The sequence below is a fragment of the Pristiophorus japonicus genome, chromosome 10, assembly GCF_044704955.1.
Source record: "Pristiophorus japonicus isolate sPriJap1 chromosome 10, sPriJap1.hap1, whole genome shotgun sequence".
NCBI classification, from domain to species: domain Eukaryota; kingdom Metazoa; phylum Chordata; class Chondrichthyes; family Pristiophoridae; genus Pristiophorus; species Pristiophorus japonicus.
In genome coordinates, this window is record NC_091986.1 from 130,106,144 (window position 1) to 130,250,322 (window position 144,179).

A 144,179-nucleotide genomic window follows, 5' to 3' on the forward strand; every position below is an offset into this window, starting at 1 on the left:
CCTGATAAATTCGGACAGAGGACCAACTTGGTGAAAGACGTACAGTATCAATGGCTAGTCTCAATTACGTTACACGCTTAGATTTCCTAACAGTAAAATCTTCAGTTTTCAACACTCTAAATTTGAGCATCAATCACCTTCCGCTCCAGCACCTTTGAAAGCATGCGCTTGGGCGGCAAATTGTCGGTCTAAAACTAAAATAAGACCGATAGAATAAGCTTAAGGAAATATATAACAATTATGTTTTTGTTGACTTTTTAATAATCCTAAAATACATCAATATGAGCAGATTTGCTTTGTGGCAATGCACTGTTTTTATTACGGGGTAATATAGCTCATCTCACTCTCTTTTCGCAAAGTATTCTGTATTGTGTCCACTGTTGATTTATTTGAACTTGAATTGATTAAGGTGTAGAGATGCTGATATTTACAGTATAAACAGTAACCTCCTCGACAGATCGAAACTGGTCACCCACAACGAAATATTTAAGTCATTATCAACATGTTATTGTTATTCAAAATAAAAATTGTCGACCTTTAAATGACTTTCTGTAATTTATAATAAATGTCGTCAACTCCAAAAGTAATTTTCGGTTTCAAGTACATGTAGAACCTGAATATCTTCAGAAAGCCAAAATTATTTAGGTAATATGATGCAAATAACTTATTTATTTCCGAATATATTGTGCTGGTTACTCTAGTTTCACGTCTCACCACTTGACAAGTTCAGGGTGACAACCCTTGGCAGCGGCTGACTGCTCCATGCTGCTATCCTCGGGAGGGGTCCAATGTCCTCTGTCCTCGGAGCTAGTGCTTGGATTGGAACAGTTAGGTGGAACGCGCTGGACTTTAAAAACAATTAATAACAAAGCAGCGGAATGGAACTAGAACCCATTTCAGGAATAAACTACCGCAACTGTTACAATTGGAGCTTCTTTCCATTAATTCTGCTTAATACAAAAAAAGCTTCCAGATCCTTATGAACCAAAACTTGACGTTAAATTTGACAAATGTGATTTTCATATGCCACAGGTCAAACGATGAACCCTTCAGGCATTGGGGTATGCACCAGAAATAGTAGGACTCGCCCACTACCTTCTTTTGGTCTCCAAATCAGAGGAAAACAACACACTAACAGACCACATTGTACAGGCTAAAACCGAATTGTCTTCATTGTGAGAAATAAAACTAAACAGAAACCAAAATGAATCAGCAGATAGCCATAACACACATAGTATTTAACATCACACCACCTGTTCCAAAGTTTCAGCTGCATAGGAAATAGCGAATCTGAGGAACTTGGAGCATCAGCCGAACCATATGATTTTCGTCTTCTACAGGATACCTCCTCAACATATGGATACTGGACCTCTTAGAGTGAACATAAAATATCCCATGCTACTTTTTTGAAGAAAAAGCAGGAGTTCTCCCAGTGCTCTGGCTATCATTCACTCCTCAACCAACACCAATAAAATAGATCAACTGGCCATTCATCTCACTGTTTGTGTACAAAAGAACAGTCACTGTGCTTGAAAACTAATTTGTTGGCTGTGAAGAGCTTTGGGACATCTTAAGCAGATGAAAGGCAATTCCTTTCTTGATAAGTGTGACCTATAACCTGCCAATTCAACTCCCTCCTCCCATGTGAACATAAGAACATAAGAAATAGGAGCAGGAGTAGGATATTTGGCATCTCAAGCCTGCTCTACCATTTAATAAGATCATGGCTGATCTGATCATGGACTCATCTCCACTTCCCTGCCTGCTCTCCATAACCGTTCACTCCCTTATCATTCAAAAATCTGTCTATCTCCACCTTAAATATATTCAATGACCCAAACCCCACAGCTCTCTGGGGCAGAGAATTCCACAGATTTACGACCCTCTGAGAGAAGAAATTCCTCCTCATCTCAGTTCTAAATGGGCGACCCCTTATTCTTAAACTATGTCCCCTTGTTCTAGATTCCATCATGAATGGAAACATCCTCTCTGCATCTACCTTGTCGAGCCCCCTCAGTATCTTATATATTTCAATAAGATCACCTCTCATTCTTCTAATCTCCAATGAGTATAGGCCCAACCTGATCAACCTATCTTCATCTCAGGAATCAACTGAGTGAACCTTCTCTGAATTGCCTCCAATGCAAGTATATCCTTCTTTAAATAAGGAAACCAAAACTGTATGCAGTACTCGGTGTGGTCTCACCAATACTCTGTACAGTTGTAGCAGGACATCTCTGCTTTTATACTCTATCCCCCTTGCAATAAAGGCCAACATTCCATTTGCCTTCTTGATTACTTGCTGTACCTCCATACTAACTTTTTGTGTTTCATGCACAAGGACCTCCAGCTTTCCACCCTTTCTGCCTTTGGTTTCCGAGATTGTTCCAACCAAATTGAATGGAAACTTCAGGAATATCTCATCTTTCTCCTTGACACTCTATAATCATTTGATCTAAAGATTGATGTTTGCAGATCCAGATCTTGGCCAGAATTTTCTCATTGTGAAGCGTTTGGGTTTGGGGGTGGGTTGCCAGTTAAAAGCATGGAAATTGACAATGTGTCGGGAACCTGCCGACTTCTCCATTTAAATCGGGTGTGCTTCCAGACGCGTCAGGGACCCGCTTGAGAGAGAGGCGGGCGACCTTATTGAGATACTTAAATGCTCATTGAGAGACCCTTAACTGCCTTTTTAACCTCAGGTTTTAGTTTTAACTTGTTGCACATGGGATTCACGCACCTCGGGAACCTCACTTGTGAAAGGGAGGTAGAAGCTCAGTGCCCATTGCGTGAGTCCATTACGTGACAGCTGACAAAAATACAAATACTCACACATTACACCTACTGCATAATGGAAAGAGTCTTGCTGACACCATTTTGTGCAGAAATTTAGCTGTCAGGAGTTTGCAGGTAATTTCTGCAACCGCATAAGCTACACTCACCACATTGCTAGTCACTATCAGTACATTGAAGGATTCTGCCTCTGATCTCCACTTTACTTGCCATCTGTTAGATCAGCATGGGTGCCGCTTATGTTGTCTCACCTTGGACCTCAGAATTGGACCAAGATGAGTCCCAGCACCAACAACACCAACCACACCAGCAGCAGCTACCACAACAGCAGCCTTCTCCTCAACAACCTGAAGCTCCACAAGAGAGGGGCACCACAGGGGTGCACCATGCCAAAGGCAATACCCCCAGTACAGGCTATACAGGCACAGGATGAGTTTTCTGGACATGACTAAACAACAGTGCTTCAGGAAGCTCAGGCTATCTCGCCAGGTCATCACAGACATTTGTAGTCTACTGAAACAAGACCTGCTGCCCAGAGGAAATGGTGAACATGCTTTACCCATGGCTGTCAAAGTCACCACTGCCCTCACCTTCTTCACCACAGGCTCCTTCTAGGGATCTGCAGCAGACATTTGATGGATCTTGCAGTTGGCCGCCCACAGATGCATCACCCAGGTGATCGATACCATGTTTCACAAGTCAGACAATAATTGAAACTTTGCCACTGATGAAGCTATTGTTGCTGAGCAGGCACTCTGCTTTGCTGTTCTGGGTGGCTTCCCCTGGTGCAGAGCATCATCGAATGCTCATATGTGGCCATCAAGGCACCCCCACATCACCCAAGAGTGTTTGTGAACTGCTAGGGCTTACATAGGATTACATAGGATATCATAGAATCATAGACATTTACAGCACGGGAGGAGGCCATTTTGGTCCATCATCTCCGCACCAGTTAACAAAGGGATATCCAGTCTCATCCCATTTTCCAGCTCTTGGTCCATAGCCTTGTAGTGTAAGGGGGTGGTTTCTATGAGGGGGTCAGGTTCCCTTCTGACCAACTTGAATGGTTCGAATCTCTCTCACTCCCTTGGGTTCTTGACTCTGGATTTATTTGGGGGATGTGACAAAGTGCAAAGGACTTGGTTTGATGCAAAAGAACTTTGATTTTATTACAGTCAAGAAATTACAAACTTATAATTACTTTAATAAGAAAGTACAATGTCAAAACTTATTCAAACTTATGAAAGAACAATACCTTACACACTCAGAGGGGGTTACAATAGCTTATAATGACTCTAATAGAGAACAACACATTACATTCAAAGGAGGTTACAGTAGGATTACATCTCCCACCTCCCAAATTCTAGCTAGGTTGGACTCCAGGGCAGGCAGGGCCTATGCTTACCAATCCTTTTGATAGTTAGCGGTAGATTGCAGTTTTGGGATTCACTGGATGTGGTAGAGTCTGCTTGCCATACCCCGAACATCAGAGAAGACTTCTTGCTGTGCAATCTTCAGTTGGGTTGAGTCCGCTGATGCAGTAAGGTGTGTTTTGACTCTGTGGGGTAAGTACCCGGTTTTCTTCATTAGAAATAGGTTTCTACAGTCTTTTAGGGAATGTTTTACCTGTTGGTAGGTCAGGATTAGATTGTAGAGTGGAAACTTTTCGATTCTTCGTTTTTTTTTCCCATTGGAGTTTTGTTCCAAGTTTGGTCGATCACGGTGGTTTTTCGTTGATACCACGTTGGTTGTGGTCGGTTGCTGCCATGATCGTGATGTTCTTCCTTCCTTCAGGACTTCAGGATTTCGAGGCTGGAGAAGTTAGTTTACAGCTGTCGCATTGGTTTCTCTCCTTGTCTTGATAACACAAGCGTAGTATGGTACTAGGCGTAGTGTGGCATCTGAGGTAGTAGCAACCTTGTAGGTACTTAGTAACCTAACCTCTGTTGAAAACAGGGCCAGTTATACAGTTTGAGTGGTTCTAATCTTGGCACCAAATCAGTTCAGAATTCTTTGTTTAAATTTGGCGGGCTTGACTCTTTGTAATATTTTGGCGGGCTTGTTAAAAGTTAATATGTTTTGGGTGGGTTAATGTTCGAAAACTGTTTCCCGATGGAAATATTAGCTTGATAATCGCAATGTCCTTTTGTGCTTAGTTTTTCGCATACAGGCTGGATTGGGCCTCTTTGTGATGTATATGCTGGAATGGTTTTCCAGATTCAGGTTGACGGCTGGCTATCTCTGGGTTATTTGTTGCAATGTTAATGCCTCTTGTGGAGAAGGATTCTCAAATACCCATTTCTCCAGACAAGTTAACTTAGTCCCAACACCCAGACAATCCTAATAATCAAGTGAGTTTCTTGTGTTCCCTAGGCCTGCCCACAAGCTTGATTTTGTCTTGTAAAATCCAAAGTTCGATTAAAGTTCGTAGTTTCTTCCAAAAGCACTTTAGGATTTCAAAATTTCCGCTAGATAGTCCCAAATTAACTTTCCTTTTGAATGAGCCCAAACATTAGTGGGGGGGGGAGGGGTTCTCGTGAATTTTGCATCCTTTCAGTAGGTTACGGCACTTCAAGTGCACATCCAAGTACTTTTTAAAAGTGGTGAGTTCCATACCCCCACCACCCTCTGGGTGAAAATATTTCTCCTCAAATCCCATCTAATCCTCCCCCCAATTACTTTAAATCTATGCCCCCTTGTTATTGACCCCTCTGCTAAAGGAAATAGGTCCTTCCTATCCACTCTATCTAGGCCCCTCATAATTTTATATACCTCAATAAGGTCTCCCCTCAGCCTCCTCTGTTCCAATGAAAACAAACGAAACCTATACAATCCTTCCTCGTAGCTAAAATTCTCCATTCCAGGTAACATCCTGGTAAATGTTCTCTGTACGCTCTGTTGTGCAATCACATCTTTCCTGTAATGTGGTGACCAGAACTGCATTCAGTACTTTTGCTGTGGCCTAACCAGTGATTTATACCATTCAAGCATAACCCCCCTGCTCTTGTATTCCATGCCTTGGCTAATAAAGGCAAGTATTCCACATGCCTTCTTAACCACCTTATCTACCTGGCCTGCTACCTTCAAAGATCTGTGGATATGCACTCCAAGGTCCCTTTGTTCTTCTACACTTCTGAGTGTCCTACTATTTAACGTCTATTCCCTTGCCTTGTTATCCTTCCCCAAATGCATTACCATCAGCAGGCCGGGGCCATTAGAGGGAGCACCGTGCGGCGGCATGCCACGTCAGGGAGCAGCGTGTGCTGCTGCAGGAGGGCAACGGCTGCGAAGATGGCGGCTGGATTTGACGTCACCAAATCCAGGTCACTGACTGCAGTGCGGGCAGGTATAGCAGGACCGGCGAGGTCGGGGCGAAAGAGCGGCAAGCGTTCGTAGGGGGATGTAATCGGGACCCAGGAGAGACGAGAGTTTGGGGCCCAGAAGAAGCATGGGCCAGGGGCAGCGTGGGCCAGTCCACACTGCGCTATGTGTGTGCAGAGCTGGTCTCCAGTCATCCTGGTTAATCCTTGCCACTGGATCAAAACCTAGCTCTGTCAAGCCCGTGTGGTGGCTGGTGTGCAACGGTCACCAAACATTAAACAATCCACGCACAGGCATCTTCCACCCTTCAAGATGTAGTTCAGGATCTGGAATATTAGGTCCTTCATTGAAACACCTGTGAACTCATCCCTTTTTGGCGTGGAAGCAAGTCATCCTCGTTTTGAGGGACTGAGTATGATGATGATGATGGGCATTACCTCACACTTCTCCGGATTGAATTCATTTTGCCATTGTTCTGCCCACCTGACCAATACATTCAAATCCAAATCATTGATATATACCACAAAAAGCAAGGGACCTTGTACTGAGTCCTACGGAACCCCACTGGAAACAGCTTTCCAGTCATATAACACCTATCAACCATTACCCTTTGCTTCCTGCCTCTGAGCCAATTTTGGATCCAACTTGCCACTTTGCCTTGGATCCAATGAGCTTTTACTCACGTGATCAATCTGCCATATGGGACCTTATCAAAAATCTTGCTAAAATTCATATACACTACATCAAATGCACCACCCTCATCGACACTCCTTGTTACCTCCTTAAAAAATTAAATCAAGTTAGTCAGACATGACATTCCCTGAACAAATCCATGCTGACTGTCCTTGATTAATCCGTGTCTTGCTAAATGAAGATTTATCCTATCCCTCGGAATTTTGTCCAATAATTTTCCCACCACCGAGGTTAGGCTGACTGGCTTGTAATTACTTGGTCTATTCCTTTCTCCCTTTTTAAACAAAGGTATAATGGTAGCAGTCCTCCAGTCCTCCGGCACTACACCTGTAGCCAGAGTGGATTGGAAAAATATGGTGAAAGCCTCTGCTATTTTCTCTTTTGCTTCTCTTAGTAGCCTGGGATACAATTCATCCAGGCCTGGGGATTTATCCACTTTCAAAGCTGTTAAACCTCTGAATACTTCCTCTCTCACTATGTTTATTTAATCTAATATTTCACACTCCTCCTCCCTGATTGCAATGTCTGCATCGCCCCTCTCTTTTTGTAAAAACAGACGCAAAGTATTCATTAAGAACCATACCTATTTCTTCCACCTCCACACACAGATTACCTTTAAGATCTCTAATAGGCACTACTCTTTCTTTAGTTATCCTCTTATTCCTAATGTATTTATAAAATATCTTTGGTTTTCCTTGATTTTACTTGCCAAATTTTTTTCATGTTCTCTCTTTGCTTTCCTAATTTATTTTTTAATTTCACCCCTGCACTTTCTATTCTCCTCTAGAGTTTCTGCAGTATTGAACCCTCGACATCTGTCATAAGCTTCCCTTTTCTTCTTTATCGTACCCTGTATCCCCCCTGACATCCAGGAGGCTCTAGATTTGTTTGTCTAACCCTTTTTCTTTAAGGGAAAATACTTGCTCTGAACCCTCAGGATCTCCTCCTTGAATGCCCCCCACTGCTCTGACATTGATTTACCTTCCAGTCCACCTTGGCTAAATCACATCTCCGTTTAGTAAAAATTGGCTTTTATATTCCTGGTCTATCTTTGTCCTTTTCCATAATTACCCTAAATCTAACTGAATTTTGATCATTAGCACCAAAATGCTCTCCCACTGATACCCCTTCCATTTGCCCAGCTTCATTCCCTAAAACTAAGTCCAGAACCACCCCCTCCCTTGTTGGGCTTGCTCATCATCATCATAGGCAGTCCCTCGGAATCGAGGAAGACTTGCTTCCACTCTTAAAATGAGTCCTTAGGTGGCTGTATTGTCCAATACAAGAACCACAGTCCCTGTCACGGGTGGGACAGATAGTCGTTGAGGGTATGGAGGGTGGGACAGGTTTGCCGTATGCTCTTTCTGCTGTCTGCACTTGATTTCTGCATGCTCTCAGCGATGAGACTTGAGGTGCTCAGCACCCTGCGGATGCACTTCCTCCACTTAGGGTGGTCTTTGGCCAGGGACTCTCAGATGTCGGTGGGGATGTTGCACCTTATCAGGGAGGCTTTGAGGGTGTCCTTGTAAGGTTTCCTCTACCCACCTTTGGCTGGTTTGGCATGAAGGAGTTCCGAGTAGAGCGCTTGCTTTGGGAGTCTCGTGTCTGGCATGCGGACAATGTGGCCTGCCCAGCGGAGCTGATCAAGTGTGGTCAGTGCTTCAATGCTAGGGATGTTGGCCTGGTCGAGGATGCTAATGTTATTGCGTCTGTCCTCCCAGGGGATTTGTAGGATCTTGCGGAGACATCGTTGGTGGTATTTCTCCAGCAACTTGAGGTGTCTACTGTACATGGTCCATGTCTCTGAGCCATACAGGAGGGCGGGTATTACTACAGCTCTGTAGACAATGAGGGTGGTAGATTTGAGGGTCTGGTCTTCGAACACTCTTTTCCTCAGGCGGCTTACTATATACTGGCTAAAAAAGTTATCCTGAATGCATTTTAGGAATTCTGCACCCTCTATACCTTTCACACTAATTCTTACCCAGTTAATATTAGGGTAGTTGAAATCCTCTACCATTTGCCCTATAGTTTTTGCACTTCTCAGAAATTTGCCAACATATTTGCTCTTTTATCTCCCTCTGATTGTTGTGGGTCTATAATATACTCCCAGCAGTGTGGTTGCACCTTTTTTGTTCTTCAATTCAACCCATATGTCCTCATTTGATGATACTTCTAACATATAATCCCTCCTCACAGCTGTAATTGTTTCTTTAATTAATACTGCGGCCCCCTCCTTTTTTTATCCCCCTCTCTATCCCATCTGAAAACCCTGTAACCAGGAATGTTGAGCTGCCATACCTACCCTTCTTTCAGCCATGTCTCAGTAATGGCTATAATACCATACTCCCAAGTGTCTATCTGTGCTCTCAGCTCATCTGCCTTATTCCCTAGACTCCTTGCATTGCAGTATATACCATTTAGCACTGCCAAACTCCCTTGTTGTCTATTTTCTAGTCTTTGTTTCGTCTGCCTTCCAAATTCACTTTCTAATTTAATATATAAAATAGAAATTGCTGGAAATGTCAGCGGGTCAGGCAGCATCTGTGGAGAGAGGTCATTGACCTGAAACGTTCAATCTGTTTCTTTCTTCACAGATGCTGCCTGACCCACTGAGATTTCCAGCATTTTCTGTTTTTATTTCAGATTCCAGCATCCACAGTATCTTGCTTTTGTATCACTTTCTAATTTTATGCTTTCCAATTCAAGAGATTACTATCTTTGAGGTCCTGCTTTTAATCTCTCTCCTAGCTCCCTAAAATCTGCCTGCAGGACCTCATCCCTCTTTCTACCTATGACATTGGTACCGATATGGACCACAACCTCTGGCTGTTCACCCTCTCCCCCCTCAGAATGTCCTACAGCTGCTCAGTGACATCCTTGACCCTGGAACCAGGGAGGCAACATACTATCCTGGAGTCACGTCTGCAGCCACAGAAACACCTGTCTGCTCCTAAATATTGAATCCTCTAACACCATTGCTCTTCTTCCTCCCCACTGTGCACTGATATATGGCACAGAAACAGGCCATTCGGCCCAACCAGTCCATGCTGAATTTTATGCTTCACTCGAGCCTCCTCCCGTTTTTCCTCATCTAAATGTCTCCACATAACCCTCTATTCCCCTTTCCCTCATACGCTTGTCTAGCCTCCCCGATTTAAAAAAAGGAGGCAGACAAAAAGCAGGAAACTATAGACCAGTTAGCCTAACATCTGTGATTGGGAAAATGTTGGGAGTCCATTATTAAAGAAACCGTAGCAGGACATTTGGAAAAGTGAAATTCGGTCAGGCAGAGTCAGCATGGATTTATGAGGGTGAAGTCATGTTTGACAAATTTGCTGGAGTTCTTTGAGGATGTGCCGAACAATGTATCCGCAATCCCTGCCGCTACTTCTCTTAAGACCCTAGGATGCAAGCCATCACATCCAGGGGATGTATCTGCCTTTAGTCCCATTATCTTACTGAGTACCACCTCCTTAGTGATTGTGATTGTGTTAAGTTCCTCCCCCCCCCCCCCCCCCCCCCCATAGCCCCTTGACTGTCTACTGTCAGAATATTGTTAGTATTCTCTACCGTAAAGACTAATACAAAATATTTGTTCAGAGTTTCTGCCATCTCCATGTTTCCCATTACTAATTCCGCGGTCTCATCCTCTAAGGGACCAACATTTACTTTAGCCACTCTTTTCCTTTTTATATACTTATAGAAACTCTTGCTATCTGTTTTTATATTTTATGCTAGTTTACTTTCATAGTCTAGCTTCCCTTTCTTAATCATTTTTTTAGTCATTCTTTGCTGGCTTTTAAAAGCTTCCCAGTCTTCTGTCCTCCCACTAGTTTTGACTTTGTATGCCCTTGTTTTTAAATTGGATACCGTCCTTTTTTTCTTTAGTTAGCCGCGGATGGCTCTCTTTTCTCCTACACCCTTTCCTCCTCACTGGAATATATTTTTCTTGAGAGTTATGAAATATCTCCTTCAATGTACATCACTGTTCAACCGCCCTACACTTTAATCTGTTTTCCCAGTCCACTTTAGCCAACTCTGCCCTCATACCTTCATAGTCTCCTTTATTTAAGCTTAGTACGCTGGTTAGAGATCCAACTTTCTCACCCTCCATCTGAATTTGAAATCCAATCATGCTATGATCATTCATTCCAAGGGGATCCTTTACCAGGAGATTGTTTATTAATCCTGTCTCATTACACAGGACCAGATCTAAGATAGCCTGACCCCTGGTTGGTTCCGTTACATGCTGCTCAAGGAACCTGTCCCTTACACACTCTATGAACTCCTCCTCAAGGCTACCCTGACCAATTTGATTTATCCAATCAATATGGAGGTTAAAATCACCCATGATTATTGCTGTTTCATTTTTATAAGCCCCCACTATTTCCTGGTTTATGCTTCGACCAACAGAGTTGCTACTGTTAGGGGGCACCCACTAACCCACCAGTGACTTTTTCCCCTTATTGTTCCTTATCTCCACCCAAACTGTGTCAATACCCTTATCATTTGAGCCAATATCATTTCTTACTATTGCAGTGATTCCATCCTTTATCAATAGAGCTACCCCACCTCCTTTTCCTTTCTGTCTGTCCTTCCGGATTGTCAAGTACCCCTGAATATTTAATTCCCAGTCCTGGTCATCTTACAACCACGTCTCTATAATGGCTCAGCTGCACGGGGGGGGGAGGAAGGAGAATGGAAGAGCTATAGTGGCAGGGGATTCAATAGGCAGAGGAGCAACCACATCTCTGTAATGACTCAGCTGCACAGATCATACCCATTTGTCTCAATTTGTGCTGTGCTGTTAACTCATCTATTTTGTTACAAATGCTACGTGCATTCAGACAAAATGCCTTTAGGTTTGTTTTTTTTACCCTTTTTTTCTGCTTGTTTCCTCTCCTTCAAACTCACTTTCTTTATTTTTGCTTTCTAATTCCAGCTTTACTCCCCTCCCTACTGAATCTATTTTCAGGTTCCCATCCCCCTGCCAAGCTACTTTAAACACTCCCAAACAGCACTAGAAACCCCGCCCCCCCACCCCGCGAGGATATTGGTCCCGGCTCTGTTGAGGTGCAACCCATCTGGCTTGTACAGGTCCCACCTCTAACAGAAGCGGTCCCAATGCCTCAGGAAACTAAAGCCCTCCTGCCTGTACCATCTCTCCAGCCACGTATTCATCTGCTCTATCCTCCTATTTCTGTACGCACTAGCTCGTGGCACTGGGAGTAATCCGGAGATTACTAACTTTGAGTTTCTGCTTTTTAATCTCTCTTCTAGCTCCCTAAACTCTGCCTGCAGGACCTCATCCCTCTTCCTACCTATGTCATTGGTACCGATGTGGACCACAACCTCTGGCTGTTCACCCTCTCCCCCCAGAATGCCGTGCAGCTGCTCAGTGACATCCTTGACCCAGGCACCAGGGAGGCAACATACCATACTAGAGTCACGTCTGTGGCCGCAGAAATGCCTTTCTGCTCCCCGCCTATTGAATCCCCTACCACTATAGCTCTTCCATTCTTCTTCCCTCCCCCCCCTCCCCGTGCAGCTGAGCCACCCGTGGTGCCATGGACTTGGCTCTGGCTGCACTCCCTAGAGCCACCATCACCCCCACCGGTACTCAGAAGAGAATACCGGTTGGAGAGCGAGGTGGACTCAGGGGACTGCTGCACTACCTGCCTAGTCCTCCTCTTCTGTCTGGCGGTCACCCACTCCCTCTCTGCCTGCATACTCTTAAGCTGTGGGGTGACCGCCTCTAGAAACATGCTATCCACGTTGCTCTCTGTCTCGCGGATGCACCGCAGTGACCCCAGCTGCCGCTCAAGCTCCAAAACACAGAGCTGGAGTTGGTGCAGCTAGAGACACCTCCTGCACACATGGTTGTCCCAGGTGTGCGAAGCACCCGGGACTTCCCACATGTCACAGGATGTGCAATCCACGGGACTGAGCTGCCCTGCCATCCCGCTAGTTACACTCGCAACTATCGACTAGAACTAATTTCTAAACCTTAGCACAACACACCCAGCCGTTACTCAGCAAACAGCCAATTTAATTAACTGGCTCTCCTTAGATAATAAAGATCACATATTTACTGGCAGATCCTACTTACAATGCCAAAGGTTTCCTACTGAAAAGAAAAAGAAAAATACTCAACAATCCACCAGCCAATCACTTACCTGCTTGGCTGTGACGTCACACTTCGATTGTTTTTTTTTAACTTTTTGTCCCTGCAGCAGCTGGCTCCCCTCGATCTGCTGCTGCCGCCCTTTTTATGGGCCTCGACCTCCCGCTCCCGTTCCTCAAAGAACTCCAGCAAATTTGTCAAACATGATTTCCCTTTCATAAAACCATGCTGACTCTGCTTGACTGAATTATGCTTTTCCAAATGTCCTGCTACTGCTTCCTTAATAATGGATTTTCGAGCATTAGGAGACCACAGAAAACGTGGGTTACAGAGCCCAATTTTTACCCCATTAAGTTCAAGCCCAATCTTTTGGGAGGTTCTGAGAGCTTAAAATAAAAACTTTGATGAAGGCATTAAAAGATATAAGACAGTTCAATTGATAAATGTTATTGCAGAATACATATTTAAATCCTTATTTTGGAAATTAGAATGGTCAATTACTGAGAGAAAACATGGTAGCAGGAAAATGTGCAGAAATCAACTTGAATGATACAGCACGGTGGATAGAACCAGCAATTACACAGTGGCAATGGCCTGTTGACAGGACATTAATATTTAAATGTGGAGATAGGAATTTATATTGTAAAATATTGACACAAAGTGAGACAAAAACAAGACAACGGGAAGTAAGGTACTATTGACATGAAGTGAATGCAGACTAAGATGTTTCACATATTATAGATAGATCTTGGGCACCCCGTAAGCTATTTACAGTTTTAGCAAAGGGTTTACTACGCATATAATGTTAACCTATATTTTTTCTTTTCAGATGCTGTTTGATCGGTGTTTCCAGCATTATATTTTCATTTTTTTCCTTCTGTAATGACGCATTTGTTTGCTGCCTCCAAGAGTGTAATCTGACTTCAACATTTGGAAAATATTTTAAAAATACAACAGCATTGTGCAGCGCCGGCCATCAAAATAAAAATATACCTTTACTAAATCCATTCACACAAATTCAATTACTAAATTGCCATGAAGGAAGTGTTCAATTTGCTGAATTTCTACCATGTAAGACTCATCACAAATGCTTTCTGTAAGTGGATTACTCAGCATCAGTGCAAATCTGTATGGTAGCATAGTGGTCATGGCTAGAATGTAAATATACCATTCTGACTTTTATAACTGGAGGAAAGTTGAGGTACATTCTCTAAACTTTTCAGTGAAATACAATAGCAGCTGTACAGCAAAATCATGCACTGAATTATTAAAATAGATCATGGAAATATAGCATTTGTAGCAGTAGAGCATTGAACTTCCAATCAGAGGGCTCGCAATCAAATTTTGACATCGACTAATGCTGGTCGCATTTTAATGCTGTTAGCTCAATTGTGAAATGCATTACATATTGCAGTATTTAAAGTCTCATTCAAAATGTTCAAATCCAGCACTACTGAAAGTTTTAATTCCTATAAAAGAGTCTCCTTTTAGTTACAGATACTGTTCCTTGTAATAGAAAATTTGTTAATGTTAACTCTCCAGAGCTGTATTCTATAAATTAATTCACTATACTTGTAAATATTCCATGCTAAGGGCATTTTTCAGGAACCTTTTTTATTTTGTATTTCTTATCACTGTGATTGAAATTTTGTAGTTGGAACACAGCAGTTTTTTCATACAAAAATGTGAACACCTATATTGAGGTGCAAAAATGTGGGTAATTGGATTAGCATTTCCACCTATTCACCATGAATGGGTGGAAATTATGGCCCGATAAGTCATGCTAAATGAGAAAATAATGACAAATATTTGTGTATAATTTGTGGAAATTATACATTTCTACACATATTTTATGCACTATAAAAGGCTTATGAAATACAATTTTAATGTGAAATCAATTTCCTAAAACTGAATACAATTAGTGCAGTACGATACAGCACTAGGGTTTAATAATGAAACCTTCTGCAGGTTGGTCTCAAGCATAATAATTGGCAGCAGACAACACAAATAAATCAAATCACTCATCAAATCACTGTACTCTTCTCAACTGATAAATAAGGAATTATCTTACGTAACATAACACTGGACTGATAATTTCCCTTTTGAGCAGTTAGATTTATTACTTTGTGAGAAAGAAAAAAGCACCATTAATTTCTTACATTTTAAACAAAAACTACATTTAAGAAATGCATTATGGATATCATACATATACAAATTTACTGTCTGTTTCTACTAAATTTATTGCAATCAATATTTGCACATTACAACAAAATAGAATACAATATATAAAATCCTTAAAGCCATGAATGAAATAACACTTTAGATGAAAACTGACAATTTAAACATATTGCTAAGAGTAAAAACACATTTTATTTATATTTAAAAATAAATGTTAAATACTAACGGCCCATACTTAACACTTACAGGTTTAATATATTAATTTAACAAGTTAAAATATTTCAATACTTAATGTACCATGTGTTAATATGCATCATCACCTATGTGGTATGCACACAATATATGCAAACCATATATTTTTATATTCAACATGCATGCGCAATATATAAAGCAACATTTATCGGTATTCATCAACCCATGTCATTTTCACAAATATTTGTTGTAAATATTAAAGTACTTTACACTTACAAAAAGATAAATAGGGTAATCTCAAAAAACAGTGAGCCTTAAAAGACTGGAAATCAAAATCGCCAGAAATATTTTCGAAATGTTACCACACTATACCTCATCTGAACTTTGCTTCTTTGGAGAAATACCAGCAGCGGTCAGCCACCTCTCAATGTTTTTTTTGTGTGGGGAATAGGAAGGAGCCTATGTAAAATCAGAAGGTCATCCCAGGTTGCCTTAGCCATTTCATAGCAGTATAGTCAGAGGCCTTGTTCAGCCAACTTCATAGCTTCAGGAGATATGTGGCTCAGGGAGATGAGATATATAAAAGATGATCTGTCATAACATTCTATTCTTTTTTCAATCAAATTTTTGTCTGCAATGATGACATATTAAACAGAACTTTTCATTTACTTTCAAAAGTTCTTGGAAGTAAAACTTTATATTTAGATATATCACTGAAGGGCAGGCACAAGCTGATAAGCATGGTTGTAGAAAATTATACATATCACGTCTTTTCAATGTAGTATCTGGTTACACAACTACATAAATAATAAAGTATTTGGTGTGGATGTGTGCATGAGTAAGAAAGTTTTGCATATCTTTAACATTTATTGTTCATGTTTAAAAAAAATAAGTTACGGAAATAAACCTTTAAGATAAAGTTCTTCTCGCATTTATGATTTAGAAAAGAAAATTAATTGAGGAATATATCTTCTATGTAAGAGGTGACTTACATGTAGTTACTTTCCTTCCCGTGAAGATTCACTTTAGGCAATCACTTGCACATTGATGCCAGATGTTACAGGACTGTCATAAAGTGATTCCATTCACTGATTTGCAAGTTGCTGATTCAGTGCAGCTTGGACGTCTCAGCTTGGTATCCATGTTATCCAAGTATCAACTTCCATACAAGTGAATGGAACCATTGGGACATCTCCTGTGTCCCAGTGTATTGGACGATTCTGAAACGGATCTGGATGCAAGAAATTCAAAATAGCAATTTTCGAAGGATAGGAAATTAACCAATTAATCTAAAGTTACTGCCCACAAGAGTAGGACATTAGTTGCTTACTTTTGTAATTATATATAGGGCATATGTCCCTCACCCCACTAGTTTTATTTCTACTCTGCTCTCTCGCGAAGCCTATGACTTATGCTGAAGCATGATTCCATGTAGTCTTCCAGTACCATGTTCAAGTGGCCATTCTTTGTACACAAACTTAAGACAGTAAGTGCTAGGAAGCCTATTCCATTATGGGGCTCCACAATCCTGTAGTCATTCAGCACCAACACTCACATGCTCCCCAACATAGAATGGGAATATATGGCAACTCAAAACAGTGTCTGAAAAAGGAAATGTTTTTGGGCCTTGGTACTTAATCAGTTTTGACCCCCCAAGATACAGAGTGTTCAAAAGATTTCTAAAGTTGCCAACATATAAAAATATCTTTAATCTGAAATCTACAATTGGAAACAAAATATTAAGGAAAATCTCTCAGCATGCTATGAGAATTACATAAATTAAATAAAAACCATGGGATACTTTTTCAACGAATTCATATTTTTGAAATGCAAACTAAGTGTTGGATTTGCTTTTTGATACTATACATTTAACATTGAAAAGGAAAACTTGCTATTAGTGCTTAAATAAAAAGTTATGAGCTATCAAGTGCCTTAGTGGGTAAATGCACAATGTGCTGTGATATTAAATTATAGAAGACCAGAAGATCCTCAGTCCATGCTGGTTTAACTGATCTCAGCTATGAAAACATTTAGGGGCTGACTTTGGTCGATGTCCTGCCTGCAGCTACCGACGTTCCGCCGGAAATGGCTGTTTTCTGGGCGATTCCTCTGGAACCGTCCATCTCCCATCGAGGATCTGCCCGGCGGAAGATTGGTGGGGAAGGGTTCCGCCCACGTCGCAGTGTTCTGCCCGCCCACACCGGAAGTCAGATAATCCGACATTTTGCGCACTTTTGCTGCACTGCCGCTGACCTGCTGCTTGCCAGAAGGACCGCTCTGGAAAAGCAGGTCTGAGCTGGGCGACAGTGGACCAGCAATCGCACATCGGGCGGGAGGCAGCAGTATTAGCGGCTTGAATCGGGAAGGCAGGAAGGAGGGAGGGCAGGAGCAGTGTCAATCGGGACGAAGGCAGCACTATTTCGGCATCAATCAGGAGGTCAGGAGGCAGCAGTGTGAGCGGGCAGCAATCGCACATCGGCTGGGAGGGAGAGGTGGAGGCACTGGGGCAGCTCTGGCACATCGGCTGGGAGAGGTGGAAGCATTGGCGCAGCTCTGGCACATCGGCTGGGAGAGAGGGCGATGTGGAGGCATTGGCGCAGCTTTGGCACATCGGCTGGGAGAGAGGGAGAGGTGGAGGAATTGGGGCAGCAATGGCACATCGGCTGGGAGGGAGGGAGAGGTGGAGGCATTGGCGCAGCTCTGGTACATCGGCTGGGAGGGAGGGAGAGGTGGAGGCATTGGGGCAGCAATGGCACATCGGCTGGGAGGGAGGGAGAGGTGGAAGCATTGGCGCAGCTCTGGCACATCGGCTGGGAGGGAGGGAGAGGTGGAGGAATTGGGGCAGCAATGGCATATCGGCTGGGAGAGAGGGAGATGTGGAGGAATTGGGGCAGCAATGGCACATCGGCTCTCTAACCTCCAACTCTCTCCTCTCCCCTCGCAGGTGAAATTGAGTGGTGTCCTTTTATGGCGCTGGGCACTTACTCAATTAGCATGCAAGGGCCACAAAAGGATTACAACAGGCCACACAGAACTAAATTTTTAAAAACTCCTAAATCCCATGCATGCGCAGTGGAGGCCCTCCGAAAAAACTCTAGTGGAGAGGCCTCCATCTGACGTATTCTGATGACGTGTGCCGCCGAGTCCCGCTTCCGCCCGCCGACTGATGCCTGCTGCCCCTCCCTCCCAGGACCCGGCGACAGCGGGCGCCAAAAACGGACCTTCCGCTCTGTGGCAGCTGAGAAATGAGTGGCCACCAAAGTCAGCCCCATAGTGTGGTACAATTGGTCTCAGCACCCCTGGGCTAAGAAGGATAAATATCAGCTAGGGTTTGTGTTCTTGATCAGTACACTGATGTCAGAATATTGAGTAAGCTCAGGATTTGGCTCAACTGTAATGCCTATCAGCACTCTCTGTCTGGGCTTGCATGTGAAGAATGGTCACTTGAGCTAAGTACTGGACTGGTGCCTGTGGAAGCAAGAGTCAGCACATTTAAGAAAGAGGGGAGAAACATTGGTAAAATTAGTAGAATTCAGTGTTTTTCTATTGTGTTGATTTTATGAATATCTGTTTAAATAATTACTGCTAACATTATCAGGGAAACTGTCTGAAAAAACCTATTGAGCCAGATATTGTGAATAAATGGAATTAATGCACAGAGTTGATTATCAAAGAACTGCCATTTTAATTCAGCTCCTTCATAATCAGGCTCAGTGATTCTTCAAGTCAACTTACAAGAACTTCAAAAGATAAATGTGACAGTAAATCATAATTTGTTGTCATGTTTTGATTTTGAAAATGATCACTCAAGGGGAGAGACTTCTTTTTAACAAAAATAGAATTTGCAATACATCACTTGCAGCATCCATTGTTTTGTCATCCTTGATGAAAAATGCTTCGAGCCATCTTCCTGTATGTGACAAGCACTAGAGAAATGCAAGGTGTTGTGCTTCAGAATTGAATTCGTTCTTTTCATAAGCTCTGCTTAAAATAACCTCTGTTTGATCATTCCCATGATGGTAGAGATCCAAAATGCATAGGAGGTGTTTTCCATCTAGCTCTGATGCTGTTCTCATGATTCCATGCAAGAGAGAAATCAATCATTACATACACATTACAAGGGAAACAGATTAAAAACATTTACAAGATAATTTACATATTGTTCAGCATTTGAAATTATTACTAATTTTAGACATTAATAATTCCAAAGAATTCAAAGAAATGTTTAATTGGTGCTCCTAATCAACACAAGTTACATGTTTCTAACTTCTTTGATTACTGAATACTAACTGTAACTGAAGATTTAATTTTAAATATGGAATTAATTTCTGAGATCAGCATCAAGCACATGTGGTATCGAAATGTGTTAAATGCTTTGCTAACAATTGCTCTTTGCAGAAAGGGATCTACCATTATTCAGTAATCTCCTCAACAATATATAGTTGGGGTGATGATTCTACAAACATCTATGAAAGTCAACTCCAGAGATTACGTAACCAAGAGCTGTGAAACAAACTTATCTCAGAACTGTCATTTTTTTTACATTAATTTTAAGATGAGATGTAAACATTCACATTACCATTTAAGATTGGGGTTTCAGAAGTGCAACCACCAGACAAGATGGAAAAAGTGGTATCATTTGCAAAAGTACTGACGATCTTGTCCGTTCCCAATGGTAGAAATACAACATCCATAGCAATTTCCCGATTTAGATCTGTCAAAGGTGACACAATGGTGTTGAATAGAACCAGGCACAAATAGTTCTTAATGATCAAAACCATAAATACATACCAACAATAGTTAATGTATAGTAACCATGACTCCAAGCAGTTGTGAACTCCCTGGCAGTATTGGAGGAGTCAAGTTGATACGAAGTATATTGTGATGGATGAAGATTATATTGGCTCATTATTGCTTCCTTCTTTGCGTACTCAAACTTTTGTGGCCAACTTTCAGGAAGCAGCTGGCCAAATGACAAGAATTCTTTCACTTGATCTTTAATCTCTGACCACTTTGAACTTTCCCACAAGTGGTTTAAAAGTTTGGGTTTTCCAACTTCATCCATTTCAGAGACATCTAAAAGAGAAAGTTAAAATAAGGAAATTTTAGTAACAGTAGTTAACCTTTAATCCTGGTAAGCATTGTAGGTCTTATTTCTCAACAATATTACTGCATGATTTGCTTTGCTTATGTGGTACAACAAAGTATCTGCAATATTGACACAAACGTATTCCACTTTTTAAAAACAATAAACATTTTATAGATGCACATTATATCAGTAGGTTGTACTGATCAGTAATTCAAAAAACACAAGTACAATTTGAAAGAACTTGAAAGCAATATTGAAGCTCATTTAAAATATGTTAATTAGCACCAAAATCAATAAATAATTTCCTTCTAGAATTAAAATACTGCAAGCTACAGCACTTAATGTAACATTGCAGAATTAATTTCTGTCCTCAAATTAAGAACTAGATTAACAACCATGGACTAATGCCATTTTGTATAACTGCTTCAATCCATGGAAATTCAGCCTCAACTTCTCATAACTGTCCCTGCTACTTTGTTGGGGAGTTGGATAAGTACTTGAAAGAAAACATTTTTCAGGGCTACGGGGAAAGGGTGGGGGAGTGGGACTAGCTGAGGTGGTCTTGCAGAGAGCTGGCATGGGCTCAACGGGCCGAATGGCCTTCTTTCATGCTGTAACCATTCTCAGATTCTATGCTGAACATATGGCTTTACAGGGGTATTCAACATTCAGGAAGGATAGACAGAAAGGAAATGGAGGTGGCGTAGCATTGCTGGTTAAAGAGGAAATTAACGCAATAGTAAGGAAGGACATTAGCTTGGATTGTATGGATGGAATCTGTATGGGTGGAGCTGCAGAATACCAAAGGGCAGAAAACGCTAGTGGGAGTTGTGTACAGACCGCCAAACAGTAGTAGTGAGGTTGGGGACAGCATCAAACAAGAAATAACAGTACAGCAGTTATCATGGGCGACTTTAATCTACATATAGATTGGGCTAACCAAACTGGTAGCAATACAGTGGAGGAGGATTTCCTGGAGTGTATTAGGGATGGTTTTCTGGACCAATATGTGAGAAATCAACTAGAGGGCTGGCCATCCTAGACTGGGTGATGTGAAATGAGAAAGGACTAATTAGCAATCTTGTTGTGCGAGGCCCCTTGGGGTAGAGTGACCATAATATGGTAGAATTCTTCATTAAGATGAAGAGTAACACTGTTAATTCAGAGACTAGGGTCTTGAACTTAAGGAAAGGTAACTTCGACGGTATGAGGCGTGAATTGGCTAGAATAGACTGGCAAATAATACTTAAAGGGATGACGGTGGATAGGCAATGGCAAATATTTAAAGATCACATGGATGAACTTCAAAAATTGTACATCCCTGTCTGGAGTAAAAATAAAATGGGGACGGTGGCTCAACCGTGGCTAATTAAGGATAAATTAAATCCAAGGAATATAAATTGGCCAGTAAAAGCAGCAAACCCGAGGACTGGGAGAAATTTAAAATTCAGCAGGAGGACAAAGGGTTTAATTGGGAGGGGGAAAATCGAGTACGAGAGGAAGCTGGCCAGGAACATAAAAACTGACTGCAAAAGCTTCTATAGATATGTGAAGAGAAAAAGATTAGTGAAGACAAACGTAGGTCCCTTGCAGTCAGATTCAGGTGAATTTATAATGGGGAACAAAGAAATGGCAGACCAGTTGAACAAATACTTTGTGCCTTCGTGAAGACAGAACCAAATAACCTTCCGGAAGTACTAGGGGATCGAGGGTCTAGTGAGAAGGAGGAACTGAAGGATATCCTTATTAGACAGGAAATTGTGTTAGGCAAATTGATGGGATTGAAGGCCGATAAATCTCTGGGGCCTGATAGTCTGCAACCCAGAGTAATTAAGGAAGTGGCCCTAGAAATAGTGGATGCATTGGTGATCATTTTCCAACAGTCTATCGACTCTGGATCAGTTCCTATGGACTGGAAGGTAGCTAATGTAACACCACTTTTTAAAAAAGGAGAGAGAAAACGAGTAATCATAGACCGGTTAGCCTGACATCAGTAGTGGGGAAAATGTTGGAATCAATTATTAAAGATGAAAGAGCAGTACATTTGGAAAGCAGTGACGGGATCGGTCCAAGTCAGCATGGATTTATGAAAGGGAAATCCTGCTTGACAAATCTTCGAGAATTTTTTGAGAATGTAACTAGTAGAGTGGACAAGGGAGAACCAGCGGATGTGGTGTATTTGGACTTTGAAAAGGCTTTTGACAAGGTCGCACACAAGAGATTGGTGTGCAAAATTAAAGCACATGGTATTGGGGGTAATCTACTGACGTAGATAGAGAACTGGTTGGCAGACAGGAAGCAGAGAGTCGGAATAAACGGGTCCTTCTCAGAATGGCAAGTAGTGACAAGTGGAGTGCTGGAACCCCAGCTATTTACAATATACATTAATGATTTGGATGAAGGAATTGAGTGTAGTATCTCCAAGTTTGCAGATGACACTAAACTGGGTGGCGGTGTGAGCTGTGAGGAGGATGCTAAGATGTTGCAGGGTGACTTGGACAGGTTAGGTGAGTGGACAAATGCATGGCAGATGCAGTACAATGTGGATAAATGTGAGGTTATCCACTTTGGGGGCAAAAACACAAAGGCTGAATATTATCTGAATGGCTGATTAGGAAAAGGGGAGGTGCAACGAGACCTGGGTGTCATGGTACATCAGTCATTGAAAGTTGGCATGCAGGTACAGCAGGTGGTGAAGGCGGCAAATGGTATGTTGGCCTTCATAGCTAGGGGTTTTGAGTATCGGAGCAGGGAGGTCTTACTGCAGTTGTGCAGGGCCTTGGTGAGGCCTCACCTGGAATATTGTGTTCAGTTTTGGTCTCCTAATCTGAGGAAGGACGTTCTTGCTATTGAAGGAGTTCAGCTCAGATTCAACAGACTGATTCCCGGGATGGCTGGACTGATATACGAGGAGAGACTGGATCGACTGGGCCTTTATTCACTGGAGTTTAGAAAGATGAGAGGGGATCTCATAGAAACATAAAATTCTGACAGGACTGGACAGGTTAGATGCAGGATGAATATTCCCGATGTTGGAGAAGTCCAGAACTAGGGGACAGAGTCTAAGGATAAGGAGTAAGTCATTTCGGACTGAAATGAGGAGAAACTTCTTCACTCAGAGTTGTTAACCTGTGGAATTCCCTATCGCAGAGTTGTTGATGCCAGTTTATTGGATATATTCAAGAGGGAGTTAGATATGGCCCTTACGGCTAAAGGGATCAAGGGGTGTGGAGAGAAAGCAGGAAAAGGGTACTGAGGTGAATGATCAGCCATGATCTTATTGAATGGTGGTGCAGGTTCTGTGAATGTTTAAAAATGTATAGAGACATTGAAGTTGAGAACGTGGGAATTGTATAGGGACAGTATAAGCTAACAAACAATTCATGGAGGAATAGCCATGACATCTCAGACTCGAGACTGCGAAATGTTACAACACTAACACATATTGAAACAAAACCCACAGCTTGCAGAAAAACCTCAAGGTCTTATTAAATCATGTTATTAACCTGAAACATTGACAGAAGGTCTTTGTTTAAAATCAGACCATGCTTGGGTCGGCTTATGAGTGGACAAAGGGAAGGAGGGATCAAAAGAGATGGGCTGAGCTGGGATGTCACTCTGGCCCTATCTTGTTATCTTTTGCCGAAAATGTATAACCATCATCCCTTTACAATGTAACGTCACTTTGTCCGTAGGAAGTGAGTGCGTTCGAACAGGCTTGCATTCCTTCTGTCTGATAAAGTCCCCGATCGGGATTTGCTTTTTAAATAAAAGCTTGCTTTATTTAAAGCACAAACGGTATTCGTTTCAGTAATTTTGCTGAACCAGATTGAGGTAAAAGAATCCAGGAATCAACATTTGGTGTCAGAAGTGGGATCTCAACGGACGACTGCCGAAAACTTGCGAATTAAGAGCCAGACTAGCCTTGGACGAGACGAGGGGAAAGTGGCCACTGGAGTGAGTATGATTTCAATACTGCTCCAGTTTCCCCCGGTTTCAAAAGTCTGAGGAAAGTTTAGCCACTCGCTGGTTCTCAGGTAGTGTCTGAACGAGATAAAGGACAATCTGGTGAATACCTTTCAAACTTAGAATAGGGATAGAGATAGGGAAATTGCGCGATGACGCAAACCAAGCGGCGACTTGGAAAGATAGGTTATAGTTAGAGCTAGATAGGGATAGATGATCAATCATGGATCCAAAAAATTAATAGGAAAGAAAAGAGACTCTTGTGAACGTCTGTTTAAATGAGAAATGCTTCTGTGATTTTTACTGTAAAAAAAGCCGGGGAGTTGTGGTTTGTTTTAGCTCCACCTGCTTTTTCAAACAGAATGAAAGTTTTGTTAACCCTTCGTAGTGTTGTCCTGTATGTGGGAAGTTTAAGAGTGTGAACCTTATTGAATTACGTATATTCGGATGATAAGTTATGGAGCCAGGAAATGCACAAAGGATAGGTTTGTTGAGTAAAAAAAAAGAAAAAAATACATGGTCCCGGTGGTTAAAAAAAAGGATTTATCATGCTCACTTACTTGTCGAAAGAAAACATTCAGAGAAGGCACAGCAAAACAACTGAGATGGATTCAAAAGGATTCAAAAAAAAAATATATTAAATAACACGATCTTGAGGCTGGAACAATTGAAAACGAAAAGCAGTCCACAGCCTACGTGCCAGACTTCTCTCTAGTTATGGAAAAGACAAAAAAAAAAGTAACGTACTAAATAGGTGCTGAAAAAAAAATGTTCTGAGATTTTAAATTATGAGAAAAATTCCACTGCAGTCTAAAAAAAAATCACTCCTGTCCAGTTGGCAGAAAAACTCCATTAAATTAGGGCTTTCATTGACTGATTGGATTTAAACTGCGCAGTGACGCGAAAGGATAGGGAAATTTGGAGACTAAAAGAAATTAAATAAGGCTCATAAGAAATCAAATTTAGAAAATTAGGCTCACAGGGAATTAAGTAAGGCTTATGCGGAATTAAATAGAGGATAGGTGTTCAAGTCAGGTGTGACGTCGACCTTATATAATCACTTGGCCCGTCTAGGCATTGATTGAATTTAAATCACGCAGCAACTCGAAAGGAGGGCTGACGCAGACGCGCAGCAGCGTAAAACGCGTAGCAACGCGAGACGTGCGGCGGCGCGAGCGTGCGGCCGAGTGAAGGAGGGCTGACACAGACGCGCAGCAGCGTGGAACGCGTAGCGACGCGAGACGTGCGGCGGCGTGAGCGTGCGGCCGAGTGAAGGAGGGCTGACGCAGACGCGCAGCAGCGTGGAAAGCGTGGCAGCACGGGACGTGCGGCGGCGCGAGCGCGCGGCCGAGTGAACGTGGGACGACACGAACATGCAGCAACGCGAACCGCGGGGTGATATCAAAGTCAGTGCTGGTGTCAGTAAGTCTTTGTTTATTTTAAGTGTTTTAAACCGCGCAGCGATGCGAACCGCGGGGCGACGTGGGAGTCTTTGTTTATTTTAAGTGTTTTAAATCGCGCGGCGACGCGAACCGCGGGGCGACGCGGATCAGTGTTAGATTTAGTAAAGTCTTTGTTTATTTTAAGTGTTTTAAATTGCGCGGCGACGCGAACCGCGGGGCGACGTGGATCAGTGTTAGATTTAGTAAAGTCTTTGTTTATTTTAAGTGTTTTAAATCGCGCGGCGATGCGAACCGCGGGGCGACGCGGATCAGTGTTAGATTTAGTAAAGTCTGTTTATTTTGAGTTTGTTCAAAGTCAGTGTTAGTTTCAGTAAAGTCTGTGTTTATTTTAAGTTTGTTCAAATTGCACGACGACACGAACGCGTAACGACACGGTAATACGAGGGGCAGCGTGAAAATGGGTAATCAGTTGGATAAAACAACGGATGCGGATAGTCCGCTTCAAAAGTTATGTGAGGAATTCCCTGAAAGAGCTGAAGACTTTAGAAAATTATCAGGAGCCCTGAACAAATTATTAGGAGATGACCAGTGGCCTCCAGGTGGCACTAGAAGCGTAGAGGTAGCAAAAAAAGCACAGGGATTGTCAAAAATTAAAAGATGCATCACTTCTGTCAAGTTGGCAAATAAATGCTATTAAATTGGGACTCTCATTGACAGAGGGAACACATGTTAAAACTGTAGACGTCTTTAAAAAAAAAAGAATGTGCGCACGAGAAACTTACTAAGAGATCCTCTGGGACCTCTGAGAAAGGTATTGACCGACTACGTAGTCAAATGGCTGGCTTTGTGTTAACCGAGGCTGATGATGAAATTGATGAGTGGTCACTGACTCAGCGCCCAACGGTGCCTCCCGCACTCCCGGCCCCTTGCTCCAGTCCTCTTCCCAACACCCTCCACCTTACACTCCGGCGAGAGGAGTTAAAAATAACCCCATACCACCAAAGCAACAAACCCAAACTGACTCCTCATCCTCTGATAGCAATTCGGATCCCCAGTTCACAAGCAATATAGTCGAAAGGACCAGATCTCACACTCGAAAGGGCAGAATTATATCTCGATATCACAGACAGTCCCGTAAATCTTCTAGTCAATCTACCAGTCCAAGTTGTGAAAGACATAGCAAACACCCCCGCCGATCGAGACGCAGAACTGTCAAGCAGTCAGACAGCTCCGAAACATCCTCCGACCTAGAAATAATTTCCAAGATCCCAAAGTCCCGACACCAATTCCCTGTCAGACCAATGCCAAACCCTGATGCACAACAAGCTGCAGACCACCCCACTATAGATGTCTATGTGATCTTCGAACAACTATTCGATTGCTCACGCTATCCGGACAAATGGAAAGGGCAGTTTGATATTATTGGCAGGAAAAGAAAGGGGAGGGGGGAGGTGCGCCCCCAACCCGGGTCAAGACTGAATACGTGATTAGAAAGGAAGAGCCATCTCGGGAGGAAGGATCAATAGAACCGCAGTGTTGCATACAGGATTGGATGGATAAGCAAGGATACGGTTATATTAAACAACCAAACGGCCCGAGCCCTGCTAATAAACCTCCCTATTGTCCCGGGCATGGTATGGGAAGAGGCCGGGACTGGGTAAGAGGAATTGACTGTTTTAACTGTGGGCAGGAAGGACATTGGAATAAAAATTGCCCCTACCGTCAGCATGGAAAAGGAAGAGGAGGAAGAGGAGGGGGGCAAGGGGGGAGAGGAGGATCTTACACTAACTTTTCCCAGAACAACCCCTTTGGTCAATTGTCCCCCAATTGACTACGCAGCTTGATTGTGCAGGGATCCTCCCCGGACGACGAACCAATGATATTGTTAAAAATTCTGAATGAGTGGCAACCCTTTTTAATAGATACGGGAGCCTTCATGTCTTCTGTACAATCAAAGCTTAAACTCCCTGCCTCTACTGAAACACAGGAACTTTCAGGATTCCTGGGACAAATCTCGACATTCCCGGTGTCAGAACCGGTTAAAATGGGTTACCAGGAAGAATCGGTGGAACATCGATTTGTTATCACAACCAATCTGGACTGTAACTTGATGGCTAGAGACCTCCTCTGCAAATTCCAGTTGCATTTGGAGTGTGGAGATGATGGGATTATTGTAAAACAGGGAACCCTTAAGCGGCAGTATTATACCACTAGAACCCCTCAATGGTGGTCTCTGGACCTGCCGCAGGCACCCTATCACGTGACCCTAGCATACAATCCCAGTGGAAAGAATCAGGATCTGCAGAACTTTTATCAGGATCACAAAGGGAAGTGAAGGAAATTCTATTAAGGGCTAGAGTGACTGGACCAGAAGGGAAGGCAGATTTTGTGGAAATGGACAGCACCCAACGGTGGCACCACATATTACTCGTGAAGTATTACCTCCCCACCACGCTAAAGATTTGGGAGTTATGGTGCGCCAGGCTATAGACGAGGCTGACCCTACCAGCCGGGATGTGCAAATTGTAAAACATGGCCGAACAGTCCAATTCCACGGGGACCCCGAGAAGGTCTTAACGACTCTGCAGCATCATACTGGCTCTGACATACCTGACTATGTGGATCCTCATGTGTGGGCAGAGGACCCCTCCCAAGTGGGTTATCACAGGCAATACCGAGTATCCACCGAGCTTTGGAGGCTAGCCGAGTCGAACCAATTTGCCAGTTTCCAGTCCCTAGCACGGCTAAACAAATGCGAGTGTTTGGGGATGATCAATTACTGCAGATCCTGGATCCCTAATGTTGCCCTGATGACTAAGCACCTCACCCCATATACAAATAAGTAAGGCAGCTTTGAAATAGAAACCGTAGACGTCCAAGCCTTTAAGGAACTAAAGACAGCCCTGCTGCAAGCTCCGGCTTTGGGTCGGCCCCTCTATGACCGGCCCTTTCAACTGTATTGTACAATTCTTAAAGACTGTGCTACCGTTGTCTTAACACATCTCACTCCGTAGCTGCCCTCCTGGGCCAACTGCAGACTCAATACCTTACCATGGCCAGGCAAAGCAGATATGAGATCTACTTACTAAACAATCCTAAGCTGACCTTTCGGCACTGTACTGCAATTAATCCGGCCTGTTTTCTTACTGAGCCACCCCAAGATGAGGAAGAACCCAGTCATGATTGTTTATCTTTAATTTAAGAGGCCACATCAGTCAGGGAAGATTTTGTTGATGTACCAATTGAAGATCCAGACTGTATTATGTATGTTGACGGAATTAATCCAGAAGGTACACGAATCTCAGGATACACCATAGTAAACCAGGAGAATCAGGTCTTGGAATCTGCCGCTTTTGAAACTGCCTATTCTGCTCAACAAGCTGAACTATTCGCCCTCACCCGAGCCTGTATCTTGGCCAAAGATCTCAAAGTCAATATCTATACCGACTCTAGGTATGCCTTTGGGGTGGCGCATGATTTCGGACAATTATGGAAAAATATGGGATTCCTAACCTCACAGGGGAATGAGATATCCCATAAACAGCTAGTATCTGATTTGTTGCAAGCCCTCATGTTCCCCAAACGCATTGCCATTGTCAAATGTACTGCCCACACTACCGGAAATTCTCTGGTTGATATAGGGAATCGTTGTGCTGACCAAGAGGCCAAACAGGCCTCTCGTGACCAACAGATGGTAGTGCCCAAAATTATGAGTCAGACTAAAAATCCTGCGGAGGGTAAGTTAGCCTCGGAAAAACCAATGCCAACCATCCAAGATGTTATAAAAGCACAGGAGGACGCTCCTGAAAAAGATAAACTGTTGTGGAAATATTATGCATGTACTTATGACAATGTTTCTAAACTCTGGACCACTCCCGCGGAACAGACTTGCATGTCTGACGAGTTGGCTCTATAGGTTATTGAATGTATGCATTTTGCTACTCATTGTGGAGCAAGGACCACGAATGACACACTTTTGGCTACTTGGTGGCACCCTAGACTCCAGGCGCTCACCCAGAACATCAGTAGTCATTGCCTGGTTTGCCAGCAACATAATCCAGGGAAGGGAGTCCCCTGTGATTAGGGTAAAACGCCCCTACCCGAAGGTCCCTTTGAGACATTTCAGTTGGACTACATTAAGTTGCAAAAAGTTCAGTGTTACAAATATGTGTTAGTAATAGTAGATGTGTTTAGCAGATGGATTGAAACCTACCCTACCCTGGACAATAAGGCTCAAACTGTTGTTAAGGTGTTAATGAGGGAAATTGTTCCTAGATATGGTATCTCAGCTCGACTGATGACCACCTATGTTCTTTCTCTGACTCAGGCTCTGCGACTAGCTCACAACCAGGTTCAAGATGCTCACATCGACCTCCCAGTTTTACCCGAATTGTCCCTCGTGGCACCAGGAAAGTATGGATTCGGAAGGGATTAGAGCCACAATGGGAGGGGCCTTTTCAGGTGTTACTCACTATCCCCACTGCAGCCAAGGTTGAGGGGAAAAGTGCCTGGGTTCACCTGCACCACTGCAAGCTCACCACCCTCTAACAAACCTATTTTACTGGTTATTCTAACTCCTGTTTCTGTTCCAGACTTCCTCTTCTCCATAGCTGAACAAGGCCGTTGGCATCCTAATTGAAACGTGGGCCAGTTTGAACTTTTACTCATAGTGATAGACAGCCAGCTACACCGACGGTGACCTGAGAAGAGAGACGGGAAAACTGAACTCTTTTAATCAGCAAAATAATTGGACTATTTATCTGAATCCTGTGCCATAAGATGAAACTGTCTGTATGCCAGTCTGTATAATAGTGTTGATATATGACAGTTTCGGCGCATGGGAGGGGAGACAGAGACGAGAGCTACATGTCTTATGTTTATGCGCAAAATGGGAACTTTTCTAAATGTTGGGTGTGTTCACATTCCCTATACATTCCAAAGGGGGAGTTCCACTAACCCTAACTGAGACTGTCAGATGGATTCAGAGCCAAACTATCACGAGAGGAGGGGGGCCAATACAATACTGCTGAAGCTCTGGAGGGCATCACAGCTGAAATGGTAGCAATAAGGACCGTAGCATTACAAAACCGAATGGCCCTCAATTACCTGTTAGCTGAGAAAGGGGGAACGTGTGCCCTGATAGGATCTGAATGTTGCACTTACATTCCTGATAGTTCAGAAAACATAACCAATCTCGCTGAACACATAAGAAGGAAGGTGAAGAAGTTATCCACACCAGCAGAAGGATCTAGCTGGTTTGATTGGGTATCAGATGGATCTTGGAGATCCTATCTAATTGTTGGTTGCCTTAACCTTTGTTGTAAAGTAATGATGGCAAGGTCAGCAAACCCTCTTGTGGTCAAGGGCTCCCGAGTTATGATCCAACGAAGTAAAGAACTACTCGACAATAACAACAATATGATTCAGGAAATAGAGTGTGAACGGATGAATGCGATACTCCTAGAATGATCCTAAGTGTTATCATGGAATGATAAAAGGGGGGAATGTGAATGTTTAAAAATGTATAGAGACACTGAAGTTGAGAACGTGGGAATTGTATAGGGACAGTATAAGCTAACAAACAATTCATGGAGGAATAGCCATGACATCTCAGACTCGAGACTGCGAAATGTTACAACACTAACACATATTGAAACAAAACCCACAGCTTGCAGAAAAACCTCAAGGTCTTTTTAAATCATGTTAACCTGAAACATTGACAGAAGGTCTTTGTTTAAAATCGGACCATGCTTGGGTCGGCTTATGAGTGGACAAAGGGAAGGAGGGATCAAAAGAGATGGGCTGAGCTGGGATGTCACTCTGGCCCTATCTTGTTATCTTTTGCTGAAAATTTATAACCATCGTCCCTTTACAATGTAACGTCACTTTGTCCGTAGGAAGTGAGTGCGTTCGAACAGACTTGCATTCCTTCTGTCTGATAAAGTCCCCGATCGGGATTTGCTTTTTAAATAAAAGCTTGCTTTGTTTAAAGCACAAACGGTATTCGTTTCAGTAATTTTGCTGAACCAGATTGAGGTAAAAGAATCCAGGAATCAACAGTTCGAAGGGCCGAATGGCCTACTCCTGCAGCTACTTTCTATGTTTCTACATAGTCTTTTCATTTTCAGTTATCAGTATGAATATTTGTCACATGATTAATTACATTCGGGAAAGCCTTGACTGTTTTTTTTTCTCGTAATTATTCTCATGATTGCCCCAAGAAGGTGGTGCTGAGATAGGCTGTACAACTGGGTGGCTTAATAGACCTTTTCAGAGGGCATTATAAGTCAATCACAGTGTAAACTAGAGTCAGCTTTCATGGTGATTTTTCACAACTTGCCATGGGTTATCAATCCAGAATCATAACCATAGACTATTGTGTGAGATTGTTAATCTGGGCAATCATAATTCAGAGCTATTAAATAAACAATTCCATCAGTGAAAGAGTAGACACTTTTTTTATATACAGGAACAGAATTTTACAGTAGTTAACTTATTGGCAGAGTTGTACATTTTACTATCAATATTTACTAAACTCCAGTAAATAGCAAAACAGTTCCAATTCTTTAAATTATATTTGAATTTTGTATTAAATGCGAGATATCATCTTCTTCATGTTCAAACATTGTTCCAATTACCACATACGAATATAATCCATTGGTTCATAGGACAAATTTAGTTCGTGATCTAGTGACAACATCCCTTTGAGGGTTTTGCTAAATATGCTCCCAATGGCTGCCATCGGTCCCACCCACTTCCATACCAAGGCCGAATTTTGGACACATTCTCAATTCCTTTGGATATATAAAGTAATAAAAAGACTGACAGGATTCTTTATGGTTTCAATGCACTATGAATGTGTAGCTTAGTGTAGTCAAAATCTTTAAGGCAGAAACCATTGCTTATATGACTGTTAAGAGTTCCAAACAGCTTAAGAGCAAAACATAATATCTACCTCACTCTGGAAGTATTGTATATTAATGACAAAATTATATTGGTCATGTTAACAGCATTGGTAAAGAAAAGTTGATTTTCTGACTTGTAAGCAGCAAATACACAAACTATCTGGGACCCAAATATAATTAAGTCAAGTCAAGTCTGCTACTGAGAAGTAATTCAAAGGGGTCAATTTAGATTAATTGATGATGATATTGTTTTTGTAGTGAATTCCCACATGTAATTGATTTTGAAAAGCAGCAGCAGAAGAGAAGCCATATTGAAACAAACCTTCATCTGCAGTAAAATATTCATCTTCTGTTTCTTCACTACTGGACAATAAATTTGGATCAGGAGCAGGATTTTTCATGGTGGATGTCTGAAAAGATTCATATATTCTGGATCTACAATCAGTAATATAAACCAGTTACGTTCAGTTTTATTTTTTAAAATGCCAGATCTGTTCAGATTAATAAGTTGAATTAAAATACACATTTTGTAAATTTTCAAATCAATTGCTTACATAATGCATAAGCTATTCCAGATACATATACTGTTTGAGAGGGATGATTTAATGAAGATAAAGTGTATCCATACTCCTTACTATGTGCAAACACTCATTACTTTAAGTCATTGAGCAATTTATCCTTGTTGAGCTTTTCGGTAACCCCTGCCTCCAGAGGGGTCCGAGAGGTTTCAAGGAGTCCGTCAAAAATAAAAATCTTATTTTTGGTGGACTCTTTGAAAGCTTCTTGCGGATCCCTAGCTGACACTGCCCTCCGCCCAGCATCACCTCTTATCACTGATTGGCAGTGATGCCCTTTGCTCCCTTATTTATAGCAGAAGTTTGGAGCTGTAAGAAAACAGCTCAATGCAACCAATTGAGGACAAGGAACACACAGCCAATCAGAAGTCGGGAGTATCTCAAACTGCTACAATGTAGCTCACGTGCCGGCAGCTCGAGCCCGGGTTGTCCGCAGTGCAGACTTGCACCTGACCGAGGCGGACAAGAAGCCAGCGCTGCCCCTCCGCGTTAAAATAACGCGGACACAGATGTGCTAGGTAAAGTGCTGACCCCGACCCATGCACTACCTGCAGCCGAGAGCTGAACACACAGGAACTGTTACAGAGCCTGAAGCATGCAACAAGAGACAAAAAAGGATAAATTAATCTGCGTGTAAAGTGCCGAATGGCACGTGTGGGAATCAATCCAGCTGCTGAAAATTAATAATACTGATTGCGGGGGGCTGGTGGGAGGAGAGACCACTGTCAGGCTGACCTTAACACTGGGCTACATGTTTTGTGCCGTTATATCACTTTCGGCTTCTGTTATTATTAAAACTGGATTTCAATTTAATAACTAGTGGAAAAAAAAAGAATAAATACTGAAATATTTCTTTAAAAGTAACTGCCGCAGAATCTGCGTACAATTTGCTTCTACAAAACTGGCTGCCGCCTTTTTATATTTTGTCTGGGCCTCCTGCACGATCCTGTTCGATTGTTGGTCACAACATTTCCAGTGATTAAAAATTAACAAACCCCTTTGGGAATTTTTATACTTTTTCCTAACTTTTAAAATATTATGTTGAGTATTTATTAATATTTTTATAGTAATCTCCACTTATGTCAAGTTCTGGGTAGGTTTAGAAACATGCAGCTCTTTGTGGGATACATTATTTATAATTTTATGATGAAAGCTGGGGCAAATACCCGCCCCGCCGCAAGCTCAGAATTTTCCCAGTCATAGTGCACTAGAATTGCTCTGCAGCCCGTCCAATGAATACCATGGGACCACCACTTACTAGTCTGAGTAAACTGATTTAGTGCTAACGAAATGTAATCCTAGGGCCTTTCCACAAGATCATGATAATTACAGATGAGGTAGGCTATTCGGCCCACCTTAATTCAACCATCGAAGTTTCACATTAACTAAAACAAAAAGAAGAAATATATATCTGTAATTGTATAACTAATTGTTATACAGAAAAAAAACTTGTGTTGTGTTATCGGGGGTCCATGGAACTTTTATAACATGGGGGAGGGGTCTCAGAAGTAAAAAAGGTGGAGAATCCCCGTGTTAAAGCACATTGGGCCATGTGTGATGCTGACTATACCATTAGGTCTGATCTGCTTAATGAGCCCAATGACAACTGTGGTAGCATTTGGACCCCAAGATTGGGTTACTGTCTTGTATCTTCTTCCTTCTCATTGCTGGTTACTGACTTGCACCTTCTTCCTTCTCGTTACTCTATATGTAATATCTCATCATCATAGGCAGTCCCTCGAAACGAGGATGACTTGCTTCCATATCAAACAAGAAGGAGTTCACAGGTATTTCGAATGAAGGACCTGAACTACATCCTCAAGGGTGAAAGATGCCTGTGCATGGATTTTTTTTTTTAAACGTGTGGTGGCCGTTGCACACCAGCCACCAAACAGGCTTGACAGAGCTAGGTCTTAGTCCAGTGGCAAGGATTACCCAAGACGACTGGAGACCAGCTCTGCTGCACAGACCTAGTGCACACACATAGCGCAGTGTGGGCTGGCCCGTACTGCCCCTGGGCCCCTGGCCCTGAACTCACGCCTCCCCTGGGCCCCGATCACATCCCTCCAGTCTCTCGACGCTCCTTCGCCACGACCACGCCGCTCCTGCTGTATCTGCTCACGCTCCAATCACCGACCTGGATCTTGATGACATCACTCTTCACTGCCGTCGCCCTCCTGCACCAGCTCGCGCTGCTCCCTGGAGTAGTATGCCTCCACGCTGCTCCTGGGCCGCTCGCCTCCGCTCCTTTTATGGCCCCGACCTGCCGCTGGCCAATATATACAATGTAAATGAATACGCTGATAAATTACAATGGCTTCAATATTAAACTCCACCGCCCCCCCCCCCACCCCACCCCACTCATGATGGGTGACAGAGGGTCGGGAGAGTTAAAGATTTTAACATGCACGTGCACACTGCCTTTCTTACGCCAGCAGATCTTGTACAAAAAAATGATAATGAGGTCTTGCCATTAAGTTAGGCAGGACCTCAGTGTCCCCTCTGCCTTGCTGGATTATTCAGCCGCTTTCAGTCTCCCCCGCATCCTCCCCACAAATGTCGGGCCAATTTAATTTATTTATAACAAAATTGTCCCTTCCTGTTTCATGAGATCACACATTTTATATTCCAGTAAATCTCCTGGTCATATCACATGAAACCACACCATAATAATAAGCAACTTCTAAAATAGTCAATGATAACACAAACAGGCATTATATAAATTGATGGGAAAACCTGAAAAGAAAAGCTCATCAATGATATGATGTCTTGGATGTGTACTCTTCGTCGGACCATTGAAAAGATCTTGCATAGTTACTTGTGTGTACAAGTGTCTGAACTTCCCTGGCTATTAGATAGTACATATTTTCAACATCAACTGAGGGAAATAAAAATAAATTACCTTAGGTTGTAATGATCTCTTGTGAGGGGCATAACTTCTTCCTCAGACTCCAATATTTGCCTGAAACTTTCAACGGTCTTACTGAAGTTACAGAAGTAATCCTTTGTTGACGATTGGTTATCAGCCACTTTGTTTTTATATTCAGTGAATGAGTCTCTGTCTAGCTCATCAACAGCTTTTTCAGTCTGTATAGGCTGTGTGTAATTCATAGATTTCAACAGTCAAAGGAGGCAAAGTAGATGACCATCATTTAAGGAATTCCATTAAACAACCAGATTGGACATAATGGCTGAGATTTTCCAGGGTGTCAGCAGGCAGGATCAGTGGCGGGTCGGGTCAGAAAATGTGTTTTTTTGGACAGCAAGTCAGGAACCTGCAGTCAACCTTTTCCCAATGTCAGGTCAGTCAGCCCAGAGCAGACCAGATAGGCATGGCGGGCGAACCAATTAAACTCATTAATATCTAGTTGACAGATGATTAATAGGCTTTTATTTTTAAACGTACCTTTTCACTTTAACTGCACGAGTTGTTTCTCAGTCTATTTCCAGCACAAATTCTGCAGGTTTTACACTTTCCACTCTCACCTCATTGGAAGAACTCTCTCACCATTGACAGAATGCTTCTGACATCTCTACTTCACCTGCCATCTATTCCATCAACATGGATAGAGAACTGGTTGGCAGACAGGAAGCAAAGAGTAGGATTAAACAGGTCCTTTTCAGAATGGCAGACAGTGAATAGTGGGATACCGCAAGGCTCAGTGCTGGGACCCCAACTATTTACAATATACATTAATGATTTAGACAAAGGAATTGAATGTAATATCTCCAAGTTTGCAGATGACACTAAGCTGGGTGGCAGTGTGAGCTGTGAGGAGGATGCTAAGAGGCTGCAGAGTGACTTGGATAGGTTGGGTGAGAGTGGGCAAATGCAGTATAATGTAGATAAATGAGAGGTTGTCCACTTTGGTGGCAAAAACAGGAAGGCAAAATATTATCTGAATGGTGACAGATTAGGAAAAGGGGAGGAGCAACAAGACCTGGGTGTCATGGTACATCAATCATTGAAAGTTGGCATACGGGCGGTGAAAGCGGCAAATGGCATGTTGGCCTTCATAGCGAGAGGATTTGAGTATAGGAGCAGGGAGGTCTTACTGCAGTTGTACAGGGCCTTGATGAGGCCACACATTGAATATTGTGTATAGTTTTGGTCTCCTAATCTGAGGAAGGACATTCTTGTTATTGAGAGAGTGCAGCGAAGGTTCACCAGACTGATTCCCGGGATGGCAGGACTGACAGACTGGATCGACTAGGCTTATATTCACTGGAATTTAGAAGAATGAGAGGGGATCTCATTGAAACATATAAAATTCTGACCGGGATTGGACAGGTTAGATTCAGGAAGAATGTTCCCGATGTCCAGAACCAGGGGTCACAGTCTAAGGGTAAGGGGTAAGCCATTTAGGACTATGAGTGAGAATGCATACTGAACATGGATATTAAATGTATACAGACATTAAAGTCGAGAAGTTGAGAACGTGGGAATTATATAAGGACAGTATAAGCTAACAAAGAATTCATGGAGGAATAGCCATGACATCTCAGACTCGAGACTGAAAAATGTTACAACACTAACACATTTTGAAACAAAACCCACAGCTTGCAGAAAAACCTCAAGGTCTTAGTAGCTCATAATGGGCCTTTGTGTAAAAACAGACCATACTAAGGTCGGCTTATGAGTGGACAAAGGGAAAGAGGGATCAAAAGGGATAGGCTGAACTAGGATGTCACTCTAGCCCTTTCTTGTTATCTTTTACCGAAAATGTATAACCGTCGTCCCTTTACAATGTAACGTCACTTTGTCCGTAGGAAGTGAATGCAATCTATCACAGTGCATTCCTTCTGTCTGATAAAGTCCTCGATCAAGACTTGCTTTGAAATAAAAGCTTGCTTTGTTTAAGGCAGAAACGGTATTTGACTCAGTAATTTCGCTGAACCAGATTGAGGGAAAATAATCCACTTTTATCATGAGGAGAAACTTCTTCACTCAGAGAATTGTGAACCTGTGGAATTCTCTACCACAGAAAGTTTTTGAGGCCAGTTTGTTAGATATATTCAAAAGGGAGTTAGATGTGGCCCTTATGGCTAAAGGATCAAGGGGTATGGAGAGAAAGCAGGAATGGGGTACTAAAGTTGCAAAAATGATCAGCCATGATCATATTGAATGGTGGTGCAGGCTCGAAGGGCCAAATGGCCTACTCCTGAACCTATTTTCTATGTTTCTATGAGTGCTGTTTATATTGGTACTCGGAATCCGACCACGATCAGCCCCAACACCAGCAGCACCAGGCACATCAGCAGCATCAATACCATTAACAGAAGAAATCAGCACCTGAGCACATTGCTGCCTGGGAAGCCAGGAATGGCTTCACCATGGCCAGATTTACTTCATTTGATGTTGTACACCCTGGCTGTCACATGATGTGCCAGGTTGGTATCATCCTACACCAACATCATAAAGCATCCCTACAATGTCCAAGCCATTACTTTAACAGTCCCCACCATTGTAGGGGTAACTGTTATGTCTCACCATTCACTGCAACTCACTAAGCCACTTCCAAAAGGTACACACAAATCTGTCCAAGAACACAAAGTGTTGAAAATAAAGGTTTCAATATTTGATATGACATTAACAGAAACCTTACATGAACATTGGATAAAACACCCAAGTGGCTACCCTTGTAGTTGGTATGACTGCACTAGGATAAGGATGAGTGTGAGAGGTGGCTAGTAAGTTGGGGATGTAATAATGTAAATAGAGAGCGATAGGTGGAGGTGCAAGAGCAAGTTATTATTTAAATGGAGAAAGATTGCAAAGTGCTGCAGTACAGCAGGACCTGGGGGTGCTTGTGCATGAAACACAAAAGGTTAGTATGCAGGTACAGCAAGTGATCAGGAAGGCCAATGAAATCTTGGCCTTTATTGCAAAGGGGATGGAGTATAAAAGCAGGGGAGTCTTGCTACAGTTGTACAGGGTATTGGTGAGGCCACATCTGGAATACTGCGTACAGTTTTGGTTTCCAAATTTACGAAAGGATATACTTAATTTGGAGGCAGTTCAGAGAAGGTTCACAAGGTTGACTTATGAGGAAAGGTTGAGTAGGTTGGGCTTCTACTCATTGAAATTCAGAAGAATGAGAGATGATCTTATCGAAATGTATAAGATTGAGGGGGCTTGACGAGGTGGATGCAGAGAGGATGTTTCCACTGACAGGGGAGACTAGAACTAGAGGGCATATTCTTAGAATAAGGGGCCGCCCATTTAAAACTGAGATGAGGAGAAATTTCTTCTCTCAGAGGGTTGTGAATCTGTGGAATTCACTGCCTCAGAGAGCTGTGGAAGCTGGGACATTGAATAAATTTAAGACAGAAATAGACAGTTTCTTAAATGATAAGAGAATAAGGGGTTATGGAGAGTGGGCAGGGAAGTGGACCTGAGTCCATGATCGGATCAGCCATGATCGTATTAAATGGCGGAGCAGGCTCGAGGGGCCGTATGGCCTATTCCTTCTCCTATTTCTTATGTTCTTATGTAAATTGGTGTGAGTAAGGATGTGCAGAAGTAGGGCAGGGAAGGCAGAATGATGGGAATGTGATAAGAGGCACAGCAGGATGAAGCTGAGTGTGGCTTTGTACTAATATTTCGTGATCTAATGAGATAATTAAAAGTTTTGCACCACTGCACGCAAGTCCTCCTGATGACCTCTTCTGCAATGTGCAAAGGCTGTTGGTTTCCTGGGGAGGACTTCCCTACATGCTCTGACTCCCTAAGCATATGGAGGGATTCATTGGAATACCTCAGTGCAGCCTTGCACCTCTGTACAGTTATTGTAAGTGTTTGCAGCACTTCAACGCTGTAGAACACTGACAGCACAAATCTCAAAAGAAAGTTGGGCATGATCCCTTTAAGGAAACTGGCTGATGATGAATCATGAATGAAGTCACCAGACCCGCTTCCCTAATTGGATGGGAAACCCGCTGGGCGGGCTTAACGAGCCCCATCAACGGAAATTCATTTTCCAGAGCAGGATGGAGCTAGCAGTGGGGTCGCCACCGCCACCACACCGGACCTGCCGAGGCAAGCAAAATCTCGGCCAATATTCCTTACATTTTTTTTTAAATAGCAAACAAATTTCTTGTAGATAAATTGTTACCCTATTTAGTAAAAGTGTGATTCATACATCAAATTTACACTTTAAAAAAACTTGCACAGATGGCAATTTAAAAATCTGTGTCTAAAAGTATTGTAAAGAAAAATATATAGCAATACGATTCAGTAAACCATAGAATGTTAAGTTGAGGAACTAATAAAAACAAACCACATATTAAAATTCTTACCACGTTTATATTCATTTTAGCATGAACTTATAGCCCATTTGCATAAAAAAAACTATTTATATTGAGGTTCTCAATTCACCTATTTCACACCGAGCAGTGGAATTGAAAGCAATGGTAGCAACCAATTGTGAGCAAGTGCAGCTCAAAATGGCGATTGTGCCTTTAGAACTTGTGAAAGGTAGGTCATGCCTGACAAACCTTATTGCATTTTTTGAAGAGGTGACTAAAGAAGTAGACAGGGGAATGTTACAGTGTCAGCTGTGGCTCAGTGGGTAGCACTTTTGCCTCTGGGCCAGCAGGTTGTGGGTTCAAGTCCCACTGAGGGAGCACTGCACTGTCGGAGATGTCCTGGCCAATATTTACCTCTCAATCAACATAATAAAAAAACCAGATTATTCAGTCATTATCACATTGCTGTTTGTGGGAACTTGCTTGTGCGCAAATTGGCTGCCACGTTTCCTAAATTACAAAAGTGACTACACTCCAAAAGTACTTCATTGGCTGTAAAGCACTGCGAGACGTCTGGTGGTCGTGAAACGTGCTATATAAATCCAAGGTATTTGATAAAGTCCCACATAAGAGACTGTTAACTAAGATAGAAGCCCACAAAACTGAGGACAAATTATTGACCTGATTAGGAAATTGAGAGAGCGGCAGAAAGTAGGGATGATGGCTGGGTGCTCAAATTGGTAGGATGTGACTAGTGCTGTCCCACAGAGAGGTGTTGGGACCTCAACTATTCACATTATTTGTTAACAATTTCAATGATGGCATAGAAAGTCATATACACAGATAGATGACAGTGTAGATGAAAGCATAAAATTACAAAGGGATATTGATAGATTAAGTGAATGGACAAAACTGTGGCTAATGGCTTTCAATTTAAACAAATGTCACCCACTTTAGACCTAAAAAGGATAGAACAGGGTATTTTCTGAATGGTGAAAAGCTAAAATCAATGGAGGTCCGAAGAGACTCATAGGTCCAGGTACAGAGATCATTAAAATGTCATGAACAGGTACAGAAAATAATCAAAAAGGCTAATGGAATGCTGGGCTTTATATCTAGAGGACGAGAATACAAGGGGGTAGAAGTTATACAAACGTAAAATACTGCGGATGCTGGAAATCTGAATTAAAAACAGAAAATGCTGGATATACTCAGCAGGTCAGGCAGCATCTTTGGAGAGAGAAACAGAGTTAACATTTCAATTCGATGACCTTTTGTCAGAACTGGAAATTGTTACAGATGAAACAGATTTTAAATAATTGCAGAGGCAGGGAAATACAGGAGGGGAGGAAAGAACAAAAGGGAAAGTCTGACAGGATGGAAGGCTGGAGAGAATAAAAGACAAAAGGAATGATGGTGCAAAGCAAAAGGAGATGGTAATGGGACAAGTTAAGAAACAAAAGATGAGTTTAGATGAGATGTAAATAGGAATGGCAGAATCATCAACAGCTGCCATGTGAAAAAAATAGGGGTAGACGTTATGGTCTGAAATGGTTGAACTTTATGTTGCGTCCAGGGGGCCGAAATTGCCTCTTTCTATAAGGTCTCTGGCCACCTGAAATTGGCAGCCACGGGGCAGTGCGGAATGGCCGCCGAGTCACGGCAGACTGGCCGATGTTCGCGGCATTGCCCTGGTGGCTTTTCCTGGCAGTGAGGATAACTGCCCCGCTCTCCCCACTTCCGCCCCGCTCCTGCAGATGTGTCGTTAACGACGTCATCACTTCATCAGATTGCACACCTCCTCAGCTGAAATTGACAGGTTTTTGGGTCAGTACACAGTGCTTGCTCAAAATCGCCAGCGGCATTTAATGGCACGTTGCGTTTAGCAGCAATCCTGTCAGCGAGTTGTTCTCGGACTTTTTCCAAACATTGCGTGTTGCCTTGTTGACGGTGGGATTGAGTTATAGTGGGCCAGGATCTTCAATCTCGATAACAGCGAGGCGGGATTCTGGAGGCTCTGCTTGTGGAGAACTAAATGGGGTCAGTGCTGGCAGCGGAATGCCTCCTGCACATTGTGCACGGCAGTAAGGCACAAAGGAGAAGGCGGCGCCGGCTCCAATGGCTGCAGCGGCAGCGGGCAAGGGACGCAGCACACATGGCTGAGGGACATGCAGAAGGCCATGGAGATGGCGACTGAGCTTAACCCAGAGAGGTGCACCAGGAAGGTCCTCAGGAAGGGCCTGATGTCAGGAGGAGGATCAGGTACACAGAACCCCCGCGCCATAGTGGACGAGATGAACAGGAGGCAGCATACACAGGAGGCAGATACTTGCCAGCAGAAGACTGCAGAGGGTAAGGACCAACAAGAGAATTGACCAACAACAGAAAACAGAAAGTCAAATTAAATGGGTCATTTTCTGATCGGCAAACAGTAACTAGTGGGGTGCCACAGCGATCGGTGCTGGGGCCTCAACTATTTACAATCTATATTAATGACTTGGATGAAGGGACCGAGTGTAATATAGCCAAGTTTGATGATACAACGATGGGTGGGAAAGCAAGTTGTGAGGACACAAAAAATCTGCAAAGGGATATAGACAGGCTAAGTGACTGTGCAAAAAATTGGCAGATAGAGTATAATGTGGGAAAATGTGAGGTTATCCACTTAGGCAAAAAAAAATTAAAAAGCAAATTATTTAAATGGAGAAAAATTACAAAATGCTGCAGTACAGAGGGACTTGGGGGTCCTTGTGCATGAAACACAAAAAGTTAGTATGCAGGTACAGCAAGTAATCAGGATGGCAAATGGAATGTTAACCTTTATTACAAGGGGGTTAGGGTATAAAAGCAGTAAGTCCTGCTACAACTGTACAGAGTATTGGTGAGGTCACACCTAGACTACTGCGTACAGTTTTGGTCTCCTTATTTAAGACAGGATATACTTGCATTGGAGGCAGTTCAGAGAAGGTTCACTAGGTTGATTCCAGAGATGAGGTGGTTGACTTATGAAGATAGGTTGAGTAGGTTGGGCCTATACTCAGTGGAGTTTAGAAAAATGAGAGGTGATCTTATTGAAACATAAAAGATAATGAGGGGGCTCGACAAGGTAAATGCAGAGAGGATATTTCCATTCATAGGGGAATCTAGAACCAGGGAGCATAGTTTAAGAATAACGGGTCACCCATTCAAAACTGAGATGAAGAGGAATTTCTTCTCTCACAGGGCTGTAAATCTGTGGAATTCTCTAACCAAGAGGGCTGTGAAAGTGGGGGTCATTGAATATATTTAAGGCAGAGATAGACAGATTTTTGAGTGATAAGGGATAAAGAGTTATGGGGAGCGGGCAGGGAAGTGGAGTTGATTCCATAAGATCAGCCATGATCTTATTAAATGGTGGAGCAGGCTCGAGAGGCCAAATGGCCTACTCCTGCTCCTATTTCTTATGTTCTTAAGACAATGAGGCAGCTGTCAGAGGAAGACGTCAACATAGATGTGGGGGCAGAAGGCCGTATCATCAAAGGGTGTACAAACTGCAGTTCTCATACATGGACCTGACAGAAGACCAGTGTCTCTGGAGACTGCAATTCCGCAAGGACATTGTGACGGAGCTGTGCAATCTCCTGCAGCTAGACCTGCAGCCTTAAACAAGGTTGAGGACAGCTCTGACCGTCGCATCCAAAGTCACCATCGCACTAAATTTCTATGCGATTGGATCTTTTCAAGCTGCAACAGCAAACATCTCGAACATCTTCCAGTTTGCCACACATCGCGCCATTCGTCAGGTGACAGATGCTCTGTATAAGAGGAGGGGCTACATATCCTTCCCTATGAGCAGGGAGAAGCTGTTGGAGCAGCAGGCTGGATTACTGAGGATTGTGGGCTTCCCCATGTTTCAGGGCACCACAGACGGCTCCCATGTCGCATTGTGGGCGCCTCTGAACAATCCAGAGATCTTCTGTACCTGCAAAGGATTCCACTCCCTCAATGTCCATCTGGTGTGCGACCAGAACCGCAAAATCATGGCAATTGATGCCCAGTATCCTGGCAGCAACCACGATGCTTTCATCTTGCGCCAGACGTCTTTGCTGGGCTAATCAATCATTGCGGCTGGAGACAAAGGCTACCCACTCTGCACTTGACTGCTGACTCCCCTTCGCAACCCCAGGACTGCTGCGCAGCAATCCTACAATGACTCTCATTCAGCCACCTGGTGCATCATTAAGCAGACCATCGTAATCCTTAAACAGAGGTTCCGTTGCCTGGATCGCTCAGATGTGTTGCAGTACTCCCCTATTCATGGCTGTCTGCTGCATGCATCACAACCTGGCAATCATGAGGGCACAAACCTTTGGAGGACGAGGCAACAGTACCACCTGAGGAGGCGTAGGAGCACGACACGCAGGAGGAGGGCCAGGATGCAGGTCAGTGGCCATGCAGGATGCAGGCTAACCCTGCAAGGGAAGTGCAAAACCGTCTCATTGCTGCTCGTTTCCACTGAGTTCATGCGCACTTTACCCCCTTCATTTGTGCATCTCCATGGGCAAACCAGTGAGCCCTTTCAAACATCATTACCCACAATGAAATGGGAGACCTGGACAGACATTGAAATACAAAATAAAGATTTGTTACACCAGAAATAACGGATGCGCAAAACACACACATTATCTGTTTTCACCCTTGTGCATTTCCTTATAACCTCTCTTACGCATACCTTTTCTGCAACTACGCTGCAGTGTCTCCTCTGTGGCTGCATCATGGTTCTGGGAAGGCTGCTGTGTTTCAGGTGCAGAAGGTACAGATGTCCTTCTGGGATGCCCTCGACCAGCACTGGCGCTAGAAGGGCCGGCTGTAGACTAGACCGCATCCTTCTCAGCGCCTTCAGTCAGAATTGGCTGGGACGATTCCATGGTTGGCAGCAATGGCGAAGTGGCAGGTCTCGGCTCAGGACTGCTTTGATCCTGAGAAACCACATCAGGATCCTGGTCCGATGACCCTGCGCCACCCCCACGAGGGCAACACCTCACCATCCCCACCAATCTGCTGGAGCACAGGTCGGTGGGGTGGGGCGACACCTGAAGGTCCCCGGTGCACCCAGCCACAATGGCACCAGTCAGATTTCGCGTGACATCCAGCTGAGATTGCATGAGAGCAGACAGTCTCGATGCCACCAGAGACGACAGCAGTAAGACGCTCTGTGGCCTGTTGCTCAGAGTGCATGAGAGCAGTCAGAGCTTCCAGGGCAGCGGCCATCCTCTCCAAAGCAGCACTCAGACGTTCGTTCCCTTGTGCCTGTGCTGTAATGGCAGATGTCACATAGCCCACGATACGCGGCATCACAGCTGGATCTGCACGGTCACTCTAGGAGTCCATCATCGTCTGCACACTGGCAATGATGGGCTCCATGGTGTGCGCAGAGCTGTCCACAATGCGGGAGGCAGACTCCTCCACTTCCTGACCACTTGCAACATGCTCTCGGGCACCCTTGCCATTGCCTCCAACATCTGTGAATGCATGGTCTCCACCCTTTTTTCATACGCCCCATCATCGATGGGCTCGTCTGAGTCCTCTGCAGCAGAACTTGCATGCGAACTCGATCCCCCAGAGAGATGGCACACGAGATTGCTTTTGCCCTGGACCATGCGGCAGCCCGCTAGGGCCCGGTGCATCACCCAGTGCAGACCCTTCTGGTAATTCTAACTGTTACAACTGCGTGCTCCCAGTATCTGAGCTGGCACGTGCGAGCGTAGGAAGAGGTGACGAGGTGCTGGCAGCACTGTCCCCCTCTTCTTCGACCTCATCAGACATGCCGTCAATATCTGCAATGGGTCTCGTCCTGCGCTGGCTCCCACTCACTTCAAGCCTGTCCTCCTGACTGTGGCTCGCAGTCGCCTCAAGTATCTCCTCCTACTATGGCTCCCAGTCGCCTCAAGAGTCTCGGTCTCGCTGTGGCTCACACTTGGGGTCTCATCTGCAAACATAAATGGCACAAGGGGTCCCGTCAGGGTGAGATAGGGCATTGCACCATGCAGCAAGCAACTTGCATACAATCATTTGCAATTGCCTGGTATGCACTTGCACTTTCAGGGAGAGATGGCATTACAGAAAGGCCTTCACTTACCAATGCTGCCCCCAGCGGGATCCACACAACCGGCGGCCACAGGGAAGGCAACATGTGGGCCCACTAGCCACTGCACCCTTTCTTCAATATCAGTCAGCTACTGGATATCGGCCTCGCCCCCACCAGTCCTTTGTTGCTCCAAACGATTAATGCAAGTGTGGGTCCATTACATGCAGGTGTAACTCTGACATGAAAGGGAGTCTCCAATGCAAGTATGCACACATATAATAGATGGTGAAGGAGAGGCTCGCAGATGGAAGGTGAGGAGTTGGGGGAACATGTACTCACTTTCATCAGTCGAATGATATCGTTCAGCCTTTTGCGGTTTTGGGCAGCAGTCACGAATGGAGGTCCCCGGCAGCTCCACAGCGATCTCTCTCCAGGCATTCACAATGATAGTATGAGTGGGTCTGCCTGTGCCTGGATAGAAAACACGCCTCCTTCCCTCCACAGCTTAGATCAGGCTCTCAAGTTCCACATTAGAAAAGTAGCCGGCCCTCCTTAGACCTCTGGCATTAGCCATTCCTTCGCAAGCAAGAGACAAATTCAGTGCTCAGGACCTAGCTGCAAAACCTGCCCTTTAAGAAGACTGGGGAGCAGCTGCCTCGTTATGAGCAAATCAGCAACAGCTGAAATTCCCGGCTCAATCGGCCACTCCACACCCACACCGCTGCAAAGAGCCCAACCCCACCAGCAATACCGCTCCGCTCTTTTTTTTCACCAAAAATGCTGAATTTCAGTCTAATGGCCGCCACATCTATTGCGCCTTGTTTCAGGCGGTGGGCATTTCAGCCAACAGAAGTCTGTAAAGTGCCTAATCAAAAGATAAGGTGCTGTTCCTCGAGCTTATATTGAGCTTCATTGGAACAGTGTAACAGGCTGAGGACAGAGAGCTTAGAGTAGGAGTGGAGCGGAGAATTAAAGTAACAGGCAACCGAAAATTTGGGATCACACTTACGGACTGAATGTCCCAAGGCGCTTCATAGGAGTATTATGCGATAAAATTGTGACATCGAGCCGCATAAGTAAAAATTAGCACAGGTGACCAAAAGCTTGGTCCAAAAGATATGTTATAAGGAGCGTCTTAAAGGAGGAGAGAGAGGTAGAGAGGTTTAGGCAGGGCGTTAGAGAGCTTGGGGCCTAGGCAACAGAAGGTACGGCCACCAATGGTTGAGCGATTATAATCCAGAATGCTCAAGAGAGCTGAATTGGAGGAGCACAGACCTCTCTGGGTGTTGTGGGGCTGGAGGAGATTACAGAGATAGGGAGGGGCGAGGCCATAGGGGGATTTGAAAATAAGGATGATAATTTTGAAATCGAGGTGTTGCTTAATGTAGGTCAGCGAGCACAGGGGCGATGGGTGAGCGGGACTTGGTGCGAGTTAGGACATGGGCAGTCGAGTTTTAGATCACTTCTAGTTTACGTAGAGTAGAATGTGGGAAGCCAGCTAGGAGTGCTTTGGAATAGACAAGTCTAGGAGGTAACAACGGCATGGATGAGGGCTTCAGCAGCGGATGAGCTGAGGCAAGGGGGGAGACGGGCGATGTTATGGAGGTGGAAATAGACAGTCTTAGTTATGCTGCGGATATGTGATTGAAAGCTCATTTCAGGATCAAATATAACACCAAAGTTGCAAACAGTCTGGTTCAGTTTCAGACAGGAGTTGTGGAGATGAATGGAGTCAGTGGCAAGGGAACGGAGTTTGTGGCAGGGCCTGAGAACAATGGCTTCGGTCTTCCCAATATTCAATTGGAGAACATTTCTGCTCATCCAGAACTGGATGTTGGACATGCAGTTGTAGTAAGGTAGAGCTGGGTGTCATCAGTGTCCATGTGGAAACTGACGCTGTGTTTCCGGATAATGTCGCCAAGAGGCACATGTAGATGAGATATAGGAGGGGGCCAAGGGTAGATCCTAAGGAGACACCAGAGGTAACGATGCGGGGTTGGGAAGAGAAGCCTTTGCAGGTGATTCTCTGGCTCGGATTAGATAGACAAGAATGTAACTAGGCAAGTGCAGTCCCACCCAGCTGGACAACAGTGAAGAGGCGTTGGAGAAGGATAGAGCGGTCAACCGTGTCAATGGCTGCAGACAAGTCAAGAGGACAAGGAGGGATAGTTTGCCTTTGTCACAGTCACAAAGGTTGTAATTTGTGACTTTGATGGGAGCTGTTTCGATACTGTGGCAGGCACAGAAACCGGATTGGAGGGATTTAAATTGGAATTGCAGGAAAGATGGGCACGAATTTCGGAGGCAACAACACATTCAAGGACTTGAGAGGAAAGGGAGGTTGGAAATGGGGCGGTAGTTTAGGGAAGAAACTATTTTCAGAAGCATGATTCAATCAAGCAGAGTCAGCATGGTTTTATGAAAGGAAAATCATGTTTAACAAATTTGCTAAAGTTCTTTGAGGATGCAACGAGCAGGGTGGATAAGGGGGAACCAGTGGATGTGGTGTATTTGGATTTCCAGAAGGCATTCAATAAAGGGCCACATAAGAGGTTACTGCACAAGATAAAAGTCCACAGGGTTGGGGGTAATATATTAGCATGGATAGAGGATTGGCTAACTAACAGAAAGTAGAGAGTCAGGATAAATGGATCATTTTTCCAGTTGGCAATGACTAGTGGGGTGGCGCAGGGATCGGTGCTGGGTCCTCAACTATTTACAATCTATATTAATGACTTGAATGAAGGGAACGAGTGTAATATAGCCAAGTTTGCTGATGATACAAAGATGGGTGGGAAAGCAAATTGTGAGGAGGACACAAAAAATCTGCAAAGGGATATAGACAGGCTAAGTGAGTGCAGATGGAGTATAATGTGGGAAAATATGAGGTTATCCACTTTGGCAGAAAAAATAGAAAAGCAAATGATAATTTAAATGGAGAAAAATTGCAAGTGCTGCAGTACAGAGAGACCTGGGGGTCCTTGTGCATGAAACACAAAAAGTTAGTATGCAGGTACAGCAAGTAAGCAGGAAGACAAATGGAATGTTTGGCTTTTATTGCAAGGAGGATAGAGTATAAAAGCAGCGAAATCCTGCTACAACCATACAGGGTATTGATAAGGGCACACCTGGATTATTGCATACAGTTTTGCACTTCGTATTTAAGGAAGGATATACTTGCATTGGAGGCTGTTCAGAGAAGGTTCACTAGGTTGATTCCGGAGATAAGGGGGTAGACATGGAGATAGGTTGCAGAGGTTGGGCCTATACACACTGGAGTTCAGAAGAATGAGAGGTGATCTTATTGAAACTTATAAGATAATGAGGGGGTTCGACAAGTGGATGCAGAGAGGATATTTCCACTCATAGGGGAAACTAAAACTAGGGGACATAGTCTCAGAATAAGGGGCCACCCATTTAAAACTGAGATGAGGAGAAATTTCTTCCCTTACGAGGGTTGTAAATCTATGGAATTCTCTGCCCCAGCTAGCTGTGGAGGCTGGGCCATTGAATATATTTAAGGCGAAGATAGACAAATTTTTGAGCGATAAGGGAGTAAAGGGTTATGGGGAGCGGGCAGGGAAGTGGAGCCGAGTCCATGATCGGATCAGCCACGATCTTATTGAATGTCGGAGCAGGCTTGAGGGACCAAATGGCCGACTCATGCTCCTATTTCTTATGTTCTTATTTCCGCTGGTTGGGGATTCTAAGACTAGGGGGCATATTCTAAAAATTAGAGCCAGATCTTTCAGGAGTGAAATTAGGAAATACTTCTACACACAAAGGGTGGTAGACGTCTGCAAACAGCAATTGACGCTAGATCAATTGTTAATTTTAAATCTGAGATTGATAGCTTTCTTGTTAACCAAAGGCATTAAGGGATATGGAGTTAGGTCACAGATCAGCCATGAATGTGGGAGGCTTGAGGGGCTGAATGGCCTATTCCTGTTCGTATATCCCTTTAGGTTTTTGGCTGTGGGTTACCAATTTCGGGGGAGGGTTTGTACAAGCCACCAACCTAAAAACTCAATTCCTGGCCTGTTTGATCAAACTGAGAGTACCGGACTTTATGTGCAGCCTCTGGTGCAATCTCAAAAAAACTTCTTGCTAAGGTGGTTGTTGGATCCTTCAGTGGCAATAATGTTGATTTATTTATATTGTAGTGCTGCTTCCTCCACTGGCTTCACTTCAATAGAAATGGGGTATAAGAGGACCCACGATTGATTGGGAAGCTGTCCATCACCATGTATATATGCTTCAGAGGCATGGACTATGTACACAGGCACCTCAAAGCACTGGAGAAGTACCACCAATGCTGCCCCTGCAAGATCTTGCAAATCCATTGGCCGAATAGGCACACCGTTAGTGATCTCGCTCAGGCCAACATCCCCAGCATCGAAGCATTGACCACACTCGATCAGCTCTGATGGACAGGCCACATCGTCTGCATGCCCACTAGACTCCCAAAACAAGCACTCTACTCAGAACTCCGATACGGCAAGCGAGCCCCAGGTGGGCAGAGGAAAAGCTCAAGGACACCCTCAAAGCCTCCTTGAAAAAGTTCCACATCCCCACCAACACCTGGGAATCCTTGGCCGAAGATCGCTCATAGTGGAGAAGCATCTGAAAAGGTGCCGAACACCTCGAGTCTCTTCGCCGAGAGCAGGCAGAAGCCAAGCGCAAACAGCAGAAGGAGCACACGACAACCCAAGCACCCCACCAACCTGTCCCTTCAACCACCACCTGCCTCAGTTGTAACAGAGACTGTAGATCACACATTGGTCTTAACAGTCACCTTGGAACTCATTAGTATGGAAGGAAGTTATCTTTGACCCCGAGGGACTGCCTAAGAAGAAGAATGCTATTGTGATAAACAACTTGAAAACTCACTTGTGGACAAAATACATAAAACATCTTGGAGTTATTTTAGCAGTTCACAAAGGCTTTGAATATACTAAAAAAAAAGGGCATGACATTTTATTTTACATAAAAAAGAACTGTAGTAGAGGTATTGCAACAACAGCTGCTGATGTGATTCTCCAACAGCAGATATTGAGGGTCGATTTTGGTGTGGAGCACAGATCAGGACAGGCAGGGCAGATGCTCCACCTGCTGATTAAATCAGTGGAAGACCCAATCAATGTTGGTATTTATGCCTCATTTAAATAGATCGGCTCAGTTGCTAATATTAATCAAACAACTTATTAGGTGGCTCATCGTTTGAGAGGGCAGGAAATCCAGCAAGGCAGACGCTCACCAACAATGAAACAAAAATCATCCCTATCATATCTAATGTGCATGTATCTGTGTTGGTGATGCAATTGACTGTAAGATGAAACTTTGGTTTTATACAATGATGAAATTATGCAGTTAATGAAGTCCGTGTAATAAATGAGCACAGAACAGTAAGCACAAAAAAAATGCTTGACGAAGAGAGCAAATAACAAAGAGGTAGTGGCAATGTGCCAGAGAAAGATCACTGTGAATTCCTGAAAATCCAGGTTGTCATGTTCCTCTTTTTGCAGCTCACTTACACTGCACCATGAATTTGGGCAGCAATATGGACTTCTGGTACTGCAGTCTACAATCTCCACCACTATTGTTCTACCGTGGGTCAAATACTCTTGCTATTTTTTCCAAGGAGTACACCAGATGAATGGGTGAAATTTAAAATAGCAAGCCAAGTAGCAGATGTAAGGTTTAAATGTTCCCCCTCATAGAACGCAGAACCAAACAAGTTACCTCAACTCCTTGACCCACACTGCTCCCAATATAAACTGTCATGTCAAGAAACCTGGATGTACCAATGCAACCTTACCGCAAGCACTGGGCCATCATACGTGAAGTAAAAAAAATGTGCAACAAACCTGCAGCAGTATAGCTGATGAAAAAAAATTAATGTTCCCATTAGTTCCCTCCTTCCAACAATTCACAAGGCCTCTTACTTCTAGTCAATCTTCTTTACCTGGAACTGCAGAGCAGGTTATACCAGTATGCTGCCAGTTCAATGCATCGATGAGTTCATAGGATGTATGCTTTTAGTAGGGTAATACAAACACAGATTTAGTTTTATATTTCCTGAGAGGTGAAATGCTAAGTTGTCATCAGGCTCTTCAGTTTAAAGTATGACCAAGAGCATATAAACCTGACATCATCAATGACAAGTAGTCCAAAAACTCATACAACAATCTATGAAGCCCTCATTATAATGAGTAAGTTATTTGGTTGCATCTCAGTAACTTTTTTTCTATTTTAACTGGGGAATAAAGATATGATGGAAGGCAGGTGAAAAATGGTCAGAGAGGCCATAATTGATGAGCAAACTTGAATGGGATTTTCTCTCCTAAACACTTAAAAGGGCAATTGGAAAGGAGATAAAGAGGATAGTTACAGATATGCTTCATACCCGAGTGGGTTTCTTGTCCAGTAAACATCCAGTGGAAGTGGTGTGGGTAATATATCTGATAGCAGTAACGATTCCTTGAACAACAATTTGCTTATGTTCCCTATAATGCAAACTTTCTACTTTTTCCTTGAACTCATGCAGTGATGAGAGAGTGACCTCTGTTGAGTTGAAAGAAAAATTATAAAAATGCAACTCATTACTACATTTCATATGGGAAAATACATTAAAATACAAAAATAAAGAATTTGTACAATTTGCGAACAGAAAAGCATTACATAAGCTATAATTTTAGTCTTAATGATGGCTTTTAACGCACAGTAAGACAAGAATGGCTAACCTTTCAGATTTCAAGAGCCAGAAAAAAATTATATTTGGCAAAGAGCTACAACTGCAACTGCATCTGCAACAGGCCTTTTAAAATTATAGATCTAGTCCTGGGAGAACATTATCCAAAGTGAGCCTTCACTGACAATGGCTCAAGAGAGGTTGTGTCATTTATGTTCAAAAGTGACATCAATGAGAGAATCATATATAGCAATGTATTATGGTAAAAGTGCCTTAAATTGGAAAAAGAACACATATAGAAACATAGAAAATAGGTGCAGGAGTAGGCCATTCGGCCCTTCGCGCCTGCACCACCATTCAATAAGATCATGGCTGATCATTCACCTCAGTACCCCTTTCCTGCTTTCTCTCCATACCCCCTGATCCCTTTAGCTGAAAGGACCATATCTAACTCACCCTTGAATATATCCAATGAACTGCCATCAACAACTCTCTGCGGTAGGGAATTCCACAGGTTAACAACTCTCTGAGTGAAGAAGTTTCTCCTCATCTCAGTGCTAAATAGTTTACCCCTTATCCTTGTCCGCTGGTTCTGGACTTCCACAACATCGGGAACATTCTTCTTGCATCTAACCTGTCCAGTCCCGTCAGAATTTTATATGTTTCTATGAAATTCCCTCTCATCCTTCTAAACTCCAGTGAATACAGGCCCAGTCAATCCAGTCTCTCCTCATAAGTCAGTCCTGCCATCCCAGGAATCAGTCTGGCGAACCTTCGCTGCACTCCCTCAATAGTAAGAACGTCTTTCCTCAGAATAGGAGACCAAAACTGAACACAATATTCCAGGTGAGGTCTCACCAAGGCCCTGTACAACTACAGTAAGACCTCCCTGCTCCTATACTCAAATCCCCTAGCTATCAAGGCCAATATACCATTTGCCTTCTTCACCGCCTGCTGAACCTGCATGCCAACTTTCAATGACTGATGTACCATGACACCCAGATCTCGCTGCACCTCCCCTTTTCCTAATCTGCTGCCATTCAGATAATATTCTGCCTTCGTGTTTTTGCCACCAAAGTGGATAACCTCACATTTATCCACTTTATACTGCATCTGCCACGCGTTTGCCCACTCATCTAACCTGTCCAAGTCACCCTGCAGCCTTTTAGCGTCCTCCTCACAGCTCACACTGCCACCCAGCTTAGTGTCATCTTGCAAACTTGGAGATATTACTCTCAATTCCCTCATCCAAATCATTAATGTATATTGTAAATAGCTGGGGTCCCAGCACTGAGCCCTGCGGTACCCCACTCGTCACTGCCTGCCATTCTGAAAAAGACCCGTTTATCCCGACTCTCTGTTTCCTGTCTGCCAACCGGTCCTCTATCCACATCAGTACATTACCCCCAATATTATGTGCTTTAATTTTGCACACCAATCTCTTGTGTGGGACCTTGTCAAAAGCCTTTTGAAAGTCCAAATACACCACATCCACTGGTTCTCCCTTGTCCACTCTACCAGTTACATCCTCAAAAAATTCTAGAAGATTTGTCAAGCAGGATTTCCCTTTCATTAATCGATGCTGACTTGGACCGATCCCCGTCACTGATTTCCAAATGTGCTGCTATTTCATCTTTAATAATTGATTCCAACATTTTCCCCACTACTGATGTCAGGCTAACTGGTCTATAATTCCCTGTTTTCTTTCTCCCTTCTTTTTTAAAAAGTCATGTTACATTAGCTACCCTTCAGTCCATAGGAACCGATCCAGAGTCGATAGACTGTTGGAAAATGATCACCAATGCATCCACTATTTCTAGGGCTACTTCCTTAAGTACTCTGGGATGCAGACTATCAGGCTCCGGGGATTTATCGGCCTTCAATCCCATCAATTTCCCTAACACCATTTCCCGCCTGATAAGGATTTCCTTCAGTTCCTCCTTCTCACTAGACCCTCGGTCCCCTAGTATTTCCGGAAGGTTATTTGTGTCTTCCTTCGTGAAGACAGAACCAAAGTACTTGTTTAACTGGTCCGCCATTTCTTTGTTCCCCATTATAAATTCACCTGAATCTGACTGCAAGGGACCTACGTTTGTTTTCACTAATCTTTCTCTTTTCATATATCTATAGAAGCTTTTGCAGTCAGTTTTTATGTTCCCTGCAAGCTCCCCCTCTTAATTAAACCCTTTGTCCTCCTCTGCTGTATTACAAAATTCTCCCAGTCCTCAGGTTTGCTGCTTTTTCTGGCCAATTTATATGCCTCTTCCTTGGATTTAACACTATCCTTAATTTCCCTTGTTAGCCACGGTTGAGCCACCTTCCCCATTTTATTTTTATTCCAGACAGGGATGCACAATTGTTGAAGTTCATCCATGTGATCTTTAAATGTTTGCCATTGCCCATCACTCGCCAGTCTATTCTAGCCAATTCAAGTCTCATACCATCAAAGTTACCTTTCCTTAAGTTCAGGACCCTAGTCTCTGAATTAACTGTCACTCTCCATTTTAATAAGGAATTCTACCATATTATGGTCACTCTTCCCCAAGGGGCCTCGCACAACAAGATTGCTAATTAGTCCTTTCTCATTACACATCAGCCAGTCTAGGATGGCCAGCCCTCCAGTTGGTTCCTCGACATATTGATCTCGAAAACCATCCCTAATACACTCCAGGAAATCCTCCTCCACCGCATTGCTACCAGTTTGGTTAGCCCAATCAATATCTAGATTAAAGTCACCCATGATAACTGCTGTACCTTTATTGCATGCATCCCTAATTTCTTGTTTGATGCTGTCCCGTACCTCACTACTACTGTTTGGTGGTCTGTACACAATTCCCACTAGCGTTTTCTGCCCTTTGGTATTCCGTAGCTCCACCCATACCGATTCCACATCATCCAAGCTAATGTCCTTTCTTACTATTGCATTAATTTCCACTTTAACCCACAACGTCACCCCACCTACTTTTCCTCTCTGTCTATCCTTCCTAAATGTTGAATACCTCTGGATGTTGAGTTCCCAGCCTTGGTCACCCTGGAGCCGTGTCTCCGTGATGCCAATTACATCATATCCGTTAACTGCTACCTGCGAAGTTCATTCATCCACATTATTTCGAACACTCCTCGCATTGAAGCACAGAGCCTTCAGGCTCCATATATACTATGAAACATTTAAATTATTTTTAAATATGAGAAACTTGAGCTCACCACTATATTTTTAAAATAGTGGCAACATGTATCCATCCTCTCAGAGGCATCAGCCTTGAACTGCATAAAAAGGAAAGATTTTAGCTCAGCAACATTTTTAAAAAGTGATGTGGCACACCCAGGGCTTGGAAACCATAAAACAGACCTTTGGGTAGGCACCAATGTTTTAAGAAGTTAGTATTATCAAGCCTGAACTCTCAATCTATTATCAGCAACAAGCTGAAATATTTCAAGTTCAAATCACCTTTCATGGAATCATGGAATAGTACAGCACAGAAGGAGGCCGTTCAGCCTATCGAGTCTAGGCTGGCTCTTTGATAATTTTCATTCATAACACTGCAACGCCCCATCTCAGTGCCACTGCTCAATCACACTGCCTGTTGCCTTCCTTCAGAAAATTCAAATGCTGCTGTGGAGATCTTGCTTCAGGAGATTCCATTCCATCGGTCTTGATCCCAAAACTGATGCCATTCCTGTTCCTGTGCCCTTTAAAATGTAACCTCCCACTTTCTAATTGGAGCATGAATGACTGTGGCGGACAGAATCACACTTAATGAAATCCTGGCCAAAGAACCATATGCAGGTACTGAAGAATCACATGCAGCTCGCAAGCTGTTCGTTGGCCACAACTGATAATAGTCTATGACCTTCACAAAGGTCTTATTATTCCTCTTTGAGACTAGGCAAGTAAAAAAAAATGAAATACAGTACTTTGGTCCTAAACTGCCAATCAACTCTCATATTGGAACTGATAAATACAGATCACATAGTGCATCTTCCAAACATTTGGCTTTTGCAAAGAAAATAAATTAAAATCAAACATAAAAGCTGCTGTGAGTGAAATATTTACATTTTTAACTACCTTTCATTGGAATATATTATAATAATATTTATAAAATGGAAGCATTGACAAAGTGCCTATAGGATGTCACATGTACTACACTTTATATGGCACAGAGTTTTACAGCAAAACATGTTACTCAAGAATGTTCAAATAAAAACAGCTATGTGCAATAACAAAAAAAAACGAGTAAATGCTTTGTTTTTCCTGAAACAATGAACTCTATGAGACAGCATCATCTTTCAAACTATACCTTTCATATTTTGACTGTAGATCTGGAAGTTTGATGGTAGGGGAGGAAAGGAATAATATCCTCCAACCAGAGACTTTTTCAGAAAATCTCTCTCATTTTGTGATTTTGCCCACTGAATAAATCTTTTGACTGTAGTATCAGTTGTGTATGGTCTTCCCTTGTGATAACCTGAATCCAATATTTTTTACAAATTACTTATTGGTATTTGCAACTGAAAAATCTTACTAACATATCTGACCTTAAAAACGCGATTCAATGGTTTATTTAATTTGCATATTAATCTGAAGCTACAATTGAAACACTTGATTTTTAAACAAATATCATGTTGTAGATTTGTAACTCACACCCAGGCATAAAACTGCTGTTGTGGATCACCTGATTAAAATAGAAACCATCTGATTTTCATTTCCAATGATTGAAAATCAGTGGTTTCCGTAACAGATGGTTGATCCTAAAAACTAATTTTATGCCTGGGCAGCAAGTTGAAAATCTATCCCCCAGAAACATTGTTTTATCTTAAGCACCCCTAAGTGACACATTGGGCTGGATTTTTGCATTTTTGCCCGTTTTTGGACGCAATTCAAGGCAATATCAAAAATTTTGTGCCGGGTTAGTGTTAGCACCAGAGGGTGCAACTTTCACCAAACGAAAGTTCATGAGGAGCGTTAGCGCCAACTCCGGCGTTGCACCACACAATGTGCGCGCCGGAGCCGAATGTTCTGGCGCTAAAAAAAACACCGGTTCTGCGCATGTACAGATTTTTTTTTTCTTCCCGCGTTTCTGGTCTGCTGTCCGATCGCAAATGCAAATGCAGGGCGCGGCCGCACGCATGCACAGTACACCCGGGGCTGAATCAGCCATTTTAAAATTGGATTTTGATTATGGAGGACGAGGAATCGAGACAGCGTGGCACGGGATTTAGCCAGGAGGCTAATGAATCTCTAGTGGGGGCTGTGCAGAGGAGATGGCAGGAGTTACATCGCGGGGGTGGATCTAGACCCCTGCCATCCATTTTCAAACACATATGGAGGGAAATAGCTGAAGAGGTCTCTGCCTCAAACACAGTGGTCAGGAATGGCACACAGTGCCGGAAAAAGTTCAATGATCTTTCAAGGGTTGTATTACAATTTTTATTCATGCACTCTTTCAATTATATATCTAACACACTATTTGTTCTCATACTTTTGGTGCCTGTCAGCAGTCTGTGGGTGTTATCATGCTATTGCTGTCTCAGCACTCTGTGGTTTACCTCCTAATGCATGACACATAGATAGGCTTAGTTTGAAACCCTATTTGCCATGCTTTGGGAGTCTCGTGTCTGGCATGCAGACAACGTGGCCTGCCCAGCAGAGCTGATCAAGTGTAGTCAGTGCTTCAATGCTGGGGATGTTGGCCTGGTCGAGGATGCTGATGTTGGTGCGTCTGTCCTCCCAGAGGATTTGTAGGATCTTGCGGAGACATCGCTGGTGGTATTTCTCCAGCGACTTGAGGGGTTTACTGTACATGGTCCATGTCTCTGAGCCATACAGGAGGGTGGGTATTACGACAGTCCTGTAGACCATGAGCTTCGTGGTGTTTGAGGGCCTGGTCTTCGAATACTCTTTTCCTCAGGTGGCCGAAGGCTGCACTGGAGGCAGTATTGAATCTCTTCATTAATGTCTGCTCTTGTTGATAAGAGGCTCCCGAGGTATGGGAAATGGTCCATGTTGCCGCGCCCTGGATCTTGATGACTATGGGGCAGTGCTGTGCGACGAGGACAGGCCAAAGGTGGGCAGAGAAAACGTTACAAGGACACCCTCAAAGTCTCCTGATAAAGTGCAACATCCCCACCGACACCTGGGAGTCCCTGGCCAAAGACCGCCCTAAGTGGTGGAAGTGCATCCAGGAGGGCGCTGAGCACCTCGAGTCTCATCACCGAGAGCATGCAGAAATCAAGCGCCAGCAGCGGAAAGAGCATGCGGCAAATCTGTCCCACCCTCCCTTACCCTCAACGACTATCTGTTCCACCTGTGACAGGGACTGTGGCTCTCATATTGGACTGTTCAGCCACCTAAGGGCTCATTTTACGAGTGGAAGCCAGTCTTCCTCGGTTCCGAGGGACTGCCTATGATGATGATTTGCCATGAATGATCTTTACACCTTATTAAAATTGCTTTCTGAGATCTCATAAGATGTCTCCGCACTTCGATGTCCTCCTGATGAACCACGTGTAACTTCCAAGGCCATTAAACAGAGGACTGTATTAAATTCAAACAGTATGGTATATCATCTTAGGCAGTCCCTCGAAACGAGGAGGACTTGCTTCCATGCCGAAAAGGTACGAGTTCACAGGTGTATCAATGAAGGACCTAATATTCCAGATCCCGAACTACATCTTGAAGGGTGGAAGATGGCCGTGCGTGGATTTTTTTAACGTGTGGTGGCTGTTGCACATCAGCCACCACACGGGCTTGACGAGCTAGGTCTTGGTCCATTGGCACGGATTAACCAAGACGATTGGAGACCAACTCTGCTGCGCGGACCTAGTGTATACACATATCACAGTGTGGGCTGGCCCATGCTGCCCCTGGGCCCTCGCCTCTTCTGAGCCCTGATCACATCCCTCTACTAACTCTTGCTGCTCCTTCGCCCTGACCTCGTCACTCCTGCTGTACCTGCCTGCACTGCAATCAGCCGTCACCCTCCTGCAGCAGCACACACTGCTCCCTGAAGTGGCATGTTGTGGCATGCTCCCTCTAATGGCCCTGGCCTGCTGATGGTCTTGCAGGCTGGGACCGTGCTGATTTCCGGGCCGGGCCACCAGGAGAGAGTATGGTATAAGTGGCTATCTATGTGTGCCACAAGAGCAGATGGACCCTCTTGTAACCATTCCCATTTTCATCTTTGCAGGCAAAGAAGTCTCATAATTGGCATGAGTAGCTGAGGACAGACGGCGTTCCGCCTCAGACCCTGCCACTCACCGACCTCGAGGAGCAAGTGGCAGGCCTCATCGGTGTCTCAGGTCGGTCAACTGCCACTGGGGGCGCTGATCCCCGTTCGGAAACTGAGGGCAAGTCCTGCACACTCCCTGGACTGGGTTGGTGCAATGTCATGCAGTGTCTGTGGACTAGAATTGGGGCAATGTCATGCAGTGTTTGTGGACTAGATATAACGGAGTAGCAGCAGTCCTTCAAATGAGCTTTTAGCGCCTGGTGTGCCCCGGGTCCAACTGTTTTTTCTTGGCGGATTCCTGGGTGGGCACTAAATCGGGCGATAGGCTCAAAAGTTACGCTTGGGGCGCTAGCGTAGCAACACACAATGATTTATGTCATCCAAACGGTCAAAACAATGGGCGGGTGCTAAGTTTTAGCGCCACCGCAAAACCGTTTGCTAAAAATTCCGCCCGTGTGTAAATTCTTGTGCACCTGCTTTCACGCCCCAAAAAATCATTTTTGTGCCCCGCCGAGGAACTAAATGGGACGCAAATGAGCCGAAAATCCAGCCCATTGAGACTTTCCAGGTGCATTTATTGTTCCCATATGTAAATGTACCATTTTCTTTCCCAAAATAACAAAACAAATATTGAAATAGAACCCTTCAAAATTTGTATATACAAGCAGAAAAGGAAAAAAATCACCAAGTTCGATAGCTGACTTGAAAGTGAAACAATGCACAGAAAATCCTTAAAGGCAATTTGCTGCAAAAATTTGTACATTTAACACAACACTCACCGGAGTTATATAAAGACGAGAAATTTGAAAAGGTAACATGTAAATTCCGACATATTGGGCTCAATTTTCCCCGGTCATTTGCGCCATTTTTTTTGGCTCACGACGTTTTTTCTGGCGTATTTATTTTTTTCCAAGTTTCCCCCTGCGATCTGCGCTGGTGTAACTGACTTAGTAACGATTTTTCTAGGCCAGTTTTTTTGACGTTCCCTCATGTCTGTGCCGGTTTTTTTCAATTGTTCGTAGTCTGGCCAACATTTTTTCTCTTAGGTTGGCATATCTGGCCATTCCCGAAAAACCTTCTGGTGAGTTAAGAAAACCAGCGCACATTCACAAATTTGCTCTGAAAGACGCCACTGTTTTTAAAATCGAAGATTTTGGAGGGAGTCAAGAACACTGTCAAAATCAATAATAAAGTTAAACTTTTTTTTACCTGTCAACGTAGAAGTATAAATTTGTTGGATTTCAGAAGTTCTCTTTTTTTTTAAAACTCACTCACACACCAGCAAATGTCTTGAAGCAGGGCTGGAGGGTCGTAGGTTTGTCCGGCAGAATCGGCCTCGCGCCTGGACACAACGGCTCAGGGTTCAGCCACAAAACAAGCCGTGGGGGAGGGGGGGTGGGGGGAAGCGTGGAGAGGGGGAGGAGAGAGAGCGAGCGAGGTGCCGATCGGAAGGCTTGGAGCCCGGGGAGGGAGAGAGAAGTCACAAGACTAAATGGGGGAGAGGGGGGTGGGGGGAGAAAGAGAGAAAAGTCACAAGACTTTTGGGTGTGGTCCATCCATACAAACCTGGAGAGATACAACTGCAAACCTGTGCTGCCCGCTTTCCTGCCACTTTGAGCTTCTTTCAAAAGGTTAAATTTAAGTATAGGGGCAATACTGACCATGCCATACCCTTGTGCGAGCCTTCTGCATCATGGTGCTACATAGGAGACAACTGATTAGAGCTCATCTCATTAAGAACATCAGAGCCCGTAGGATGCTGAGCAGGAGGCCTTACCCACCTCGGGTATATCAAGATAGGCGTTCGTACCTGCACCCGGGTGATGCAGACTGTGTCAGAAGGCTGCGTTTCCGCAAAGAAGCTGCAAGCGAGATCTGTGAATTGGTCAAAGCAGACCTGTGACCTAGAAGCATCAGGAGGACTGCTTTGTCAGTTGAAGTGAAAGTTACAGCTGCACTTTCTATGCCTCCAGCTAGTTTCAAGCTACAACTGGGGATCTGTGCGCCATCTCTCAACATGCAACACATGTCTCCATTCGCCAGGTCACAGCTGCACTGTATGCGCGTAGGAATGACTTCATAAAATTCCTCATGACCACCCAAGCAATCCATGACAGGGCTGTGGGCTTCTCCAGGATTGCTGGTTTCCCAAAGGTACAGGGCTGCATTGATTGTACCCACATCGCCTTGTGAGCACCTTTGAAGGATTCCGAAATGAACAGGAAAAGAAAAGGCTTCCACTCCATTAATGTGCAGCTCGTGTGTGACGGCATGCATTATATCATGGTCAGTCGATGCAAGATACCCTGGCAGCACCTATAATGTGTTCATCCTACGTGATAGTGGTATATCTGCCATTTTTGAGCAGCAGCCAGAAGGGCAGAGCTGGCTACTGGGAGACAAAGAGTAGGGCTTCGCCACCTGGCTCATGACAATCCTACACGTAACCCGGATGGAAGCTGTCCGTGAATACATGTCGCACATTGCAACGCGCAGAATCATTGAGAGGACCATTGCCATATTGAAGCAGCGTTTCCGATGTCTGGACCATTCCAAAGGCTACTTGCTGTACTCCCTTGTCGGTCAGTTCACTGTTGTATGCTACATAACTTAGCCATCATGAGGCAGCAGCACCACCTGGTAGTGGAAGACCCACCTGCGGTGAGTGTGGCTGATGATAATTATGTGGAAGATGCAGGTGACGAGCAGGAGGAGGAGGAAGAGGAAGCCATGCAAGTGCCCAATGCCAGAGCACGATGGCGGTGGAGGGTGGGCCATTATGCTCCTTTAACAATTGCTCGAGCCTTGCACCAGCAGCTCATCTGTGAACGCTTTACTGATGCCTGAGCGCTCAGCGACAACTATTCCACATGGACATGTTCACTGTTTGGAACTGTTCTGTAATGTTGTGTTGTGTTAATGGAACATGATTCAGTTTTAATGTAAAATATATTTTATTCAAAAGTTTACAATGTACTTAACATTAATAAAATTATTCTTATCAAACTTGACTTTAATATCACTCTTTAAGATCACTTAAAAACTTTATCACTTATGTAAATTTACAAGTTTATAACTTACAAAATTTAATTTGAGAACAGTTACAACAGTAATAATAACAACAGCAGCAAAGAAAGGCTGCACCCATCTCTCCTTCCCCTTATTCTAAGATTGCCCGCTGCGCTTGGTCGAGGACACTCCACCCCTGCCTGCAGGCGGTAGTGCAGTGTTTCTGGGCTTGTTACCAAGCTTATTGTGTCTAACATCTCGGGTACTGTGCACCTCGAGGGTGAGGGGTGTCAGCGTCAGGCGGCAAGTTGGAGGGCCTAGGGGACAAGTTGGGGGTCCCGGCTTTGGGCTCTTCAGAGGCTGGTGTGGGGATTGGAGTGGGAGTGACAGTTGATTCTGTCAATGGGCACGGGGTCTGGAAATGCACCCTTATTGCAGCAGCTAACTCCAACATGCCCACCCTCATGCGCCCTGACAGTGTCTGAACTACCTGCAACATTCCCTCCCTCATAGTCAGTGATGTGATTTGCACTACCTCTGACATTCCCTCCCTCATGGCACTATTCCCTCACTGATGGTCCCGGATATCGTTCCCATTTCTCGTGTCATTGCTGTTACTTCTCCCGACAGTCCCGCGACCTCTTCATTCACCCCACTGAGAGTGTCCAGGAGTGATCGAGTAAGGTCAATGCTCTCTGCACTCAATGACATAATCCAAACCACATATGTTAAATCCTGCACCTCAGGAGAGCGCGGTTGAGCTCTCCTTCCTACGGGTGTGCCTCACTGCACCCTGTAGCATATGCAAGCACTCTAATAATGACTCCACGAGCTAAGGGTATAGTATTTGAACTGTAGTGACCTTAGTCCTTTTATTGCAGCTCCTTGAGTGAGGACACAATGAGGTGAGCTCCTTTTTATACAGTGTGCAGGTGACCCTCAGGTCTCCACCAGTAGCATCCTCTGGTGGTATAGGTATGGTGTATACAGTGTGAAGGTACATTCAGTGGTCTAGTGTTACAGTATATACATAACACACCCCACCACTGGGACCTGCAGCCTGGGACAGTGGGGCCCTGGGTGTGCCTCGCTGCACCACACCACTGGGACCCGCAACCTCGAAAGGTGTGAAACCATGGAATGTCCCACCAACACTCAAACCACTAGTCACGGAAGGGGCTGTCACCTCCATGAGCGGCACCTCCTCCAAAGTCAGTACAACAGTGGGAGCTTCATCTAGCTCCATCCCCTCCCCCCCACCCAATGGATGGATTGGATGATGTTGTCCTCTTCAGACTCGCCTGCGTCTGAATCTTCTTCTACATCGTCAGGGTTGGCCTCAAGTTCTGCAAAATATAACAGAACAGTCAAATGGTTAGCAGCAGAGGAGGGAGCAGGGTGGGTGGCAGGAGTAGGCTCACACATCGCAGGCCAGGCAGCAAGTTGATTTGAAGGACCATGATGAATTTGCAGGACTTGGCTCTCTCCCTCGAGTGCGGGCCCAGCTTGTGCAGTACTGATTGATGGGTCCTGCCTGGAAAAAAGCAAAGCAGCGATCCTCTCTTCCAAATGTGTCAGTGGGTGCAGATTTGCCAGGCCTCCTCCAGTTTGAATTCTTTCCCTTTTATTATGTGCCACCTTCCTCTGAAAAGATGAAAATGCAACTTTTTAAAGAGAGGGTGTCTTTCTGCTGGGTGGGACATATACAGCTGGTCAGTTACAATTGCAATTGCATTGAATAAATGAAAATATTACTTACACTAACTACTTGACCAAGGTCCTGCCATTTCTTGTTACACTGGCCTCCAGATCTCAGTGGTCACCACTGCGCAGTAATTTTCTGCAACTTGGTTCCAGCGTTTCTTCATTTTTTTGGGTGGAACTTTTTTGTGACCTCTGCTGGTGTCCAGCTCCTGTCATCTGTTCTCAATCACAGTAACTAGTGCCTCCACTTCTTCCTGTAAGAAATTCTTGGTCCTTGCACTGCACTGCATCTTGTATTGCTCCAGCTGCGATTTTTCCAATGCTCTCTCACAGCATTCAACATTCTCACACACACAACTGGCTCTTTAAAAAATGGCTGATTGCCAAATCCGAGCTGTACTGAGCATGCACGTCCATTGGAACGACGTCAAAAACGTAACTTTTTTTCCCCGCGCAGAAGGTACGGCTTCGTTTTTTGGCGTAGACAGCAAGCTCCATCCCCCGAGGCGACTGGATACACTGCGCGGCGCCAAATTCGAATTATACATCGGGGGAATTTTGGCAAAATATTTCTGGCACATTTCTGGCCTAGAAAAACGGGCGTAACTCTGGCAATACGCCAGAAAACGGGCTTGGGGAAAATTGATCCCAAAATGTTAAAAGGCCTATACTTGGAAAAAGAATACATTGCAAGGCTATACTGACAGATGCACAATTATTTTGTGAAATACTTTGAGAAACATTATTGTTGGCACCTCTAATGAGATAACTCCCATAAACCTTTGAATGCAAATAATTTGGTGACAGGCATTTAATGTATTCTCATTATAAAGGTATATCTGACTAAATACACTTATGAAGCACATGACTGTTTACTGTGAAGTACTATCAATCCAATAAAAACTATCAAATTGAGCAATATGAAACACGCAGTTTTGTTTGGCTGCTGTTTACCTGTGATATAAATCTGAGTCTCACTGGATGAAGTCAAATATGTGATACTGCATCCACTATGGAAGTTGTTCGTGACAACCCTCATTTGAGTACACACCAAGAAGGTCACTAAAAGAAGAACAATCCCAAAAAGAAGTAAACAATTGCTTTAAACCTTAGGTCAATTGTAGAATAAACATTCAAGACACTGCAATTCCCAGTATCAAATTACAAGATACAATTTCACATAATTTCAAGTCAAGTCACAAACCATCAGATTATTTCAGTTTGAATGATGTATATGCAGTTTACTTCAGACTGCTGTTGGGCATTATTACATTCTCTTCTTTTGAATTGCTTTATTATTGCACAAATGCTCTGAAGCAACAACACATAGAGGAGTTCATAAATGTACTGGCCTGGAGTTTCTGCTTGATTGCGCTGTTTTTTCGGCGCAATTTCCTCAATATCAGCATAACTGGTGCAAAAGATCGCGGAATTTTAAGCGCAAATTGCAAAAACGCTACTTGAGATTCCGCGATCTGTTACACTAGTTTTGAAAACATCGCACTAGAAGCAGGCCCCATCCACAAAGCTGTCCACGCCCCAAGAGAATTAATTAACATTGGGAGTTTCCGCTAATTGGGCTAGTTTGCAGGCCTTCGGGGAGGCTCCAAACAATATACGGGAAGCTTTGGGCACAAGGACATGAGAGAAGTTTTGAATGATTTTTTAAAAAAATACTGAGGAACTCACTACTGCACCCTAATCTAACTAGAAAATAGTTTTATATATTTTTCAAGTCATTTAAAATTGGATTAATCACAGGTGGTGGATTGACACTGATTTAAAACCCTTATTTTTTGCTGTATTAATCAAGCTTTACCAGGTTACCACTCTTAAATAGATCAAGGAACTTGGGGGGGGGGAAAAGAGGGGTGGAAACACTTTTCAAAATGGGCTCAACTTTGGACGCAATTTGCACCAGAATTGCAGATTGCACCCAAAGCGGAAATTTTACCTCACTATGTTAAATCAATAGACTATATGCAAAACTACTAATGTATAACATGGGGCAGCAATTCATGGTGTGATTGAGAAAAGTTGTACCATTGTAAAAGTAATCTTTAAGAAATGTATTACTGTAATGTCATCTGAAGTGGAAGATGTGTTATTGTTTTGGTACATATTGATGTATCCTGCATTAGGTAGAAACTTTTCTTTTCCATCTTTACAATTAAAGCAAAAACAGAGGGCAGACTTGTGTGATTGAGGTAGCATATTACTGGTGGAGGATTGTTTCATTTCACTGCCCAGTCATGGATGCTGCTAATTTTGAACTTGTCTTGTGCCTTATTTTGTACATAATTCTTGCTTCCCTATGACATGCTACAAGATATATCTATATTCCCATTAAATATGAATTTTAACATACAATTTTTATTTAGGTCAAAATAGAGGTGAAAAAATTGAGGTGTCAAAACAAGACAAGATAATAATAAAATGAAAGCAATGTGAAATAATAACAACATTGTGAAACCAAATGAATCCAAATTAAATTTATGTATACTAATGCCTAGAGTATAAGAAACAAAATTGGTGAACCAGAACCAATGATTAAAATAAAAATGTATGCCATAATGGCAGTATTCCTTCAGAAAGGACATGGAAGAAAGAAAAGGCGCGCAGTAGTATTAGAGATAATATCATAGCAATAAAGCATAAGGAATTAAATAGGAATTGAACTGGTCCAAACAAAATCCCTTGGGATTGTGATAAGGAACAGCAATGAGTTTAATCACAATACTGCAACATTTTAAAAACTGCCAGACAACAGAAAGGAAATGGAGGATGAAATCTGCAGATAAATTAGAACTGTGCAATAACAGTCACAAATTTTATTTCAATTATTCAAAAATAGAATGGGTTAGGAAAAACGGCTTGTGATGAAAAAGGATTTTATTTTTTCAGCAGTGTTCAGGACTGTTTTCTCAGGTCAATAAGTTGCTGCTCTATCAAGGAAGGCACGACTTGCCCAGTTTCTGGGAAATGAAGTGGAGCAGGCAGGCAGCTAAAAGGGGTCATTTGTGAAACAGTGACCACAATATAATTAGATTCAGTGGAATATAGAAAAGGAAAAAGGAAAGTAAAGGACAAGGATACTTGACTAGGGAAAAAATATATAGCAAGATAAAGAGAAACCCTGTCCAGGTAAAATAGATGGCTAAACGGAACCATACATCAGCAATGAGAAATATTTAACCAGGTGATGGAAAAGGCACAAATGAAATCCATTCCAGGAGGAAAAATAAGGAGTTTATCTAAAGCTAAGATTCCAATGACAACAAAATGCATTTATATAGCACCTTTAATGTAGAAAAAACATTCCAAGGTGCTTCACTGAGGTAGGGTGGAGGCAGGCAATGTTATGGAGGTGGAAGTTGGCAACTTTATGATGGAAAATACATGGGATTTGAAACTCAGCTGAGGGTCAAATGGGATGGCAAGTTGCAAATAATGTGGTTCAGCCTGAGACAGTGGCCAGGGAGAGGTTTGAATCAGTGGCAAGGGTACGGAGATTATAGCAAGGGCCAAAGACAATGGCTTTGGTCTCACTAATGTTCAGGTGATGGAAATTTTGGCTCATTGAAGGCTGGATGTCAGACAAGTAGTCCAACAACAGAGGCAGTGGAGAGGTTTTGAAAAGTGGTGGAAAGGTAGAGTTGCTCATCATCAGAAAACATATGGAAATTGACCCACACCTGCAGATGTTATCACCAACGGGGAGCACATAAAGAAAATAACTTGCCTTTATATGATGTCTTTAACTACCTCAGAATATCCCAAAGGCCTTCACAGCCAATGAAGTATTTTTGAAGCGTAGTTAAACTTGTAATGTAGGAATGAAAAATGGCCCGAAACTGTCCCTGGTGGAGGGCTCTGATGGTAATAGTACAGGGGTAGGAAGAAAAGCCATTAATGAAGGTACTCTAGCTAAGATCAGATAGGCAAGTCCTATTTGACCCTGAGCGGAGCTTCTGCCCTGTATGCTCTCCATCATTAAGACCGTCAACTTCCACATCCATAACATCGTTCATCTCCGCTCCCGCCTCAGCTAATCTGCTGCTGAAACCTTCATCCATGCCTTTGTTACCTCTGGACTCGACTCTTCCAATGCTCTCCTGGCCGGCTTCCCACCTTGCACCCTCCGTAAACTTGAGTTCATCCAAACGTCTGCTACCCATACAAAAGCAAAATACGGTGGATGCTGGAAATATGAAATACAAACAGAAAATGCTGGAAATACTCAGCAGGACAGGCAGCATCTGTGAGAGAGAAACAGAGTTAATGTTTCAGGTCGATGACGAGAGGTGATTGATCTGAAACGTTAAGTCTGTTTCTCTCTCTCCACAGATGCTGCCTGACCTGCTGAGTATTTCCAGTATTTTCTGTTTTTATTTCTGCTGCCCATATCCTAACTCGCATCAAGTCCCATTCACCCATCACCCCTGTGCTACATTGACTCGTGGTTCGACAATGCCTTGATTTTAAAATTCTCATCCTCGTTTTCAAATCCCTCCATGGCCTTGCCCCTCCCCATCTCTAACCTCCTCCAGCCTTACAACCCTCCAAGATCTCTGCGCTCCTCCAATTCTGACCTCTTGTGCATCCCTGATTTTCATCGCTCCATGACTGGCAGCCATGCCTTCAGCTGCGTCGGCCCCAAGATCTGGAATTCGCTCCCTAAACTTCTCCCTCTCGCATTAATTCTTTAATATGCTCCTTAAAACCTACCTCCCCTTATGTGGCTAGGTGTCAAATTTTGTTTGATAACACTCCTCTGAAGCGCCTTAGGACGTTTTACTATATTAAAAAGGTGCTATATATAAATGCAAGTTGTTCTTGCTGCAAGAATGGAACCAAATGAGGGTGGTACCACTGAGCAGGACAGTGCATGAGATGCACTGGAGGAGGATAGGGTGGTCGACTATGTTAAAGGTTGCAGAGGTCAAGGAGTGATAATGCACTAAGGTCACAGTCACAGAGGATGACATTTGTAATTTTGGTTATGGCTGTTTTGGCAGAGGCGATAACCTGATTGAAAAGATTCAAACAGGGAAGGATGGACATGGTTTTGGGAGATATTAACATAGTCAAGGACTTGAGAGGAAAGAGTTTGGAAATTGGAGAAGTGGAGGGCTTTTTTTTTTGATGGGGGAGTGGAGGGAGGGGCATGAAGCCAATTTGTAAGTGAAGGGACAGTACCTGAGGAGAGGGAAGTATTAGTAATTATGGAAACATAATAAAAAAGTTTAACAAGTGGCTTTAAAGAGTTAATGAAATAAATGTTGAACTTATGCATCAAGTAACTAAAATTAGTTCTCAGCAGAAAAAAGCATCAGTAAGCTCTGATAGCAATATAAGACATTAAGCAGCAGATGGAGCCAATACATCTTGGGAATATCACATGACCACTTGTCAAAGCTGCACTAGCCCTGTGAATTTTTCCTGTATGGTTATTATACAACAAATAAAAAATATTCATTTGTGACAAACTCTTCCAAGGTTCACTACCTGGGTGAAGCTGTTTGTAAACTTCTGGTTGGGAAGTGCAATAAAGTTCCAGAATAAATGGTTCTGTACTAGTTTCATCTACCATCTCAACAAACCGTCGTACCCAAAAATCCTCACTGTCTTCTACATATATTAGAAAAAAAAGACACGATTAGAAACTTTACAAATGTTAGTAATTCCAGAAAAAGAATCTACTTTGTAGGATCGTTTTCATTCTACAAATGATATCCATCCTTCACATACCATAGAAGTGTAAAAAATGCATTAAAATGTCATGATAATGCAGATATGTAATGCTATGTAAAGATCCAATGCCTATAACATTGTGCCAATTTATTTAGACCTGAAGATAAACTCAATGCAAGCAAACACTCATCCCCAAATGTAAACTATACATCTGCAGGGTCAAATGGGTAAAATCATAGTGTGTGGAAAATTTTACAACAATCTTTCTTATCATTCTGCAGTCCGAACATCTGTAGGAGCATACCAAAGTAGCACAAATTTAGGAGGGTGAAAATCTTGTACACTGGAAGCATAGCTACTGTATTGCCAAAGGTGCCTTGGGAGCTGCAGTTACATCTTGATAGTAATGTTCAATGTGTGAAGATTAATCCATGTAAATCATTGCGTTTTTGATTAACTGGAACCTGAATGAGGAATGCCCAGGCTACAGCCGTGAAACTGGGATTCAACCCTGAAAGATGGCAGCAGTGCAGAATGTATCCATGCATCCAATTGGCTATCTGCTGCTTAGTCACTGGTTTGGTTTGATTTGGGTTCTTGCACCACTGCAAATGCATGACAGTCAATGTTGTCTATTCTTGTGTGGTATATTGTTGCATATGCAATAACTCAATAGGCTTAGTACCATGAACTCAATCAGCTGCGACCTGACTCTATTTTATTAGCTCTCAAAGTGAGAATTAAACATGGAGGCTTTCTTTATATACAAGGGCTGCACGTGTGTGTCTGTGGCCCAATGACCTCCGACGGTCGCTCCCCCTGATGGCAGGTAAACCCAGGCATACATAAATTACATTTATAATAATTTAGGCCATGGTAGAATACATTCCATTTATGAGTTATATGGCAGAAAAAACTATGGGACAACAATTTCTTGATCCAAATGAAGCAACATTAGGCAAATACTCTGGGTGAGTCCAATGGACCACCTAGTTATCATGGAAAATCAAATACAAGTGATCTATAATAAGGGCTTGCAGTTCAGAAATTTTGAAAGCCAAATTTAATGCTAAAATTGCAGTTTTTTATTCATATGTTCAAAGAAACTTGAAGGGTTGGCACAATAACTTGTAAAAAATTAAATTGAGGTCCCAAAGAAGACCTAACTGGCAACAATTTCCAAATACCTAACATAAAATAAGATTAAAGAGTGATCCCTTAACGACCCAAAAGCAAATGTGTCAAATGAAAGACTGAATTAGCTGCAATGTGAACCTGAATACAACTAGTTTTATAATTGTTAAAAATGAAAGAATTGCATTTATATAGCACCTTTCCCAACCACAGAACGTCCCAAAGCACTTTACAGCCAATGAGGTACTTTTGAAGTATAGTCACTGTTGTTAAGTAGGAAATGCAGCAGCCAATTTGTACACAGCAAGCTCCCACAAACAGCAATGTGATAATGACCAGATAATCTGTTTTAGTGATGTTGATTGAGATCTAAGTATTGGCCAGATCACCGGGGATCCCTGCTCTTCTTCAAAATAGTGCCATGGGATCTGTTACGTCCACCCAAGATCTGTTACGTCCACCCAAGTGCAGTTTAACGCCTCATCCAGAAGACAGCACCTCCAACAGAGCAGCACTCCCTCAGTACTGTACTGAAGTGTCAGCTTAGATTTTTGGGCTCAAATTTCTGGAGTGGGACTTGAACCCACAACCTTCTGACTCAGGCAAAGGTGTTACCAACTAAGCCACGACTGACATGGTGAATAGATGCTGGACTCCAGAATATGCAGGACATCATCTGATATAGTACTAATGGACTTAGTAGAACAACATTGCAAAAACCTTTTCCATTTCTGTTATAAGCTCAATTAGTGGATTCCCTGTGGGAATTAATTAAGGCAGCTATCACCAAGGAGATGGCCCATGGGGGGGCAGGTGGCAGGAATGGAGCTGGAAAAAAAAAAACAGGCTGAGCAGGTTCAGCAGAAGTGATAGCATCAAAAGTTGCCTGATGGGGACTACAAAGATAGCTGCTGCTATCAGACTTAAAGTTAAATAATAACCTTTTGCTGAGGTTAATTGTGTGAACAGGGACCATACCTAGGTTACCCATTCTTTCTTGGTAGGGGTATGTGAGTAAAAAGCCCAAGACCATTAACGATTCTTTCTTGCGCTAATGGAAGTCTGAAGGGGTTATTTGCACTTAATTTTGACTTTCCCTGAAAAAGTGTCACTGGTACAATAGTATTAGGATTGCTTCAGCAACACTGTCTCGAATGGGGCCAAGACCTAGAAGTTGTGAGTTCCTCTGAGGGAGTTCTATAATACTAGACCTCCAGTTACTTCCTTGGAAGGGCTGGGTGTTTAATTTTGATTTATGTATAGAGTATGGCACTTGTCAGTGCTGATATCTTGATAGCAGTTGGTTATTGACATACTTTCTGTGAACTCTTGGTTAGAAAAAGGTACAAAACAATCCATGTTGTCTGATGCTGCTGAGTTCTCAGCATCAGCTGAAAGTCATGGATATTTTGGTGCGTATGTGTGTTCAGAGATGACCAACTCAGCATACCTGAATTTCTTAGGCTTACTGTGCTTGCCCAGTTTGTTCCAAATGTCAGAAACACAGTGCAGCCATGTCTTACGGCTGTGAACGAAAGATAAATTTAACAAATCCCAGTATCATTTTTAGATGACAAACACATTTTCAACAATAGTGAGAAATGTTTCATTTTGCATGTATTGAAAGCTCTTGGCAGATGTTGATGAAAACATGCTTATCCTTAAAAAGACAGCCTATTATTAAAAAAACAACCTGGGTCAAACAATGTGAGAGTAGGAGAGCATGCGCAGAACCGCCTATCTTCAATGTCATAACATTTTACTTGAGTCCTCACACATGGGCTAGAATCTTCCAAGCCCTGCAAGTACAGGTTTGGAGGCAAGCTCGCTGTCAAAATAGCCCTGATTGACAGTGGGTCAAAACCCGTCTGTGTTAGTTTCTCAATGGTCAGGTCAGTGTGCGGATCGCAGACCCGACAGCAAGCGGTGGGCCAGTTAATTAAGATAGTTAGGAGGTAGTTGAATGCTGCTTAAGAGGATTAAAAACAGGCACTTACAATTTTACCAACCTTTTGACAGGTTTCCCGTCTCTTGGAGAACACGCCAGGTAAGTGGAGTTGGGTTCTCAGTGCCTCTCCATTACTTTGGCTAGTTGACAGCTGCAGAAGTGGTATAAAAGCTACCATTTCACAGCTGTTCACTTTCCAATGTCAGAAGCTGAAGCCTTCAAGATTTGGAAGAGACTTTTGACCATGGCAGTTTGGAAGTATTTGCAGTGAACTCTCTATTCATGGTCACCTCCTTGGAGCAACCTCTGTCACTGTTGACAGATCGCTTCTGTCATCTCAACCTCACTTGCCATCTATTCGAGCAGCATCGGTGCCCTTTTTAAAAAAAAAAATCTCACATTGGCCCTCAGAATTCCACCACGATCAGCCCCAACACCAACATCACTAAACACTCCAGCATCACCAACAACACCAAACTTCTCCACAATCAACCGATGCTGCACAGGACATCAGGACCCGACCATATTGCTGCCCGGGAGGTCAGGGATGGCCTCACCATCGCCACATTTACTTCACTTGACGCTGTACACGATGAGAGGTTGGCACCACCCCATACCAGCTCCATAAAGCATCCCTGCAATGCCCAAACCATTCCTTTCACAGTCATCACCAATGTGGAGGGTACCCTTATGTCTCACCATTCACTACAACTCACTAAGCCACTTCCAAAGGTGCCCACAAATCTGTCCAAGCATGCAAAGTGCTGAAAATAAAGATTTCAATGTTTGACAACACATCAACATAAACTTTACATGATCATTGGCTAAAGGATCCAAGTGCCTACCCTTGTGTGTTGTTAGTTGGTATGATTGGACAAGGATGAGGGCGAGTTTGAGGGGTGGCTTGTGAGATGGGGATGTGATAATGTAGATAGAGAGATGGGTGGAGGTGCAAGTTAAGTTGGTATGAGTAAGGATGTGTAGGGATAGAGCAGGGAAAGCAAAGTGATGGGGATGTGATGAAAGGCACAGCAGGATAATATTGAGTTTAGCTTTGCAGTAACATTTCGTGATCGACTGAGATCATTGAAAGGTTCGTGCCACTGCAGCCAGATCCTCCCGATGACATCCATGCTTGTACCCTACTGTGCAATGTGCAACCAGCCTGCGTTGGTGTCCTGGGGAGATCTCTTCTGCCCATGGGAAGGCAAAAGAACCGCCCTGCGTGCTGTAACTACCTCCATAAGCATCTGGAGGGAGTGATGAGAAAGAATGTGTGCAGCCGTGAACCTCTGTGCAGTGCTCGTCAGTGTTTGTAGCAGCTCAATGCTGCAGAACACCGACAGAAGAACTGTCAAAGCAATGTGCATGTGGTCTCCTTAAGGAAACTGGCTGATGACACGTCATCAAATGACATCATCAGACCAGCTTCCTGTTAATTAGCCGGGAACCCCGCAGGGCGGGCTTAACTAGTCCCATCATTGGAAGATTGCTGCGAAAGGGCGGGCTGGAGCCAGGAGCGCGTTTCCCACACACCACCGTACCCAGCCGCACCGCGGGAGGCGAAATCCAAGCCCTGATTTCAACTGAACCCATCATGCTAGACTAAGCTGGACTTCTACAGTGTGGGGAGGATGTAAATAAAGAATACTGAATCGTTTCAAATGAGCGCTATAAACAGGTTACCTTTCTTTCTGATTCTTTCACATCTGCCGACAAAAGTGACAAGGCCTATGACATCGCAAACATAGGTATCAGGCACAATGTCCAGGAGATCCCTGAAAATAAAAGATGCTGCTTTATAATTAGGAATAAAGATTCTCATATAGGCAAGATCTTTGTACTTTTTACTTAAAATAGAAATATCTAAGAGAATGTTAGTCAAATATCCATGTCTATTTCAATTTCAATAGCACAACATTCTCCATTACTTCAGTTCCTGACAAAATTCATCTATTTAAATTGACAACTTAAAAGAAATTCTTGGAATCTCTGCAATTTATTTTCAATTCTACATAAATAACTTTAATTTATATAGCATCTTTAAATGTAGTAAAACATCCCAAGGCGTTCCACAACAATTTTACAACACGTTAGATATTGACCATTAAGGGAAACACAGAAAAAGCAAGAGAAGGAAGTGTAAAAAGAGGTAAACGGCTCGGGTCTGATGATAATAATGCTCATTATAAAATTATGAATATACTTTACTAAAGGGTTTTGCAAGTACTGTGTAAGTGTGACCGTTGCAAACTATAACTGAAATTTTTCTTAATGAAAAATATTTTTTGTCAACTAAAATGATTTTTATACTCAAGCCTAACTAATTAAAATGTATATCTATTACTGAAGCATTGAGTGTTGTCCATCCTATTTTTGGTTTGTCCTTTTCAGACAACTGATTGTTGATTTTTTTTTAAATCAAGAGGAGAAATGACCAATTTCAGGAGTTCTAATTCCATAAAGGGAATGAAAAACCAAATAAAGGCTTCCAAAAATATCGTAAATTTTGGGTCTCCACTAGATATATTCTCAAGTTCATCATTACCAATCACTCCTGTAAGTGTACCTTGTGTCCCATATTAATTGTACTGTTACGGCTGAATATTTAGTTGAAGGTAGCATGAGCCAGAGTTGTAGCAAAAAGACCCCTTCTTTTACATGCTAGATACTATGATAAACTACAGGGTGGGAAGAAAGAGGGCTGATTAAACAACTCAGATAGCAAATATAAGCAGCCTGGGGGCAATGTCCAAGGTGGCCTAACAGCAGACAGAGCTACTGAAGCAGCACAAAAAGAGGGTGGGAATATTCCACTGAAGAGTGGGAAGGAGTGGATGAGGCTTCTGCAACAGCTTGGGGAGGAAGAGAGATTTGGTCAGGGCCCACGTGGAGTAGGTGGGATCTAGCGGGGCTGCTAATAAGATCATGGTGAGCACAGCTAAAATGACACAGGAACATTAAAAAAAGAAAAAAGATCATCGAACATGCACAGCTGTACTGAGAGGATGAGTTTACTGCCAATCGTAACAACCCAAGCAGCTCTGTATTTCAATACCAGAACCATTCAATTTCAGTTTATTTTTAGATGCAGTCATCAGAGCACAAATTTGGAATGTAAATTGGAAAATTCATGTAAAAAAGCTAATTTTGATAAATGAGGATCTGCCTTATCCCCATGATTTTGCTCAATTGTGACAAAACTAGGAAAAGAAGCATCTGAAGCTGCTGCAAGACAGAATTGTTTTACCACGATCCTCTTTTCAGCTTAACAGAAACATCTTCGCTGAGAGGGCTATTGATTACAGGTATTGTTATGTTGAATTAATGTTCATATCACCTTTTCTCAGAACTTCAACCCGAGACCAAGCTGCATTAACCAACTTTTGGAAGAGACTAGCACGTAATATAGAAACTCTTACTATCTGTTTTTATAGGTACATAAAAAGGAAAAAAGAGTGGTTAAAGTAAATATTGGTCCCCTAGAAGATGAGACTAGGGAATTAATAATGAACAACAGGGAAATGGAGAGACACTGAAGAAATATTTTGTATCGGTCTTCATGGTAGAAGACACGAAAAACATCCCAATAATGGATAATCAAGCGGCTATAGGGAGGGAGGAACTTAAAACTATCACTATCACTAAAGAAGTAGTACTCGGATAAAATAATGGGACTAAAAGTGGACAAATCCCCTGGACCTGATGGCTTGCATCCTAGGGTCTTAAAAGAAGTGGCTGCAGATATAGTGGATGCAGCTATATCATCATCATAGGCAGTCCCTCGAATCGAGGGTGACTTGTTTCCACGTCAAAAAGTTCATAGGTGTTTCAATGATGGACCTAAAATTCCAGTTCCGAACTAAATCTTTAAGGGTGGAAGATGCCTGCGCTTGGATTTTTTAAAAACGTGTAGTGACCGTTGCACACCAGCCACCCCACAGGCTTGGCAGAGCTAGGTCTTGGTCGAGTAGCAAGGATTAACCAAGACAACTGGAGACCAGCTCTGCTGCACAGACCTAGCGTACACACATACCGCAGTGTGGGTTGGTCCATGCTGCCCCTGGGCCCTCGCCTCTTCTGGGCCCCGAACTCACGCTTCTTCTGGGCCCCGATCACATCCCTCCACAATCTTTCACAGCTCTTTCACCCAGATCTCGCCGCTCCTGCTGTACCTGCCCACGCTCCAATCACCGACCTGGATCTTGATGATGTCCCTTTTCACTGCCGTTGCTATCCTGCTCCAGCAAGTGCTGCTCCTTGGAGTGGTACACCGCCATGCTGCTCCTTCCGCTCCCCGGCCTGCTCCGATGGTGCTGGGTCCTCAACTATTTACAGTCTATATTAATGACTTGGATGAAGGGACCAAGTGTAATGTAGCCAAGTTTGCTGATGATACAAAGATGGGTGGGAAAGCAAATTGTGAGGACACAAAAAATCTGCAAAGGGATATGGACTGGCTAAGTGAGTGGGCAAAAATGTGACAGATGGAGTATAATGTGGGAAAATGTGAGGTTAGCCACCTAGGCAGAAATAATAGAAAAACAAATTATAATTTAAAATGGAGAAAAATTGCAAAGTGCTGCAGTACAGAGGGACCTGGGGGTCCTTGTGCATGAAACACAAAAGTCAGTATGCAGGTACAGCAAATACTCAGGAAGGCAAACGGAATGTTCGCCTTTATTGCAAGGGGGATAGAGTATAAAAGCAGAGAAGTCCTGCTGCAACTGTACAGGGTATTGGTAAGGCCACACCTAGAGTACTGCATACAAGTTTTGGTCTCCGTATTTAAAGGAAGGATATACTTGCATTGGAGGCTGTTCAGAGAAGGTTCACTAGGTTGATTCCGGATATGAGGGGGTTGACTTATGAAGATAGGTTGAGTAGGTTGGGCCTATACACATTGGAATTCAGAAGAATGAGAGGTGATTTTATTGAAACTTATAAGATCATGAGGAAGCTCGACAAGGTGGAGGCAGAGAGGATATTTCCACTCATAGGGGAAACTAAAACTAGGGTACATAGTCTCAGAATATGGGGCCGCCTATTTAAAACTGAGATGAGGAAGAATTTCTTCTCTCAAGGGGTTGTAAATCTATGGAATTCTCTGCCCCAGAGAGCTGTGGAGGCTGGGTCATTGAATCTATTTAAGACGGAGATAGATTTTTGAGCGATAAGGGAGTAAAGGGTGTTGGGGAGCGGGTAGGGAAGTAGAGCTGAGTCCATGATTAGGTCATAGAAAATAGGCGCAGGAGTAGGCCATTTGGCCCTTCGAGCCTGCACCACCATTCAATATGATCATGGCTGATCATTCACCTCAGTACCCCTTTCCCACTTTCTCTCCATACCCCTTGATCACTTTAGTAATAAGGGCCATATCTAACTCCCTCTTGAATATATCCAATGAACTGACATCAACGACTCTCTGCAGTAGGAAATTCCACAGGTTAACAACTCTCTTGAGTGAAGAAGTTCCTCCTCATCTCAGTCGTAAATGGCCTACCCCTTATCCTAAGACTGTGTCCCCTGGTTCTGGACTTCCCCAACATCGGGAACATTCTTCCCGCATCTGACCTGTCCCGTCCCGTCAGAATCTTATACGTTTCTATGAGATCCCCTCTCATCCTTCTAAACTCCAGTGTATAAAGACCCAGTTGATTTAGTCTCTCCTCATGTCAGCCCAGCCATCCCTGGAATCAGTCTGGTGCACCTTCGCTGCACTCCCTCAATAGCAAGAACGTCCTTCCTCAGATTAGGAGACCAAAACTGAACACAATATTCCAGGTGAGGCCTCACCAAGGCCTTGTACAACTGCAGTAAGACCTCCTTGCTCCTATACTTAAATGCCCTAGCTATGAAGGCCAACATGCCATTTGCCTTTTTCACCGCCTGCTGTACCTGCATGCCAACTTTCAATGACTGATGAACCATGACACCCAGGTCTCGTTACACCTCCCCTTTTCCTAATCTGCCACCATTCAGATAATATTCTGCCTTCGTGTTTTTACCACCAAAGTGGATAACCTCACATTTATCCACATTATACTGCATCTGCCATGCATTTGCCCACTCACCTAACCTGTCCAAATCACCCTGTAGCCTCTTAGCATCCTCCTCACAGCTCACACCACCACCCAGTTTAGTGCAAACTTGGAGATGTTACATTCTATTCCTTCATCCAAATCATTAAGGTATAAAGAGCTGGGGTCCCAACACTGAGCCCTGCGGCACTCCACTAGTCACTGCCTCCCAATCCGAAAAGGACCCGTTTATCCCAACTCTCTGCTTCCTGTCTGCCAACCAATTCTCTATCCATGCCAGTACATTACCCCCAATACCATGTGCTTTGATTTTGCACACCAATCTCTTATGTGGGACCTTGTCAAAAGCCTTTTGAAAGTCCAAATACACCACATCCAGTGGTTCTCTCTTGTCCACTCTACTAGTTATATCCACAAAAAATTTAAGAAGATTTGTCAAGCATGATTTCCCTTTCACAAATCCATGCTGACTCGGACCGATCCTGTCACTGTTTTCCAAATGCGCTGCTATTTCATCCTTAATAATTGATTCCAACATTTTCTCCACTACTGATGTCAGACTAACCGGTCTATAATTACCCGTTTTCTCTCGCCCTCCTTTTTTAAAAAGTGGTGTTACATTTGCTACCCTCCAGTCCATAGGAACTGATCCAGAGTCGATAAGACTGTTGGAAAATGATCACCAATGCATCCACTATTTCTAGGGCCATGATCTTATTGAATGGCGGAGCAGGCTTGAACAGCCAAATGGCCTACTCCTGCATCTATTTCTTGTGTTCTTATGTATGACTGGAGGCTGATAAGTTCCTATAAACTGAAACTTACATTTTGAATTAAACTTGTAATGAATCAAGATTAGAAAATGTAATCAGCATTCTCTATAAAAATTTAGCAGTCCCTTGACCTTAAAGTCTTAACTAAAATTTAGCTTGATTTATTTTCAATACTTTCAGGATAATATATTTCCAGGATGCTGGAACATTCTCAATCAGGATTTTTAAAAAAATTAAAAATTCCACAACAGGCAGGCCAAGATTAAAAGAATATTGGCTAAACAAATTTTGATTAAAGAAATGCAGATATATGCATACACAGAAAGGCACATGTGTATTTGAAAGCACCTTTTGTGCAACAACTCTTAATTTGAATCAAGAACTGGATTGAAGGCAATACGATTAGGTACTGAGTGAAATGATCAAATATTTCACAGGGTATAATGCCTTATGAGTTGGCAATTTTTCATTGAGGGATAGGACAACTAATTGAATGGTAATGATGTGGCGATAAACAGCAATTCTAGAGTGCCACTTCATTAACGTTGGGGATCATGGCAATATTATACAGGCTTTTTCTCAAATGAAATTTGGTGGGTAGATGCCATGAGAGAGTAGACTGTACATTATCTTTGTAAGCAGCAAGCTTGAGGACCCTAATGGCCTTTTCTCATTCCATGCTTTCTTACATTCTTAACTAAAAGTTCAATCCCTGAGATATGAAACTCTATGCTCAATTAATATTACTATGTTCCTTGTTTCCTTATCATTTCAAATTACAATGATTAGACACAATTAAAAAACAGAGCAGTAGACAAGGAATAATATTTACTTTAAGTTAGCTGAGATTTCAACTTCATATGTTATTTCAACCAAAAATTACTTATTACCCCACATAATTAGCGAGTGAGTACACATAGAAAAGCATAGTACTGGTCGGTTACCGTGTAATAAAATTATACTTAATATTAGGAAGCCTCCACTCAGGCTTAACTTGTGTTGGTGGAATAATCTTAATATCAGCTGCAGGTTTACAAGGGTTCAAAGAAATATCTGAAATACAAAGAAAAAAGCTATAACTAAAATACATCTGTTTGTTATACACCTATTTAACAATGAATTTCCCTTTGAATTGCTCACAAATGAAAATAAGTGAAAAAATGTGCTGTTCCTCATCCACTGTAGGTGAACCAAATAAATAAATTTATGCCAATATATTGCAGGTATATAAATAAGTGTGTCCCTCACATGCATCACAATTACTGAAAAACATGCACAATAGATATTACATATATTTATTTTAAAAATCTCAAGCCTGCCCACTTTAGCTGTCAGCACTATTTTATGGCAGTTATATAACGTTTTTCTTACAACAGTATGTCATGCACTTGAAAACAAAGAAAAAAGATTTATAAGCCCCTTTTAACAAGGAGAATTCTCCTTTAATATTGTACTATTTACAACCATATGGAAAACACTACCATATTACCTATTTCTTTGTAGATTTTTACTTCTGGGTAGTACGAAACAGGTTGTGTTCTCATCCGATACGCATCCTTCACAACATACTGCTGTATAAATATTACTGTTCCAACCTCGAGACTCCTAAAGAATCTTGGACATAATGAGTTCCACAGAACCATTGACATCATACCTGAACAGTCACCAACTTCAAAGTAAGCCTATAAAACAAAATAAATTATGTAAAGCTTGATCAGAGTAAAAGCAACAGCAACGACTTGCATTTATATAGTGTCTTTAAGGTAGGAAAATATTCCAAGTCGCTTCACAGGAGCATAAGACAAAAAAAAAGACACCCAGCCAAAGGAGGATATATTCGGACAGGTGACCAAAAGCTTGGTCAAAGAGGTAATTTTTAAGGGGGGTCTTAAATGAGAGACACAGAGGTTTAGGGAGGGAATTCCAGAACTTAATGCCAAAACAGATGATGGCACAGCCATCAATGGTGGGGCGAAGGGAGTGGGAATGCACAAGAGTCCTCTTCATTTAGGTTTTACATTTAATTTGTTTCATGGAAAATGGACCATTTTAATCTAAAAAAAATGTTAAATACTGCTGGCTGGAAACAAACTGCCTGGTTGGGCACCTTAAATTCACTTTTTGTCTTGCATGTTAATATCAATAGAAAGCGCAGACGGGTCACCTCGAGCTGGATTTTAAAACACTTAAAAAGGCAAAAATGAAATCAACAGTGGTATACAATTTAACAAATTGTTACATAACAAACAAAAATGAACAAACCATGTATAAACAAACTAAAACAAAGTACTAAACCCTTAGGATTTTAATTTAGCATTGCCTCCAAGAGTGGTCGAGATGCTATTCTGTCTACTGTAACTCTCACTAAATTTAGCATTGGCCCAGACAGATGTTGCAAATGCTTAAAAAGTGCATGTCTAGTAAGATAACAAGCTAAGACCCAAGCTCTGGAATTTCCTCCCTAAACCCTCCTTAAAACCTACCTCCTCACCTGTCCTAATATCTCCTTATGTGGCTTGGTATCCGCTCCTGTGAAGTGCCTTGGGATGTTTTACTACGTTAAAGGCACTATATAAATGCAAGTTGCTGTTGTAAGAAAACATCAGAAACCAGAAGATATGCATCATAAAATCTGGTGAGTAAGCCATCCTGGTTGTATACAAAAATTTTAATATTTTACTGCTGAATCTGATGAAAAAAAAATTATAGATGTATATTATTTGTTTTTGAACACATCATCCACAACCTAAAAGTCATCATAGGCAGTCCCTCGGAATCGAGAATGACTTGCTTCCACTCTTAGAATGAGTCCTTAGATGGCTGATCAGTCCAATACGAGAGCCACAGTCCCTGCCACAGGTGGGGCAAACAATCGTTGAGGGTAAGGGAGGGTGGGACTGGTCTGCCGCATGCTCTTTCTGCTGCCTGAGCTTGATTTCTGCATGCACTCGGCGATGAGACTCGAGGTACTCAGTGCCCTCCCAGATGCACTTCCTCCACTTAGGGCGGTCTTTGGCCAGAGACCCTCAGGTGTCGGTGGGCACTTCATCAGGGAGGCTTTGAGGGTGTCCTGGTAACGTTTCCTCTGCCCACCTTTGGTTCGTTTGCCATGAAGGAGTTCCAAGTAGAGCGCTTACTTTTGGAGTCTTGTGTCCGCCATGCAGGCAATGTGGCCTGCCCAGCGGAGCAGATCAAGAGTGGTCAGTGCTTCAATGTTGGAGATGTTGGCCTGGATGAGGACACTAATGTTGGTGTATCTGTCCTCCCAGGTGATTTGTAGTATCCTGCGGAGGCATCGTTGGTGGTATTTCTCCAGCTACTTGAAGTGTCTACTGTACGTGGTCCATGTCTCTGAGCCATACAGGAGGGCGGGTATTACTACAGCCCTGTAGACCATGAGCTTGGTGGTAGATTTGAGGGCCTGGTCTTCGAACACTCTTTTCCTCAGGCGGCCGAAGGCTGCGCTGGCGCAATGGAGGTGGTGTTGAATCTCATCAATTTCTGCTTTTGTTGATAAAAGGCTCCCGAGGTCTGGGAAATGGTCCATGTTGTCATGAATCTTGATGACTGGGGGGGCAGTTCTGCGCGGTGAGGACAGGCTGGTGGAGGACCTTTGTCTTACGTATGTTTAGCTTAAGGGCCATGCTTTCATACACCTCAGTAAATACGTCGACTATGTCCTGGAGTTCAGCCTCTGAATAAACACAGACGCAGGTGTCGTCCGCGTACTGTAGCTCGATGACAGAGGTTGGGTGGTCTTGGACCTGGCCTGGAGACGGTGAAGGTTGAACAGCTTCTCACTGGTTCTGTAGTTTAGTTCCACTCCAGCGGGGAGCTTGTTGACTGGAGCATGGCAGCGAGGAAGATTGAGAAGAGGGTTGGGGCAATGACTCAATTCTTGTTTGACCCCAGTCCGGACGTGGATTAGGTCTGTAATGGATCCATTGGTAAGGATCACAGCCTTACTCTTTTTACACACAAACATGAACCAGTTTATTTTACTTGATATGCTGTATCATACAGACTCACATCATTTACTGATAAGATTACATATGATATGATTACATTTTCTATTTTGGCGCAGTCATAGTGGTACAGCTTCTGGCTAAGCAGTAAGCAGGAACTGAAGGTAATAAGCTTGAGTCAGAGTAGTGTGAATATGATAGTGTGGTAGATAATTAATGGGATATCCATTCTAATAAAAAAAGACTTGGATTTATATAGCGCCTTTCACAACCACCGGATATCTCAATGCGCTTTACAGGCACTTTTAGAATGTGGGAAACGCAGCAGCCAATTTGCACACAAGCAATCTCCCACAAACAGCAATGTGATAATGACCAGATAATCTGTTTTTTTGTTGTTGATTGAGGAATAAATATTGGACAACACACTGGGCATAACTCCCCTACTCTTCTTTGAAATAGTCCCATGGGATCTTTTACATCCACTTGAGAGCAGACGGGGCCTCGGTTTAAAGTCTCATCCTAAAGACGGCACCTGCGGACACTGCACCAGAGCATCAGCCTAGATTTTTTTGTGCTCAAGTCCCTGGAGTGGGACTTGAATCCACAACCTACTGGCTCAGAGGCGAGAATGCTACCCACTGAGCTACAGCTGACACAATACAAGATGTTACATATCTCATGCTACAATATGAAATTTTTGGGGTTTGATACGATATGTTTTATATATTACTATAATCAATTTGTTATTTGGGCAGATTGTTGAATATCATTACTTCCAGATGTTTGTGATCTTAAACTTTGGCCCTATCACGAGGTAGCGCTTTCAACAATATATTTTAAAGAAGTATATAATAGGGCCTTGCCTGAAAAGGCCAATCAATGTTCATGCCAGCTTTTCCATAATGACGTAATCTGGATTTGTACATTATTCTCACCAACAGTGGAGCCAATTTCAACCTTCCTCTCCAGGTAAGTCCTAACTCCTCCAGTGTGATTATCCTCAGACCTACAGTACAGTAAATTTGTAAAATAAGAATAAATTTACATTTAAGTTTGATATGTCGCAACAGATAAATACAACACTCACTGATCAGGTGATTAAAATGTACAAATTGGTCAAATCATCCAAAGACAGGATCAACTTCCACATCAGTGCTGATGACAACAAGCTACTTCCAGCACTACCTCTACACTACTGACCTCAGCCCCTCAGTGCTTTAATTCTGCCTGGCTGACATCCAGCCTTAATTCAACTGTAATTTTCTTCAGTTAAACATTGGGAAGACCAAAGCCATTGTCTTTGGCCGCTGCTACAAATTCTGTATTCTTGCCACTGATTCCATCGTCTTCCCTGGCCACTGTATCAGATTGAGCAAGACTAGACGCTGAGGCAGCAAATTATTTGGCTCCAATCGGAGCTTCCGAACATATATCCTCACTGTCATAAAAACCTGCCTCTGCCTATCCACTGCTGAAACTCTCATCCATGCCGGCCTCCAGACTCGACTATTCCAATGCTCTCCTAGTTTACCTCCCATCCTCCACATTTTCAGCTCATCCAAAGCTCTGCGGCCTGTATCATGGCCTGAACTAGTCCTGTTCATTCATCAACCCTGCACTCACTGATTTTCATAAGAATTAGGAACAGGAGTAGACCATCTAGCCCCTCGAGCCTGCTCCACCATTCAACAAGATCATGGCTGATCTGGCCGTGGACTCAGCTCCACTTACCCGCCCGCTCCCCATAGCCCTTAATTCCCTTATTGGTTAAAAATCTATCTGTGATTTGAATACATTCAATGAGCTAGCCTCAACTGCTTCCTTGGGCAGAGAATTCCACAGATTCACAACCCTCTGGGAGAAGAAATTCCTTCTCAACTCGGTTTTAAATTGGCTCCCCCATATTTTGAGGCTGTGCCCCCTAGTTCTAGTCTCCCTGACCAGTAGAAACAACCTCTCTGCCTCCATCTTGTCTATCCCTTTCATTATTTTAAATGTTTCTTGAAGATCACCCCTCATCCTTCTGAACTCCAACGAGTAAAGACCCAGTCTACTCAATCTATCATCATAAGGTAATCCCCTCATCTCTGGAATCAGCCTAGTGAATCGTCTCTGTACCCCCTCCAAGGCTAGTATATCCTTCCTTAAGTAAGGTGACCAAAACTGCACACAGTACTCCAGGTGCGGCCTCACCAATATCCTGTACAGTTGCAGCAGGACCTCCCTGCTTTTGTACTCCATCCCTCTCGCAATGAAGGCCAACATTCCATTCACCTTCCTGATTACCTGCTGCACCTGCAAACTAACTTTTTGGGATTCATGCACAAGGAGCCAAATCCCGGAACCTCCCTCGGGGGCCGGCGCCTCACAACTTGAGCCGCCTCGGGGAAATCCCCTCCGTGCCTTTCAGTTCCGCGCGGAGGGGTTTCCTGTACGGGCTGCTCCTGCACACTCTCAACTTTGCCATCCTCGCCGGCTGTCCGGACACGACATGGCGTACCATCTTGCCGTCCGGAGGAGTCCTCCCACTATTCATCGGGGACTTGGCCTGGAGGGTGGTGCACGGAGCAGTGCCGTGCAACAAATTTTTTAAGCCGGTTCACGGACTCCCAGGCCGCCTGCAATTTCTGCGGTCTGGAGGAGTCCGTGTTCCATGTTTTTACTGAGTGCACGAGGTTGCAGCCCCTGTTCCATTATCTGAAGGGGCTGCTCCTGAAATTCTGGCTGCACTTCAGTCCCACTCTCCTGATCTTTGGGCACCCTGTGCGGAGGGGAGCGGGTAGGTCCGAAGGCCTCCTCGTAGGACTGCTCCTGGGCACGGCCAAGGGTGCCATCAGCCGGTCCAGGCAGCGGGCGGTCGAGGGGGTCGTTCAACCTGACTGCCTGCCTCTCTTCCGCTCTTACATCCGGTCCAGGGTGTCCTTGGAGATGGAGCACGCGGTGTCCACCGGTACGCTCGCGGCCTTCCGCGAGAGGTGGGCACCGGAGGGACTGGAGTGCATCATCACGCCCGGCAACCAAATTTTAATTTGATTTTACGTTTTAAAGTTTAATTTGTTTTAATTGCCGGTGCTTTTAGTGTCCCCCTCCCCTTTTATAGGGGGCACTGGAAAAAATGTGATTTTAGCGCCCAAAAAAAACACAAAAAAAAAACACAAAAAAAAAGGGAAAAAAAGGGCCTTGTAAATGTCTGCTGTGTCATCCAGGGCGGGTGGCACGGTTTAATGTTTTTTGTTTTGCAGATAAACTCCAAAAAGAGTTTCATGCACAAGGACCCCCAGGTCCCTCTGCACCGCAGCATTTTGTAATTTCTCCCCATTCAAATAATATTCCCTTTTACTGTTTTTTTCTCCCCAAGGTGGATGACCTCACATTTTCCGACATTGTATTCCATCTGCCAAACCTTAGCCCATTCGCTTAACCTATCTAAATCTCTTTGCAGCCTTTCTGTGTCCTCGACACAACCCGCTTTCCCACTAATCTTGGTGTCATCTGCAAATTTTGTTACACTACACTCTGTCCCCTCTTCCAGGTCATCTATGTATATTGTAAACAGTTGTGGTTCCAGCACTGATCCCTGTGGCACACCACTAACCACCGATTGCCAACCTGAAAAAGGACCCATTTATCCCGACTCTCTGCTTTCTGTTAGCCAATTCTCTATCCATGCTTATACATTTCCTCTGGCTCCGCCTACCTTTATCTTCTGCAGTAACCTTTTGTGTGGCACCTTATCGAATGCCTTTTGGAAATCCAAATACACCACATCTATCGGTACACCTCTATCCACCATGCTCATTATATCCTCAAAGAATTCCAGTAAATTAGTTGAACATGATTTCCCCTTCATGAATCCATGTGTGTCTGCTTGACTGCACTATTCCTATCTAGATGTCCCGCTATTTCTTCCTTAATGATAGCTTCAAGCATTTTCCCCACTACAGATGTTAAACTAACCGGCCTATAGTTACCTGCCTTTTGTCTGCCCCCTTTTTTAAACAGAGGCGTTACCATCAGTTTGGAAAGCAGCTAATGTACCTCCACAGAGTCCAGAGAATTTTGGTAGATTATAACGAATGCATCTGCTATAATTTCCGCCATCTCTTTTAATACCCTGGGATGCTTTTCATCAGGACCAGGGGACTTGTCTACCTTGAGTCCCATTAGCCTGTCCAGCACTACCTCCCTAGTGATAGCGATTGTCTCAAGGTCCTCTCTTCCCACATTCCCGTGACCAGCAATTTTTGGCATGGTTTTTGTGTCTTCCACTGTGAAGACCGAAGCAAAATAATTGTTTAAGGTCTCAGCCATTTCCACATTTCCCATTATTAAATCCCCCTTCTCATCTTCTAAGGGACCAACATTTACTTTAGTCACTCTTTTCCGTTTTATATAGCGGTAAAAACTTTTACTATCTGTTTTTATGTTTTGCGCAAGTTTACTTTCATAATCTATCTTTCCTTTCTTTATCGGTCCCTCAATACCTAAAATGTAACTTTTGCATCCTTGTCTTTAAATCTCTTGGTGGCCTTGATCGTTCCCATGTCTATAACCATCCAGCATTACATTTCCACCGCCCCACACCACCTCCAGAACTCTTCACTCCTCAGATTCTGACCAGACATGGATCTACACACCCCCATTGGCGACAGTGACTTCTACCTTTTAGGCCCCACACTGCAATTTCTTGCCTTAACACTCGCTGGTCTGGATATTCAGCTTTTTTTTCGCGGCGATAATGGCAGTGGGGCAAGATTAGCGGCCAGGAATAGTATTTAAGTACCATATATACTCGCGTATCCTACGATCTCACGTATCATGCGACCCCTAAATTTTCGTCCCCAAAACATGATTTTATCATATATCTTATGTATCATGCGAGTCACTTTTCTGAGATACCAGATGACACTAGGCTAGGCTTTCAAACAAGTTTAACAAGTACCCAACACGTAACAAGTACCCTAACACATAACAACGATCGAATACAGACCTTAACAACCGAATCATGAAACGACTCTTCCGCCGTAAACAACCGAATGAGAAACAGCTGTTTTGCATTCTACCCTTAGCCACTATGGAGAAAAGATCTGCGAAGAAATATACTGCCAAATTTAAGCTGAAAGTTGTTGCCGAAGCGGAACAAAGCAACAACGTTAAAGCTGCAAAGCTGTTTGGTGTCGGAGAAAGCTGTGTCCGAAACTGGAGAAAACAAAAAGAAAAATTGAAGGAAACTCCTTCCTATAAATGCGCAAATCGCGGGTCAAAATGTCATTGGCCGCATTTAGAAGATAAAGTATCAAAGTGGGTGTCCGAAAATCGAGAAAATGGTTATATTATAACACGATCTAAAATAAGATTTTATGCTTTACGAGAAGCAAGAAAAATGGGCATTCGTGTGTTTACCGCAAGTCCAGGATGGTGTATGCGGTTCATGAAAAGACATGACTTTGTGTTAAGAAGAAAAACAAAAATTGCACAGAAACTCCCAAAAGAATTAAAAGAAAAAGTGACAGTTTTCAAACATTTGTAATCAAACATCGCAAAGCTAACAGCTATAAGTTATCGTGCATTGGAAACATGGATGAGACACCCGTGAATTTTGATATGCCTCTCAGCTGATTTGGAAAGCGTAAACATTACGTGTGTATCAGCAAGTAAAACAGCAGTTTTATCAAAATCATCTTTATTTGATATACATATGTACTATTTGACTTACCGTAAATGGATACGGTCTGCTTAACAGCCTAACAGCCTAATCTTGGCCAGCACTTCACACCCGCAAATTTTGTATCTCGCGTATCATGCTACCCCCCAAATTTAGGTTACAATTTAGGTCTTCAAAAGTTGCATGATACGCGAGTATTTACGGTATTTAGTATTTAAGTTTGGGCTTCTGGATCCTGTGGCAGGGGGGGCGCCATGCTAAGGGAGACGTTGTACACCTCTCTTGGCGCAAGGAAGGGAAACTCCCGAGCTAAAGAGCTGGGCCGGGAGCGCTCCGAGAGAGGCCTTTGGGGGAGGGGAATGGGGACCTAAAAAAACCCACAAAAACATTCCTAAAACATTGCCTACGCCACCGCAATACATATCGCACAAAAATTTAAAACAAAAAACACTCGTACTTACTTTTATAGTCCTTTACCTTCCTCTTCGCCGCTGGGATCGCTCCGATTTCCCAGGTGGTCGTTACGGTCGCACTTCCAGGCAGACAAGACTCAGAACGCGCGCTGGTGTTGCAACCAGGGGCGTTGCACCCCCGGCACAACTCTTCCTGGTGGTGCTGCTCAGCGCCGCTGCAAAATCCGACCGGAGGATCACGGTGGGGCGCTGGAGACCTCACCGCTGTCTTTCACGCCGCTCCGGGGCGAAACCCAGAGCGCAAAGGACTGGAAAATCCAGCCCTCCATCATTTTAACTAAGCTTTCAGTTACTCCTCTTAATATCATCTTCTTTGGCTCGGCGTCCATTTTCATCTGATTAAACTTCTGTGAATGTGCTGGAACATTTATCTGTGTTAAAGGTGCTGTATAAATGCACACTGTTGTTGTATTAATGACAGTTAACTGAAAGTTGCTGCAAATGAATGTTTTGTTTTTTTATATGCTAATTGTCAAATAAAACTTGCACCCAGAGTTTCAAACGGCACTAACTTGTGCCATGACACTTTGCTTATAAGATCAGTGAGAGATTTCAATGGGGGCAATACCAACTCGACAGCATATCATGCAGGTTGCTATTGGCAGGCAGCTTCAAGCTGGAAGAAGAGCTCTTACCATGTTGGGCCACGGATTCGAATAGGTCACAGATGTATGGGAAAGAGGCCTTATCCCCATGGGTTTACAGGGAACATCGCTCATACCTCCAGCTCTCTGAGGCGCAGTGCGTTAGAAAGTTGTGCTTCTGAAAAGAAGAGCTGACAGATATATGCCAGCTCCTACAGGCAGACCTACAGCGCCAACAGGACTGCGCTGCCAGTCGAGATGAAGATGACTGTGGTGATGGCCTTCTATGCCTCTGGTTCCTTCCAGGCAACAACAGGGGACATATGCAGCATCTCTCAGCATGCTGCACATTGCTGCATTCGCCAGGTTACAAGGGCATGGTACGCACGCAGAATGGACTTCATAAAGTTCCCAATGAGCAGGGGCAGCCAGAATATGAGGGCTTTAGGGTGTGGAAGAATTGCAGGCTTCGTCAAGGTTCAAGGAGCCATTGACTGCACACACGTCATCTTGCGAGCACCATTACACAACGCAGAGGTCTTCAGAAACCGAAAGGGATACCACTCCCTAAACGTACAGCTGATCTGCGACCACACACATCCTCAGTGAATGCCCGTTATCTAGGGAGCACACATGATGCTTTCATCTTGCATGAGAGCAGTGTGTCACGAATGTTTCAGCGACAAAGACGAAGGCAGGGCTGGCTGATCGGGGACAAAGGTTACGGCTTGGCCACCTGGCTCATGAACCCACTCTGGAACCCCGTCACAGAAGCCGAGCAGCGCTACAATGACAGCCATGCAGCCACCCGCAACATCATCGAACAGACAATTGGGGTACTCAAGCAGCGCTTCAGATGCCTAGACCGCTCTGGAGGCAGCCTTCAATAGTGCCCTCAACAGGTCTCCAAATTCATTATGGTGTGTTGCATGCTACACAACTTAGCCATCATGAGGGGCCAAGCATTTCCAGGGGGGATTGCAGGACCACCTCAGGAGGAAGAGGACGAGGAAGACGAGTCTGTCGAGGAACCCACTGCGCAGCCACCACAACGAGGCAGCGTGGAGGTGTGACTGCAGCAAGAGCCTTACGTCGCCAGCTCATCATTGACTCGTGACTCTATGCCACCATGACGGCTCATCTACACAGAATGCTGCAATGAGACACAAGAAAGCAATGGCAATGGTCAAAAAAACATTTTTATAAACATCAATAATGAACAATGCACCCCCAACAACCCAAAATGATATAATGATTAAACCAAAACTAACTAAACACAAGACTGCTTCTTGCAGCAAGTCAATGCAAAATAAGACATTTCTTAACACACAACTATTTACAATTTGAACAATTCTTCTTAAATGCATGAGCTCAACCATGTGCCAGTCCTTAATGGCTCTTAGTCACACTGCCCCCTCCCATGTCTGCTGCTCTTCCTCAATGAGGCCCCAGTAGCCGACAGCAAGGCTGCTAGAGGGATGCTATGTTGGGGCAGAGCGGGGGGGGGCGGGGAGCAGCTGGGGGTGGTGGGTTCAGGCAATGCAGACAGTGTCGGAGGACGCCCTGGACCAGCTCTTGGCCTGGAATGCCCGGCTATGGACTGCTGCGCTTCGTCATCGGCAGGAGCAGTCACTGGTGGCTGGGGTGTCAACTGTGTATGGTTTCAAATCAGTAGTGGGAGCCGGAATGCTATCATTCTGGGAGTCACTGACTCTCCGATGGGGCTGGGCCTCAGCATCTGGAGCACGATGTGTCTCCACAACTTGCTGGTCTGCTTTGGCACCGTCCCTTCCCCTTTGGACAGTGGGAAACGCAGAGAAGATGGTAGCAGTCATCGACTGCATCACATCACCAAGCTGAAGCGTAGCTCGTGCCTGCGATGTTCCAGAGACTGCGACTTTATCAAGGGCACGCGCCACACACTCTGGAACGCCACTGTTGCTGCTCGAGGCCACCAGCCTCTGTGTGTGGTCAATGATGGCCTCGCTGGACTCCTCAATTGCACTGACAATCCGTGACGGTGCCTCCGCAACAGTCGCAGTAAGCTAGTCAATGCTCTCTGAGATCCGTCCCAATGCATCCATAAGCTCATGTTGCATTCCTGTATTTTCCGTAGACATCTCCACCAAGTCCAATTCCATGTCTGCTTGTCGTTGAGCAGACTGACTTTGCCGACTCACCCTTCGGAGAGCTGGCCTGCAAGATTGCCCTCTTTTACTGCGTTGCTGTAGGCGATTGGGGCCAGGAGCCTCTGAAGACGCAAACCCCTGAAAAGTCTCATCGTCGCCAGATAAGAAATGTTGAGAAGGAGCAACTGGTGGGCTCAGCAGCTTAGTCATGTTCGTCGTGTCCGCAGCCTCATCATCACTGCCATAGCCTGAGGTTGATGCGTCCCAGGAAGGCTGGCGAGATTGTGGCTGATCTTCCGCAAGCACAAAAACACGTGTGTGGTTAGCAGCAGGGGAGGGGGCAGGGTGATATGAGGAAGGTGGCATTGCACATGTTCATTTGAAGTCCCACCGACACTGCATTATATGTCTCAATGCAATCTCTTAAGGCGCCCTGTCCATTTATATAATCTCACTTCCCGAAGGGAGCTCAGCATCGCCACCGGCAACTGCCCAAGCTGCTAATCCAACGAGGGCCGACACCCGTTCCCCGACATCAGTAAGTGGCAGAATTTGAGGGGGCCCCCCGCCTGTGCACAGCTGCTCCCTCCTGTTGTGGGAGTGCTTCGGCTGCAAAGAGAAAAATAGGAAGGGTTTCTCTCCTGTTGTGTCACATATGCCTACCATAGTACAATAGGTGAGACTGTGTGAATGTTCTAGTGGCTTCCGTTCAATCTGTTTGGATGTTGCATGAGCTTCGTGAGCGATTGTTAGGTTGAGGGATGTAACTTAGGGGATATAGGTGATCTTTCAGAGAGCCATAGCAGCAGTGGGAGTGTATTGCGAGGAAGGATGTAAATTAGTGAGTTTATGTGCATCGATCATTAGAAGGCAATGGGTGCAGAAGTAAGCCTTCATCTTTCTTATGCATTGTGAAAGCCACCCCACAGACAGCAAGACTTTTGAGCGGGACCATATGCATAAAAGACTTCATAGTGTGCGAGATTCATGTTAGAAGGAATGGAGGCATATATAAATGTGAATGGTACTCACCCTGACGATCCTGGTCATTGAACTTTTTTCGACATTGTGTCCCAGTTCTGGGCATAGTGTTTGCAGCAGAGATCTCCTGTACTATCTCCCTCCACAGACTCTTAAGTACAGGTGGGAGTGGTCTGGCTCCCCAGCAAGATAGAGTGAGGATCACCTGCCCTCCACTGCATGGACCAAGGCCTCACTCGCCTCATTAGAGAAGCGCCGAGCACGTTGCCTTCCTTCCTGCTCTTCCATCTCTGCAGAAGTGGCTGAAGTGGGGTGGTTTATATGCGCATGCGCACAGGAAACTTTCTTTCTCTCTCTTTATATCACTTTCTGTACCGGATTTGACATTGAATTCACTATTGTAACTTACACTTCCTACACTGTTCATTAACGATTCTTCAATCTAATTGGTCAACGAGTTATTTTCCCTATTGTCACAGGACTGCCGATGATGATGATGATGATGATGACAGGACCTGATGTCCTGTATCAGGCGCTGTGCTTTTTGGAAGTCCCTCTAACAGCAATTTGCTACGCAAAGCCCCACAGACAGTCTACGGTCAAGTGCCAGTCAAACTTGTGGCCGCTCACAGCAAATCTGGCTCGATGGATTAACCACAGCAGGTTTGTTGACTAGTAATCAGCAGTAAATTACGCAGGAATACAGATAATTGGTTAATACCAACGTAAGCTTGCCAACTCCTGGAGAACATGACTCTCTGTTTCCAACCACACTGTTCCAAACAGCCATGTTTCCCCATCTCTGATATTTTTATAACTAATAAACTAAAAAGTGTTAAATGAAAAAAAAACATTTTTAATGCCTCTTTGATCTTTCGCCTGGGTTGCTCGCAGCAGTGATCGAGATTAAAATTTAAATCCAAGAGAGTTGGCAAGCCTACACTGACGCACGTTTTGATTTTGAAATGGTGATGGAGCGCCAGACCTTCTATGTTGACCCGTTGCTGACTGCAGGCTGGCACCCTCCACTCCTCTCCATAATAATCACTGTCCTCCCAGAGCGGCAGGTAGTACTTCGCACAGCTGAGTAAAGGGCGCGGGACGGGCCGAACGGCGCCCCAGGCGAGAGCCGCCGGCGGAGGAGGAGGAGCGGCTCCTCGCAGCACCTCGGCTCTCTCCATCACCCTCAATCCGTCCGACAACGCCGAGAAGCAGTTCACCCTGAGCTGGCAGCCCGAGCGCAGCAGGTTTCTCTGCACTAAACGGTTCAGCTGCGGAGACAGTAAACATTTCAGCGTTGCCCCATCCCCTCCGCTACACAGAGTCACGTCGTATCGGTGGGAGCTGGAGCTGGGCTCGTTGAGCAGGTATCGCTCCACCGCCAGCACCCAAAACTCGGCTCCACCGGGCCAGCTCGGCAGGGGCCCGGCCATGAGGAGCACTTTCCGCGGCCGATCGGACGGTTTGCTTTAAGCTGATGCTGCTGCGCGCGCTCGGCCTTTCCTCAACTGTTGAGCGCGCGAGCTCGGGGCAACGGTCCAGCGTCCGCGTGCGAGCCGCGTCTCTGCAGCACCCTCCCCAGCATTCTGTTTTTTTTGGCGCCAAAAACACCAGTTGGCCCGTCAACTACTCGAACTGACTCAACGCAACACACACATACCAAGGGAAAGTGCCAGTGTGAACACAAGGGAAACGGAAGAGTGCCAACTTGCATTGAGAGTTTTAAAAGTGACTGCATCAACTTAGGGAGAGTCCAGATGGGAATCACTGTTTCTGATGTGTCAGCTCTGGCTAAGTGGGGAGCACCCGCGCCTCTGTGTCAGGGTTGTGGCTTTAAGTCCCACTCCAGAGACTTGAGCACACAAATCTAGGCTGATGCTGAGGGAGTGCTGCACTGTCGGAGGTGTCATCTTTCGGATGAGACGTTAAACCGAGACCCACTCTGCTCTCTCAGTTGAAAATAAAAGCTCCCTTGGCACTATTCGAAGAAAAACAGGTGAGTTATCTCTGGTATCCTGGCTCATCATTATATCATAGGCAGTCCCTCAAAGCGAGGACAAAAACATAGAAAATAGTTGCAGGAGTAGGCCATTTGGCCCTTCGAGCCTGCACCACCATTCAATAAGATCATGCTGATCATTCACCTCAGTACCCCTTTCCTGCTTTCTCTCTATACCCCTTGATCCCTTTAGTCGTAAGGACCATATCTAACTCCCTCTTGAATATATCCAATGAACCGGCATCAACAACTCTTTGCGGCAGGGAATTCCACAGGTTAACAACTCTCTGAGTGAAGAAGTTTCTCCTCATCTCAGTCCTAAATGGCTTACCCCTTATCCTTAGACTGTGTCCCCTGTTTCTGGACTTCCCCAACATCGGGAACATTCTTCCTGCATCTAACCTGTCCAGTCCCGTCAGAATTTTATGTTTCTATGAGATACCCTCTCATCCTTCTAAACTCCAGTGAATAAAGGCCCAGTCGATCCAGTCTCTCCTCATATGTCAGTCCAGCCATCCCGGGAATCAGTCTGGTGAACCTTCGGTGCACTCCCTCAATAGCAAGAACATCCTCAGATTAGGAGACCAAAATTGAACACAATATTTCAGGTGAGGCCTCACCAAGGCCCAGTACAACTGCAGTAAGACCTCCCTGCTCCTATACTCAAATCCCCTAGCTATGAAGGCCAACATATCATTTGCCTTCTTCACCGCCTGCTGTACCTGCATGCTAACTTTCAATGACAAAGGGTTTAATTGGGAGGGGGAAAATAGAGTATGAGAGAAAGCTTGCCGGGAACATAAAAACTGACTGCAAAAGTTTCTATAGATATGTGAAGAGAAAAAGATTAGTGAAAGCAAACGTAGGTCCCTTGCAGTCAGATTCAGGTGAATTTATAATGGGGAACAAAGAAATGGCAGACCAGTTGAACAAATACTTTGGTTCTGTCTTCACGAAGGAAGACACAAATAGCCTTCTGGAAGTATTAGGGGACCGAGGGTCTAGTGAGAAGGAGAAACTGAAAGATATCCTTATTAGGCGGGAAATTGTGTTAGGGAAATTGATGGGATTGAAGGCCGATAAATCCCCGGGGCCTGATAATCTGCATCCCAGAGTACTTAAGGAAGTGGCCCTAGAAATAGTGGATGCATTGGTGATCATTTTCCAACAGTCTGTCGACTCTGGATCAGTTCCAATGGACTGGAGGGTAGCTAATGTAACACCACTTTTTTAAAAAGGAGGGAGAGAGAAAACGGGTAATTATAGACCGGTTAGCCTGACATCGGTAATGGGGAAAATGTTGGAATCAATTATTAAAGATGAAATAACAGCGCATTTGAAAAGCAGTGACGGGATCAGTCCAAGTCAACTTGGATTTATGAAAGGGAAATCATGTTTGACAAATCTTCCGGAATTTTTTGAGGATCTATCTAGTAGAGTGGACAAGGAAGAACCAGTGGATGTGGTGTATTTGGACTTTCAAAAGGCTTTTGACAAGGTCCCACACAAGAGATTGGTGTGCAAAATTAAAGCACATGGTATTGGGGGTAATGTACTGACGTCAATAGAGAACTGGTTGGCAGACAGGAAGCAGAGAGTGGGAATAAATGGGTCCTTTTCAGAATGGCAGGCAGTGACTAGTGGGGTGCTGCAGGGCTCAGTGCTGGGACCCCAGCTATTTACAATATACATTAATGATTTAGATGAAGGAATTGAGTGTAATATCTCCAAGTTTACAGATGACACTAAACTAGGTGGCGGTGTGAGCTGTGAGGAGGACACAAAAAGGCCGCAGGGTGACTTGGACAGGTTAGGTGAGTGGGCAAATGCATGGCAGATGCAGTTTAATGTGGATAAATGTGAGGTTATCCATTTTGGGAGCAAAAACACGAAGGCAACATATTATCTGAATGGCGGCAGATTAGGAAAAGGGGAGGTGCAACGAGACCTGGGGGTCATGGTACATCAGTCATTGAAAGTTGGCATGCAGGTACAGCAGGCGGTGAAGAAGGCAAATGGTATGTTTGCCTTCATAGCTAGGGGTTTTGAGTATAGGAGCAGGGAGGTCTTACTGCCGTTGTGCAAGGCCTTGTTGAGGCCTCACCTGGAATATTGTGTTCAGTTTTGGTCTCCTAATCTGAGGAAGGACGTTCTTGCTATTGAGGGAGTGCAACGAAGGTTCACCAGACTCATCCAGGAGGGCTGGACTGACATATGAGGAGAGATTGCATCGGCTGGGCCTTTATTCACTGGAGTTTAGAAGGATGAGAGGGGATCTCATAGAAACATATAAAATTCTGACGGGACTGGACAGGTTACATACAGGAACAATGTTCCCGAAGTTGGGGAAGTCCAGAACCAGGGGACACAGTCTAAGGATAAGGGGTAAGCCATTTAGGACTGAGATGAGGAGAAACTTCTTCACTCAGAGAGTTGTTAATCTGTGGAATTCCCTACCGCAGAGAGTTGTTGATGCCAGTTCATTGGATATATTCAAGAGGGAGTTAGATGTGGCCCTAATGGCTAAAGGGATTAAGGGGTATGGAGAGAAAGCAGGAAAGGGGTACTGAGGTGAATGATCAGCCATGATCTTATTAAATGGTGGTGCAGGCTCGAAGGGCCAAATGGCCTACTCCTGCACCTATTTTCTCTGTTTCTATGTTTCTATCATGACACCCAGGTCTCGTTGCACCTCCCCTTTTCCTAATCTGCCGCCATTCAGATAATATTCTGCTTTCCTGTTTTTGCCACCAAAGTGGATAACCTCACATTTATCCACATTATACTGCATCTGCCATGCATGTGCCCACTCACCTAACCTGTCCAAGTCACCCTGCAGCCTCTTAGCATCCTCCTCACAGCTCACACCGCCACCCAGCTTAGTGTCATGACTTGCTTCCACCAAAAAGGGATGAGTTCACAGGTGTTTCAATGAAGGACATAATATTTCAGATTCCGAACTACATCTTGAAAGGTGGAAAATGCCTCAGCCACTACACGGGCTTGACAGAGCCAGGTCTTGGTCCAGTGGCAAGGATTACCCAAGACGACTGGAGACCAGGTCTGCTGCACGGACCTAGTGCGCACACATATTGCAGTGTGGGCTGGCCCGTGCAGCCCCTGGGCCCTTGCCTCTTCTGGGCCCCGAACTCACGCCTCTCCTGGGTCCCAAACTTAAAGAAAGGTAACTTTGACAGTATGCGACGTGAATTGGCTAGAATAGACTGGCGAATGATACTTAAAGGGTTGACGGTGGATAGGCAATGGCAGACATTTAAAGATCACATGGATGAACTTCAACAATTGTACATCCCTGTCTGGAGTAAAAATAAAATGGGGAAGGTGGCTCAACCGTGGCTTACAAGGGATATTAGGTATAGTGTTAAATCCAAGGAAGAGGCATATAAATTGGCCAAAAAAAACAGCAAACCTGAGGACTGGGAGAAATTTAGAATTCAGCAGAGGAGGACAAAGGGTTTAATTAGGAGGGGGGAAATAGAATATGAGAGTAAGCTTACAGGAAACATAAAAATTGATTTCAAAAGCTTCTACAGATACGTGAAGAGAAAAAGATTAGTGAAGACAAATGTAGGTCCCTTGCAGTCAGAATCAGGTGAATTTATAATGGGGAACAAAGAAATGACAGACCAATTGAACAAATACTTTGGTTCTGCCTTCACTAAGGAAGACACAAATAACCTTCCGGAAATAGTAGGGGACCGAGGATCTAGCGAGAAGGAGGAACTAAAGGAAATCCTTATTAGTCAGCAAATTGTGTTAGGAAAATTGATGGGACTGAAAGCCAATAAATCCCCAGGGCCTGATAGGCTGCATCCCAGAAAACTTAAGGAAGTGGCCCTAGAAATAGTGGATGCATAGATGGTCATTTTCCAACATTCTATAGACTCTGGATCAGTTCCTGTGGACTGGAGGGTAGCTAATGTAATCCCACTTTTTAAAAAAGGAGAGAGAAAACAGGGAATTATAGACCGGTTAGCCTGACATCGGTGGTGGGGAAAATATTGGAATCAATTATTAAAGATGAAATAGCAGCACATTTGGAAAGCAGTGATAGGATCGGTATGGATTTATGAAAGGGAAATCATGCTTGACAAATCTTCTAGAATTTTTTGAGGATATAACTAGTAGAGTGGACAAGAGGGAGCCAGTGGATGACTTTAAAAAGGCTTTTGACAAGGTCCTACACAAGAGATTAGTTGTGTGAATTAAAGCACATTGTATTGGGGATAATGTACTGATGTGGATAGAGAACTGGTTGGCAGACAGGAAGCAAAGAGTAGGAATAAACGGGTCCTTTTCAGAATGGCAGGCAGTGACTAGTGGGGTACCGCAAGGTTCAGTGCTGGGACCCCAGCTATTTACAATATACATTAATGATTTAGACGAAGGAATTGAATGTAATATCTCCAAGTTTGCAGATGACACTAAGCTGGGTGGCAGTGTGAGCTGTGAGGAGGATGCTAAGAGGCTGCAGGGTGACTTGGACAGGTTAGGTGAGTGGACAAATACATGGCAGATGCAGTGTAATGTAGCTAAATGTGAGGTTATCCACTTTGGTGGTAAAAGCAGGAAGGCAGATTATTATCTGAATGGTGACAGATTAGTAAAAGGGGAGGTGCAATCAGACCTGGGTGTCATGGTACATCAGTCATTGAAAGTTGGCATACAGGTACAGCAGGCGGTGAAGGCGGCAAATGGCATGTTGGTCTTCATAGCGAGAGGATTTGAGTATAGGAGCAGGGAGGTCTTACTACAGTTGTACAGGGCCTTGATGAGGCCACACCTTAAATATTGTGTACAGTTTTGGTCTCCTAATCTGAGGAAGGACATTCTTGCTATTGAGGGAGTGCAGCAAAGGTTCACCAGGCTGATTCCCGGGATGACAGTAGTGACATATGAAAAAAGACTGGATCGACTCGGCTTATATTCAGTGGAATTTAGAAGAATGAGAGGGGATCTCATAGAAACATATAAAATTCTGATGGCATTGGACAGGTTAGATGCAAGAAGAATGTTCCTGATGTTGGGGAAGTCCAGAACCAGGGGTCACAGTCTAAGGATAAGGGGTAAGCCATTTAGGAGCGAGATGAGGAGAAGCTTCTTCACTCAGAGTTGTGAGCATGTGGAATTCTCTACCACAGAAAGTTGTTGAGGCCAGTTCGTTAGATATATTCAAAGAGAGTTAGATGTGGCCTAACGACTAAAGGTATCAAGGGGTATGGAGAGAAAGCAGGAATGGGGTACTGAAGTGCATGATCATCCATGATCATATTGAATGGCGGTGCAGACTCGAAGGGCCGAATGGCCTACTCCTGCACCCATTTTCTATGTTTCTATGATTACATCCCTCTACAATCTCTTGCCGCTCCTTCGTCCATCCTGCTGTGCTGCCCGCACTGCAATCAGCGACCAACAGCCGTCGCCCTCCTGCAGCAGCAAGCACTGCTCCATGCATTGGCACACCACCGCACGCTGCTCCCTCCAATGGCCCCGACCTGCTGATGGTCTTGCAGGCCGGGACCATGCCAATTTCCGGGCCGGGCTGCCGCATGCTGCTCCCTCCATTCGCTGGCTCATATTTACCCCTCAATCAACATCACAAAAAAAAGCATTATTTGATCATTACCACATTTCTGTTTGTGGGAGCTTGCTGTGTACAAATTGGCTGCCACGTTTCCTACATTACAACAATGACTACACTTCAAAAAACTAGCAGTCTTGCCCCGAGGACCAGTGCCAAAAGAAGTTCAATGACTTCACGAGTGGTCAAAGTGAGTAATGCATCTTCCAAAGCCATCTCCCACCAACTGCACCACTAGCCCCACACACTGCTCAATGCACCACATCCCCATCACTCACCTTGCACATACTGCCAGCTATTCAACCATGATAGGCACCCCACCGAAACACATTGTAACACATTCACTGACACGCTCCCGTTCTCTCTCAGCCAAGGTGGCTCGCAACCATAGCAGCAGCTAACTTGCGGGGGAAGGGAAAGCCTGCACATCTTGACCCAGCTGGAGGAGACCGAGCTTGACATTATTGGAGGGGCTGTCACTGAGGCCGTGATGATCAGCATGGCTGAAAACCATTGAAGATGACGGTATACTCATAGCTAATCCTCCTCACATCTCACTTCTCCCTCATCCCACAATCTCTTCTCACTTCCAAGCTGCTGAGAGTATAAGCGTGCACATCTTTAAGCGCCTTGGGACGTTTTACTGCGTTAAAGGCGCTATATTATTATTATCTTACTTCCCTCCCATCCTCCCCCCCCCCCCCCCCCACCCCCACCTCACAAGGAGCATGGAAGAAACCGGCACCAACCTTGCACAAGGCTTTGCGCAGAGCTTGAAGCCCATGATTTCCAGGATGGAAGTGATGGGCAACTCCCTTAGTGCACTTGTGGACCCAACTATAATGCAGGGTCTGATGGGAAATTTCTCAGCTTCCGTTGCAGCACAAGTGGAAGAAACCCAACATCTAAGTGCTGCAGTGGAAGCTCAGACTTCTGTCATGCAGACTCAAATTGCTGCCATCATGGTTGCATTTACCAGTTTGGAACGGGACTTGCAGGGTATTGCAGCTATCCAGCAATCTGTCCTCCAACAGAGCACAAACCTGCTGTCATCTCTCAGGATGACAGCATTCGTACTTCCACCACTGCCACTCCGCCAGTGCCCTTGCTGTTGCCTGTCAGCCTGCCAGCCCAGAATGCTGCCGTCCATGCTGAGGTGGTACAGTCTACAGCCAGGTTTTCGAGACCAGAGCTGCAAGGCCAACTGCAATCTCACCTACTGAAATCAGTAGCCTTCCACCAGCCATGCTGCAGTCACTGGGGTAGCACTTCATAGGTGCTCGAGGACAGGCAAAGGCACATGGAAGACAGGCACTAAGGGATTGCACAAGAATGATTAGTTGACTTTGTTATGCAGTATTGGATTGAATGATTTATAAATGTAGTTTTAAATGTTTGTTTTGTGGTGACATTTATTTCAGCATAGTGGCCAAGAGGAATCTGTGAAGTTCCGTGACAGAGGGATGGTAAGGTGGGAAAGAGACCCAGCCTGCTCATCCTTTCCTGATAGGTAAACCCTCGCATTTCTGGTATTATCCTTGTAAATCATCTCTGCACCCTCTCCAGTGCCTCTATATCCTTTTTGCAATGTGGCAACCAGAATTGTACACAGTACTCCAAGTGTGGTCTAACCAAGGTTCGATACAAGTTTAGCATAACTTCACTATTTTTCAATTCTATCCCTCTAGAAATAAACCCTAATGTTTGTTTTTTTGTGGCCTTGTTAACGTGTTTCGCTACTTTTCGTGATTTGTGTATTTGTACTCCGAGGTCCCTTTGCTCCGCTATCCCACCCAGACTCGCACCCTCCAAGTAATAAATTACCTCCCTTCCTTCCTACCAAAATGTAATGCCTCACATTTATCTGTGTTGAATTTCATTTGCCAATTATATGCCCATTCTGCAAGTTTATTAATGTCTTCCTGTAATTTGTTGCAGTCCTCCTCAGTATTAACTATCCCCGCCCAAATGTGTCATCCACAAATTTAGAAATTGTGTTTTTGATTCCCAAGTCTAAATTGTTAATATAAATTATGAACAATGGTGGTCCCAGCACAGATCCTTGTGAAACACCGCTACCCACCTTCTGCTACTGTGAATAGCTACCCTTTACCCTACTCTCTGCTTTCTGTCTTGAAGCCAGCTAGCTATCCATTCTGCTACTTGTCCCCTGATTGCGCATTCTCTGACCTTATTCATTAGTCTATTCTGTGGTACCTTCTCGAAGGCCTTTTGAAAATCTAGATAAATTACATTTACTTGTCTGTTTACATTTACATTACCCTTGTCTGTTTCTTCTGTTAACTCCTCAAGAAATTTAATGAGGTTGTCAAGCAAGACTTTCCCTTTTGAAATCCATGCTGATTATTCATTATTATATTTTTGGCTTCGAGATGTTGTTCTATTTTCTCCTTTAGTAGGGATTCCATTATTTTTCCTACCACCGATGATAAGCTGACTGGTCTATAGTTCCTTGGACATTTTCTAACTCCCTCCTTAAATATAGGTATTATGTTAGCTATCTGCCAGTCCTCTGACATTACACTTTTTTCAAACAAATTGCTAAATATGTGTAGTAATGCCTCTGCTATCTCTCACCTAGATTATTTCAAAATGTACGGATGTAATCCATAGGACCAGGATTTTTTCCTTCTTTGAGTTTGATTGATTTATTTAATATATCTTTTTATTTTAAATGCAGTTATTTCATTAGTAATCTCATGATCCAATATCATGTCCACCTGTTCTATCTCCCTGGTAAATACTGAGACAAAGTAATTTTTAAATATTTCTGTGATCCCTCTATCACTGCCTGTGGTATTATTCTGTCCATCCCTTAGTGGCCCTATTTCCATCTCGACCTTCCTTTTTTATTGATGTGCCTGTAAAATATTTTACTATTATGTTTTATGTTCCTTGATAATTTAATTTCATAGTTCCTCTTTGCCTTCCTAATTGTTTTTTGGACTTCTTTCCTAATCTCTTTGTATTTTCCCTTATCATGCTCTCCCCTGCTGTCTATGTACTTAATGTATGCCTCTTTCCTTACCCTCAATTTTTCCCTTGTGGCTTTATTCATCCATGGTGTCTCATTGGTGTTAGGTTGTTCTTGCTTTTTAGCAGAATATATTTTCCCTGGACTCTGTTGAACACTGTTTTAAATGTTTCCCATTGCTAGGGTCTTAAAAGAAGTGACTGCATAGTGGATGCATTGGTCGTAATCTACCAAAGTTCCCTGGATACTGGGGTGGTCCCAGCAGAATGGAAAACCGCAAATGTAACACCCCTATTTAAAAAAGGAGGCAGACAAAAAGCAAGAAATTATAGACCAGTTAGCCTAACATCTATCATTGGGAAAATGCTGGAATCCATTATTAAGGAAGCAGTAGTGGGACATTTGGAAAAGCATGATTCAATCAAGCAGAGTCAGCATGGTTTTATGAAAGGGAAATCATGTTTGACAAATTTGTTGGAGTTCTTTGAGGATGTAGCGAGCAGGATGGATAAGGGGGAACCAGTGGATGTGGTGTATTTGGATTTCCAGAAGGCAGTCGATAAGGTGCCACATAAAAGGTTACTGCACAAGATAAAAGTTCACGGGGTTGGGGGTAATATATTAGCATGGACAGAAAACAGAGTCGAAAAATGGGTCATTTTCCGGTTGGCAAACAGTGACTAATGGGGTGCCGCAGGGATCGGTGCTGGGTCCTCAACTATTTACAATCTATATTAATGACTTGGATGAAGGGACCAAGTGTAATGTAGCCAAGTTTGCTGATGATACAAAGATGATTGGGAAAGCAAATTGTGAGGAGGACACAAAAAATCTGCAAAGGGATATAGACAGGCTAAGTGAGTGGGCAAAAATTTGGCAGATGGAGTACAATGTGAGATAATGTGAGGTTATCCACTTTGGCAGAAATAATAGAAAAACAAATTATAATTTAAATGGAGAAAAATTGCAAAGTGCTGCAGTACAGAGAAACCTGGGGGTCCTTGTGCATGAAACACAAAAGTTAGTATGCAGGTACAGCAAGTAATCAGGAAGGCAAATCGAATGTTGGCCTTTATTGCAAGGGGGATAGAGTATAAAAGCAGCAAAGTCCTGCTACAACTGTACAGGTTATTGGTGAGGCCACATCTGGAGTACTGCATACAGTTTTGGTCTCCATATTTAAGGAAGGATATACTTGTATTGGAGGCTGTTCAGAGAAGGTTCATCAGGTTGATTCCGGAGATGAGGGGGTTGACTTATGAAGATAGGTTGAGTAGGTTGGGCCTATACACATTGGAGTTCAGAAGAATGAGAAGTGATCTTATTGAAACTTATAAGATAATGAGGGGGTTCGACAAGTGGATGCAGAGAGGATATTTCCACTCATAGGGGAAACTACAACTAGAGGACATAGTCTTAGAATAAGGGGCTGCCCATTGAGATGAGGAGAAATTTCTTGCCTCAGAGGGTTGTAAATCTATCGAATTCTTTGCCCCAGAGAGCTGTGGAGGCTGGGTCATTGAATATATTTAAGGCGGAGATAGACAGATTTTTGAGTGATAAGGGAGTAAAGGGTTATGGGGAGCGGGCAGGGAAGTGGAGCCGAGTCCATGATCAGATCAGCCATGAGCTTATTGAATGGCAGAGCAGGCTTGAGGAGCCAAATGACCTACTCCTGCTCCTATTTCTTATGTTCTACGGCATTGTTTGACATTATTGTTGTCCATTTTATTTTCCAGGTTCTATTCTCGGCCCCTCAAAATCAGCTTTTCTCCAATCTATTACCCTGGTCTTCACCATACTTATGTCCTTCTCAATTATTATTTTAAAGCGTATTATATTATGGTCATTATTGCCTAGATATGCCCCTACTTTTACTTCCCTTATCTGCTTATGTCACTCTTAATCCTAATCTTAAACCTAACTACATAGTGATCTTGGTAGAGGCCTTGGAATGGGTCTTTTATCTCCGCGCTGGCTGCAAGAAGTTACATGGCCTAGTAAAACATGTATGGGTAGGAAAAGAAAAGTAAGTTGAGAGATTTCAAACCTGTTCTAAAAATAAATATAGGGCATGCTACTTCCTGTAACAAGCAGCTAAGAAGAAAGAAATACGAATATATATAGCACCTTGTCACTTCCTCAGGACATTCCAGATGTTTTACATCCAATTGATTGCTTTTAAAACTGCAGTTACTGTTGTTATATCATTAAATGAAATAAAAGCCAGCATTACTGCAGTATAAATCACAACATTTCAAAATGTGTAACATATAATTGCTGGAATCTGCCATCCATCACTGTGTATGGGTGGCACCCATCAACAGCAGAAGGAAATCTTACTGAAAATCAAATGAATACATCCCATTGAACATAATGACATATAAGTTCGAGAATTGCAAAACTGTGCACCGAGCGTGCAAGTTGGAGAATCGGGTATGCAGGTCAGCAAGTCCGATCTTTGGTTCTGACAATTTTACGGCCATTCATTTTAATGGTGAGAAAATTGGGAGCGTATTAAATCAGGTTCACTGACCTCCATGACAATTCTCTAATCTGTGCTCTTGTTGCATGAAATTCCAAGGGAGAAGTGGAGGCTCACAATTTTGGGCTATACAAAACATAAACAATTTTTCAAGATAGTAGCAATGTTGAAGTAACATTGACAAATCTCTCAAGCTTTATGAAGGCATGTGAAGTCTTTGGTGTTAGACTGTATTATAACATACTCCAACTTATATTTGTCTCCTGTGTAACACATTTCAAGGCATTGTTCATTTCTATTATATTGTTTGTAGAAACAGTGAATAGCTTCTTACCCAAGTGCAGCATTCCAGACCAGAAGGACAGTTATCAGCAGCTGGGGTGCTTGCATCCAAATTGCTGGCTGCTGTGAGTCTCTACAGCCTGAGTAACTAACATTCCTCAGTCTCCCACACTCTAGCCCAGGCCATAGTTTCTTGTTCATCTTCCTCCTTGTTGTCTCCAAGGGGAAACTCGCCATGGTAATGAATTTGATCTGGCGGCGTGGCCAGTTTTGTGGGAGGAGCTGGCTTCTAACACGATGTTTTTTTAAACCACACAAAAGATCGCTGAAACTCTATTTGTGCTGAATGTAACTTGTGCTTGAATTTCCCTGATCTTTTGCACTGGTTTTGTCGATTTTGGTCAAATTGCTCATTTAGTATCTCCTCCATTCATTCAGCCTCCACAAGAAGATTTCCTTTTTCATCTCCAAACATCCCTATTTTTTCTTAAACTATTCTTTTATATGTTTATAAAAGTTTTACTAATTTTGTTTATGTTACCTGCCAATCTTTCTCCATAACTTTCTAATCTCACTTTTTGCTTCCCCCTAAATTTTCTATTTTTGACTTTATTTTCTTTGAACCATTAGCCTGAGATTTGTTTCACTTTAATTTTAATTTCTCCATTGTTATTTTGTAGGCAAACGTGACAGTGTTAATAGCAAGATCTACAAACAACAATGAGATATATAACCAATTAATCTGCTTTTTGAGAGATAAATGTTGGCCAGGATATTGGAAGAACTCTCCTGCTATTCAATCGTACCTTGTGATCTTTTATGGCCATCCTACCTGGTAGACAAGACATTGGTTTAACATCTCATCTGATAGACAACAGTGATCATAGCATCATAAGGTTTAGATTAGATATGGAAAAGGACACAAAGCAATCTAGTGTAAAAATACTTAATTGGAGGAAGGCCAATTTCAGTGGATTGAGAATGGATCTGGCCCAGGAAAATTGGAATCAAAGATTGGCAGCAAAACTGTAATCGAACAATGGCCTGCCTTTAAAGAGGACTTGGTTTGAGTCGAGGTACATTCCCACGAGGGTGAAAGGGAGGGCAACCAAAGCTAGAGCTCGCTGAATGACAAAAGAGATTCAGTCATGGCTTTCAAAAAGGAACTGGATAAGTACCTGAAGGAAACAAAAGTTGCAGGGATGGGGGAAAGGGCGGGGGAGTGGGACTAGCTGCAGTGCTCTTGCAGAGAGCCAGCACAGGCGCGACGGGCCGAATGGCCCTCTTCTGTGTTGTAACCATTCTATGATTCTATGGAAATTGGGATGACACCTCCAACAGTGCAGCCCTCACTCATACTGGACAGAATTGCCAGTCTAGATTATACGCTCAAGTCTCCGGAGAGGGACTTGAACCCACATCCTTCTGACTCAGAAGTGGGAGTTTTACCATGGAACCAAGGTTATTTTGTTCACAATACTTTGTGCATTTATGTACATCTAACTATGTCTATTTGACAATCTTACTCATTTTACATGCTGCTGCTTCTGATCTGTTTTTCACTTTTATCTTTCCTGTAGTGCTTTATCCATTTTGTTCTTTCTACTACCTCATCGTGTTTGTAATTGCCCTCCTTCAAATTGTTGTCATTGTCACAGGTATTCAGTACTGAACCTTTTGACAATTCAATGCTCTCAGGAGATTGCTGCTCATACTTCTGGATTTTGTAATCCACTGTCTTCTCATCATTTGCGATGAATCTCTCGTTAGTCAACTCAAATTTATACTGATTTAACTTACCCAATTGCTTAAGGCAAAAGCAAGCAATAACACCTTTATATGCAACCAATTAATTAAACTGTTACTGACTCAAACCAGCCCACAGGTCTAATACCAAAACAAGTTTAAACAGCTCCTAGTATTGAACAGCCAAAATGAAGTGAAGTAAAATGAAATTATTTTAAACTCAAAATACAGTGAAATAAATTAATGACGACTTCAGTCCCTATGCCCCAACCACTCCCAATGAGGCTAAACTCCACACTCCCCAGGCCTTATGTGCTCCTCTGACCTCTCACAGCTCTTTTGAAACTCCCTTTTTGAATCCTCTCCAGTCCAGCTTCCTCCCTTTTCACAGCACCAAAATGGCTCTTGTCAAAGTCATAAATAACATCCTGTGACTGTCATAGTTCATTATACTCCCTTATGCTCCTTGACCTTTCCCCAGTGTTCAATATGATCCTTTCTGGAATGCTTTGTTCTTTTGATTCCTGCTTTGTGTACATCCCCTCACCTCAATCCAACTCTCCATAATTCCTTCACCAAATTTCTCCACCTCATCATCTCTTCCCACCTTTAAAACTCTCCACAAAACTGATCTATTTGACCAAACTTTTCATCACCCTCCTAAACTCTCCCTTCCTGGCTCAACATTTTCTCTACACCTATTTGTGAAGTTTATTCAGATGTTCTTTACATTAATGATGCCATAGAAATGCAAATTGTTGATTTTGATACGGAGGGATATTTTATTTTGTATTTGGAGATGTGCTGCACTGTAACTTTCTATTTAGAGTGCCAAAGATAGAAATACAAAATTGTTTGCAATTACAATTTTTTTAACTTTAACAACGGTGAAATTATTGTAAAAGTAACCCTTTAATAAAAGCTGGAAATTAATGCTTAATAAATGTCAGTGACCATCATTCTAATGTTATAAATCACACATTTTGTGCTGTCAGTTTTACAATTTTAAATGGCTTGCAGTAGCCTAATGAATTGTTTTAGGTATCAAACCAGATGAAGAAGTTTTTGAGCATTATAGCACAAATTTGAAACTGTCCAAGGTACTCGCATGCTTTTGAACTAGTGATGAGTGATATGGCAGCACAAATGGTTTAGATACAGAAAAGCTGGAACAATGTACAACGTTCATCAAAATATTAACCGCTTGGATAAACTGCCTGATCTTAGTGGGCCTGATACTGGAGGGTGTGAAATTGAGAAGGAATGAGCTCTGTCTGGTTTCCTTGGAGATGTTATTAGGTAAAAAAATGGTTTTACTAGATTGGTAATCCTATATATGTGATGGTATTCAGTTATGGACAAATGAATGGAAATAGCATCTGTACTGATGCATTCAGGAAACAAAGTGGCCCATTGTAAGAAAATGTTTTTTGTATACTATAGTATAGTATTGCAGCCACTTTCTATGATGCACTACAAGCCCTAATGTAGAATGCATTGTTAATAGAATGCATATTAATAGAGAAACTGTGTAAAACACCTTTAATACAAGTCTCAATACAAACCACTTGTTATACAGTTTAAAAATAAAGTGTTTTAGAGCAGATGAATTGTATTAGACTATAAAAACGAATGTTAAGACAAATAATTAACCTAAATATTTTAAATAACAAAAATAAAATATTTCATATACCATGGGATGATTGTCTTGGGTGTGCTTGTGCTAGCTGTGACTGACAATATTATTTTAATATAGTTTTGGGCCATTCTACAGAATATAGTAAAAAGAACTATTAAAAACACCATAGGAAATACAACAACAACAAAAACTTGTTAGCACCTTTAATGCAGTAAAATGTCCCAAGGCCCTTCACAGGAGTGTTTGAAGACAAACAAATAATTTGAAAAAGGATAAATATGTAATAGAAACTTGGGTTATTCATTGTGTACTCCCAAGATTCTAATTGTATTATTTTTTTTAAATATTCCAAATTGCTACTGCAGTCCTTAAAGAGTTAGTGGATAATGCTTCAGAACATCTGTAAGGTGACAACTGTGGGTGACTGGTGAAATTGTTGGAAATGTATTGATAATTTGTATATGTGTTACACTAAAATAGTTTTGATATATTGTTATAGGATAATGAATATGAATAAGTGAATTACAAGGCAGTAATCCAATCTGAGGGTTTAGATAAATCCAATCTGAGGGTTTAGATAAATTCATAAATCAAGAGAGCTGAGCCTGAGGAGTTTTAGTGTCATTCAAACCCATGAGATTGGATTACAATCTTAAATTGACTTGTATGCACATGTTATTTATAACTATATCAGGCATGTAATTTTCATTTAAATTATTTGTTTTATTGTTGCAGTGCCTGTACCTTAATCTGAAGATTTTCAAATATGTTTTGAATTTGAAACTAGTAATGTGTGACATGGAACAAAGGCCATTATTGATTTTACACAGCTTGCATTTATATAGTGTATTTAGCAAAGAAATACATCCCAAGATGCTTCACTAAAGTTTAATCAGACAAAAATGGATACTGAACCAAAGAATGAGATATTAAGAGGGGTGACTAAAACTTGTTTCAAAAGGTGGGCTTTAAGGAGGGTCTTAAAGGAGGAGAGGGAGGTGAAGTGTCAGAGAGGCTTATTGAGAGAATTCCAGAGCATGGTCCAAGGTGGCTGAAGGCATGGGTGCCAATGGTGGGGTGAAGACAGTGGGGATACACAAGAGGCCAGAGTTGTCGGAGCATAGTTCTTGGAGTATTGTAGGGCTGGAGGAGGTTACAAAGATGGGGAGTAAAATTTTAAATTTGAGATGTTGCGGGAACTGAGAGTCAATATAAGTAAGTGAACATGACAGTGATGCGTGAGTAGGACTTGGTGCAGGATAGGATATGGGCAGCGAAGTTTTTGATGAGCTGAAGTTAATGGAGAGTGGAGAATGAGAGACCACCCAGGAGAACATTGGAATAGTTGAATCTGGAGGTGTCAAAAACAAAGATGGGAGTTTCAGCAGCAGATGGGCTGAGGCAGAGGTGGATAATGCTATGGAGGTGAAGTAGGCAGTTTTTGGATGGAGCGTATAAGGCGCCAGAAGCTCAGCCCAGGGTCAAATCCGATGGCAAGATTGCAATCAGCCTGGTTCAACCTGAGAAAGTTGCCAGTGAAGGTGAATGGACATGGTGGTGAGGGTGCGGAGTCTGTGGCAGGGTCTGAAGACAATGGCTTTGGTGTGTAATTGGAGGAAATTGCGGCTCATTCAGGACTAGATGTCAGACAGGTAGGCTGACAACACAAAGGTATTGGAGGGATTGGTATAAAGCTGGGTGTCACTGATATACATGTGGAAGTTGGCCTTATGTCTGCGGTGATGTAGCCAAGGGGGAGCCTGTAGGTGAGGATGTCGAGGTGGCCAAAGATAGACCTTGAAGAACTCCAAAGGTAATGATACAGGGGTGGAAAGGGAAACCATTGCTGGCAATTCTCTGGCTACAATTGGTTAGCTAAAAGTGGAACCAAGCATGGGCAGTCACACTGAGCTGCACAATGGAAAAAGGGCTTTGGAGAAGTTTGTGGTCGACCATGTCAAAGGAACATAGGAACAAGAGTCGGCCATTCAACCCCTCAAGCCTGTTCTGCCATTCAGTGAGATCATGGCTGACCTGCAACCTAATTCCATATACCTACCTGCCTTTGGCCCATATTCCTTAATACCTTTGGTAAACAAAAAGCTATCAATTTAGAATTAATAATTGATCTAGCATCAATTGCCATTTGCGAAAGAGATTTCCAAATTTCTACCACTCTTTTTGTGTAGAAATGCTTCCTCATTTCAGTCCTGAAAGGTCTGACTCTAATTTTTAAACCATGGCCCCTAGAATCCTCAAGCAGCAAAATAGTTTCTCTCTGTCTACCCTATCTGTTCCCCTGAATATCTTTAAAACTTCAATCAGGTCACCCCTTAACCTTCTAAATTCTAGGGAATACAACTCTAATTTGTGTAGTTTCTCCTCGTAACTTAACCCTTGAAGACCCTCCAATATATCCTTCCTAAGGTGTGGTGCCCAGAACTGCTCACAGTACTCCAGGTGTGGTCTAACCAGGGTTTTGTATAACTGCAGCATAACTTCTACCCCCTTGTATTCTCATCCTCTAGATATAAAGCCCAGCATTCCATTAGCCTTTTTGATTATTTTCTGTACATGTTCATGACATTTTAACCTGGACCCCCAAGTCTCTTCGGACCTCCACTGTTTTTAGCTTTTCACCACTTAAAAACCACCTTGTTCTATCCTTTTTAGGTCCAAAGTGGATGACCTCACATTTGCTTACATTGAAATCCATTTGCCACAGTTTTGCCTATCCACTTAATCTATCAATATCCCTTGTAATTTTCTACTTTCATCTACACTGCCTACAATGCCGCCTATGTTTGTGTCATCGGCAAATTTGGATATATGACCTTTTTATGCCATCATCTAAGTCGTTAATAAATACTGTGAACAGTTGAGGCCTCAACAGAGATGCCTGTGGGACACCAGTAGTCATATCCTGCCAATTTGAATACCTACCCATTATCCCTACTCTCTGTCTCCTGCCGCTCAGCCAATTTCCTAACTAGGTCAATAATTTTCCCTCAATTCCGTGGGCTTCTATCTTAGTTAATAGTCTTTTATATGGGACTTTATCAAATGCCTTCTGGAAGTCCATATAAATAAAAGATAAAGACTTGGATTTATATCGCGCCTTTCACGACCACCAGACATCTTAAAGCGCTTTACATCCAATGAAGTACTTTTTGAAGTGTAGTCATTGTTGTAATGTAAGAAACAAGGCAGCCAACTTGCGCACAAGCAAGCTCCCATAAACAGCAATGTGATAATGATCAGATAATCTGGTTTTTTTTGTTATATTGATTGGCCTGGACATCTATAGACATTCCCTTGTCTACTACTTTAGTCACCTCTTCAAAAATTTCAGTCAGGTTTGTCAGGCATGACCTATCTTTCACAAATTTATGCTGGCTCTCTCTGATCAACTGAAAATCTTTCAGGTGTTTAGTCACAATATCCTTAATTATAGACTAGCAATTTCCTGACAACAGATTTTAGGCTAACTGGTCTATAATTCCCTAGTTTCCCTCTCTCGCCATTCTTAAATAGTGGAGTGACATAACAACAACTTGTATTTATATGGCGCCTTTAAAGTAGTAAAATGTCCCAAGGCGCTTCACAGAAGTGTTATAAGACAAAACAAATAAATTTGATACCGCGAATTTAAGAAGCAATTTTCCAACCTAAAGGAACGGTTCCTGAATCGCGAGAACTTTGGAAGATTATAGTTATGGCATCTGCAATGTACTTATCTACTTCCTTTAAAACCCTGGGATGGGAACCATCTGGTCCTGAAGATTTGTCACTCTTTAGTGTCATTAATGTCTTCATTACTGTTATTTTACTTGTGTTAAATTTATTGAGTCCCTGTCCCCGATTGAATATTAGTTTCCTTGGGATTTCCGGCATGCTTCTTCTACTATAAATGCTGTAGAGAGGTCAAGGATGAAGAAAGGAGAAAGTGCATCATGGTCACAGTCACAGAGGACATCATATGTGGCTTTTACTGGGGCCGCTTCAATGGTGGGGCGGGGCGGGGCGGGGAACTGATTGGAGAGATTCAAGCTTGGAGTTGGAGGAAAGATCATCAAGGATTTGGGAGGCAACAACACATTTAAGGGCTTTGGAGAAGAAGAGAAAGTTGGATATTAGTCAGTAGTTTGCAAGCACAGAGCATTCAAGAGTGTCTTTTTTGAGGAGGGGTTAATGATGGGGGTTTTGAAAGGAAGGGAGACAGCACCTCATGAGAGGGGAGCTACTTACCATGTCAACTGACATGGGACCAGGATATTGGATCACATGGCAGGGGCTGAAAGATTGCCATTTTTAACCTGTTGCTGTCCTAATGGTGTTAATGTCTTTTCTTCTTAGGCAGTCCCTCAGAGGCGAGCATGATTTGCTTCCAACCTAAAAATGAGTTCTCAGGTGACTGATGAGTCCGATGTGGGACCTACAGTCTCTGTCACAGGTGGGGCAGACAGTGGTTGAAGGGAAGTTGATTGAAGGGACGGGTAGGTGAGGTGCTTGAGTTGTTGTGCGCTCCTTCCGCTGTTTGCGCTTGGCCTCCGGTTGCTCCAGGTGAAGAGACTCAAGGTGTTCGGCGTCTTCCCGGATGCTTCTCCTCCACTTGGGCCAGGGATTCCCAGGTGTCGGTGGAGATGTTGCACTTTTCCAAGGAGGCTTTGAGGGTGTCCTTGAAGCGTTTCCTCTGCCTACCTGGGGCTCACTTGCCCTGTCAGAGCTCCGAGTAGAGCACTTGTTTTGGGAGTCTCGTATCGGGCATGCGGACGATGTGGCCCGTCCATCGGAGCTGATTGAGCGTGGTCAATGCTTCGATGCTGGGGATGTTGGCCTGAGCGAGAACCATGACGTTGGTGCGCCGATCCTGCCAATGGATTTGCAGGATCTTGCGGAGGCAGCATTGGTGGTACTTCTCCAGTGCTTTGAGGTGTCTCTGAAGCATATAGGAGGGCAGGTATCACTCCTGCTCTGTAGACCATGAGCTTGGTATCGGATTTGTGGTCCTGGTCTTCAAACATTCTCTTCCTCAGGCGACCAAAGGCTGCACTGGCACAATGAAGGCGGTGTTGGACTTCGTCATCAATGTCTGCCCTTGTTGACAGTAGGCTCCCGAGGTATGGAAAATGGTCCACGATGTCCATGGCCTCGTCGTGGATTTTGATAATCTGGGGGCAGTACCGTGTGGCAGGGGTAGATTGGTAGAGAACCTTTGTCTTACAGATATTTAGTGTAAGGCCCATGCTCTCGTACTCTTCTGTGAAGGTGCTGACGATGGTTTAGAGTTCGGCTTCCGAGTGTGCGCAGACGCAAGCATCGTCTGTGTACTGTAATTCAATGACAGAGGATGGGACGACCTTGGATCAGGCCTGGAAGCGACGGAGGTTGAACAGTTTCCCATTTGTTCTGTAGATTAGCTCCACTCCAGCGGGGAGCTTACTGAGGGTGAGATGGAGCATTACAGCAAGGAAGATCGAGAAGAGGTTGGTGTGATGTAGTATTTGCATAACAAACAATACAAGTTGGGAATATACTATTATATCGTCTAGTCTGATTACATCGATAAAGGATGGAAGCAGAACTCTGACAAAGACACTCAAACACATTCACAGAGCGTGATTTATCATCTTCTGTCTGCATTTTCTACTCATTAAAAGTTATTAATGGGAGAGTGAGAAGTTAAAAGGCCACCTTCTGTTTTAAAAAAAATATGTAGTTAAAAGCCAGAAATCCAGTTGCAGTTATACTGCAAAGCAAAGCTGGTGAATAAATTCTTGGCAGTACAGTACTCTCATTTACACTGATACTGCTGAAATTGGCTCAGTGCTAGAGTACATTTTTGGCATCAGTACAACAAATCTGTTGCCAGGGAACTGACACCAAAAGTACAGGCAACAGTAGCATTTTGTGGCAGATTAAAGTCCTTTAGCGCATCATCTTCTGTTATACACAAGAAATCATGGAAGTAAGAAAAGGCCCTTCTAACGGACCAAAATAAATGGAATTTAATATGTACATGGAGGTTAAAAATTATAAACATTCCGAATAAGATATTCTCTACTGTAATTCAAAAGGCAACACATCAAAACTGGAAAGTATCAATTTTATTGTTATTCAACTACAAAATGTTGCTTGCCATTAGTGATATTCCTACATATGGTTAATCTTACAAGAGATTGAAAAAAAGGCGAGACACTTAACAGTAATCCTCTACAAAGTAATAATGTGTATAGAAAAATAAAACAAATTATTAAATTAAGCACTATATCAGTACTGTTATTTAAAATCATATATACTTTATTTCGTTAAAAAAATATTAATTTAACCACTCATGATCTGTAAAGCCTGTCAGCAGCCTCTTCCACTTCCAGCCACCAGATGGCAGTGCCAATCAGTGCAGAGAGCAAGATACTTCCTGCAGACCATTTTAGGTAAATGGTACATAGTAACATTTTTACAGAACCTTCAAGAAATTCGCAAGAAACAGAAAGTAAAAATATCCAGAATTTTAACCCCCAAAGACATTATAAACCTGATCCCAACCCGCCCACTTCCTGTTTTCACAGAGGGGAATCGGGGGGCGGATCAATCACGGAAATATTTTAAGGAGGCTGCGTGCCTCTATTTTAACAGCAATTTTTATTTTTAACTCATGGAGGCTGTGATTCCCAGGCCTCGGAAATCCCAGCAGGTAAAAGGGGCAGGATTCTTGAGGTAAGTATTTTTATTGCCCTGCTTGTGGGCCAGGAGGAACAGGAATGTTTTCCCTAGGCCCAACAAACTGACCTCCACACGACCCGCCGACCCCCCACGCCGCCACAATGTATGAACCCCCCCTTCGCAATGTCCGATTCTCCCTCCCCACGAAGTCAAACTAACCTGACATCCGCTCCCGGCTATCCCGCATGGCAGACAGCCAAGCCTGTCAATCTGGCTGGCTGTCGGGCAGGAAATCTGTTGAAAATATTTAAAAGCTGACTTGCTGTTAAATTCAGCAGCTGTGCGGGAAACCCTTCTGGGTTTCCCATCCGAAAAGCTTCCTTCCTACTCTCTTCCCAATCTGGAATAAATATCGGGGACTAATGTCAATATTTCATAAAAATGTCAACATAAGAAATAAAATAAAGTGCTACAGCGTTGCATTAGAATCTTTCACAGTTCAATATCAGTATATGCACACCTATCCAGTCTCATGTAACTTGTTGGAAAAATGTAATCAATTTGATATAATTGCTTAATTCCCAAACATTAACTTATCTCCACCTGTTCAAATGAGTTTGCAATCTATCTAACTTTTTAATTGTACTAATCTAAAACCTGGCATTTCCGTTATATTGACAGCTCTGACAACATGTCACAATTGTAAAAAACCAGACAGGTGTAATGAATGCTGACTTCAGTAGTAAAAGAACACTGAAAAAAGGGTTGCAGAAAGTAGCAAAAATGCAACAAAGATGGAAACCAGAACACAGAAATCCACAGAAACCTTGAGATGTGACCGAGCTGAAAGGTTATGTAAATTTGTGTGAGTGACAAAGTAAACAATACAGTTGTGTGAAGATTCACATCAGCAGCTGATAACAGGGTTTTTAGCTTCTTTCAGAACGATATATGTTCAAAGGATCAGGATGTTGAAACAGTTTGGGTGGAGATAAGGAATAATAAGGGGAAAAATTCACTGGTGGGCGTAGTATATAAAGCCCCCGAACAGTAGCAACTCTGTTGGTCGGAGCATAAACCAGGAAATAGTGGGGGCTTGTAAAAAGGGAACAGCAATAATTATGGGTGATTTTAACCTCCATATTGATTGGACAAATCAAATTGGTCAGGGTAGCCTTGAGGAAGAGTTCATAGAGTGCATAAGGAACGGGTTCCTTGAGCAGTATGCAACGGAACCAACCAGGGATCAGGCTATGTTAAATCTGGTCCTGTGTAATGAGACAGGATTAATAAACAATCTCCTAGTAAAGGATCCCCTTGGAATGAGTGATCATAGCATGATTGAGTTTCAAATTCAGATGGAGGGGTAGAAAGTTGGATCTCTAACCAGCGTACTAAGCTTAAATAAAGGAGACTATGAAGGTATGAGGGCAGAGTTGGCTAAAGTGGACTGGGAAAACAGATTGAAGTGTAGGATGGTTGATGAACAGTGGTGTACATTTAAAGAGATATTTCACAACTCTCAAGAAAAATATATTCCAGTGAGGAGGAAAGGGTGCAAGAGAAAAGAAAGCCATCCGTGGCTAACTAAAGAAATAAAGGACGGTATCCGATTTAAAAACAAGGGCATACAAAGTGACCAAAACTAGCGGGAGGACAGAAGATTGGGAAGCTTTTAAAAACCAGCAAAAATGATTAAGAAAGGGAAGATAGACTATGAAAGTAAACTAGCACGAAATATAAAAAAAGATAGCAAGAGTTTCTATAGGTATATAAAAAGAAAAAGAGTGGGTAGAGTAAATGTTGGTCCCTTAGAGGACGAGACCGGGGAATTGGTAATAGGGAACATGAAGATGGCAGAAACTCTAAACAAGTATTTTGTATCAGTTTTTACAGTAAAGGACACTAACAATATTCCAACAGTGGATAGTCAAGGGGCTATTGGGGGGGGGGCCGGGGGGGCTGGTGAGGAACTTAACACAATCACAATCACTAAGGAGGTGGTACTCAGTAAGATAATGGGACCAAAGGCAGATAAATCCCCTGGACCTGATTGTTTGCATCCTAGGGTCTTAAGAGAAGTAGCGGCAGGGATAGTGGGTGCATTGGTTGTAATTTACCAAAATTCCCTGGATTCTGGGGAGGTCCCAGCAGATTGGAAAACTGCAAATGTAATGCCCATATTCAAAAAAGGAGGCAGAGAAAAAGCAGGAAACTATAGACCAGTTAGCCTAACATCTGTGGTTGGGGAAATGTTGAAGTCCATTATTAAAGAAGCAGTAACAGGATATTTGGAAAAGCAAAATTTGGTCAGGCAGAGTCAGCATGGATTTATGAAGGGGAAATCATGTTTGCCAAATTTGCTAGAATTCTTTGAGGATGTAACGAAAACGGTGGATATAAAGGGGAACCAGTAGACTTCCAGAAGGCATTTGACAAGGTGCCACACAAAAGGTTACTGCATAAAATAAAATTTAATGGGGTTGGGAGTAATATATTAGCATGGATAGAAGATTGGCTAATAAACAGAAAACAGAGTGTCGGGATAAATGGTTCATTCTCTGGTTGGCAATCAGTAATGAGTGGGGTGCCGCAGGGATCAGTGCTGGGACCCCAACTATTTACAATCTATATTAACGACTTAGAAGAAGGGACTGAGTGTAACGTAGCCAAGTTTGCTGACGATACAAAGATGGGAGGAAAAGCAATGTGTGAGGAGGACATAAAAAAGCTGCAAAAGGACATAGACAGGCTAAGTGAGTGGACAGATGGAGTATAATGTTGGAAAGTGTGAGGTCATGCACTTTGGCAGAAAAAAATCAAAGAGCAAGTTATTATTTAAATGGAGAAAGATTGCAAAGTGCTGCAGTACAGCAGGACCTGGGGGTACTTGTGCATGAAACACAGAAGGATAGTATGCAGATACAGCAAGTGATCAGGAAGGCCAAATGAATCTTGGCCTTTATTGCAAAGGGGATAGAGTACAAAAGCAGCGAAGTCTGTTACAGCTGTGCAGGGTAAGGCCACACCTGGAATACTGCAGTTTTGGTTTCCATATTTACGAAAGAATATGCTTGCTTTGGAGGCAGTTCAGAGAAGGTTCACAAGGTTGATTCCGGGGATGAGGGGGTTGACTTATGAGGAAAGGTTGAGTAGTTTGGGCCTCGACTCATTGGAATTCAGAAGAATGAGAGGTGATCTTATCGAAACGTATAAGATTATAAGGGGGTGGACAAGGTGGATGCAGAGAGGATGTTTCGACTGATGGGGGAGACGAGAACTAGAGGGCATGATCTTAGAATAAGGGGCCGCCTATTTAAAACAGAGATGAGGAGAAATTTTTTCTCTCAGAGGGTTGTGAATCTGTGGAATTCGCTGCCTCAGAGAGCTGTGGAAGTTGGGACATTAAATAAATTTAAGACAGAAATAGACAGTTTCTTAAATGATAAGGAGATAAGGGGTTATGGGGAGTGGGCAGGAAGTGGAGCTGAGTCCATGATCAGATCAGCCCCATCATCATCATAGGCAATCCCTCGGAATCGAGGAAGACTAGCTTCCACTCCCAAAATGAGTTCTCTGGTGGCTGAACAGTCCAATGCGAGAGCCACAGACTCTGTCACAAGTGGGACAGATATTCGTCGAGGAAAGGGATGGGTGGGGCTGGTTTGCCGCGCGCTCCTTCCGCTGTCTGCGCCTGACCTCTTCATGCTCTTTGCATTGAGACTCGAAGAACTCAACGCCCTCCCGTTGCACTTTCTCCACTTCGGGCGGTCTTCGGCCAGGGTCCCCCAGTTGTCAGTGGTGATGTCGCATTTTACCAAGGAGGCTTTGAGGGTGTCCTTGTAATGCTTCTGCTGCCCACCTTTGGCTCGTTTACCATGAAGGAGCTCCGCATAAAGCATTTGCTTCGGGAGTCTCGTAACTGGCATGCGAACTATGTGGCCTGCCCAGCAAAGCTGATCAAGTGTGGTCAGTGCTTCAATATTGGGGATGTTAGCCTGGGCGAGGACACTGATGTTGGTGCACCTGTCCTCCCAGGGGATTTGCAGGATCTTGCGGAGACATCATTGGTGATACATCTCCAGCAACTTGAGGTGCCTTCTATACATCGTCCATGCCTCAGATCCATACAGGCGGGTGGGTATTACTACAGCCCTATAGACCATGAGCTTGGTTGTAGATTTGAGGGCCAGGTCTTCAAACACTCTTTTCCTCAGACGGCCGAAGGCTGCACTGGCGCACTGGAGGCGATGTTGAATCTCCGCATCAATGTCTGCCTTTGTTGATAAGAGGCTCCCGAGATATGGGAAATGGTCCACGGTGTCGAGGGCCGCGCCGTATATCTTGATGATTGGAGGGCAGTGCTGTGCAGCGGGGACAGGCTAGTGAAGGACATTTGTCTTATGGATGTTAAGTGTAAGGCCCATGCTTTCAGATGCCTCAGTGAAAACATTGACTATATCCTGGAGTTCAACCTCAGAATGTGCGCAGACACAAGCATCGTTCGCATACTAAAGTTCAACAACAGAGGTTGGGCTGATCTTGGACCTGGCCTGGAGGCGGCATAGGTTAAACAGCTTCCCACCGGTTCTGCAGTTTAGTTCCACTCCAGCAAGGAGCTGGTTGATTGTGAGGTGGAGCATAGTGGTGAGGAATATTGAGAAGAGGGTTGGAGCGATGACGCAGCCTTGTTTGACCATGGTCCGGACATGAATTGGGTCTGTAATGGATCCGTTGGTAAGGATCACGGCCTGCATGTCATCGTGAAGCGGGCGAAGGATGTGGACAAACTTTTGGGGGCATCCAAAACGGAGGTTGACAGTGTCAAAGGCCTTTGTAAGATCGAAGAAGGCCATATATAAGGGCTGGCGCTGCTCCCTGCATTTTTCCTGCAACTGGCACGCTGCAAAGATCATGTCCATTGTGCCCCGTAAGGGATGAAATCTGCATTGTGATTCCAGGAGGAGCTCCTTGGCCACAGGGAGAAGACGATTGAGGAGAACTCTAGCGACAACTTTCCCAGTGGCTGATAGTAGAGAGATTCCCCTGTAGTTGCCGCAGTCGGACTTGTCCCCTTTTTAAAAAATGGTCACAATCACTGCATCTCTGAGATCTCCCGGCATGCTCTCCTCCCTCCAGATGAGAGAGGAGGTCATGTATCCACGCCAACAGTGCCTCTCCGCCATACTTTAGCGCCTCAGCAGGGATTCCATCCGCACTTGTTATTCTTGAGCTGTTTTATGGCTTTGCCTACCTCGTGCAATGTTGGAGTTTCACTGAGTTAGTGGTGGGTCGTATGCTGGGGGATGGAGTTGAGAACACTCAAGTCAAAGGCAGAGTCTCGATTGAGGAGATCTTCAAAGTGCTCCTTCCATCGGGCCCTGACAGCCTCGGTGTCCTTGATGAGTGTTTCCCCATTCTCGGCCAGGAGTGGGGTGGGGCCTTGGGAGTTTGGACCGTACGTGGCCTTGACTGCAGTGAAGAATCCTCGCATATCATGGCTGTTGGCCAGTTGTTGTATCTCCTGTGCTTTCTCCATCCACCACCTGTTCTTTAGGTTCCGGGTTTTTTGTTGGACCTGAGCCTTGAGCCGTCTATAATGTTATTTTGCAGCTCCCGAGTTGGGTTGTTGCTTGAGGCTCAGAAATGCATTGTGCTTGCGATCTATTAGTTCTTCAATCTCCTGATCATTTTCATCAAATCAGTCCTGATATTTTCTGGTTGAGTGAACAAATGTCTCATCACAGGCACTAGTTATAGAGGCCTGGAGGGCAGACCAAGCACTATGGGCATTCAGCATCTCAGGTCATCAAGGCACGCCAGATTGGCTGTGAGGCGCTGGCTGTATAGGGTTCTCTTAGCTGGGGGTCTCAGTGCCCCGGCATTAACTTTTTTGCGGCACTGCTTCTGCTGTCCCCTATGCTTTGGGGCTATGTTAATGTTGATGATGGATTAGATGAGACGGTGGTCCGTCCAGCAGTCATCAGCCCCTGTCATGGCGCGGGTGATGCGCACATTCTTGCGATCCCTGGCTTGGACAATGACATAGTCAAGCAGGTGCCAGTGTTTGGAGCGAGGGAGTTGCCACAATGCCTTGTACTTGTCCCTCTGGCAGAACGGGATGTTGGTGATGAGGAGTTCATGTTCTCGACATTTTGTCAGGAGTAGGGTACCACTGGAGTTGGCTTTCCCTACCCCCTCTCTGCCAATCACGCCTCCCCAGAGGGCTGTGTCTTTGCCGACACTGGCATTAAAGTCACCCAGGAGGATCAATTTGTCATCCGTGGGGTCGCGAGACAAAGATGTCTCAAGGTTGGAATAAAAACACTCTTTAGCCTCATCATAGAAACATAGAAACATAGAAAATAGGTGCAGGAGTAAGCCATTCGGCCCTTCGAGCCTGCACAAACACTCAATAAGATCATGGTTGATCATTCCCTCAGTACTACTTTCCTGCTTTCTCTCCATACCCCTTGATCCCTTTAGCCGTAAGGGCCAGATCTAACTCCCTCTTGAATATATCCAATGAACTGGTATCAGCAACTCTCTGAGTGAAGAAGTTTCTCCTCATCTCCATCCTAAATGGCCTACCCCTTATCCTAAGACTATCCCCTGCTTCTGGACTTCCCCAACATTGGGAACATTCTTCCCGCATCTGTCCAGTCCCGTCAGAATCTTATATGTTTCTATGAGATCCCCCCTCATCCTTCTAAACTCCAGTGTATAAAGGCCCAGTTGATCCAGTCTCTCCTTATATGTCAGTCCAGCCATTCCGGGAATCAGTCTGGTGAATCTTCGCTGCACTCCTTCAATAGCAAGAATGTCCTTCCTCAGATTAGGAGACCAAAACTGAACACAATATTCCAGGTGAGGCTTCACTAAGGCCCTGTACAACTGCAGTAAGACCTCCCTGCTCCTATACTCAAATCCCCTAGCTATGAAGGCCAACATGCCATTTGCCTTCTTCACCGCCTGCTGTACCTGCATGCCAACTTTCAATGACTGATGTACCATGACACCCAGGTCTCGTTGCACCTCCCCTTTTCTTAATCTGCCGCCATTAAGATAATATTCTGCCTTCGTGTTTTTGTCCCCAAAGTGGATAACCTCAGATTTATCCACATTATACTGCATCTGCCATGCATTTGCCCACTCACTTAACCTGTCCAAGTCACCCTGCAGCCTCTTAGCATCATCCTCACAGTTCATACCGCCATCCAGTTTAGTGTCATCTGCAAACTTGGAGATATTACACTCAATTCCTTCATCTAAATCATTAATGTATATTGTAAAGAGCTGGTGTCCCAGCACTGAGCCCTGCAGCACCCCACTAGTCACTGCCTGCCATTCTGAAAAGGACCCGTTTATCCCGACTCTCTGCTTCCTGTCTGCTAACCAGTTCTCTATCCACATCAGTACATTACCCCAATACCATGTACTTTGATTTTGCACACCAATCTCTTGTGTGGGACCTTGTCAAAGGCCTTTTGAAAGTCCAAATACACCACATCCACTGGTTCTCCCTTGTCCACTCTACTAGTTACATCCTCAAAAAATTCCAGAAGATTTGTCAAGCATGATTTCCCTTTCATAAATCTATGCTGACTTGGACCAATCCTGTCACTGCTTTCCAAATGCACTGCTATTTCATCTTTAATAATTGATTCCAACATTTTCCCCACTACCGATGTCAGGCTAACCGGTCTGTAATTACCCGTTTTCTTTCTCCCTCCTTTTTTAAAAAGTGGTGTTACATTAGCTACCCTCCAGTCCATAGGAACTGATCCAGAGTCGATAGACTGTTGCAAAATGATCACCAATGCATCCACTATTTCTAGGGCCACTTCCTTAAGTACTCTGGGATGCAGACTATCAGGCCCCGGGGATTTATCGGCCTTCAATCCCATCAATTTCCCTAACACAATTTCCCGCCTAATAAGGATATCCTTCAATTCCTGCTTCTCACTAGACCCTCAGAACCCTTGTACTTCCGGAAGGTTATTTGTGCCTTCCTTCGTGAAGACAGAACCAAAGTATTTGTTCAACTGGTCTGCCATTTCTTTGTTCCCTATTGTTCCTCATCGAGTGTACGGGTGTACGCACTGATGACTGTGGCGCATTGGTTCTGGGATAGCATGAGACGAAGAGTCATGAGGCATTCGTTAACCCAACAGGGGGAGTCTTTGTGGTGGTCGACCAGCTCATTCTTGACGGCAAAGCCGACTCCATGAAGGCGGCGTTCTTCTTCTGGTTTTACTTTCCAGAAAAGGTATAACCTCCACCATGTTCCTTTATCTGGCCTTCCCCTGCCCGCCGAGTTAGACGGTGGTCCGTCCAGCAATCGTCAGCCCCTGCCATGGCGCGGGTGATGCGCACATCCTTGCGATGATCAGCCATGACCTTATTGAATGGCGGAGCAGGCTCGAGGGGCTGTATGGCAAATCCTGTTCCTATTTCTTATGTTCTTATGCAATTTCTGTAAAGCCCTGTCCCTGCAGTACGAACTCACACGAGGCACATGCTGTAGTCAAGGTCACTCAGGACCTGCACCTTTATTACACAGCTCTCGAATGCCACACTTGCCTGAGACCTGTCCTTATATACCTGTCTGGGATGGGTATCCAGTGTCTCCTGCAAGTGCACCCCTGGTGGTAAGGTAAGCTAGTGGTTACAGGTCATCTCTAGTTACAGTCATGTATAGCATGGTAAGATACAGTTATGTACAGTAGTGTGAGATACATGACATTTTCAAACACAGAGGGGGAGAAATTCAGGTGCGCAAACAACTTTTCGCCCGGGCAGTGGAAATTCCACGGGAGTTTAACGGCGGTGATAACCGGTAGCACCCTGGGCCGTTGCGCTGGTGGTGCCAACGTCATCAACGTGCGTAGCGACCCGTTTTCGCCCCGGCAGGTACCAGGCTGTAGGCCGCTTGCGGAGTGAAAATTAATGGGGAGGTGCCTCAGTAAAAAAAAAAAATGGCCGACTTACCGGGCATACCTGCGCCTAGTGCAGGAACTCCCACCAATGTGCCGATACTGAATTTTGTCTCCAGAATAGTTTAAGTGCAGGGTTAGTGGAGCCAGGGAGAAGTGCCATGTGTCGTGGACCATTGGTAGGTTGGAGATTCATCTGGGCCACACCCCACATCAAAGTGTTCAGAAAGTCCAGTGGAAATCTGCTAACCTGGAGGAAGGGATGCTAATTCCATTCCTGAAAGAAATCCTTGGTGTCCCCAGTGCTTCGCTGTGTCAGGGGGCTGCTCAGAATTTTAAAAATGTTTAGCCCCTCACCTTTGGAGATTCAGGCCCCGATTCTAGCCTCGATCCCCAGATGGGTCTCACGTTCACCCCTCCTTGTGAAGTACATGTGGTGAAACCAGGCATACCTGTGGCGATTCAGTGCTGGATCCCTGAAGTAGGAAATACCTGCCCCACATCCTTACATTGATGGTCTTGTGAGGGCAGGTGGAGGGTCCGCCCCTACAAAGTCACACAGGTAACTGCAAGGACAAGACCTAGAATATCCAAGTCCTAGCTGGGTTTGTAGCCATTCTGGTGGACTCCCGCAGAAGTTACGGTGGAAGTCTGCTGGAATGGCTGCAGATTTTAAGCTACAGTGTTTTTGATAACCACTAATTATTGTACAAGTCAGCAACTACAATGCACTTTACCTTTCACCTCTTTATCTCTTCTCCTTGATCTTGTTTTATATATCCACCTTCCTCTTACACTTGAGATGTGAGAGTCACAAATCCATTTGACTACAGTCCAGGCCCTCAGGATCATTACAACTGATTATTGCAAAGATTTTGAAAATGTTTGAAGTTCTCACTGGAAAATGCAGGAAAAAAAATAAATGTAGATAGCGAAATAAAATAAATCATAGAATCGTTACAGCATGGAAGAAGACCATTCAGCCCATCAAGCCCATGCCAGCTCTCTGCAAGAGCACCTCAGCTAGTCCCACTCCATGCCCTTTCCCCATAGCCCTGCAAATATTTTTCTTTCAGGTACTTATCCAACTCCCTTTTGGAAGCAGATTGAATCTGCGTCCACCTCCCTTTCAGGCAGTGCATTCCAGATTCTAACCATTCGTTGTGTATAAAAGTTCTTTCTTATGTCGCCTTTGGTTCTTTTGCCAATCACGTTAAATCTGTGTCCTCTGGTTCTTGACCCCTCCGTCAATGGGATCAGTTTCTCTCGATCTACTCTGTCCAAATCGCTCATGATTTTGAACACATATCAAATCTATTCTCAACCTTCTTTGCTCTGAGAACAACCCCAGCTTCTCCAGTCTATCCACTTAGCAGAAGTCCCTCATCCCTGGAACTATTCTTGTAAATATTTTCTGCACCCTCTCTAAGGCCTTCGCATCCTTGCTAAAGTGTGGTGCCCAGAATTGGACACAATACTCCAGTTGAAGCCGAACCAGTGTTTTATACGGGTACATCATAATTACAACGCTTTTTACTCCATACCTCTATTCATGAAGCCTAGGATCCCATAAGCTTTTTTAACTGCTTTCTCAACCTGCCCTGCCACCTTCATTGATTTGTGCACATATAACCCAGGTCTCTCTGTTCATGCACCCCTTTAGGATTGTACCCTTTAGTTTATATTTCCTCTCCTCATCCTTTCTACCAAAATGTATCACTTTGCACTTTTCTGCATTAAACTTCTTCTGCCACGTGTCCATTTCGCCAGCCTGTCTATGTCCTCTTGAAGTAAATCACTATCCTCCTCACTGTTCACTGTACTTCCATCTTTTGTATCATCTGCAAATTTTGAAATTGTGCCCTGTACACTCAAGTCCAAGTCAATAATACATATCAAGAAAAGCAGTTGTCTTAGTACCAACCCCTGGAGAATACCATTGTATACCTTCCTCCAGTCCAAAAAACAACTGTTCACCACTACTCTCTGTTTCCTGTTACTTAGCCAATTTCTTATCCATTCTGCCACTGTCCCTTTTACTCCATGGGCTTCAACTTTGCTGGCAAGCCTATTATGTGGCACTTTGTCAAACGCCATGTACACCACGTCAACTGCATTACCCTCATCAACCCTCTTTGTTACCTCATAAAAAAACTCGATCAAGTTGGTTATACAGAATTTGCCTTCAACATATCCATGCTGGCTTTCTGTAATTAATCCACACTTGTCCAACAGACTGTTAATTTTGTTCCTGATTATTGTTTCTAAAAACTTCCCCACTACTGATGTTAAACTGACTGACCTATAGTTGCTGAGTTTACCTTTACACGATTTTCTGAACAAGGGTTTAACATTTGAAATGCTCCAGTTTTCTGGCACCACCCCCGTTTCTAAGGAGGATTGGAAGATTATGGCCAGTACCTCCGCGATTTCTTACTTCACTTCCCTCACCATCCTAGAATGCATCCCATTCAGTCCTGATGACTTAACTATTTTACATACAGCCAGCCTTTCTAGTACCTCATCTTTATCAATTATTATCCCATCCAGTATCTCCTCTCCCTCCTCCTTTACTACATCTGTTATGTCTTGAGTAAAGAGCCAGACTAGACACTGCAAGCTCAAAGTAAGGTGTGACCGAAGTCCTTTATTACAGATCTCAGAGTGCCTCTCCAGCCTGTGAGGTCCCTTGGGACTCCAGGGGATAAACCCTCTGGTGGTTAGACATGGTATTTACAAGTTTACATACATAACAACACTCCCGTCCCCCCAAAGTCAACAGTGTAACTATTTACAATGTGAGTCAATCTGGGGCTTTCCTTTCCCTGGTTGATCGTCGCGGTGCAAATGCTGGTTTAGGTGAGTCGTTTGTTGGGCCCTCGCTGGACTGCTGCGCAGCTGGCCTTGTTGGGCTTCTGGGGGTGGTGAGTCCTGCTGGGCTGCTGTGGGTGATGGATTCTGCTTCGTGGTCAACCGCTGGGTCGCTTGCCACGTGTGTGTATGTTGGAGGGTCGAAAAAGGTGGAGTCTATTGTGGGTTGTTCTGGATAGTCCATAAATCTGAGTTTGGTTTGGTCCAAGTGTTTCCTGCAGGTGAGTCCATTTGAAAGTTTGACCACAAATATCCTACTCCTCTCTTTGGCCAAAACAGTGCCAGGAAGCCACTTGGGACCTTGTCCATAGTTCAATACAAATACAGGATCATTTATATCAATTTCGCGTGACACATTTGTGCGATAATGATATGTATTCTGTTGAAGCCGCCTGCTCTCTACTTGTTCGTGTAGATCAGGGTGGACTAACGAGAGCCTTGTCTTAAGTGCCTTTTTCATGAGCAGTTCAGCGGGAGGGACCCCGGTGAGCGAGTGGGGTCTTGTGCGGTAACTAAGCAGGACTCACGATAAGCAAGTCTGCAGTGAGCCTTCAGTTACTCTTTTCAAGCTCTGCTTGATTGTTTGAACTGCTTGTTCTGCCTGACCATTGGACGCTGGTTTAAACGGGGCAGATGTGACATGTTTGATCTCATTGCGGGTCATGAACTCCTTGAACTCGGCACTGGTAAAGCACGCCCCATTGTCACTTACAAGGACATCAGGCAGGCCATGTGTGGCAAACATGGCCCGTAGGCTTTCAATGGTGGCAGCGGACGTGCTTGCCAACATTATCACACATTCAATCTGTTATGTAATGATGTGTGTATCGTCCCAGTACCTTAAATGTAATGCAAGTACTATGTCACACCACAGAGGGCGCTGCGGTAGGAAACCCTGGTTGCACCTGTAACAAGGACTATATAAGGCTGACCACCACACCTGGGAGGCACTCTGGAGCTGAACAATAAAGGACGAAGGTCACAGCAGTTAGATTACACCAGACCGTGTGGAGTCAGTGATTTGTGTGCTACATACACCACATTGGCAACGAGGAAGCGGACGAACTCCATGCAACCATGGCTACTCTGGGCTCGCTAAAGGATTTTACCGTGGGCACTGATTGGGAGGTCTTTACGAAAAGGCTCGAGTACTACTTCACAGCAAATGACCTGACGGAGGACACATACACAATGAGAGAGAAGCGTAAGGTGATATTGCTCTCCAGTTGTGGAGATGAGGTTTACTGTCTCGTCAGGAATTTGCTGGCACCCGGGAGCGCCAGGGACAAGTCATACGAGGAGCTGACTGAACTCATTCGTGACCAGTTGAAACCGAAGGAGAGCATCCTCATGGCCAGATACAAATTTTACCATCACTGCAGACCCGAGGGCCAGGATATCACCAAATATGCTGCAGACCTCAGGAGACGAAGTATTGGTCAAGTCGTTCCACGAAGGTTTCCCAATCATCTCCCTCCAAAAATTTCTCCAAGTTGCCACAGTTCTCTGCATTGTTGCGGTGGGGTTCGTCATCAGTTGTTATGTCTTGAATAAAGAGCCAGACTAGATACTGCAAGCTTAAAGTAAGGTGTGACCGTAGTCCTTTATTACAGATCTCAGAGTGCCTCTCCAGTCTGTGAGGCCTCCTTATATACAGGTGCTCCAAAGGGATTGTGGGATCCCTTGGGACTCCAGGGGAAAGGCCTCTGGTGGTTAGACATGGTATTTACAAGTTTACATACATAACAACATCAATGGCAGCATCTTCTTCCTTGGTGAAGACAGATGCAAAGTACGCATTTGGTACCTCAGCCATACCCTCTGCATCCATATGCATTTCTCCTTTTTGGTCCCTAATCGGCCCCACCCCTCCTCTTACTACCCGTTTACTATTTATATGCCTAGAGAAGACTTTTGGATTACCTGTTATGTTAGCTACCATTCTATTCTCAAACTCTCTCTTTGCCCCCCTTATTTCCTTTTTCACTTCTCTGAACTTTCTATATTCAGCCTGATTCTCAGATGTATTCTCGATCTGATATCTGGCATATGCGCTCTTTTTCTGCTTCATCTTACTTTTTATCTCTTTCGTCATCCAAGGAGCTCTGAATTTCGTTTCCCTACCTTTTCCATTAGTGGGAATGTACATCGACCCTACCCAAACTATTTCTTCTTTAAAGGCAGCCTATTGTTCCACTACAGTTTTGTCTGCCAATCTTTCATTCCAATTTACTGGGCCACATCCGTTTTCATCTCATTGAAATTGCCTTTCCTCCAATTAAATATTTTTACTGTAGATTGCTCCCTGTCCTTTTCCATAGCTAATCTAAACCTTATGATACTATGATCACTATTCTCTAAATGTTCACCTACTGACACTTGTTCCACTTGACCTTCCTCATTCCACAGAACCAGATCCAGCAATGTCATCTTCCTCTTTGGGCCAGAAACATACTGATCAAGAAAGTTCTCCAAAACACACTTCCAAAATTCTTCCCTCTCTCTGCCCTTTACGCTATTATTATCTCAATCTATATTAGGATAGTTGAAGTCCCCTATTATCACTACTCTATAGTTCTTGCACCTCTCTGTAATTTCTCTGTAGATTTGCTCCTCCATAATTTTACCACTAGTTGATGGCCAATAGAATACACGACTCTGAACTTAGATTTGTGAAAACTGAAAGAGCAGTGATTCTAGTTAGAACACTAACTAAACTGTGCAAAAATGAAGAATGAAAATGTTGTGATGTGCAGAAAACTGAACCTCACCAGAAAAGTACAATTCCTGTAGGAAGTTGTAAATGAGGCCTGCCCTCAAAATGCCTTGGGCCTCTCACAGATGACACTGGGTGTAACATATAATGGAAAATCAGGCAGGAGGATTGCATCTGGCCAAAGTGCCGTCTGCAAACTTTGAGACTGTGCTCCCAATATCCAGATCCAAATCATCTATATATATACCCAGAACAAAAGTGGACCCAGCACTGACACTTGGGGTACACCACTTCTACCCTTCTCCAATCTGAGTGTTACAACTTTCAGGTCTGCCTTAGATATTCTCTCAGGTTAAATGGTGCTGGTCGCTCCCATAAGTCATCGCCACATTTTATTTTCAGACACATGCCTGCATAGCAATAGTAACCCCTTGTGATGTGGACTGGATCTTTCACGTGCACATTCACATACACTTCTCAAATTATTCAGTGTCTGCACTGAAAACAGTTTTGTGAGATGAGGCTGGATATGAGTCGTTAAGATGCTTCATTTTACAGAGTGACAGTTATAATAGTGACAGTTATAATCAAAATTTACTTCACAACTTTCAAACCCTCCAGGTGAATAAGAAAATGCTTGTTTGAGGTCCCCTCGTCAAGATTGATTTGTCATCACAGGCTGCACTCAAACAAATCCTAGGGATCGTCTGTAACAAAGGTAAGTGACTTACCTGAATGTAAGCACTCCTGCTCCTCTAGAACCCCAATCCTCATCCTGCCATTGCTCCTGATTCATTTAACCACCACCACTCCCCTGATGTCCTCTCCCGGTCCCCATTCACCCTAACGCCCCCTAACAGTAACAACTCTGTTGGTCGGAGCATAAACCAGGAAATAGTGGGGGCTTGTAAAAAGGGAACAGCAATAATCATGGGTGATTTTAACCTCTATATTGATTGGACAAATCAAATTAGTCAGGGTAGCCTTGAGGAAGATTTCATAGAGTGCATAAGGAACGGGTTCCTTGAGCAATATGTAACGGAACCAACCAGGGATCAGGCTATCTTAGATCTGGTCCTGTGCAATGAGACAGGATTAATAAACAATCTCCTAGTAAAGGATCCCCTTGGAATGAGTGATCATAGCATGACTGAATTTCCAATTCAGACGGTTGATGAACAGTGGTGTACATTTAAAGAGATATTTCACAACTCTCAAGAAAAATATATCCCAGTGAGGAGGAAGGGGCGTAAGAGAAAAGATAGCCATCCGTGGCTAACTAAAGAAATAAAGGACGGTATCCGATTAAAAACAAAGGCATACAAAGTGACCAAAACTAGTGGGAGGACAAAGATTGGGAAACGTTTAAAAGTCAACAAGGAATGACTAACAAAATGATTAAGAAAGGGAAGATAGACTATGAAAGTAAACTAGCATGAAATATAAAAACAGATCGCAAGAGTTTCTATAGGTATATAAAATGGAAAAGAGTGGCTAGAGTAAATGTTGGTCCCTTAGAGGACGAGATCGGAGAATTAGTAATGGGGAACATGGAGATGGCAGAAACACTGAACAAATATTTTGTATCAGTCTTTACGGTAGAGGACACTAACAATATTCTAACAGTGGATCGTCAAGGGGCTATGGGGGCGGGGGGGGAGAAACTTAACACAATCACAATCACTAAGTAGGTGGTACTCAGTAAGATAATGGGACTAAAGGCAGATAAATCCCCTGGACATGATGGCTTGCATTCTAGGGTCTTAAGAGAAGTAGCGGCAGGGATAGTGGATTCGTTGGTTGTAATTTACCAAAATTCCCTGGATTCTGGGGAGGTCCCAGCAGATTGGAAAACTGTAAATGTAATGCCCCTATTTAAAAAAGGAGGCAGACAAAAAGCAGAATACTATAGACCAGTTAGCCTAACATCTGTGGTTGAGAAGATGTTGGAGTCCATTATTAAAGAAGCAGTAGCAGGACATCTGACAAATTTGCTAGAATTCTTTGAGGATGTAACAAACAGGGTGGATAAAGGGGAACCAGTGGATGTGGTGTATTTGGACTTCCAGAAGGCATTTGACAAGGTGCCACATAAAATGTTACTGCACAAGATAAAAGTTCACAGGGTTGGGGGTAATATATTAGCATGGATAGAGGATTGGCTAACTAACAGAAAACAGAGAGTTGGGATAAATGGTTCATTCTCGGGTTGGCAATCAGTAACAAGTGGGGTGCCGCAGGGATCAGTTCTAGGACCCCAACTATTTACAATCCATATTAATAACTTGGAGAAAGGGACCGAGTGAACGTAGCCAAGTTTGCTGATGATACAAAGATGAGAGGAAAAGCAATGTCTGAGGAGGACATAAAAAATCTGCAAAAGGAATAGACAGTTTAAGTGAGTGGGCGAAACTTTGGCAGATGGAGTATAATGTTGGAAAGTGAGAGGTCATGCACTTTGGCAGAAAAAAAATCAAAGAGTAGGTTATTATTTAAATGGAGAAAGATTGCAAAGTGCTGCAGTACAGCGGGACCTGGGGGTACTTGTGCATGAAACACGAAAGGTTAGCATGCAGGCACAGCAAGTGATCAGGAAGGCCAATGGAATCTTGGTCTTTATTGCAAAGGGGATGGAGTACAAAAGCAGCAAAGTCTTGCTACAGTTGTACAGGGTATTGGTGAGGCCACACCTGGAATACTGCGTGCAGTTTTGGTTTCCATATTTACGAAAGGATATACTTGCTTTGGAGGCAGCTCATTGAACGTTCACTGGGTTGATTCTGGAGATGAGGGGGTTGACTTATGAGGAAATTAATATGTCCTTACTATAAAGTACAAATGCACACGAGGCCCATATTTGAGAGAAGGTCACTCTGTGACCAGTAACCTTTATTAGCCAACACTGAAGTGCAGAAGGTGGGTGCAGCTTCCCCTTTTATACCTGAAAGTCCAGGTTAGGAGTGTCTTCCACAAGTTCACCACCTAGTGGTCAGTGTTCTCAGGGTGTACAACTTAGGTCAGTTTATACATGGGTTACAATGAGAGTTGAATACATGACATCACCTCCCCCAAAAAGTCTTATTGGGATCACAGGTTAAGTCTCTCTGGTGGTTTATGCTCCCTTGTATAGCGCCTGAGTTGGGGCTCCGGTTGTTGGGCGCTGGCCTGAGTGCCTGCTGTTTGCAGTGCCTCAGGCCTGTCCGGACTGCCCACAGTGACTGGGCTCTCCTCCACTTGGTTCTGGTATTCTGTCACCTGTGGCGGAGTGAACTCTACATCATGTTCTTCCTCTGCTTCTTCTATGGGGTTGCTGAACCTCCTTTTTGTTTGATCCACGTGTTTGCGGCAGATTTGTCCATTGGTAAGTTTAACTACCAGAATCCTATTCCCCTCTTTAGCAATCACAGTGCCTGCGAGCCATTTGGGCCCTGCAGCGTAGTTGAGGATAAAGACAGGGTCATTGACATCAATACATCGCGTCCTTGCATTCCTGTCATGGTAGTCACATTGTGACTGACGCTTGCTCTCAACAATTTATTTCATGGTGGGGTGTATAAGGGATAACTTGGTTGTATAAGGGATAACTTGGATTTGAGCGTCCTTTACATTAGCAGCTCTGCGGGTGGAACCCCTGTGAGCGAGTGTGGTCGGAATCTATTGGCCAACAGGAGGCGTGATAAGCATCTCTGTAGGGAACCCCCTTGGATTCTGAGCATCCCCTGTTTGATTATCTGCACTGCTCGTTGCACCTGGCCATTTGAGGCTGGGTTGAACGGTGCCGTTCTGACATGGTTGATACCATTTCTTGCCATGAAGTCCTGGAATTCAATGCTTGTAAAGCACAGGTCATTGTCGCTGACCAAGACATCCGGTAGACCATGGGCGGTGAACATTGCCCGTAGACTTTCTACCGTGGCAGAGTATATGCTTGAATTGAGAATGTCACACTCGATCCATTTGGAGTAGGCGTCTACTACAACCAAAAACATTTTTCCCATGAAAGGACCTGCGTAGTCCACATGGATGCGTGACCATGGCTTGGCGGGCCAGGACCAGGGGCTAAAGGGGGCTTCCCTGGGCGCATTGCCCAGCTGGGCACACGTGTTGCACCTGCGAACACAAAGTTCCAGGTCTGCATCTATCCCTGGCCACCAAACGTGTGACCTGGCAATTGCCTTCATCATTACAATGCCCGGGTGCTCATTATGGTGTTCTCGGATGAATACCTCTCTGCCCACCTGGGGTATGACTACTCGGTTTCCCCATAGTAGACAATCGGCCTGAATCGAGAGTTCATCCTTGCGCCTGTGAAATGGTTTAAATTCCTCAGGGCATGCCCCGTACGTGGCTGCCCATTCCCCATTCAGGACACATTTCTTGACTAAAGACAGTAGCGGGTCTCTATTCGTCCAGACTTTGATCTGACGGGCTGTCACGGGTGAGCCTTCGCTTTCGAAAGCTTCTCAGCAGCATGCTCGGTTGCCCCCTCAGTGGTGGCTAGTGGGAGCCTGCTGAGTGCATCGGCGCAGTTTTCAGTGCCGAATTGTGTAGTCATAGGCGGCTAACGTGAGTGCCCACCTCTGTATGCGGGCCGACGCATTTACATTTATGGCCTTGTTGTCGGCCAAAAGGGACGTTAGGGGTTTGTGATCTGTCTCCAGCTCAAATTTCCTGCAAAACAGGTACTGGTGCATTTTTTTTACAGCATAAACACATGCAAGCGCTTCCTTTTCTACCATCCCGTAGCCCCTTTCTGCCTGGGACAGACTTCTGGAGGCATAAGCTACCGGCTGTAACTGACCCTTGGCATTAACATGCTGCAACACACGCCCGACCCCATAGGACGACGCATCACACGTTAAAACAAGTTTCTTACATGGGTCATATAGCGTTAACAGATTGTTGGCGCATAACAAATTGCGTGCTCTATCAAAAGCCCTTTCCTGGCTGTCTCCCCAGACCCATTCGCGACCTTTGCGTAGGAGCACATGTAGCGGCTCTAACAGCGTGCTCAATTTGGGAAGAAAGTTACCAAAATAGTTCAGGAGCCCCAGGAACGAACGCAGCTCCATCGTGTTATGGGGTCTGTGTGCTCTCTGGGTCGCTTCCATTTTGGACGCAGTAGGTCTGATCCCGTCTGCTGCTACCCTCATCCCCAGGAATTGTACCTCTGGAGCTAGGAAGACGCACTTCACCTTTTTCAGTTGCAGCCCTACCCGGTCCAGTCTGCGTAGCACCTCCTCCAGGTTGTGGAGGTGTTCTTCAGTATCACAACCCGTGATGAGGATGTCGTCTTGAAAAACCACCGTCCTTGGAATCGACTTGAGGAGGCTTTCCATGTTTCGTTGAAAGATCGCGGTGGCCGAGCGAATCCCGAACGGTCATCTGTTGTACTCAAACAACCCCTTGTGTGTCGTGATGGTGGTCAGCTTCTTTGACTCACTCGCCAGCTCCTGGGGTCATGTAAGCTGAGGTTAGGTCCAATTTTGAAAAAAGTTTGCCACCGGATAGCGTCGCAAAGAGGTCCTCCGCTCTCGGTAGCGGGCACTGGTCTTGGAGTGACACCCGATTGATGGTGGCCTTGTAATCACCACATATCCTGACCGACCCATCCGCCTTGAGCACCGGCACAATCGGGCTTGCCCAGTCACTGAATTCGACTGGCGAGATGATGCCTTCCCTCAGCAGGCAATTATCTTTTTCTATCTTTTCCCGCATCATGTACGGCACCGCTCTGGCCTTGTGGTGTACTGGCCTGGCGTCCGGGTTTATGCGAATCACTAGCTTGGTCCCCATGAAACTGCCAATGCCGGGTTGAAATAGTGAGTCAAATTTGTCCAGGACCTGTGAGCATGATATTCGCTCCACAGAAGAAATTGCATTGACATCGCCCCATTTCCAATTCATGACAGCAAGCCAACTCCTCCAGTAGTGCGGGACCGTTCCCCGGGACAATCCAGAGTGGCAATCTGTTCTCCGAATCTTTGTGGGTCACAACTACCTTGGCGCTGCCCAACACCAGAATGATCTCCTTTGTATATGTCCGTAGCTGTGTGTCAATCGTCACTAATTTTGGCCTCCTGGCCTTGGACGCCCACAACTTGTCGAACTGTTTGATACTTACCAGGGACTGGCTGGCCCGCGTGTCTAGCTCCATTAATACTGGGATGCCATTGAGGAGCACTTTCATCATTATCAGTGACGTCCTGGTGTATGAACTGTATATATGCTCCACATGAACTCGCTGAACTTCAGCTTCCAGCGATTTCCCCCAGTGTCCATTTGGCCTCGTAGGGCTTACATCGGGCCCGTCCTCCTCGTACATCAACCTGGCTGCAGGCTTCCTGCACATACGCGCCAAATGACTGCTGATGTTGCAGTTTCTGCAGGTATATTGCTGATACCTGCAAGCTCTGGCTGTGTGTTTGCCTCCACACCTCCAACATGAGCCGTTGTTGGAAACAAAAGGTCCATTACCAGTCGATATCTCTGACTGTCTCTGTAACTGTCCTTAAGCGCACCATTAACAGGTGTTGATGGCCCCATTACTGGCCGCATTGTCCTTTGCGATGGCATGAATCACCGTTCAGCTAGCCATTTTCTCTGTTGAATTCCCCCTTTGGGTTCGACTACATGCTCGGGCATATCCGATTGCCCCTGTCTGCCTGGAGAACTGTGTGCCACATTAACAATGTTGACTCCCTGTCCATTTGCTGCATTTAAACCAAGATTTTTATCAAGCATCATTCTGGTCTCTTCCTCCCCTGAGATAAATGTCTGGGCCATCAAAGCCGCCATTAACAGGATCAAGTCTTTGGTCTCGATCAGTTTCCTGAAAACCCCAGTGTGCCCGATGCCCTCAATAAAAAAGTCTCGCAGCATCTCCGCTCTGCATGCATCTGGGAACTTACATAGGCTCTCCAGTCGCCGGAGATCTGCCACGAAGTCTGGAACGCTTTGCCCTTCTCGCCGCCGGTGCGTATAAAACCGGTGTCTCGCCATGTGCTTGCTGCTCGCCGGTTTAAAGTGTTCCCCGATCAACTTACTGAGCTCTTCAAAAGTCTTGTCCGCCGGCTTCTCTGGCGCTAGAAGGTACTTCATCAGGGAGTACGTCCTGGATCCACAAACCGTTAGGAGATGAGCCCTGCGTTTGTCGGCCGAATCCTGACCCAGCCATTCCTTAGTGACGAAACTTTGCCGTAGTCTCTCAATAAAATCGTCCCAATCATCACCAACACAGTACCTCTCTTCTGTGCTGCTAGTGGACATGCTCGCGTGATTTAAATCCCAGTTTCTCGTTGTCAATAGTATGTCCTTACTATACAGTACAAATGCACACGAGGCCCATACTTGAGAGAAGGTCACTCTGTGACCAGTAACCTTTATTAGCCAGCACTGAAGTGCAGCAGGTGGGTGGAGCTTCCCCTTTTATACCTGAAAGTCCAGGTTAGGAGTGTCTCCCACAAGTTCACCACCGAGTGGTCAGTGTTCTCATGGTGTACAACTTAGGTCAGTTTATACATGGGTTACAATGACAGTTGAATACATGACAGAAAGGTTGAGTAGGTTGGGCCTCTACTCATTGGAATTCAGAAGAATGAGAGGTGATCTTATCGAAAAGTATAAGATTATGAGGGGGCTTGATAAGGTGGATGCAGAGAGGATGTTTCCACTGATAGGGGAGACTAGAACTAGAGCGCATGGTCTTAGAATAAGGGGCCGTCCATTTTAATACTGAGTTGCGGAGAAATTTCTTCTCTCAGAGGGTTGTGGATCTGTGGAATTCGCTGCCTCCGTGGAAGCTGGGATATTGAATAAATTTAAGACAGAAATAGACAGTTTCTTAAACAATGGAATAAGGGGTTATGGAGAGCGGGCAGGGAAGTGGAGCTGAGTCCATGATCGGATCAGCCATGATCATATTAAATGGCCTACTGCTGCTTCTATTTCTTATGTTCTTATGTAACCGCAGCCCCAACACCTTCTCGTTCCGATCTCCGTTGTGCTGCGCCAGCTCTATTACAATGAGATCCGAGGCCCAATATCTACAGAGTCTCAGACATTGGCATTCTGGTCCAGGGTATTTACCCTTCTGCTCCCGCTCCTCCATGAATGGGCACTCCCGAATTTCTGGGCCTGGTATCAACTTTCCTTCCATGCAGATACATTTCCTCTTAAACCATACTGCTGATTTTTTATAACAAGCCTCTTGTGAGACACATTATTGCAAGCCTTCTGAAAATCCCTGTAGCCTACATTTACTGCATTTTTAACATCTATTTAATTGGTCACTTTTTCAAAAAACATTGTTAAACACGACTTGCCTTTATAAATCCATGCTGTCTGTCCTTGATTAATGTACGCATTTTTAAATGCTTCCCAATGTTATCTCAAATTATGGATTATGAATTTTAATTATAGATGTTTAGCAGGTAAGGGGGTGGGTAAGCTGAATCTGACACCTGCCTGTTGTTATTGTCGTGAGGCCTGAGCCATTTTGAAGCACAGGCCTCATTTGCAGACTGCTGACAAGCCGTGGGAGCTAAACTGGTGCTCCAAGGCAGCTTGCTGATTGACAGGGCAGAAAATGAGCTCTATGAGAGCTGGCTGACAGGTGAAGCCTGGGGTGCGGGTGCGGAGATGAAATCCCATATGGGGGGAACCTTGCATTGACTGGCAGCAGACTGAAATATTTTAGTGGGTAGAAACATAGAAACATAGAAATTAGGTGCAGTAGCAGGCCATTCGGCCCCTTGAGCCTGCACCGCCATTCAATAAGATCATGGCTGATCATTCAACCTTAGTACCCCTTTCCTCCTTTCTCTCCATACCTCTTGATCCCTTTGGCCGTAAGGGCCATATCTAACTCCCTTTTGAATATATCTAACAAACTGCCATCAACAACTCTCTGCGATAGAGAATTTCACAGGTTAACCACTCTCTGAGTGAAAAAGTTTCTCCTCATCTCGGTCCTAAATGGCTTACCCCTTATTTTTAGACTGTGACCCCTGGCTCTGGAACTCCCCAGCAACGGGAACATTCTTCCTGCCTCTAACCTGTCCAATCCTGTCAGAATTTTATATGTTTCAATGAGATCCCCTCTCATTCTTCTAAACTCCAGTGGATACAAGCCCAGTTGATCCAGTCTCTCCTCATATGTCAGTCCTGCCATCCCGGGAATCAATCTGGTGAACCTTCGCTATACTTCCTCAATAGCAAGAACGTCTTTCCTCAGATTAGGAGACCAAAACTGAACACAATATTCCAGGTGTGGCCTCATCAAGGCCCTGTACAACTGCAGTAAGACCTCCCTACTCCTATACTCAAATCCTCTAGCTATAAAGGCCAACATGCCATTTGCCTTCCCCGCCGCCTACTGTACCTGCATGCCAAACTTCAATGACTGACGTACCATGACACCCAGGTCCCGTTGCACCTCCCCTTTTCCTAATCTGTCACCATTCGGATAATATTCTGTCTTCCTGTTTTTGCCACCAAAGTGGATAACTTCACATTTATCCATATTATGCTACATCTGCCATGCATTTGCCCACTCACCTAACCTGTCAAAGTCACCCTGCAGCCTCTTAGCATCCTCCTCACAGCTCACACCGCCACCCAGCTTAGTGTCATTTGCAAACTAGGAGATATTACATTCAATTCCTTCATCTAAATCATTGATGTATATTGTAAATAGCTGGGGTCCCAGCACTGAACCCTGTGGCACCCCACTGGTCACTGCCTGCCATTCTGAAAAGGACCCGTTTATTCTGACTCTCTGTTTCCTGTCTGCCAACCAGTTCTCTATCCACGTCAATACATTACCCCCAATACCATCTGCTTTAATTTTGCACACTAATCTCTTGTGTGGGACCTTGTCAAAAGCCTTTTGAAAGTCCAAATACACCACATCCACTGGTTCTCCCTTGTCCACTCTACTAGTTACATCCTCAAAAAATTCTAGATTTGTCAAGCATGATTTCCCTTTCATAACTCCATGCTGACTTGGACCGATCCTGTCACTGCTTTCCAAATGCGCTGCTATTTCATCTTTAATAATTGATTCCAACATTTTCCCCACCACCGATGACAGGCTAACCTGTCTATAATTCCCTGTTTTCTCTCTCCCTCCTTTTTAAAAAAGTGGTGTTACATTAGCTACCCTCCAGTCCATAGGAACTGATCCAGCATCGATTGACTGTTGGAAAATGATCACTAATGCATCCACTATTTTTAGGGCCACTTCCTTAAGTACTCTGGGATGCAGACTATCAGGCCCCGGGGATTTATCGGCCTTCAATCCCATCCTTGGTCTAGGAGGAACTTCTGGCCCCAAAGAAATCAAAATTAAAATAAGAACCGCTGGTTCGATTGCTCAACGCGGGTACAAATGTGAGGAGCGTCGGTGGTGCACACTTCACTCAGTCGTACCTCAAAATTGCAATCGGCATCCTATGTACATCGTATTTGCAGATTACAAATTTTTTTTAAAATTTCAAAATATATACTTTATTCATATAAAAATTTGCACGATACATTGGAAGGGAGTTCAGTACATTTGGATGCGGTCAGCAATTCCATACAATACATTTGGATGCTGACAGCAGCTCCGTTGCTTTACATTTCAGGGTACAATTCAGTACAATCCAGGATACATTGTAATACAGTCATCAAATTACGTTACATGTGGCATTATACAGTACACGGAGTGGGTGAGGGTACAGTTACATTTCTTTACACCATACATTACTAGAACAGTTGCTGAACTTGCATTATACATGGCACTGCATAGGTGTTTTCAGATCATGGTGCTCTATGTATACAAAAGTTTACAAGTACAGCCCGAGGGGAGTTTTATACTGATTCCAGTCCCTGGGTTTACCGTGGCAGTAGGGCTTTAAACTGTGGCTCTTCCCCACCATGCCTTTGCGGCGATTGCATCAATTTTTATTGCGTCCCTCAGCAACTCCTGGATCTTGGATTGCGGCAGTCTGCAACACGCAGACGTGGACGTCTCCTTGCTCTGGGAGACAGGCAAGTTTCGGCAAGACCAAAGTGCGTCTTTCACCGAGTTGATGGCCCTCCAGCAGCAGATGATGTCTGTCTCGGCGTGTGTCCCTGGGAACAGCCCATAGAGCACAGAGTCCTGTGTTACGGAGCTGCTTGGGATGAACCTCGACAGCAACCACTGCATCCCCTTCCAGACCTGCCTTGCAAAGGGGCAATCCCAAAGGAGATGGATGACAGTCTCGTCCGCACCACAGCCAACTCGGGGGCAGAGTGCCGTGTCTCTGAAACCCAGGCTGTGCATGAAGGCTCTGATGGGTAGGGCCCTTCTCACCACCAACCAAACTACGTCTTGGTGCTTGTGTGAAAGTTCTGGCGCTGAGACATTCTGCCAAACGAGTTCGACAGTCTGCTCGGGGAACCGTCCAACAGGATCCATCATCACCTTCTTTTGTAGAGCGTCCAGGACTTTGCGTGCCAACCACTGCTTTATGGCTTTGTGGTCAAAAGTATTTTTCTTGAAAAACTTTTCCACGAAGGACAGGTACTGAGGCATGGCCCAACTGCTCTGAGCATTCCGCGGCAGCCTGGCCAGACCCATCCTTCGCAACACCGGGGACAGATAGAATTTCAGCACGTACTGACACTTGGTGTTTGC

At 43.9% G+C, this 144,179-nt stretch overlaps 1 protein-coding gene and 1 long non-coding RNA gene across 6 annotated transcripts; one reads left to right on the forward strand and one right to left on the reverse strand.

Moving 5' to 3' along the window:
- Positions 1-15,345: 15,345 nt before the first annotated feature.
- On the reverse strand, positions 15,346-96,151 carry LOC139275097 (RPA-related protein RADX-like). 4 transcript variants are annotated; one of them, XM_070892088.1, is made up of 14 exons: positions 95,566-96,149; positions 85,612-85,754; positions 82,270-82,462; positions 81,725-81,833; positions 75,653-75,744; positions 70,699-70,821; positions 66,145-66,252; positions 57,547-57,714; positions 52,964-53,121; positions 36,145-36,338; positions 32,990-33,102; positions 20,096-20,380; positions 19,884-20,018; positions 15,346-19,370 (listed from the first exon to the last, which is right to left on the reverse strand). In XM_070892088.1, the coding sequence occupies exons 1-14, from the start codon at positions 96,011-96,013 to the stop codon at positions 19,231-19,233; spliced, it is 2,409 nt and encodes an 802-aa protein (XP_070748189.1). In that variant the 5' UTR covers positions 96,014-96,149; the 3' UTR covers positions 15,346-19,230. The 4 variants fall into 4 exon arrangements, with proteins under 4 accessions (XP_070748189.1, XP_070748193.1, XP_070748192.1 ...); XM_070892092.1 differs by lacking the exon at positions 95,566-96,149 and adding an exon at positions 94,632-95,231; XM_070892089.1 differs by having other exon boundaries at positions 19,270-19,375; positions 95,566-96,151.
- On the forward strand, positions 95,099-110,562 carry LOC139275098 (uncharacterized). 2 transcript variants are annotated; one of them, XR_011595672.1, is made up of 3 exons: positions 95,099-95,243; positions 103,603-103,691; positions 108,624-110,562. It is a non-coding gene; the product is annotated as an uncharacterized lncRNA (long non-coding RNA). The 2 variants fall into 2 exon arrangements; XR_011595671.1 differs by lacking the exon at positions 95,099-95,243 and adding an exon at positions 96,504-96,576.
- Positions 110,563-144,179: the final 33,617 nt, after the last annotated feature.

What these genes read in the sequence shown, in the direction of transcription:
- LOC139275097 (XM_070892088.1), bottom strand. Translation starts at nt 96,013, where the DNA reads ATGGCCGGGCCCCTGCCGAGCTGGCCCGGTGGAGCCGAGTTTTGGGTG. An exon ending in AAAAATCTACAAAGAAATAG is followed by an intron (nt 81,834 to 82,269) that starts GTAATATGGTAG and finishes TTTGTATTTCAG; the next exon opens with ATATTTCTTTGAACCCTTGT. An exon ending in AGAGATCATTACAACCTAAG is followed by an intron (nt 33,103 to 36,144) that starts GTAATTTATTTT and finishes TACTGATTGTAG; the next exon opens with ATCCAGAATATATGAATCTT.